Source organism: Pinus tabuliformis, chromosome 2_1 (assembly GCF_031772625.1).
Source record: "Pinus tabuliformis cultivar Carrire ecotype Pingquan chromosome 2_1, CPIR1, whole genome shotgun sequence".
Lineage (NCBI taxonomy): Eukaryota > Viridiplantae > Streptophyta > Pinopsida > Pinales > Pinaceae > Pinus > Pinus tabuliformis.
Window position 1 is genome coordinate 946,076,989 of NC_142299.1, and position 144,179 is coordinate 946,221,167.

Sequence of the window (144,179 nt, forward strand, 5' to 3'; positions counted from 1 at the left end):
AGGCTTAAATCACTGGTGCATGAAGCATTGTGGAAGCCATTTGAAGGAACACTTGAAGGTTATGTTTTCCCTAAGTTATGTATGGGTGTGGAATCCATACTAGCATATATATATATATATATATATATATATATATATATATATATATATATATATATATATGAGCTGATGTATGGGTGTGGAATCCATACTAGCATATATCTATGAGAAAATGTATGGGTGTTGAATCCATACTAATGTATATCTATGAGCTAAGTAATGAGGTAAGGTATGGGTGTGGAATCCATAATAACATATATCTATGAGCTAAGTAATTCTTTTGGTTAGAATAAACAAAAATATTTTGATGAAATCTCAAACATGATTAAGGAGGATTGATTATCTGTAATTAAAGTTAAATGGATAGAGAACCGTAACATGAATTTTCTTGAGATTTAAATCCATTATTTTATTTTTATTACAAATGAAGATACTAAGATTGGTATACTAAACACCATTAGGTGGTTTAGAATGTTTGGAATAATTGATTTTGATATATGGAGTCAAGTGTGAACTAGGTATCTATCCTCTAGTATTTTAATTATTTTGTATGTGTTGGATTTAGGTAGAATTAAAATGATTGAAATGTAGAAAAATATTATTGTGATAAGTTGATGAAATATCCTTTCTATTGGCTCAAGACAAATTAGGTATAGGAAATCCATAATAGTCTCTTTAATTATTTTGTGAGTTGAATATTGGTTGAATTCTATTTAACCAAATTAATTAGAGAAATTATGAGGATTTAACTCATGAACTGCTCTAAACTATTGCTAGTTAGGCGATCGAGTCAAAATTCATATTGTTTATGAACTTGATGAACTTCTTTCTTGGAATTTGATTAACTTGTAAATTGTTAAGAGAATAACATGTTTAGAATATAAACATTTAATGTGGTGAGAAATTTGTTTTATTTGAACTTAAATAAAAAGCAATGTGATTAATGGAAATCTTAGTTGAGTTCTTGTTTTACAGGAAGTGATATTTTTGGAGGAAGAAATTGAAGGAGAGTGAGATCACATTTTGATGAATTGGAATTCTTGCATGATTTAGAAGTCTAATATGATTGCATTATATGTGGAATGGAAGAGACCAAAGGATTTAGGACTTTTTCTCTTGGATGTATAGTTGTATGAGTAGTTAGTAATCCTGCAAAAGGTTATAATCTTTTGAGAGGTAGTTAAAAAAAAAAACCTTATCCTTAGGCTAGAAATGTCTTTATGATAGTCTAAATCTTGTTTAAAATCCGCAAGATCCTTCATAATTTGAGAAATGTATGGTTTTCATAACTTGTTGTTTTGTTTGTGTGCATGTATTAATAGTAAGGAATAAAACATGAAACCAAATGGATTGATTAATTATTAAATAGAAATTACGAGTGATTTTATAGTGGGAAAACAAGTTGACTTATAGTTATCAAGGTAGATTCAATAATATAGATATTTTATTTGTATAATTACAAAAGTTGTTCTTGATTACAAGCCACTTCTGAAAAGATATATTTAATTATTTTTGGAATGAATATCTTCTAACTGAATCATTGATAATTGATTCTGCAGTAAGAGAAGTGAATAATAATGAAGATTATGGGAATTAAAGGAATGGTCTATAATACAAAAGTGGGTCAATGAGGACTATATGGAACCTTAACTTATTAGTTTAAGAAAAAATGGTGTCTTAAACCTAAAATTGTAATTTTTCCAAAAGATTAAGCATTTAGTAAATACTATAGGTAGATCCTAAACATTTTGATTGCAAGAATGTCTTATGGAACGAAAAGGGGACACTTCGGTTGAGAACACATAAATTAAGTGAGATGTAAGAGTGAGTTTTATATATGACATCATGTTTTGTTGCATAGTTTCACTAGAAATTGTATGTGTATGATTTTATGCTTCTTGTATGCAAATTTGATTATCAGATGGGATGGAGCATTATTGTTTTCTTTACAACCAATGTGTGAGCTATTTATAGCTTGGAAATATCAACATACTATAGAACCAAGAAGATGACACATGTAGGATTCATGTAGACTATGAAAAAGAACATGTAGAATATCAAAATATTATAGATATCTTAATTAGATGTCATATAAATTACATAAAATAGTATTTTGATATGGTACTATAAATTGTATGGTTGGTTTTGATATATAAATATTTGGCATTTTATATAGAAACATGCCTAATATGGCATGGATATATTTTCTACTTGATTAAGAATGGTATGTTTCGGTTTTCATGGAGTTGCTTCCAATTTAGAAAACATTAAACTATGGTTTGGCATGAAGAAAAATATATCAAATACATATACATAAGGTTAACACCTTAGTGATAGGAGAATAAAAAATAACTAAGTATCTTATGGCTCTAACAAAAACTTCGGGCCAAGTTTAGCCCAAGAATGGTAGTATTTAGTGTCCCTTCTTGGTGAGATAGCTTTGATGACACTTAGAGAGGGTGATTTTGATATAAAGATATAATATTATGCGTGAGAAACTTATGTACATGCTTATATGCTATAGATCTGGTTTGGGTCACCTAGTTGTTGTGTGCTTAGGATAATATCTATGGTTGTGTGTATAAGAATTGATTTTGGTTAAGAACATATTACCGATGTTTTCTCTTTTGGTATCTTAGTTTGGAAATATGTGTATGAAATGGATGTTGATTCAGGATTGAGACACATAGATCCATGGATGATCTTGGTTATGTGGAACATATGGTTAATTCTTATTTATGGATGATACATTATTTATATGATTATATATGTTTAATCTTGTAATGAGCAAGATGTGGCAGGTACATAATTATTTGCGAACAAGGATGCTCAAATTATAAATGACTGTGGAAGTCATGATACATGATTTTTATGCTTTTTTATACTTAATATTGTATTGAGTAGGATGTGATATGGAATGTGGTTATTTTCAAACAAGGATGTTCAAATTTTAAATGGCTACGGAAGTCATTTCCCTAGAAAAAAAATGGTTTTAGAAGTCATGCACAATGTTTGATAAAATATGATTAAGTTAATTATGAAATTCATTGATCCCTTTGATCTATGAGATTGTGATGTGTAGAGGTCTTGGAACAAGGCCTTACCAATGACCCATCAGATGGGTATGAGCTCGCAATCAGTACCTTAAGGTGAAGCGTGGAGTTTCAAAGTAGAGTAGATGAGAAGCCATGGAAATTAGGGCGCGGAGTCCTAAATCCATGAAAGATAAAGACATCGAGTCTTGTATCTATAATAAAATGTTTAGGGCATGAAGTCCTAAATATTTGAAAAGATCAAGGTGTGGAATCTTGGATCTTTAGAGTAGATTAGAGTGTGGAGTCCTCAATCTACTAAGGCACAAAGATGCATGTAATAAGGGTATGGAATCCCTATTCTCTGGAAGAAAAATTCCACTCGTGGGAAGCTCAGGGATGAATTTCCTTAACAAAACCTCTTTTCTAACAATCCTAGAGTGGCTTTCTAAAAATAGAAAGTCATGTCTAGCATCTCAAGCATGACTTTACAAAGAAAGTAAATCACCTTACATAAATTGGCAATCAAGTATAGTTGAAGGAAAATTACTTAACTTATAATTAATCAATCCTATTCGTTCAATCTCGAATTAATCCTAAATATTATTAATATTATTATATTTTGTGAGACTATGATATCATTATTAAAAGAGAATTACAAGTCACCTTCATCTCCTCAATAACTTCACACCTCTCTCCTTGATGACTCTCATGGTGCTATGTAAATCTCTCTCTTTTAAGAATACATTACACTATTTTATGCACTCATCAAAGAATGGCATATTCCTCTTCAAAGCATTAAAGACATGTCATAAAAGATTCATCTTAAGCTCTCTTTAATGCATAAGTCACACTATTCTTAACTAAGGCATGCATACCTCTCCTTAATGGCATGAGTTACACTCCTCTAAATGGAATACAATGCATGCATATTACTCCTCCTTTATGACAAGAATTTGTTGCTCCTCCTATATATGTATCTCATGTATTCTCACTTTGGGGGAGGGAGGTGCATTGTGATACCAAGAGTTGGAGGGATTTGAAAAATATTATGAGAGTGAGAGACATGGAGAGTAGCCAATTGCTTTCGAAATGATTTTGAAATTCCTAATCTAAATTACTATGTAGCTTTACCTAGTGGAGTTGACCATAAGTGGTGTTGGGAGGAAGTGAAACTTATCTTCCTGAGCTTGCCTTAGATATCTCTCTACTGCTATATTTTGGTATTGTTTGTGAGATCTTGCAACTTGGGGGTTCTAGGGGGAGAAGTTCTCCTTGGATATGGTTGGGAGGAAAAACGAATGGTTCATAATGAGGTGGTAAGGATACTGGATCAGGAGCACAATCTCATTGAATCGGAGCATATTCCCATCTTTTTGGAATTGTATAAGTATACTGCAAGGTATGTACATAAGCATTCTTGAAATTTTGGTTTATTATTAATTTAAAAGTGTTGTGGAACTTTAAAATTCATTGAAAATTTCTACTTGTGAATGTCTATGAGATATTTACAGATTTATTTATGAGCTAACAAATAATGAATTGCAGTTGTAGTTGAGAATGTATATGTAGGGGGATTAAACCAATAATGTTTTGCCAGAGTTTTAAGTTCTTTTTATAATGAATTTTTCTCCATTGCAGGTTTCCATGATTTGACTACAATACCATATTATCATAAATTTGAGTTTTTTTCTCCATGTACAACTGTAGATTAAGTTTTCACACTAAGTGTTCGACAAAGTGATAAATGAGATAGTAGGAATGTTTTGTAGTTGTTTTAATAAATCGCATCTATGGAACGTTCTATTACTTTTCCGCTCAACATCAGGGGGTATCCACGTTATTTTTCCATTTAACTCCCCATTTGATTCCAAAAAAAGTACTCTTCAGAACCTAGATCGAAACTTTGGGTGATTTTACAGATTGTTGTTGTCAATTATATGTGTTTGTTTTTGAGTTCTTGATGAAAATATAAGATTGTATAGTCCCTGCTTTAAGATGCCAACATTTGAAGTTTCAATTTCTGAATTCTCTAAGTTGGATTGGTTGAAGAAGAATCTCAAATTCATTACTGCCAAGTGTTTGGAAAAATTCCTCAATGGTTGTAGATTTCATTCTTGCAAAGTGTTTTTCAAAATGCCTCAATGGCTGTAGATTTCATGTTTGCAAAGTGTTTGTCAAAAGACATGAACGACTGTAGTTTTTGTGCATATAAATTGTTAGAGTAAAAGTCTTAGTTACCGTCATGAAAAGTGTTTGTCAAAAGACATGAATGGCCATAGTTTTTGTGCATATAAATTGTTAGAGAAAAAGTCCGACTTACCCTAGTTTTATGTACTAGAAATTTATGAATAGACTATTTGATGGATGTAGCTTCTTATGTCTGCAAGTTTTTGTTATGAATGTGAAAATTAATTTAATAATTTGTTGAAGTGTGAATAGAGAATAGGATTGTTGTTACTTTTATTATTTAAATCTTTCATTAAAAAAGGGGGTTGTTGGACACAATTTTATAGTGACTTTTTGTAGGATTTTGTGCAAGTGAGCATAATAAGTTTTGTTTGAGCTGCATGTGTTCATGGGTGCATTCTTTTGCTTCAATGGCTGTAGAAAACAACTACATGTGCCCAATTCATGTAGTTTCATTATTTTACATGACACTTTTTGAATACTAACATGTGTTTGAATTAGTAACAATAGTTGATTTTGTTTCAACATTCATTATATAATTCTCATTATTGCAGCATTGCCTTGATAATTGGGATTGGGAATTTTAATTGATGAAGTTCGAAATGTTGTTGGGTTAATATATTTTGTGATTCTATTTCATAAACATATCATATTTATTATACTTATTCATGAAGAGAGACATATTCTTCCCTCAATTACCTTGTTATAGCTAGGTTAATATTCATACACTTATATGTAATTTTTGTAAAAGAATTATAGTACTTTTGTGGTTATGATATCAAGAGTCAATAAATGAAGCTTATTTAGCATAATCTAGGAAATCAAATAGGTTGATCTAGCTTAATGTTTGCACATGGAATTATGGTATAATTTATTTCCACTCTTACTTAGAGCTCATGTATAAGTATGAAAAGAGCACATGTTATGATCTTTTAAACTTGAGAGGAAATGTGTTTTGGAATTGGTCTTAAGGGAAAGTTATCCTTGAATTCTTATGTTATATTCTTACATTGAAATAGTTGAAGGAACATGATCACATGATATTTAAGTTAGTCATATTATGAGTAAAACAAAAATAAAATAAAAATAAAAATTGAGTAATAGTATTCAATGTGACCTTTACTTCTCTATACTATTGATGGTTGGTAAGTAGGGACCTTACAGATAGATTGATTCCATATGAAGTTGAAACAGTCAAAGGGACTTGAAAATTGCATTTAATTAAAAAAAAAGAGTACCGAAATGAATTTTCATTAATAGTTACTATTGGGTATTACATAATTGTTTTCATTAATGTGGTGCCTTTTTTATTAAGTTAAAAGGAAATTCAAAGATCCCAAATACTACTATAATGTAAGGATGTAGCATCACAATCTTCTTGTTTGTTGTTGATTATAAACATATCATGTTTCATTGCATTGCATTTTTTATGTATCTTTTCAAATATTTTTAGTGCTATCTTAGTGACATTATTTACTTTATTAAAATAATATTTCCATCAATTTAAAATGTTTTTTTATCTCTTGTACATCTTGATAGCTCAAAAAAATGTCTTTTATTGTGAGTTTGTCCTATAGATCCAATGCATACACCATCAAAAAAATTCATTTTATTGTGTGTTTGTCCTATACATGCAATGCATACACCATTTCTATGTGCATTTCATAATGTCCATTATATGAACCTATTAAAACTAACAATGCATGCTCCACACATAGTATTTAATATTTGAAAATTTCATTTACTAAGACAAAAGTTAGGCCCACATTGAGATTAATGTAACTTTAGTTGATTCAAAATTTCAATTTTTAATTCTCAATCTCTAAGCTTTCTCAAATCTCATGAAAAATACAATAGAAAGAGACTTTAAGACAAAAAGGTACTTTAAATTTAGAATGGATGTATTTAAAAATATTAATGGAATGCCCTTTTGTAAAAAACACCTATCTCATATATATTTACCATAAAGCATGCATTCTACTTATATGAATTCTACTTATCACTCAATGAATTCTACTAATAATTTAACTTGAAACATGTACATCACTTGTAAATTTGGTATGGGAAAACTATAACTTATATTTCAAAGGGTATCAAAAGTTGGGTTTTAAACTCTAAATATGTGAGCCATACAAAGTACCAAGTAAATGCAAATTTACTTTCATTTCTTCCTATTCATGAACATAAATGTAAAACCTTTAAGCATAAAACCATACATCATGCAAAATGTACCATATTTTATAATGTTGGATTTTTATTAAAACCACAAACTATAAATTGAAACCATACATTAAACAAAGAGTTGAAAGTTAACTAGAACAATCAAGCAAAGGTTGATCAAATTCACAAACTATAACTTGAAACCTTACATCAAACAAGGAGTTGGAAGTTATCTAGAACAACAGAGAAAAGGTTGATCAATGAGAACTTTGGTTGGTAATAATGACATCCAAAATGCGACTTATATGTGACTACATTTGTTCACAATTTTGATGCATTCTATGCATCCCCATTTTAACTATATGCATTCTACTTATCATTTAATGTGGAACATACATCACTTTAAAAGTCGATATGGGAAAATTTTAACTATTACAAAGGGTATCAAAAGTTTGGTTCTAAAACTCTATATATGTGAACCATACAAAGTACAACTAAATGAAAATTTACTTTCATTGCTTCATATTCATGAACTTAAATGTAAAAACATTAAGCATAAAACCATGCATCAGGCAAAATGTACCATGTTTTGTAATGCAATTTTATAATATGTTTTCTTCGAACAACTTTATATTAAAAGTTAAGTATCAAACCACATCCATAGTACCTCTTCTATACAATATGATGATCTATTTATGAATGAAAAATGTATACCATGTTTTATGATGCATTTTTAAGAATTTCATTCCAAGACTAAACATATACAGCCCAAGTGCCACTTCATATGGTCAGTGTTGGAGGATAGACAGTTGAAGCTGGAAAAGAGACATGCTAGCCAGAATCCTACAGATATGTTAACAAAAGTTGTAACCAGGGATAAATTGAGATTCTACTCAGTTTCAATTGGTCTACAAATATGATGATGAAGATGAGAAACATCCACTCCTAAAGGGGGAGTCATTTTCTAGCAAGTGAAGCAACGAAGGAGTTTATATAAGCAGTCTCCAAGTGAGAGATTGTTGGATGTGGCACTTGATTATCTTCCTAATTGTTTAGAAGTTTTTTGTTTCAACCCACTTGGATCTCGGTTCCTAACAGAACTGGAACATCGCTTGTTTAATAACCATTAGGGGAGTCAAAGGGGGCAACAATGAATTTTATGAGCCCCACCCCCAATGGGGTTTCGGGGGAAGTGCCCTCGAAGCTAAAAATAGATGAAGAATTGCCTTGTAAAATATTGTAATTTCGTAGTCAATTTCGGTCATTCATTAAATAGATGATCTGATGATAGAAGGTACGTTAATTTAGGGCTTTTTACCTAGAAGGCACCCCCTCATTTTATATGATGGAATTGTATGGAGGTTGTGTATGATTATTCTGAGAGACACACACACACAGAGAGAGAGAGAGAGAGAGAGAGAGAGAGAGAGAGAGAGAGAGAGAGAGAGAGAGAGAGAGAGAAGACTATGTGAGAGTGAAGAGGAAATTACAATAGATCTGTTGTAGGTTGTATCTCTTCATTTTCTTCAATAATATAAAAGGAAGGATTGGATGTTTCTCTGTGGACGTAGCCTAAACTGGGTGAACCACATATATATGTGTCTCTCTTGTTTTATGTCCTCTTGTATTTTTGTTTCCGCAATATTTTATGTATTTCATTGCTTTGTTAATTAATTTCTAACAATAAGGCCTTTTGATAAGGTAATAAAATGACATTTTCATCGTGCATCTCGTGTTCTTAGATAAGAACCATATGTTTGCATTCTGTTGGCATTGATGTCAACAATGATTAAAAAAACTTTCGTATTCTCATCTTATGGATCTATTTTATAGAGCAATCTGAGTATGGTTACATTATTTTGGATGTCTGACAAAGTATTTATGCAGGGAAATCATTACTTGGAATATTTTTATAGCATCATTTGTGTTTGATTGCTTCATCCAACCTACATAATTTCATTGGGTAGCAGTGTAAAAATTATGATATTTTCTCTAGGTTCCTCTATGTAACCTGTGAAAAATCTTCCAAGTCTTCTAAATAAAGCAGAGCCCCAAAAATCATGGCCTTCTCCCTTTGATTTTTCTCATAGTAATCTTGTGTCGATACAAGATCCCAGTTTCCATCAAATTTACCATGATAAATTCTCAAGGTATTTTTTATCAACTCTTTGGTTTCATTCTAGTCAAATATCTCCATAGTAAATGCCCATGATAATGTGTTATTTATCTTGAGGATCGATGGATATATAAACAAACATGGGATGGAATTTTGAATATCGATTAGATGATCTACCTTTGGTCGAGAACATTGATGGTATTATAGTTTTATCTTGAAAATGTTATTTCCTTTGGATGTTTTTTCTAGTAAAGGTACCATCCATGATATGATGTGATGCATGGATGTAGTGTGTGATGAGAGTGATAAAAGTGCATAGCAATTGATCTCAAGGTTTTGGTATGATCATTGTTTTCCATTTTTCCTTATTTTTGGCACAAGTACCTATATGATTTGGTGTGCAAAGGTCAATATTTTTTCATAAGGCTATGAGCCAATGTGATGAAGAAACACTGGTGAATGTTTTGATAGAATAAATTCATACCCCTCTTATTTTTTGGAAAAGATGTATGGTTGTGGAGTGATGGAAAAAACCAATGTGTTTACCCTCTGACCTGATATAGAAGGGATTATCCTCGATATGATGCAATGTGTCGATGTAGTATGAAATGAAAGTAATGTGTTATCTATGCCTCAAACTTGTGATTACATGACTAAGGGTTTTGTTCTTCTTGTGGTGATATTTATACCCTCTAACCTGGTGTGTAATCCTGTAAATAGGAGGTCGATGGGTGAGTCTGAATCCAAACTTGTAGATGTTGCAATTGTGGACAATTTTTTATCTAGACTATGAAGTTGTGACATATAGCATGAATTTTATGATTTTCTGTTACATGATTGTGGGGTTAGATCTAGTCCGTTAATGATCTATAAACCTACAAAAATTTGTTCTTAGAAGATTGAATTCGTGGTTTGATGCTAGGGGATCAGAGGTGATTTCTCATTGAGTAATAATATGTCTCTAGTGTTAATCTGGTATGTATTTGCTTCATGAAGATCATGGATTCGATTCTTAAGTCCTGGTCACAAAATTCCCCACTAATAATTTAGATATTAGTTTATTGCATAACTAATTAAGGATTAGTTTGTTTCTTGCACAAAATTTTACACAAGACTACAATAGTTAGCCTAATTGGATGTATAATGGTAATGAAATTTCTATTTGTCTATTGTTAGTGTGCTCATAAAGACTATTTAAGTTATTCAAGTCCACTCTAAATTGTTTTGGATCAAGATCATATCCAATTCCACTTATGTTTAAGGTGTTATTTTTATATGATGACTATGTAATGAAATCACTTGCTTCTATTATGACTGGAGCATGTTAGAGATATTGTTGACTAAGACTTGAAAAATATATTGCATAGTTTTTCTTATTGATAGTGTTGCCATAGATATGGTGTTTATGAGAATATAAGATAGTTTTTTGTTGATTTTGTTATAATAGTACATTATTAACATACATGAGGCCTACTAAGCTTATTTTACGACACTTAAATTATGTTATTATAAATTCTTATGATATATGATGCAAGAATGATTTTTTGATGATTGTGTGTTGTTGATCAAGGAAGATATTTTTTGAAGTTTTTGCGATATTTTTAAAGTATATATTAAGGGAGTGGTTCCAGTTTGAAAATGGATGAAAGGGAGGTCCACATTAATTTTGGGGGTTAATGTCTCCAGCTGGTTGGTGACAAAAAATTAATATAAGGGAGTAGGTGCTTCTTGTTGGTGGGCAGTAGGAAAATAATGAAGGGAGTGGGTGCTCCCTACTAGTGGGTTCTAGTGAAACAATATGAGGGAGTGGGTGCTTCCTGCTAGTGGGTGCCAGTGAAACAATCGAGGTAGTGGGTGCTTCCTACTAGTGGGTGCCATCAAAACATTTCAAGGGAGTTGATTCTTCCTACTGGTCGATTCTAGTGAACATATGTAAAGAAATATTTAAGAAGAGAAGAAGAAGAATGGTGGTTTTCTCCCTCTATGGGTTTCCACCTTAGAAATATCTATGTCTGATGTGTTTCTCATGTGATTTTTCTTATGATTTTTTATTTTTCATGCATGATATTGCTAGTGATTTATCAACTACTATTTTTAAAAGGAGGTGTTAAGTTTAAATGGTATCAAAGTAGCTTTCTACTGATTGATCCCTTCCTCATAGTATAAACAAGATTTCTACAATTTGTATTAGAGAAGGTGCCTTCAAGTCTTAGCTTGATATCTAGAAGGAAGATCCTATGAAAATGGTAGGTCTGAAGGATGTGTCTTCAAGAAGACCCAATATGTTCAATGGAACAAATTTTACATTCTATAAAATGAAAATGAGGTCATACATGGGGTTTCTAGGAGCAGGTATATGGGAAAGTGTTGAAAAGGGGATTCAAAACCAAAGAACCACTGCAACAAATGAAGTAGGAAAGAAAAAGTATGAAAATAATGCTAAGGCAATGAATTCCATTCTAGGAGGACTTGCTGGATCATCATTTGTAAAGGTAATTCAGTATGAAAACATAAAAAAAAAATGGGACAAACTAGTGAATACCTATGAAAGAGACACAAATGTAAAGAATGAAAAACTAGAAACATCATCGATACAAATGAGAATTTGAAGTTGCATGAATACGAAAGTGTTTCCATCTTCTTCCTCAGAGTATATGAAGTAGTAAACACTATGAAAGGCCTTGGTGGAAAGTTTGAGGATTCTATAATTATTCAAAAGGTACTGACATCACTAACTCCTAGGTTCAATGCCAAAGTTTAAGAAAATGAAGAAATGCAGGATTTCAACCAACTATCCATGGAAATTCTCCAAAAAAAATTGTTAGGTTATGAAATGAGGACCCAAGGGGACCAATTTGAAATTAAAGAAGTTGTTTTCAAGGATACAAGCAAGGGAAGACAAAAACCAAGGACACGAGAGCTTCAACCACATCTCAAGTGACGAGGAGACAAAATTTGTCAAAAATATACAAAAGGGAATTAGAAAGTACAAAAGGTATGCTTCCATTTGTGTGCTTTAATTTTGGAAGAATATGACACTTTCCTACTAAATTCCCATACAAATATAGTGTAGATTAGGACAAAAAAGGAAAGAATTTTTCTAAGAAAAATGTCAATAAGAGTTTCTCTAAGAAGAAAATTGTGTATTATCATGAAGCTAGTGATAGCTCATCAAATAATAAATTAATATGACTATGACTCTAACCTTTATGCAAATCTTCTCATGGCTCTTGAAAATAAATTTTTTGGTATAGATAATGGGGAATCATAATGTTGTGATGACGAGAAAGTTGAGTTGTTGAATTCATTGAAATAACTAGATAGGCTCAAGAATTTAAATGAAATTCATAAATAGGAAATTAAAGAATATAAGGAGAAATAGAATAATGATGATGATGATATGACCCTTCTAAATATCCACTTCAAAGAAGTTAAATGGGTGGAGGAAGTGCTATTTAAACAGATTCAAGGGCAATAAAAGAATTGTGAGAAATTGGAGTCAAAAGTTCTAACACTAAGGAAAGACCTTGAGAAGACTAAGTCACAACTAAATATGAATCAAAGGTTTGCAAAAGGATCTAAAACACTAGAGAAAATTATTAGTAATCAATAGTATCCATCAATTAAGGCATGTCTTGGATACATCATGGAATATAGAATCAAGATAATAGACATTCAAATCCCAATACTCCAATAAATGTAGGCTTGAAAAGACATGTTAATGCTCTGAAGGGAATCAATGGTTAGCAAAACAAAGGAAGCAATAAATTTAATACTCAACAAAAGTAGAATGAGCCAAGCTACACAAATAATAGACAAGCAAGGAATCAAGCAAGATAAAAAATTCCTCATTTCTAGCACCAAGGACCAAACTTTCGAAGAAGATTCTACATTCCCAGGTACTCATGTTTCTTATATGGTCATTGTTTATTTTGTCATAACTTTGGTCACACTGTTGTTCACTTCTCAACATAAAAATATATCAAGATCAAAGAAGCAAGAGTCAAGTCTAATTTGAATAAACCAACGAATTCTAAGAAATCCTTCAATAATGGATTTTCCCCTCTTATGGATGAAATTGAATTTTTTATCTATAACAATTTTAGACATGAGTCAAGTGAGTGCAAAAGCATATTGATATATTCCTATCAACATAAAAGAAAGAAATATCCTCCAAAATTATGGGAAAATAAGACTCATATTCATAAAAATGTGGGTTGCTTTTATATTCCAGAAATAAAGAAAAGTTGTGGCACGTTGACATTGAATGTTCGATAGACATGAAAGGTGATATGAACAAATTTATTTCCTTTGATGATGTCAAGAGAGGAAATGTTACTTTTGGTAATTATTCTCGAACAAGCATTAAAGGTAAAGGGAATATTGTTTAAAAGGAAAAACCAAGGCACAAAATGTATTGTTTGTAGATGGCCTAAAGCATAATCTATTGAGTGTCATCCAGATGTGTGACAAAGGACATAAGGTAATATTCAAATTACAAGAGTGTGTGGTCAAAGATATGGACACAAGGGAAACCATAATCAAAGCAACTGGAACTTCAAATAATGTATATATAATAGAAGGTGACAATGGCAACCGTTATTTGGGAAAAAATGAAGAAATTTCGTTGTGGCACAAGAAGTTGGACATCTCAGTTTCAATCAGGCCGCTAAACTACAATAAGGGGGTTGTTCGTGATATTCTCTACTTCAGTATCATCTTAGTAGAACTTTATTTTTATGTTTGCATATGGAACAAGATCAAGAGGATGAAAAAGATGATTCAATCAACAAAACATCCCTCCAAATATAACCCAAGTCATGGAAGCAGCTTCAACACTCACAACAATTCCGATGCAGAATGATGTTCTATTTGGATATCAATGGAACCTATTCTATTTTTTGAAATAATTGTCTGTGAAAATTAGACATTTTGTTTAATTTAAGGGAGATAGTGTCCCAATTGAAAGATAAGGGGTTACCAATAACGATACCATTTTATATGAAAAAGAGCCTCTTACTGATATATAAAATACATTTTAATTTATTATATTTTGTTATCTACTGTCATCATGAAATGTCTCACCACTGATTGAATATATGGATGACTAAATATTATAATGAAGAGATGTGAAATCTGATAATATAAAAAATTAATCCAAACATCATATACAAATGCATTAATCAAATTTTAATTTATATGAATATTGTTATAAGATATATGTTGATTTTTTGATGAATAACAGATTTAAAAAATTACAATAATTGCAATATCACAGATCAATATTGCCAAAAAAGAGAAAATCTCATACAAAAAATAGGTGCGTCCATAACATAAAAATGCATCGATGCATTATGTTATATAAAAGCATTGTAACGATCGTGACCAAAGCCTTTTCGGAAAATGACATCACTAGGGCATTTATTTCTTCAGGCACCTGTATTGTTTGATATTAACACCCACGTACATTGTAATTCATAATGCACCAATGCTTTCATAGAACTAACACCCCGGTCCTACAAAATATTATTTCCAGCCCATTTGAATTATGAAAACTAACATCATCGGTCCTTTCATATAACTAATTCAATAGGGAATTTATACAAACAATACGCATTGGCGCTGCAAGTTTAAACCAAAGCATAAGCACAACAATTATTTCTTGTGTGACCCGATGTCGTTCCTTATAAGAAAACATTGGGGATTTTTTTATCTATTATCTCTAGTGTTGTATATATTACACATCGATGTTCTTTTCATTCAATTCCTTAGTTATTTTAGTTATGCATGTGGCTTGGTGCTTTCATATATTTAGCACACCAGAGCTACTTGTTCTAGTAAGCACACCGTAAAAAAAGCATCTGCTAAAACCTCCAGCCACTCAGATCTTTTCAGTTGTGATTAAGTTATATTAAAATCTCTACTAAGACATCCATTGTCGCAAATGGATGTTTTAATAACCAAAAAAATTACAAATTTTTCCAATTTATAACACTAAAGGCCTCCACTAGAAGGTATTTTCCTTGTAATGGGACCAATTAACACTACAAGAGGAAGCCAATATTTTTTATGACTCATCTAACTTGTCTACCCAAGAAAACAAAGATGACAAATGATGTATTTCTCCCCAAGGATGATCAAAGATAATCATGAATTAAATGATTGCTTCATTAGTAGTAAGATTGATATCGAGAAAGTCATGATACAGTGGATGTTGAACCACCCAAATGGGCATAAGGTAATGATAGAGTGGTTCACAAGATGTGTCACCTCACTCAGAACTATTAGATGTTGAATGGATGCATTAGTAAGTGATCTCAGTGGGGCTTAGAGGCATTCACTCACCATATTAACCAATTTTGGAAGGAGAAGGTGCCATGTAAGGGCATATGATCAATGGGGTCCACTGGTGATTGAAGAGATCATATGCATAGGAGCGAAAACATTAGATGGGACATTGAGTGGAGGCATAGGAAAAACACCTATAAGATATGGGATTTCAAATAGTGCAACACCAATATCTTTATAGGTCGGAGGGTTATCTTCAATAAATGGTATATCTTCTTATAGTTATATGTTTGTTCAATGGAACTTATTATGTAACTTCATCGATCATAAATATATTTCCATCATGAGGAAAGTGAAGGACATCAAACATATAGGGCACAACAATAGTCATGGAATAAATTCAAGTATGGTCAAGGGGAAAGCTATAATCCAATGGGGAATCAACAACTTCAAAATATACGTTCAAGGTTTTTCTCCTTAGAGAGATGAAAAGTGAAGGAAGAACACAATTTAGGCATAAAGGTGTGACGATTCAAGGCCTAAAGTGTTGTACTTGACTTGATGAGTGTTAGAGAACCAAGAATTTTCCAAAATGAAGCGACCATAACACAAGTGGAAGACCCTTCATCCACAAGCATGTGGAGTACATCTTGATTGAAGGTATGCATTGAGATTTGGAAAGTGACCTAATGAGAGAGTTGAAAGCGACAGGCATGTATTTCAAATGCAATCAAACTCATCTCTAAGGAATCAACTCCTCTTATATCAGTCAACAAGGCTTTGTGTTGCATAGGAAAGCTCTAAAAAACCTCCATAATAGACATGTCATAGGGTGCTCAGGATAAATCATCAAAAATAATATAGTTTTGGGAAGCTCATGCATTAGGATTATGTGTCATTATTGAAAAGACACCCTTAGGTGGGAAAAAAAATGGCTACAAAGGCTTATTAAATGTGAGAGGTCCATTGGGTGTAACGGGAGAAATTAGCTCCTTAGAGGAAAAACTCAACTTTGGAGGGTTGTATTGTTTGCCTCTCACGGAAAAGTTAATTTTCACATTAATGTAAGAATAATTACAAGGCATCTGCGATAATTATGCTTCCCCGAATTTCCCCTAGGTGAAGGTGGGGTAGATTGAGAAACTATTTTATATTGTGGTTGGGTAGGGAATAGATGAGTCAATATTGTCAGCTACTAGGTCATTGTTAATTTCACGAAACAATGATTTATCTCATCTATACATGGACACATGTGAGTTAAGTCATCTCCCTAATATCCTACAATGGAATTTGACCTTTTGACATTTCTCATTTGTGGCCCCATCTTGATTTGGTTGGTTTTGTTGGGTCTCCTAAGCATGTTTAGAATTATTATTATGTTTTTTCTTCTTATTTTTCCCACCATGTTATTGAATATTTTTAGGTTTCATGAATCGCACCATATGAACCTCGACAATTTTCTCAAAAGAGAATTGTTACTGAGAACTAGGCACTATTGTTGGGACTTGTGAAGTGATGATCAATTTCCCTAATTGAGTTGGATCACATAATTAGAAGAAATGGAACCAATCACATAATAATTATGAAATCTATGTTTAGGTTGTGGTGGAGCAAAAAAAGGTTGAGAGGCATTGGGAATGAGATCATATAAAGTTTACAATTGGGAATAAATGGAATCAAGGTGTTGAACATGTAGAATGGTATGATCCTAAGTAGGTTCTTAGCCATGGAGACATCCTTCGATATAGGTGGAAGAAAGGATATGGTGATCTAATATTTAAGCAATTGGTTAGGAATCTTGATCCTAACTAACCTCTTTCATCACCTCCATGCATGTATATGATCAAAAATGTGAGTTAAGGTGTCTTATTTGAATTTTTATAGGAGATTAGTCCCAATATGTTGACACGAAGGTAGTTGGAAATGATTCAAGAAGTATCATGCCAACGAATCATAATCATTCTAGGATTCCCTATAAAGTTTAATATACCATTTTGTGGGATCTATAGTTGGGGTACCTTGCAAAAGATGCAATTGCAAAAAATCATCCAATGAAGAATTTGGATAGCACCATAAATTATAGGTGGTAATATGTATTGTTAGGTTTTCTCTCAACTTCTCTTCAAATTTAGGAATATCATATGGTAATTTTGTTGGTGTAGGTGGCCAAATAGGATTATGGCATATGGGTTCATTTGTAAGTTTTTCCAAGTATAGCAAAGCAAGTGATGCTAAAAATGGAAGTTGATGTTGGTTGAATGGATTAGAAGATAAATATGGATTCCTTGATGGATCTTATAGTCCCCCCGTAGCATAGTTAATGGAAGAAGAATTTAGGCCAAGAGCATAGCTCATCCTAGGGAATTGAGTCATTTGACCAACAATCATGGTGAAAGGATAATCACAAATACTCCCAGGGAAAAAGATACTCTAAAAAGCATGATTGTTAATGGTATTGTACCTAACACAAGAAGAAGGGCCTCTTGGTGAAAAATCACCATTGTAAGTGTAGAAAATTGTTCACATAGTGGCACTAGTGGGGTTAATGTCCCCAAGTAAGGTAACCCCTCTGAAGGAAAGAAAACCCCCAAAGAAGGGAATTACCCCTAACATAGAACTACCCCAAGGATGATATTTTCCTCCAAAAACATTATTTCCCCCATATTGACTTGGAATAAATGTAGAATACACATGGATATTCCCCTAAGAAGATAGACCCAAATTAGGAATCAAAACGATGGGAATAGCTGAGCTAGGTAGAACCATCCAACCCTCATTAGTTGTCTTAGGTTTTCCCCCATTCCAAAAATAAAGGTGGATGAAGGTAAGGGTACAAACATACTTGGATAACTTGTAGGGATTGCCAAAGTAACTAGTGGAATGCCCAATGAAGAGGATAAAGGTGTTGTTAGTGTTTGAGATGTGGATCTTATCACACTAATAGACAATAACGTAAAAATAAAAGTTAATACTCCTTATGTGGATGGTGATGGGTACCAATCTCCCCCATAGTAAAGGCACCATTCTCACCATATATCAAATGATAGAACAAGGAATATCAGAAGAAAAAATACTCAAATGTATGATTATAGGGCCAAAATGGTTCGTTAAAGGTGGGTTGATGTGTGGTAGTGGGATCTCATCCTTAGCCTCAACAATAAGTCTTCCCTACCAAAACCAAGGTTATCCCTCTTAACTAGGGTTTGATCTAAATCCTCCCATACTAGAGTTATCCAAAATACGCTAGGTGGTGGAACTTCCTCTTTGTTAGAAAGGTTTAAAGGTATTCGATAACTTCGAATATTTTGGTCAGCCATGGTGAATATATTTTATTATTTAATTACTTAAGGTAAGAGAACCCTATGGCCAACTACAGTCGGACCAACATCATGCACTATAAAAGTCCCTAGGAGATACAATAATCAAACCACTACAAAGGTATCTCATGAAAGCAAAGACTCATGAAGTCATGCGATCTCCACATGTTTTGGATTAATGAAGGGTTAGAGAAGAAATTACCCCAAACTCCCTATATCATCCTTAACTAGTGCGAGTGACCTCAATGGGTTTGAGTGTCACCCTATCGAAATTCTTATATGGTGATTGACACCTGACTCACTTACCGCAAGGAATTCCCACGGACAGTGACATAGGTGACAACCCTAAAAGGTAGGCGACTAAAGTTACCACTTCATAGTAAAATGACTACGGGGACACATGTGATTGGAACTATGCATGTATGAATGTGATATATGCCCAAAACCTCTAGAGAGATTGCTCTAGTGGAGACGTATGCCTCTCATCTAGATCCCCATGTATCGTACACAATTCATGGATACTAGTAGCTCGAGCATGGGGATTTCACCCTCTGATTCCCGACATGACCACACATTTGAATCCCTTGTAAAAGAGATTTCTTGGTTACGTTTTGGTGGTAATGGATTTACACTCTTTAGTAGTCCTATTTTCACTTTCATATCCTTGAAGAGTTTCTTCTCCAAACCTGACTCCAAGTCTCTACATCCCGAAGTTATTGTTGGTTTACTATAACCAACAAAAATAGTTAATTTTTTTAGAACTTTTTTTATGGTTGTTGTTTACTCAAGGGTAATGGAGTGTAACTGAGATGGTGTGAAATGACTCAAGACCAATCCTAATGAAATTTATATGAAGTGCAATCTTTCACTTTCAATTTTTATGAAAAAATTAAGGATATAGAGTATTTCCTTTTTCCAAGTGATAAGAAACCTCACCTTCACTCTTAATATTGACTCTGAGATTCACTAAATTCATAAAATAAATGCGACCCACAAAATAACCTGAATAAAAACACAAAAAAATTCTCAAAAAATGACCAAAGCAAGAGCACCAATCACTCAAAATCTCAAAACAAGTCTTTTCAAAAGAAAATCATAAAGAATGGTTGACCACACATGGATAAAGAAAAAATTTAGATACAAAGGAAGTTTTAATTCTACAACTCAATGTACACAACAAGAAATCATACATCTATAATGACCTATAAAGGAAACAAACCAAACACTAGACAAGGAAACAAGACTTGAGAGGTCAAAGAGAAGATGATTTATTCATGACTTAAATACACAAACAAATCTCAAGTACTTCCCAAAATACTCAGATCTAATTTACAATGTCATAAACGAAACAAAAGTACCAATCGCTACAAGAAAGTAGTTTGGACTAGCAAACCAAAATTGCAAAGACAACATAAATTAACCCAAGTTAAGGACAAATTGAACTATATTTGAACCACATTTGATCAATAACAAGGAGATGATTATAGGTCTAATATTTAGGAATAAAATCACAAAGGAAACTACACCAAAAACCCACCTACAAACGGTGGTCAATGCACCCAGGAAATAGGTAGGGAAGGAATCAATTGCAGATGTATAGGTAGGTAGACAACGAATTAATGTCTATATGGTCACTCTATAGATCACTAACAGGTAGTGACTATCAACCAAGGGAAAAATAAAAAATAAAATGATACCTATATCTAACAAAATTGAAGCCAACTTATCTTTTAATAGGCCTAGTAAGATTAAAAATAGAGAAGAAAACTCAACAATAAATAAAAATCCAAAATCAAAACCAAGGAGAGATAAAAAAAAAAGAAATAGGGTTAGACACCCCAGTGGAGCCACCAATTATATTGTTCTAGGACATGTTCTAGAGATTTTTTTTCCCCTTGGATCTAACCCTCCGATCCATCGAATGGTGGATTTAATCTATATGAATTTCTAAGCCTTAATATAAACACTTGCAAACCAAGTCTATATGACAGAGTAATAAGTGTACACTTGATCCCTTGCAAGTTGATGGAGTAGATATGAAAGACATTTTATAGATCCTACTACTATATAAATATGTTAGGCCCCAATAATACTAGTGTAATCCCTTATTGTAATTAGTACAACCCACTTACTATATTGATGTACCCATGTAGTGCCCATATTGTTACTATTGTGCCACATATAAGCCCATTATTGTTACTATTGTGCCCTTACATTATTATTGTTATGTCGGCTCTGATTATGTTATGACCCCTTAGACTCCTATATATAGAAAGGAGGTCTTTTCATTTGTATCATCCGAGAATTGTTCATTTATGTAATGTAAAGGAGATTGCCCCCTCGAAGAGGCTGAATTCTAAGGCGTTGATCTATCTTTTCTATCTTTTCTTGAGCTGGTTTCATAACATTTGGTATCAGAGCTTTGGATTCTAGGGTTTCGCTGCGCCAACAGGTCATCGTCGCATTTTCTCTATAACTTTTTTTCTACGAAATTTCAGAAGTTGAAAATAAAAACCCATTTGAGAAGAAATCGCGCTGAACCTCAGATCCAAATTTCAGAGCTTTCCGCGCTATATTTGTGGAGATATGATCTGAGGAAGTTGGTCTTTTTTTAGACTCCTGAATTACATTCCAAACAGGTGACCTGGGGAAAATCATCATAACTTTCTCTCAGAGCATCGGATTGAAATTTCATAAGAAGGTACAAAAAGAGGACGGACTGTAGTTTCCTGCAGATATTTTTCAAAGCTAAAGGTAGAAACCGTGACACGTGGCACTTCATACAAGTTCGCTCTTCTGGACAGGTCTATAATCAGGTCATCTTGGGAGATTGTGCATAACTCTTTCTTGGAGAATCCAATTTGGATCAGACTGGTGGCATTGGAAAGAGGACATAGAGGGCTACTATAGGTTGTAATTTCAAAACTTAAAGATTGGAAAGTACAGAGTTACAGTCGTTTTAAGATCAAGATCCTAAAATCAAGAAAAAGAAAGATGAGGAAGTTTCATGGTAAGGATCTAGTAAATTGGATACTTCAGATGGAGCAATATTTTGATCTACATGGTGTACCACTGTTACAAAAGGTATGTATTGATTCTTCATATTTAGAACTGGATCAATTTTTATGGTATAAAGGGCTTTGTTCTCGTAAAGAACTTGTTACGTGGTCAATTTTCACGAAGGAAATGATAGCATATTATGAGGATACAAAGAGCAACACCTTCTTTAGAGAGACACCACAACAATTGGAAAGAGTAAAAGGGCTTTGTGACATAGTGGAAAGAAAAATTATGGAAACCAGGAAGCATACCCCTCGCAACTATAAAGATGGAAGTGTTGTTTCTCCTAGCCTTCCACAACCTACAAGGGTTACACCACAACAATTGGAAGAAAAAGAGAAAAAGGGCTTTGTTACAATTGTGATAGCAAATGCACTAAAGGTCATAAGTGTACTGAGAAGAAATTATTTTACATAGCATATGAAGAGGAGGAATAATAGGATCAAGAAACATAAAAAGAAGAAGATATATGCCAGGACCCCATCCCAGAGAAAGAAGAAATGAATCAGACCATATCTTGTAAAGCATTGACAAGAATTACCACTCCTCAAACTCTCAAGATAGAAGGACATATCAAAAAGAAAAAGTTGCAAGAAGTGAAAGATCACATCGAGAAAGAAGAAATGAATCCAACCATATCTTGTAATTCATTGGTTGAAATTACCACTCCTCAAACTATCAAGATAGAAGGACATATCAAGAAGAAAAATGTTCAAGAAGTGAAAGATCACATCGAGCATCAAGAAATGAATCCAACCATATCTTGTGAAGGATTGGAAGAAATTATCACTCATCAAACTCTAGAGATAGAAGGACATATCAAGAAGAAAAAGGTTCAAGCAGTGAAAGATCACATCGAGCATCAACAACAAGTTCTCCAAATTTTAAAGGATAACGCCACTTCGGTGCAAAATCAAACGAAACAACAGGTAGATCAACATCGTAGTGAAAAATGTTTTGATGTAGGTGATTGGTTATTTTTACAGCTACATCTCAAGCAAGCTATATCTGAGAAGGAAATGTTGGCAATACTACATGCACTTAAAAAATTCCGACCTTACCGAATGGGAAGACTCTTCAAGGATAAGGATGTGGAAGCATTGTTTTGTGCTATTTCTATTATCCAACCAGATTGGATAAACAAAGCAAGGGATGAAGGGAAGAAGGACAAAGAAGTATTGCCACTTATTCAAAAGTTGCAAAAGATCCCAATTCAAACAATATTGTCAGAAATTGAAGAGGAAGGAAAAATCATATTGGAACCTGGAGCAGTAACAGAAACAAGAACCCCACAGCTACGAAATCGATCAATTTTAGAGTATCTCATCAAGTGGAAGAACTTACCCGCTGAAGATTCCACATGGGAGGACAATAATTTTATACATAAGCATCAAGAAGTACTCAAGCGTTGAGGACAATGCTTTTTGAAGGAGAGGGGCATGTTAGGCCCCTATAATACTAGTGTAACCCCTTATTGTAATTAGTACAACCCACTTACTATATTGATGTACCCATGTAGTACCCATATTGTTATTATTGTGCCACATAGAAGCCCACTATTGTTATTATTGTGCCCTGACATTATTATTGTTATGTCGGCTCTGATTATGTTATGACCCCTTAGACTCCTATATATAGAAAGGAGGTCTTTTCATTTGTATGATCCAAGAATTGTTCATTTATGTAATGTAAAGGAGGTTGCCCCCTCGAAGAGGTTGAATTATAAGGTGTTGATCTATCTTTTCTTGAGCTGGTTTCATAAAAAAATATCTCTCTCCCCTTGATCCTAAATTTAACCTCCTACTCATACTCACCACTAGACAAGACAATAATTTCTCCTTTGCACAGAGTGGACTAGCATGTATACTAAAAAGAAGAAACTATATGCATATAATAATAATAAAAACATACATAGGAAGGAAAAACGCATGTACTTTCATTAAATTAAACAAAAATACATATTATGCCTTAGGTTCTTTGTAACTCTTGAATCCTTGGCATGATGGTTTCTTAGATATATAAAATAAGGTTGATCTTGCATGAAATGGAAATAAAATGGAAAATTAGCAATGTGAATAAGTTATCTCTCTTTCTCCAACTCCCTTCCCCTCTTGACAATTTCATTTTATATATGTTTTTTCTTAACTTTGGGAGAATGTATCCAGACACCTAAGGGATCAATAAGTTAGGAAAATTCTACAATAGTCTACCCCTAGCCAACTCAAATAAAAATTGAGTTGATCTCCTCAGGAATGAAAACGTCTAGAAGTTTTGACCATGGTCTCTCCTTGTACAAAGGAAACTAGAGTATTATGTCTCTATGTTGTGGGTTGTCTAGTAGTGACCATATGCATGATAGTAATGTCATGGGAGAAACTTCCTTTCTAAGAATAGATAATCAAAGAATAGTAAGTGTTCATTAAGGTCACCAATTTTGATGATGGACAATGGTCTCTTTCATTTACTCAAAGCAGGAAAAATAGGCTATAACACAAAGCATACATCCATTTATGAACCTAGCTACATCATCTTGCATCATGGGCTAGTACACATACCTCTATAGGATTTTTATTGTATTCCCTACACCAAATTTTCCTACAACCTTCGAGGTGTGAGCCTCTCTCATTAGCGCCATTTACTCACCTTTACAAACACATAACTTTTTCTAGTTTGTAGAGTAACCCATATTAGAGATGGTACTCAAATGTGTTTTCACCATCGTGTATTGAATATGTCTCTAAAAATAGTGAAACACATATTTTAAGTCCTCATCCTCTATGTATGCTTCTTTGTGTGCATGATGGGTGAAAGGCTCCATGTGAATTAGAGTTCCCAAATCTATGATATTTGATGTGGGTGGCCTTGAAATCACTTCGACCAACTAGTTTGCATTCCCCTTCTTCTACTTGATCACTAAATAAATCTTTTGTTCAAGCCTACATGTGTAATAATTGATGTGATGATTAATATCCAATTCCAATTTCAATGGAAAATATACTATATCTTTCAAATATTGTATCTTTAAAACCTTTTCTACTGCAACTGAAAATGTAACAATATATGGCTATGAGAAGAACAGAGCCACAAATCTAGTAGGAAATTGAAATCATATGAACAAAATAAAAATATAAATTTAATAGATCAATTCAATATGGTTTAAAATCAAAAGAAAAATAGTTATTGTACAAGTGGTTGAAGGTGCAACCGTACTCCCTTCTTGGCAACATGCATGGAGAACCTCTGTTCTTTGTTACTAGGTTCTTTGTACGGAAAAGGAATCAAACATTTTCTGGAATTGATTGTAAGGTATTTCATGTTTATACAATTATGGATTGGAGGAAAGCACGAGACACAAATATAGATCAGGAGGAGGCCAATAGTATTTATGTTTGCAAGATATCAAAGAATGAGGGAAAATAATTGCACAGGAAATCATTAGAGTGATATGTAAATAGAAGCAACTCTTCCAAGTAATTTCTCCCAAGGTCTTGTAACTATACAGCCATGGAGTCTAAAACTAAGCATATATTATTGTTGTTGCCACACATTCACACATATTTCATTAGCCTACATGAACCATTGGGTGAATGGTTCAGATATGATGAAGGGGCTTCCAATGCTGACTCCACTCTTATATGTGATCACTATTCCACATGGTGGTCATTCCATCATCTTCTTATACAATATATTTCTTAAAATCCACTATAAGGGAATCTACATCTGATGCCTCCATTTTCTTTCTTAATTCCATATTACCATCAGAGACTTTGATGTTCTTATGCCAAGAATATATAACTTTAGAGGTGAATTTGTAATTATTCTCTACCAAATACTTCGTCACGACATCGACAAGAAATTTTAAAGATGCTTGGGTTTCACAAATGAGAAGTGTAGCTTTGTCATAAGCCATGGCAACCTCCTCGGTCGTGTTGAAATTCCCCAACCACACTTGAGTTGCCTGCCTTGCTGAGTCTCTTATTTCCACAGTGAACTTACCCAATGGATGTATGTGAACCCCTCTTTACTACATCGTACTTGACGTCTCTGCAACTTCACCTTGTGCCTTGGTCATTTTAGTCTTGCAGGGTGCATGCATGCACATTGTGGAACCAATCGATCCAGAGATTGTTGTCTCCTATTATTAATGAGATGCAAACCATCCATGTTTAGTGGCTTCATTGAGAAGTTGGAAGAGTATCATGTCATCCGAATTGTTTTTTACAAGCCTATGTTTGATGTTTCTACCATTGTTGGCCTGAGGTACAAAACCCCTTCTTCTAATGAGTTGAAAGGGCCTATTTTTCAAAATGAAAGGGTTAATTACACTACTAGATTGGAAGAGTTTAAGGCATCATGGGAACACACTAGATGCAATTGATATCAAATTGTTGAATTTAGTAGAAGGGTAGGACCCTTCATAACTTCTTACTTAATTTTCCCAATGAGACATTGTTTATGAAATTTGATGATGCATCTAAACATATTAACGATGTATAATTATTATATTAGTTTTTGGACCTATTCATTCGGGAGGTATGTCCATCAAATGTTGTCCAATTCATAAGGGATAATAATGAAAATTATGTTATTGCTCTTAGGCTGCTTATATGGATAGATATCCTAATTTTGTTTGGACACCTTGTTCTACACATAGTATTGGTTTAATGTTAGAGGGTATGAATTAAACTCCTTATGTCAAGGATATTGATGAATCATCCAAGAGAACAAAAAAAATTATATAATCATGCATCTATGCTTAGTTGTAACACCCTCATCCAAAATCTACCTAAGTAACTAGCCAACCGAGGTAAACATGCAACGAGAGGCCACTATGTTATGATCTGACCTCCTAAGTCAGGTTAAGGAAGTGGAATCGATAGAAACACACCATATAGACCTTCAGCATCAACTCCAAGACCCCTAAGAACCATCCCAACATTTCTAGTGATCAGTCCCTGGGTCCCATTGAGGTTTTAGATGATTTGACCCTAAGAAACTCCCATGTTATGGGCCTAACAATGTCCAAGAGGCTCTATATTCTCTCATGAAAAGTCATGTCAACATCTAGGGACTATTTTTCTCAGTGTTCTTCCACCGTCCCTGAGATTTGAGCCACTTTTTTAGGCCTAGAGCCCAGGTCACTACCTAGAATTGAATGACAACTTCAAAATAGCAAGATAACAAGGAAACAACGAGGCAAATAGAAATACTTGAACAAGCCCTTGACTAGACCCGTACTAGCCATGACAAGAATTTCGTCAAACAGATCATGAATATGTAATATACATGTGTAAATATCATGTTTGAGCATAGGGGTCTCATACCAAGTTGAGAATCACTAAGAAGCATTGATGCCTCAACACATTAGCTTCCATTTTATCCATTAGGTTACAAATACATTGTTCATTCATATACAAGTATAAACATGATGAAATCCATAAATAGCTACTATCATAAAACATGTACATAACCAACATAATAACAACATAAATACAAAGGAAATCATAGCCATATGATCCACATATAAACTAGTATAACACTCATAGAAATACAAGGAGAAATAACCTCGTATTAATGATGAGAAATCCAAACCCGGGTTGGGACTTGCACATTCCACCCGACCTGTTCTGATCTACATAGCTCTTTTGCCTATTGTGTGCTTCCTTCAGATTATTATTAATTACATGCATTTTCTATTCCATGTCTGCCAACGTGTTTGGTCCAATCAACACCCAGTTATCTAGATCACTCTAACTAATGGGAGTATTGGAACTCCACCCATACAATGCCTCAAATGGACTCATCCTCAAATATTGTCGATACCCATTGTTTTAAGATATCTGTACCAGTGGAAGATAATATTCCCACTTTCAATCTTGATGCATCACATACATCCTCAACATGTCCTCCAATATCCTATTAACCCTCTCCATCTGTCCATTTTTCTGTAGATGATAAGTTATACTGAAGGCTAACATTTTTCCCAAGCCTGCAAATAAATCCTTCCAAAACTTGGAAGTGAATTTTGCATCCCTATGTGACACAATATTCTTTAGAATACCATGCAATATAACCACACCTCTGATGAATAATTGTGCTAAATCGCTAGCTGAGAATGTAGACATCAGTGAAATAAAGTGTGCAACCTTTGTCAGCCTATCCACAAAAACCATGATGGAATCATAGTGTCTCACCATCCTCGAAAAAATTGTGATAAAGTCCATGGAAATGACCTCTTATTTCTAGTATGGAATCGGAATCGGCTATAGCATTCCACCTGGATGCTTACACTCTGGCTTCACACGCTGACAATCGAAATAGCTAGCCATAAACATTGCTACATCCTTCCTCAAATTTGGAAAACAATAAAACCTCTTCAATGTGGTCAATGTCTTTTGATAAATTGGGTGACCTGAATATGGTTTCACATGAAACTCCCTCAAGATCATCTTATTGAGCTCACTATTATCTGGCACATATATTCTGTCTTTGAATATAACTAATCCATCTAATGTGGGACGATAGTCCACACCTTTGCAGCTGCATCTATACTTGTACATGTTCCACTACATATACCTGTACCTGTATCACTACCTATACCTATACTTGTAGCACCACCTATACCTGTACATGCACTAACACTTGTACCTATACCTATACCACTACCTGTACCTATACCTATACCACCACCTATACATGTACTTGTACTACCACCTATACTTGTACCTATACCACTATCTAAACTCTACTGCAACGTATGCACAATCTCCATATACCTGACATCATGTTGATATGCCTGCAAGATCCTATCACATAATTTTGTCCCATAAGAGCTCATAAGTACTAAGTGATTTAACTGTATCTACCTGCTAAGAAGATATACCACCGAGCTTGTCTTCCATTGACGTTCAGTTCGTCAAATAGATATCGCAAGCTACTATGATCACTCATAAATATAAACCTCCTACCTAGAATATAGTGTCTCCACATCTTCAATGCATGTATTATCGCTACAAACTCAAGATCATGCGTGGGGTAGTTCTACTCATGCTCATTCAATTTTCATGACTCATAGCATACCACCTGTCCATCCTGCATAAGGACTCCACCAAGTCCTTTCTTGCAAGCATATGTGCATATTACAAACTCTTTGTCTGGAACTGCAATATTTAACACTAGCGAATGTGTCAACAACTCCTTGAGCTTCTCAAAACTAGCCTCACACTCCTCTGTCCATTCAAGCTTATTAACTTTTCTCTGCAATGATGTGATAAGATAAGAAATTTGTGAGAAGTTCATGATGAACCTCCTATAATAACTTACTAATCCCATGTAGGACCTCACCTTATCTACATTCCTTGGAGTTACCCACTCCATGATGGCCCCTATCTTTTCTGCATCTACTCTAATTCCCTCCTTGGAGACAATATGCCCCAAGTAATGTACCTCAGTTTGAAATAAACTACACTTGTTGAGCTTAGCATACAGCTGATGCTCTCTCAACAACCTCAACACTGATGCTAAAATCTCAAAATGATCTTCCTCATTTTTAGAATATACCAATATGTCATCAATGAACACAATAACAAACTTATCAAATATGGACACAACACACTATTCATCAAGCACATAAATATAGTTGGAGAATTAGTAAAACTGAATGGAACTACAACAAACTCATAATGCCCATACATGGTCTGGAAAGTTGTCTATTAAAGGTCTTCCTCTTTGATGTGTACCTGATGATATCCCGATCTCAAGTTGATCTTCAAGAACACTAGTTCTCACTTCAATTGATCGAACAAGTCATCAATCATTGGTAACGAATACTTGTTCTTGATGGTCACTTTTCTCAACTTCCTATAGTTAATGCAAAATTTGAGAGTACCATATTTCTTCTTCACAAACAATACTAGTCTGCCCCAAGGAGATACACTTGGACTAATGTATCTCCTGTCCCAAATTTCCTTCAACTGTAGTTTCAAATCTACCAGCTCAGGTGTACTCATCCTGTAAGGTGCTTTTGACGTCCGAGCTACACCTGGCACCAACTTAATAGAAAAATCTACCTTCATGTGAGGTGGCAATTATGAAATATCCTTAGGAAATACATCTTGGAAATACCTTAGTTCTATGAAGGTACAATCAATCCGTGACCAACAACATAGCATATGATCCCAATGGTAATACATTCAAATGTGCTATGGTAGGGATACTATTCAAATCAAATGTACAAGCTCTTACCCATTGGTGAACTCGCTTCTTTGTACTTGTAGCCAACTGCACTAAAAAATATTTGGCACGCAATTCCTTACTCAAACCACACTTATCCACCAAATCAACACTAACATAGCTATAATTAGATCCAAGGTCAATCAAAATAGAAATAACTTGACCACAAAGCTAAGCTTCCATATAGATGATAGATTCTTGATGGTTTGTTTGTTTCTTATCCAATGTTGCATATATACGAGGAATGCTCTGGCCAACATCTCCAACAGTGTATGCCTCCTATTCACTATATATATGAGGCCTACCACCCTGGTTTTGTGGACAATATCTCCTATGACGATTCTTGCCACAAGTCCAACACTCTATAGGCTTCTAGCCTGCATCCCTATTCTGCTCCTCAAATCAAAATCCTTGTCCTTTGTTTGATGCATTAAACTTCTTTGGTGGCACTAAATTATCTTTATTATACGTACCCGATTTCCGTCCCATTTTCCTTTTTTCTTTGCATTACCTTTCCAGTCGGGCCTTTGTCTTATATTTGTGCTTCGATTGCTCATAGCAATGCCTTAGCTTTGAGATGGTCTCCTCTAATGATCTAGGCTCATCAAACAAAACCCTATCTTTGTATGAAACCAATAATCCACTAATGAACCTATGAATATTATCCTTCTCCTCCATGAGGTAAGGCACATATCTTAGTAGCTCCAAGGACCTACTAGTGTACTCCTCATTTGTCCTTGATCCCATCTTTAGCTCATAGACTTCCTTGGCCTTGTCATCAAAGTATCTCTCTGACAACTAATTCTTATGGAATAGCCTCTCAAACTCACTCCAATTCAAGTCCTTCTCATGAATTGACATTCTCCACATCTTCCCACCAAATGTCTGCTTTACCTTTGAGACAAAATGTATCATTCTGGCTTTCATGTTCTCTGAGTAATCATGCAACTTGATGAACTTCCTCAGGCCAAGAAACCATGCCTCTATATCCTATGGTTTCTTCATCTCTCCATTAAAAGTATGTGGCTTTTCTCTCTTACACTCATATGGAAAGTATCCCCTATCACTGCTCCTATAAGGATGATAACGATGATGATCATAGTGCCTATCTCAACTAGAACTAGAATAGTACCTGTGTCTATCCTCTCTCCTATCCGGAGTGTATAATAATATTTAATCTCTCATTATGTTGTCTCTATCTGACCTGTGACCACCACGAGACCTACTACCAGATGCCCCATTAGTTATTTCCTCCTGCGCATGGTTGATCTAACTTGGTCCCCATCGCTGCAAGCATAACAAACTCTGAAGTATCATTGCATTTACCTCTGCTTGTTTCTCCTATGTCTACATGATTCTGTCATTGTCTACCTTACAACTCCTTATTTCTACCTTTAAGCTTCTCAATGTGTCTGCTAAATCAGAATATTTCCCAATACCATGTTGCTCATCTAATCCATAGCGAGAGTCTGAATAACTGTAGTCTACCATCTTGCTAGTCATATTTTATATTCTTCTTGCAACGTATATCATGTTAGCTAAACCAAATCACAATAAACCAACGTACCTTCGCATAGTTCCAGGAGAATATCTCATCTGCAAGATCTACCATTTAGCATAATACATGTATAACATAATCACAACATTATATATAAATACAACTCATAAGCATATTAAACTATAGCCATCATTCTAGTTAGAGTCCAGTCACCGATGCATGACCATCTCAACCACACATACCATGACCTCATGCATGATGACATCAACCGTACCAATATACATGGAAAATGAAAAACCATAAATGTAGAAGATACATGAGCACATATGTGAACAACATTCCAACATAAACATGAACCACACATATGCACAAACACATATATTCAAGCATAAACGAACAACACTTGTAACAATAGGTCGCAACATGTAACCAAACATACAAGAATGATACATGTAAGTGAAATTTAACAACATGTAACCAGTCATACACTCATGATGATGCACTCCACAACAACACCATCAACATCCACATGGAAACATCAGTATAACCATGATCAACACCATGCAAATGCGACAAGCACATGGTCTCACAACACAAGAAACACATATACAACCAACATAATGTATGACCAACACACAACCCATCAAGTCTAAGTGGTGAACCATCCTTTGATACCACTTTGTAACACCCTCATCGCACATCTATCTAGGTAACCAACCAACTAGGGTAAACATGTGACGAGAGGCCACTATAAGATGATTTTACCTCCTAAGTCACATTAAGTAAGTGGAACCACTAGAAACACGTCATACAGACCTTCAATGTCAACTATAAGAACCCTAAGAACCATCCCAACATTTATGGTGACCCATCCCTAAGTTCCATTGAGATTTTAAACTGCTTGACCCCAAAATTCTCCTATAGTATGGGCTTGACAGTGTCCAAGAGGTTCTCGGTGCTCTCATGACGAGTCATGCCAGTGTCCAAGGACTATATTTCTCAATTTTGTGCCAATGTCCCTGAGATTTGAGCCACTTTTTGAGGCCCAGAGCCCAAGTCACTACCGATAATTGAATGAAACCTTCATAATAGAAAGATAACAAGGAAACAATGAGGAAAATGCAAATACTTGAACAAGCCCTTGACTAGACCCCTACTAGCCATGACAGCCATTTCGTCAAACATATCATGGATATGTAATCTGCAGGTGTAAATAATGGATCTGAGCATAGGGATCTCATACTTAGCTGAGAATCACCAGTAAGCATTGATGACTTAACACATTAGATACCATTTCATCCATTAGGTCATAAATACATTGTTCATTAATATACAAGTAAAAACCTTATGAGAGTTATACATAAATACTCTCATAAAACATGTACATAACTAGCATAATAGCAACAGAAATACCAAGGAAATAACATCCATATAATCCACATATAAACTAGTATAATACTCATAGAAATATGAGGAGAAATAACCTCATAATGATGATGCAAAATCCAAACCCGGAATGGGACTTCCACACTCCACTCAACCATAGAATGGCTAAGCCAAATCTCTCTTCACCCCTATGCCATATTGCAAGCATGAATGTGGGATCTCATAAAACACATCAATCCAAAACCATCTAGGGCTTCTAGACGCCAACCACCTCAACCTATCAACAGTGATTCCACCTCACGGTTGGACATCAGAAAAACATCATTAGATTTGTCTCTACTCAACCCTTCCAGTGCTCCAGAGCATTTGTTCCAACCAAGGCTTCTAGGACTAGTAACTCAACCTTCATCTATCATCAGGTTTCGAGAATGTTTGTCCAACCAAGTTTTCCAAAACTAGTATATCAACCCACCAAGGGCTTTCAGAGTGTTTTTCAAACCAAGGCTTCCAAAGTAACTCAACCCAAGTTGTTACAGGGCTTCTAGAGTCTTTTCCAACCAGGGCTTCCAGGAACCAATAACACAACCCAAGCTAAATGAAACATCAGAACCAGCAAAAAAAAACAAGGAAATAAACCCATAATCTCCATGGCTATCTAGGAAATGGAAAGGCTAGGAAATCCACTTTCAATTGAGGAAATCCTCCATGTCAGTGATAGATCATGACCAAAAATCCACCTGCATATGTCATGCATGCCAAACCTAGTGAGGAAAACATACATGCAACTTGGTACCTACAAGCCAAATCTGTTGTAGTTGCTAATATCAATGTCCTCTTTCACTTTCCTACTCTTCCTTTGCCTTCTTGCTCCAAAAATCCAACTATGCAACACTCTCCAAGAGTGCTCCAAGGAAACTCTAAGTGTCGATGAGTATGAGAGAGAGAATAATGAGAGAGCTCTAAAACTAAACTGACCAAAGTCTGTGTAGATCCTCTGAAGCATTTTTATGAATGAGGCATCTATATTCTTCTTTTTCCATCATTTTCCTTCAATTTCCTCCTCACATGCAACCTGTGACCTTTCACCTTACTTTCTCCTAATTTCCATTATTTTCTTAAATAAATGTGCCAAAAATGCCATTTTTCCTTACCCAAATCCTTTGCCATTTCCTTTGTCAATTTCTCTAGCCATATTAATGGAAATGAACACCCACACTAGGATGCCTTGCCCAACATTCAGCTCGGAATAAGTGTCCCATCGAATGTGGTTATTATTTTTCCTTTATTAAATTTTATTGCATGGAATTTTCACCAGGGTTATTACATTGGCTTGATGAGAAGATACACCAATAATGTTAGGTCCCTATAATACTAGTGATTCCCCCATTACGATTTTCATTGTAGTCATTATTTTTATTGTTGCGCCCTTATATTATTATTGTTATGTCAGATTTGATTATATTGTGACCCCTTAGACTCTATATATAGAAAGGAGGTTTTTTCATTTGTATCACCCAAGAATTGTTCATTTGTGTAATGTAAAGGAGGTTTCCCCCTCGAAGAGGCTAATTTTGAAGTCATTGATCTATCTTTTCTTCTATTTTTTGAGCTGGTTACATAAGATTTGGTATCATAGCTTTTGGATTCTAGGGTTTTGCTGCTCCAAACAAGTCATCATGGAATTTTTGCTTTAACTTTTTTTCTACAACGTTTCAGAAGTTTAAATTACAACCCATTTCAGACGAAATCTTGATGAACCGTGGGTTTGCATTTCAGATATATTCTCACTAATTTTCTAATATACGATCCAATGAAGTTAAGGTTTTGGCAGGCTCCCGAATTATATCTCAGACAAGCGACCTGGGAAAATCATCATACCTTTTTCTCTGAGAATCATATTAAAATCTCATAAAAAGTTATAGAAAGAGGATAAGTTATAGTTATTTTTGCATCACTGTCAAGTCCTAAGGTTGAAACAGTGACAGATGGAACATCATACAAGTTCAATCTATTGAACCAATCTATAATCAGGTCATCGTGGGATATTTTGTATAACTCCTCCTTGGAGAATCCAATTTTGATCAAACTTGTGGGCTTGGAAAGAGGAATCAAAGGGATACTAGAGGACACAATTTTAGACATTGGAGATCCAAAATTACAGAGATACAACTTATTCAATATCAAGCTCCTACAAAGTGAAAAAAGGTGTGTTGTTTTTTTTGAAATTTTTCATAAGTTGGGTTTGAAAAAATAGTTTGAAGGGATTCAAAGGGAATAGTGTAGCATTATTATCATTAATTGATGACCTGAAGAAAGAAAATGGAAACACCTAGTAAGAAATCTAAAAGATCTAGCATGACTCATGAAGAAGAGGAAGAAATGCAACATGACATATCAAAATTATGAGACCAAGTGCAACAAAATTCACTCTCACAAAAAGTAACAGAAGCTAAGACGGATAGTTTAAAGAAAGGTGTGGAAGCTAATATGGATGGCTTGGAAGCTAATATGGATGGTTTAAAGAAAGGTTTGGAATCTAATACCTATGGTTTAAATAAAGGTGTGGAAGCTAAGATGGATGGTATAAAAGAAAAACTTAAAGGCAACATGGAAGATTTGAAGATAGATTTGACAAATTTTCTACAAGAAATTCTTAATAATGGAGAAAGGGTAGTAAAGGAAACTCATGATGAGAACAAAAGAAATGTTAATCATGATTTCATAGATTCTAATGTTGGATTTAAGACCCACCATGTTCCAAAGATCAATATGAGGAATTTTGATGGCAAGGATCCCGTGATATGGATACTACAGATGCAGCAATGTTTCGATCTCCATAATGTGCAAAAGACACAAAAGGTACGCGTTGCAACTTTATATTTGGAACCAAACCATTTTGTATGGTATTGATGGCTTTTCTCTCATAAACAAATTGTCACTTGGGAAATTTTTACGGAACAAATGATAGCACATTATGAGGATACAAAAAGAAACACCTTTTTAAGCCAATTGATAAATCTCAAACAAAAGGGTTCAATGATGGAGCAAATTGAGGACTTCGAAAAATTGAATATAAGGGTAAAAGATATTCTAGAGAAGTATAGGATTGGTGTGTTCATAGGGAATTTAAAGGATAACATCCAACATGAGGTTCACCTTTGGGAACCTTATTCATTGGAGAAGGCATTTAGATTGGAAAGAACAATGGAAAGAAAAATTATGGCAACAAAGAAGCCTACCACTCACAACTATAAAGATGGAAGTGTTGTCTCCCCTAGCCTTCCACAACCTACAAGGTTGACACCACAATAATTGGAAGAAAAAAGAGGGAAAATACAATAAAGGCCATAAGTGTGCTGAGAATAAATTATTTTACATAGATTGTGAAGAGGAGGAAGAAAAGGAACAAGAAATGTTAAAAGAAGAGGATATACACTAGGAACAAACCCTAGAGAAATAAGAAATGAATCCGACCCTATCTTGTAATGCATTGGCCGAAATTACCACTCGTCAAACTATCAATATAGAAGGACATATCAAGAAGAAAAAGGTAATAGTGTTGATTGATTTGGGCAGTAACCATAATTTTATTCATTGTAAGATAGCCAAGGAATTGAATTACTTCCTATATCCATCACCATAGTGTCAAGTGATGGTTGCAAGTGGAGGACCATAAATCGCTCTGGAAAGTGCCATAATATCAAGCTATCCATGGGAGAATATGTATTGAATAACCCAATGCTTTCATTTCCAATGGGTGGTGTTGATTTTGTACTAGGAGTCTAATGGCTACAATCCTTGGGTACAATATCTTTTAAATTTCAAGAAATTTTCATGAAATTTTTTTCGGAAGGAAAGGAAGTTGAATTAAGGGGTATGATAGGAAAACCAACAAAGATAATAAGCTCTAACAGAATGACAAAGCTTTTACAGAAAGAACAACAAGGCGTAATTACACAATTATGTTCGCTAGAGGTTCCCACATCGAAATCATCTATTTCTACAGATCTCCAAAAAGTCATGGACAATCATTCCAAAGTATCCAAGACTTCCAAAGGCCTCCCACCTATTCATGATCATGATCATTCTATTCATTTGATTCTAGGAAGTGGTCCTCCAAACAGCAGGCCTTATAGATATCCCTATGGCCAAAAGAGTGAAATTGAACGTATGATTGCAGAAATGCTAGAGGCTAGTATAATTCAACCTAGTCAAAGTTATTCCTCTACTTCAGTAGTATTGGTGCATAAGAAGGATGGGTCATGGCGCATGTGTTTGAATTATAGTGAGCTCAACAATCTCACTACTAAATATAAATTTCCCATTCCTATCATTGATAAATTATTGGATGAATTGCATGGATCGATCTACTTCACCAAGTTGGATCCTCGTTCAGGATATCATCAGATCATAATGAAGACTGAAGACATTCCAAAAACAAAATTTAGAACACATGAGGGTCATCATGAATTTTTGGTCATGCCTTTTCACCTTACCGATGCACATTCTACATTAAGGTTTGAGGAATTCCATTTTCAAACCCCTCCTTAGAAAATTTTTGTTAGTAATTTTTTATGATATACTAATCCACAACAAGTCTTGGAAGGATCATGTTCAACATGTTGACAAGGTACTCAAACTATTGGATGAGAAACAATTTTATTCAAAAAGCTCCAAATGTTTCTTTGGAGTATAAGAGGTGGAATATCTGGGTCATATTGTATCTCATGGAGGTGTAAAGGTAGACCCTAGAAAAATTAAAGCCATTAAGGGATGGGAAATCGACACATCTATAAAGCATCTACGAGGATTTCTTGAGTTGACAGGGTATTATCGCAAGTTTTTTAAGAATTATGGGAGAATAACAACACCTCTAACAACATTATTGAAGAAAGATGCATTTTCATGGACTCTAGAAGTAACGAAGGCCTTTGAAAATCTTAAAGAGGTAATGTGCCAAGCACCAATCTTAGCTATGTCAGACTTAAAAAAAAAAAAATTATTGTGGAATTTGATAACTCAGGAAATGGAATTGTTTTTTTTTTAGTGCAAGAAGGAAGACCTATTGCATTTGAAAGTCATCCAATCAAAGGAAAGTATTTACACAAAGCTATTTATGAGAAGGAAATGTTGGCAATACTACATGCACTTAAGAAATGGTGACCCTACCTAATGGGAAGACACTTCAAGGTAAAAACAGATCATGATAGTCTTAAATACTTTTTAGAACAAAGATTATCTTCATAAGAGAAGAAAAACAAAGGTCACAAAGATGTTGGTTATGACTTTGAAATCATCTACAAAAAGGGAAGCAAAATGTTGTGGCAGATGCACTCTCAAGAAAGGATGAGGAAGTGGAAGCATTGCTTTGCGCCATTTCTATTATCCAACTAGATTGGATAAACAAAGCAAGGGATGAATGGAAGAATGATGAATAAGTGTGGGCACTCATTCAAAAGCTACAACAAGATCCCAGTACATCTGATACATTTAGCTGGAAAAATTATTCATTATGTTACAAATATCACTTATAGTTATGTAAGAATTCCCAACTCAAACAAAATATTCTTATGGAATTGAACACCTCTCCCTTAGGAGGGCACTGGGGATTTTTGAAAACTTACCACAGAGTTAAGAAGGAATTTTTTGGGGATGACCTTAAATTAGATATTCAAAAGTTTATGGTGGAATTTTTGGTTTTCCAACAAAATAAAGTTGAAACAATTAAGACCCCAGGTCTATTACAACCTTTATCCATTCCAAGCCAACGTTGGGAGGAGGTTTCAATGGATTTTATCACAGGTTTACCCAAGTCCAAATAAAAGAGTGTCATCATGGTGGTAGTTGACAGACTTACCAAGTATGCACACTTTTGTGCATTATTGCATCCATTTTAAGCCAAGTACAATTTCTACTGCATTTATGGAAACAATTCAAAAGCTACATATAAACCCAAAGATTATTGTAAGCAACAGAGATCCCATTTTCACTTGAAATTTTTGGACAAACTTATTTTCTTATCTTGGTACTCAGTTAGCTCATAGCTCATATTATCATCCTCAATTTGATGGGAAAACTGAGATAGTAAACAAATGTTTGGAAGGATATTTTCGTTTCTTTGTATCTGATAAACAGACATAATGGTTCAAATGGTCACCTTTGGTTGAATGGCAGTATAACACTTCCTTCCATACTATAGCAAAAATGACCCCATTTATGGCACTTTATGGATATCATCCACCGTTCATCACATCATATTTAAGAGAAAATTCTAAGGTTCAAGCAGTGGAAGACCACATCAAACATCAACAACAAGTTCTCCAACTCTTAAAGGATAAGCTCACTTTGGCACAGAATAGAATGAAACAAAAGGTGGATCAACATCTCAATGAAAAAAGTTTTGATGTAGGTGACTGGGTATTCCTACGGCTACGACCATATAAAAAAGATGTCCCTCAAGCAAGCTAAGAAGGATAATAAATTATGACCAAATTATTATGGTCCGTACAAGGTGTTGCAAAAGATTGGTATTATGGCATATAAATTGGAGCTTCCTGCAGCTTCCTGAGTGCACCTATTTTTCCATGTTTCATGCTTAAACAAGGTTATAGGTGACAAACTCCCAATTCAAACAATATTGCCAGAACTTTATGAGGAAGGAAAATTCATATTGGAACCTGAAGTAGTCACAGAAACAAGAACTCGATAGCTACGAAATCGATCAATTTCAGTGTATCTCATCAAGTGGAAGAACTTACCCCCTAAAGATTCCACATGGGAGGGTGAGAATTCTATACAGAAGCATCTAGAACTACACAAGTGTTGAGGACACCACTTTTTTTAGGGAGAGGGGCATGTTAGGTCCATATAATACTAGTGATTACCCCATTATTATTGCCATTGTAGCCTTTATTTTTATTGTTGTGCCCCTATTGTCCCCATATTGTTATTATTATGCCCCATAGAAATCCACTATTGTTATTTTTGTGCCCTTATATTATTATTGTTATGTTAGCTTTGATTATATTGTGACCCCTTAGACTCTTATATATAGAAAGGAGGTTTTGTCATTTGTATCATCCAAGAATTATTCATTTTGAAGAGGTTGATTTTGATGTCATTGATCTATCTTTTCTTCTATTTTGTGAGCTGGTTACATAACAAATAGCAAGAAGTTGGTGCATCTTTCCATTACATAGCTTGCCACCAGTTTCATATCTCTTCATCCTCTCTTTACTTTTATGTGGGATGTAAAAATAATTCTTCTTTTAGATAAATGGTTTGTTTTATGATTTAGTTTCCACCTGAAGGGGAAGGCCATATATAAGATAGTTTCATATTAAGAGAGATTTTGGGTAAGAGTGGAGGACGTTTGTTCCATTATCAAATCTTTGGTAAAGGTTCTTTGGTTGGTCAATGGAGACAAGCCTATAATAGGATACTTGTATGATGTTATGGTTAGAGAAAAAGAAGTCATATGTCCATGTTATGAGGATAAAGGGGGTAATGGGTTTGATAAATAACTATTGATATGCAGAGTGATTGATCAGCCATGGAACAAAACACTCCACATTCCCATTCATGTTATATGGATGTACCTCATCACCAAATTTTCTTACTCCTATGGTTTCATATTTGATGTTAAAGTGGTGGATGGATTTCTCACTTGTTTTGAAAGGATAGTGCCATTTTTGCAAGAATGAAGAGGGCTTTCTAAAGAAGTGGATATATATAGGATGGTACCTTGGCACATGTGGCTTTGACATATCTATCTAGGATAGGAAGACCAAAATTCCAGGTAAGCTTCATTTTGTTTCAAATTTTACTCTCTTCATACTCTTCGTCAACTTTCAAATTTCATTTTTTTCTTATTCTTCTCTTATTTTTTGTATATGCTTGGTGGGAAAGATAAGGCAAAAGAGTACCTAATTTCAAAAATCTTTCTTTTTGAGTAGTTAGTCAAATATGTAGTTCCTCTATATGCTAGTGCAATTGGACTATTTTTGAAAAGATTCTCACCAACAAGTGCAACAGGTTAAAATTTTTTAATTTAACATTTCAGGCTCATTATAATACATGGTCACCAATAAAGGATGTGAGAGTCTACCTCCTACTTCTTCTAGAGGACATTAGAGTTCAATCCTAGCTCCAAGGTCTTCTTCCTCTTCTATAGAAAATTCCATTACCCTTTCTTGTAAAAGGGATAGATGAAATCAGTAGCTTATAAATCTAATTTTATTGTAGATGAATCATCATGATGAGATACAATTATTATATTCTTTTTTTATATTTTAAGATTGAGCCAAGACCCGAGATTCATAATATGATCCATTATTGATGCATGATGTAGATCTAGACATCGTATACATCTTATATATTAGTTTTCTTTCATATTTAAGTGGAAATGCATTTACTTGATGTTATGTCCATACTTTATATGCTAAAAAATAAATTAAAATAATACTTTTTCTTTTCGTTTTTTATTGTATTGATGTTTTTCATTTTATTTTTTTAAACCAATATTTTCCTTTAAATTTGTTTGTTTTTCTAGATCTTTCCAATTTTTACTTGATGTTGATGTCAACAACATTCATTACTATTTGCACATGTTGAACATTTTTTCTCCATGTTATTTATGTAATAAGCAATGAGAAAATAAAGACAAATTCAAAAATAAGGGCAAATTCTCCTTACTGATGTGTTATTCTTAGGTAGCATAGTTCTCAATTATTTTTGTGATGGAATTTACCTATCAACCATATTATAACATCAATTCCACTTTCCTTTTACAAGAAATTTGATTTACTTCAGTGTTAAATAGTTGTTGGACTATCCCACTTTTCTCTATTTTTTTTAAATAGTGGAAAATCTTGACATAACTCAAATGTCAAACTATTGTGATGGAATTTACTTATCAATATTATTTATAACACCAAGTTCACTTTCTTTTTACAAGAAATTCGATTTCCTTCACTATTAAATAGTTGTTAGACTATCCCAATTCTCTATATATACTTTTTAAATGGTGGAAAAACCTTTTATAACTCAATATCAAACCCATAGTGAGGACAATCATCTTTGGCTGCTATCAACAAATGCATGCTGACTCATCACCCTTATTCAAGGAAACCCAAAACACTGACTCATCATCATTATTCGAAGAAAACCATGTGACGTGGAATAACTAGGTGGTGGTCTATAAGGAGCAGACTTTCAATAGTGAGAAATGCCTCTAAATCTTAAGTAGTTAATCTTAACTAGGTAAAACTAGTTTAACTAGGTAAAACTAGTTATAAACCATACACTAGACCAAATCCCACTTCTCTCTAATACTTTAATTTAAATTAATTTTAAAATCTTGAATATTAAAAAATTGAAATCTTTATTGTTATTATTATACTCTAAACATCCCCTATATCCATCATGGAAGAATATTACTTCTCCGCATGTGCTAAAACGAACATTTCCCTTTATTAAGAAAAAAGGGAAAAAAAAATTAAAGAGAAGAGTAAATCCCTTTTCAACACTTACATTGAAACCACATACACAATCGTACAAACCATGTACGCTTTCATAAAACCTAGGTTAGCAATCATAAAGATATGAAAAATTAGGAACAAATAATTATCACTGCCCCTAAAGTAATGTGATTAACCCTATTTCTCCCATTGAGTTCAAGATGGAAAGTGTATCAAGCGAGACACCGGAACATAACAAGCGTCAGAGGAGCTCGAACTGAATTCAATGCTGAAAGTGAAAACACGAAGCTGGAGGTGAAAACACAAATGATAAAAATCGGATTTATTAGCTAAACGACTCTCCAGTAATTTACCTGGCGAGTATATAAACACTCATACAAAATATAATCTCGATCAATTACATATATTGATATTCAATAAAGAGAACAACCTAATGAACATTCAAGTGGTTTGAACCACTCTCTAACAAGTAAGATCTCAATCTTATCTAAAGAAACAAACACCCAAACAGTAATCTAATTTGGCTTTCTCCGTTAATTCTAACCAGGAATGGCTACAAATATTGATCCGTAAATTGTAGAAGACGGATAGTGGTGTAATCCGACGAATATTTGGATGCATTTCTTAAAATTACGGAATCCTAATGCACATGTATTTGTTGTAATATAATTTTGTGTGTTCTTTGCACTGTTTGACTTGTCTGGCTTATTGACGACTGAAGTAATGCTTGATTTTCTAATGACTTTGGTCACCATTTCGTTCATACTTTAATACCAACAAAATTCAGCGCAAACGTTTGTGGATTGTTATCATTGATGTAATGATTAATATCGAATTCCAATTTCAATAGCAAATATACTACTGTAACTTACTAAATCGTTTCAATAGCATTGATTAAACCGTTTCTACTATAAATTACTACATATGTTAGCTCCGTTAAGTTTTGCACAATTGCTGCCTACAATTAAGGAATTGCAGTCTTTCCTTAACTTATGGAAACCAACTGCAGTAGTTTCCTTAAGTTAAGAAAAGAAACTGCAATTACTAAATTTATTATTAGGAGCTACTATAGTGGTCCATCACTTTGATTCGAGTTCTCCGCCTTGATTTGTGGACATCTAACACATAGCTATTAGAAGCTTGATGGAAGCTTAGCTATATGTTCATCTGTTTGGTCCCCAAGCTCCTCTCTCAATCCCCTTCAGTTTTACACCATCTAGCTGAGATAACAGAGCTTGGAAGTGCCTTCATAATTTTGTGTTCTTTTCCTTTTGCTTGGATAGAAGCTGGAGTGCTGAAGAAGAAGCAAGTGGACTGTGGCCTCCATCAAAACATCACCAATGGCTGGAGGTAACTCGTATCCCTAGGCATTAAGATTTAATGATTCTTCGAGTTTATTCCGCATGCAGAATCGTTGCTGAAATTGTAGAATTCTCTAACATTTGGTATCAAAGCAGTTTATTTATCTCTGCCTTGGTGTGCGATTCAAATACTTTGAAGTGGTTTGTATTTGTAATTTTAGACTTATTATGCTTTTGGTTTTCTAAACCGTGACTATCGTATTTAACGAAACCGTTTCGGATAAAATCCATGATCATGAGGCGCTCTGTGTCGGCAAGATAAGACGGTGGAGCGAATATTTTTCATATATGATGGGGATAACATTTGATGTGATTGGGATGTTATGCATTACAGTATTCTTTAATAATTTATTTATTTTTACCGGTTCTCCCTCACACATACTTCACGCCCTCCATGCATGCGCATCCTCGATTTGCATTCTTGTGCAAGTGTTTGGCTACATAACTGAATATAATGTGAAACATGTTATATTTTTGAGAGGGCTGGAAAAGGGATTAGAAGACGGGCTTTTTCCCTTTCAACATTCCCATTAAGTAATCAAATACCCGACTTCCACTGTCACGAATGCCAGAATGCCTGAATTCATTTGTTATCCAAAGTCTGATGCCAACAATCCGTGAAGCCGTATCTTGAGCAATGTGGACGTTAACATCCATGTCTTCATAATCTACTGCTGCTGCAACCGGTACCTACACAGTATTAAACCAAGTTTTCAATTCTTTAGAATTTTGTTCACGTGCATCCTTTTATGTTCAGCATAGTCCTCTTTTCATTCTGTTTTCTATTCAGCAGCAATATAACAGCCAGAATATGAAATGCAGTGCCAATATTTTTAATGAAATTGATTTTGAGGCTTAACCTACAGATTCCATCTTATCTTATCCCTACAGTCCAAACATTTTACTTGCATCTTGATAGAAATTTTATAACCTCAGTTTTCACTTTCATATGGGGATACTTTTGAAGTTTTATACTTCCTCCATATCCACGTTTTTTTGGAATCCAAAACATTTCTCTCAAGGCCTATGAATCCCTTGCGCTGCACAAAGAAAATTTGTGTTTTCGGCAGGCTATGATGTGTATTGTTCATAATCATGCACAACCACTAATTGAAGTGCATAATGTTTGTAAGTATGTGCCATAAAATTCTAGTAATTCAAACATTAATTGAACAGAATACCTAGATTTCCACATTCATGACATAAAGGCTCTCACCAAAGCAGTGATGTTTTGGTTGCCTGAATGATATTACAGTTTGAACCCACTTTATGCACTCTTTCACATAATAAATAGTAACATTCAGAATTAGAATGCAAAAATCCTTGATTAGGAAATCTTGGACAAATTTGACTGTTTTGGTTTTCTGTAAAGATTTTGTTGGATAGAAAAACATGCTCAGGTCAAATGTTGGCATTATGATCTATTGTTATTCGTGAAAGGAGGGCCTATAATTACATCAATTATAAATTGTTATTAATTGGATTTGCTTGCAAATAATTCCAATAATGCTGAAATGAACATTAGTTCATTTACTAATGAATATCCAATGTAATGACAATAGGTTGAAATCCATATTGGTTCAATTTTTATTTTATTATTTTGAAGTTATATTTAATTATGGAGGCTCACATGAAATTTTATATAAATATATATAAATAATATTTCAAATAGACTAAGGAATGTAAATTTGATTTTAATTTTATTTATCTTGTGAGCAAAATAGCTTGTTTATTGGTAAATTTTTGTTGTTTTATAAACTTAAGGACGGAGCCTCAAGTCAAGCCAGCTAGCCTTCGAACTGCATTTTCTATGCAAGTGCAAAGTAGATCAACGCTGCTTCAGTCAATCTCCGGGTTAAGTTTATAAATTGAACAATCAATTTGTAGTCATTTTCGGTAATGCTAACTTCTTTAACCTTAATTTTGATTTTGCTGGAGAATTATTAGAGTTATATGGAGTTTATTAAAATTTCATTTTGACTTACTCTTTTCAGTAAACATTATTTTTCTCTCTGGTTAAGTTTTATTTATGCAACAAAATAATGTCTAGTGATCCATATAATTTTAATTAATTAGAGAATAGCCACAACATCTTTAATTAAATAAAATTATATATTTTGTTTGATAAGATCACATAAAGATTATTTAGACATTAAATTGTAATTAATTACACTGAATATAATAAATTTTATCCCACGGGAATCTTTATTATATTTATGTAATTAATTAGGATAAAAATTTCATAACCTACCCACAGGAGTTATGAATTAATAAGTTTTATCATAAAGTTTTATTGAATCTATTTGAATTAAAAATTTAGCCCACAGGCAATTTTTATGTCATTTGATTCAATTCTTTTTTAGCATGATTTACATTGAATATAATGAATTTTATCCCACAGGAATCTTTATTATATTTATGTAATTAATTAGGATAAAATTTCATAACCTACCCACAGGAGTTATGAATTAATAAGTTTTATCATAAAGTTTTATTGAATCTGTTTGAATTAAAAATTTAGCCCACAGGCAATTTTTATGTCATTTGATTCAATTCTTTTTTAGCATGATTTACATTGGTAAAACATGAAAGTTTATTAAGCCTCAATTTTAACATAAGCATGTGATTCTTTATTTTGATGCAGTAGTAAAACCTGCAAATTTCTCTGAAATTCGTTGTGACATTCCCGAACTTAAGGGAGATAACTACAAGATTTGGAAGGAGAGGATTCTCCTTCATCTAGGGTGGATGGACATAGATTATGCTATCAGGAAAGATGAAACATTGGCACTCACTAATACCAGCACTGCAGCGGACATCACGCTTTATGAACGATGGGAACGATCCAATCGTCTAAGCATGATGTTCATTAAGACCAAAATTTCAACTGGTATTCGAGGTTCCGTTGATCAGCATGAAAAGGTCCGAGACTTGTTGAAGGCCATTGATGAACAATTCGTCTCTTCAGACAAGGCACTAGCAAGCACCCTAATCATGAAGTTCTCATCCCTGAGGCTCACCAGTGTGAAAGGTGTGCGCGAGCACATCATGCAGATGAGGGACACTGTGGCTCAATTGAAGAAACTCGAGGTTGAAATATCGGAGTCCTTCCTAGTGCACTACATCCTGAACACCCTTCCGCACCAATATGGACCTTTCAAAATCTCATACAGCACACATAAGGATAAATGGTCAATTAATGAACTCATGACCATGTGTGTTCAAGAGGAAGAGAGACTGGTGATGGAACTGGGAGAGAGTGCAATGCTGGCAACGCGTGGAAAAGGCAAATCTCAAGCCAATCGAAAAGGGAAAGGTAAAGTACCTCCCCAAGCCGATATCGAGAAGGTTTCCAAGTGTTTTTTCTGTAGGAAGAAGGGACACATGAAGAAGGAATGCGCCAAATTTCAGAAATGGCTTGCAGACAAAGGGTTTGCAGAACCTAAGGAAGCCAGTGGGAAGTGAGAAAAGCATCTTATCAGGAAACAAGATGGGCTCGCATGTGGAAGCTATAGGAACATGTTATTTAACTTTAAGTAGTGGCTTTGTTTTGGAGTTAGAAAAGACCTTTTATGTTTCAAGTTTTTCTAGAAACTTGATCTCAGTTTCAAGGCTTGTACCTTTTTGGATATTCCTCAAACTTTTCAGGAAAAATCTTTCAGTCTATTCTATAAATCTGATTATGTTGGGAATGGTATTTTGTCTAATGGTCTTTACTGCATTAATTTACAAAACAATGTCACATATGATTCAATGCATGTTCACACTGGCACTAAAAGGTTTACATGAAACAACCTGAAGGATTCCCCTCTAGTGATGGTGAGCAATTGGTTTGCAAGCTCAAGAAGTCATTATATGGTTTAAAACAAGCATCCCGCCAATGGTATTTGAAATTCCATAATGTAATTTCTTCTTTTGGTTTTGTAGAAAACATTATGGATCAATGTATATACCTGAAGGTTAGTGGGAGTAAAATTTGTTTTCTTGTTTTATATATGGATGACCTTTTGCTAGCAACCAATGATAAGGGTTTGCTACATGAGGTGAAACAATTCCTCTCTAAAAATCTTGATATGAAGGATATGGGTGAGGCATCTTATGTCATTGGCATTAAGATCCATAGAGACAGATTTCGAGGCATCTTGGGTCTGTCCCAGGAAACCTATATTAATAAAATTTTAGAGAGATTTCGGATGAAGGATTGTTCACCAAGTGTAGCTCCCATTGTGAAGGGTGATAGGTTCAATTTGAACCAATGCCCGAAGAACGACTGTGAAAGGGAACAAATGAAGAACATTCCATATGCTTCTGCTGTCGGAAGCCTAATGTATGCTCAAGTCTGCACAAGACCTGACATTGCATTTGTTGTGGGAATGTTGGGACGATATCAGAGTGATCCAGGTTTAGACCACTGGAGATCCGCAAAGAAAGTAACGAGGTACCTTCAAGGAACCAAAGACTACATGCTTATGTATAGACGAACTGACAACTTGGAAGTAATTGGCTACTCAAATTCTGACTTTGCTGGATGTGTTGATTCACGTAAATCAACATCAGGTTACATTTTTATGTTGGCCGGTGGAGCTGTATCATGGAGGAGTGCCAAGCAGACCTTGACTGCCACTTCCACTATGGAAGCCGAGTTCGTCTCCTGTTTTGAGGCTACTTTACATGGTGTATGGACTTAGGAATTTCATTTCTGGGCTTAGAATTATGGATTCTATATCTAAGCCATTGAGAATATATTGTGATAATTCAGCTGCTTTTTTTATGGCTAAAAACAATAAAAGTGGGAGTCGAAATAAACACATCGACATTAAGTATTTAGCTATAAGGGAACGTGTTAAAGAAAAGAAAGTGGTGATTAAGCACGTCAGCACTGAGTTAATGACCGCTGATCCTTTGACTAAGGGCATGCCACCGTTTAAATTCAAGGATCATGTATTGAATATGGGACTTGGTTCCATTATGTAGTTTTTCATTGTATGGACAATGTTATTTTTGAAATTCTTAATTATTGTGATGTTTTTTCTCATATTTATGTGCACCTTAAGTTGATTTGAGAAAATTCATTTAAGAAGGACCAAGAATAAACATAAGGTTTATTCATTAAGAAATTGTTGCCACATAAATTATAATAAGAATAAATGCATAGTAATACATGGAAGATAATACTCGTCATTAGAGGACTTATCGCCATGATTCATGTATCTATTACTTAATACATATTATCAATGGTTTTTAAGTTGAGACATTAAGTTTGGAAGTATGGACCAAGTGGGAGAATGTTAGCTCCATTAAGTTTTGCACAATTGCTGCCTACAATTAAGGAATTGCAGTGTTTCCTTAACTTATGGAAACCAACTGCAGTAGTTTCCTTAAGTTAAGAAAAGAAACTGCAATTACTAAATTTATTATTAGGAGCTACTATAGTGGTCCATCACTTTGATTCGAGTTCTCTACCTTGATTTGTGGACATCTAACACATAGCTATTAGAAGCTTGATGGAAGCTTAGCTATATGTTCATATGTTTGGTCCCCAAGCTCCTCTCTCAATCCCCTTCAGTTTTACACCATCTAGCTGAGATAACAGAGCTTGGAAGTGCCTTCAGAATTTTGTGTTCTTTTCCTTTTGCTTGGATAGAAGCTGGAGTGCTGAAGAAGAAGCAAGTGGACTGTGGCCTCCATCAAAACATCACCAATGGCTGGAGGTAACTCGTATCCCTGGGCATTAAGATTTAATGATTCTTTGAGTTTATTCCGCATGCAGAATCGTTGCTGAAATTGTAGAATTCTCTAACAACATATCCAGCTAAGAGATGGACACCAAGACCTGTGAATCCAAATACAAGATTTCTTGACTCTGCGTTTTGTAATTGGATTTTGGGGCGGTTAGAAGTTTAAACACTGAAAATTCCGCATGGCCTAATAGAGGAAACGATTCTTGGCCTTTCCACATAAATGGAAGTCGCTGAAAAGAATTGCAATAGAAGGCTTAGCTTCTGCGGTTGTGTTACGTGTTGTGATGATTGCTAAATAATCGTGGGAGTGATAAGGTAATAGCCGTAACTCCTTAAAGCATTATGAAGTTGCTTTCACTTGACTTGATCCCCGCAGGTAATTTGATTGAGAGGGCACTGACTAGACAGACCAACGCAATGAATTGAAGATATGGATGAATCTCACTTTGTTGATGATCACAAGCCAACTATTTGTTTATATATCTAAAACACGAGTTCGGCATTCCTTTCTAGCTGTTCTCGTTGCGGTTTGAATTTCAATAAGAATAATATCGGAAAACAACATGTTGCTTTATGAAAGCTTTTATAATTTATAATATAGCATGATTACTTTTTTTAAGTACTTATAATTTATAACACAACATGATTATATATGCTGATGTAGACAATGTAAGATTTTAAATATGTTAATTTTAATTTTTATGTGATTATACACATATTAAAAATATTTTTTTTTTAATTATTAATTATTTTTATTATATAGATAAATATAAAGAAATTAAAATATTATAAGGAGGTGGTTAATTAATATGTTAAAAAATAAATATTTTTGTAAAAATTATAATGAAATTAGGCATTAGTTAATTCTTAAAATATATTGAAATGAAAAAAAAAAGAAATTATTATTGAAGATGAACATCATTTTTTTTTTAAATTATAAAATTATATTAATCTTAAGATGATGAAGATGATGGTGGCGGTGGTGGTTAACGTCCACTGAGACCAAACTTTGGTCTATCGGACCTAAAGAAACAAATTATTTAGTTTGATTTAAGATTTTATTCTTATGCTCAAAAAGCTTGGAGAGAAGCCTCCCAAGCTCACTATAATTCTGACATCGTAAAAGGCTATGGAGGTCAGTATTGTGACAAAGATTATCAAACTGAGATCTAATGTGGTTGTATGCGGGGAACTCTAAGAGGAAGTGGTTTTCATCCTCGATGTTCGTATTCTCACAGAGATGGCAGATCCTTTCCATCCATGGTGTTTTAGGGACTGCCCAATGACCTGTTTCACTATGGAGCTCATGAGAGTTAATTCTAATCTTCGCTATATTAATTTTTTTCTTTGCCCTAGTTAAAACAGAGAGATACTTTTGATCTTCTAGATTGGAGTTAATGACCTTCTTATAACTTAATTTTCTTTTAGCTGCTAAATCTTTCTCACACCACATTTTTTCTTTGAACTTTCAAGTAACAATATTTTTAATGTTATTAATGTTTTGCACTACATCATTCTCGTTGATCTCCCAATGGTTTAACCAGGCCCTCGTGCCTTTATACCACCCCCATTTCAATCTTAGGTGGTTTTGGCTAGAATTTAAAGCTAGCTTAGGAAGTCTGTGATCTCCTATGTTATTGAGCTTGTGCTTGTACAACAGAATCCTAGTCATAGCTAGCCTCTTGATAGGAGAAAGACCGAATTCTATAAGGAGAATAAGATAGGGTGTATTTCTTTTAATTTTCAGGTTATACATTATAAAGCACTTCTGTATTTGCTCAATCTTTCTCCAGTATTCTCTAGAGATGTTGCAACCCCAAACCTCACATCCATATAAGATAACAGGAGTGACTAAAGTTTCAAAGAGGAACTTCTTTTTATCCCATATTACGAGGTTTGTCATTTTACAATTATTTTCAAGACCAAAGTAAGCTTTCCACCCCCCATTAATCTACTTCTCAATGTTATAGTTCCAGCTGAGCTTGTGATGTATATCAATTCCTGTTGAAAATGCAACAAGATGATGGAGCTTAGTGGAAAGGAGTCGCCTTCACTAAGTCGGCCCGTAGGCTATTTTTGGCGCAAAGTCTATTTTTAGACATATGGATCATGGTCTATGAGTTGCAGAATGCTATTAGTGGATGATTGGTCATGTTGGTAAAAAATATATGGACTTCTATTTTTAGACATATGGGCGGTTTCTATTTTTAGACTGCCAGGCTAAAAATAGAACAGTCGAATATTATTAGCTTATGATAATATTTGGACTATAAACATTATCTTATCCTCTTGGAGCACTTCAATTTGAGCTACAGATGTGGTACATGCAGTTGTCAGAAGGAAATACGCTTTTCTTGTGGGTCAGTTGAGTTATTACATGCAGGACTTCAGTTAGAACTCATGTGGTTGAGTTTGGTGGCGTTGATTGAGGAGTTGATGGAGTTGTGTTCAGTTTGACTTGGTTAAACTAGTTGTATTTAGTATAATTGCAAATACACTAGTGATGAGTGATGTGAATTAATTGTTAAACTAATTCACTAATTATTAACTCATAAAGCAACTAAAGAATACATCAGTTAACTCAGTGCATGTATAGTTCAGTGGAGACAGGTGTTAGAGGTTGTATTGCTATCAGTTGTGACTATAGTTGTGCATGAGATCTTGCACAATCAGTGGGATTGAGTTATGCCAATGAGGATTTCATGGTTCAGCTAAGGAAATACGAGTTTTCTTCATCCATTCATCATTATTCTCTTGTAGGGTTGCGCAGTGGAGGCAGGCAAACAGTGGAGGAGATTTGAGGCATCAGATCTAAGCTAGTTTGTGTGTAACCGGTGGAGATAGTACTGAGTACTTGTGAGGAGTATTGTACTGTGTATTGTTACATGTTCTCAATCATTATAATATACAGATAGTGTGAGGTTTTCAGTTGTATGCTTTCCCCGGGTTACATACTGTGTTAATGTGTGCATGCGATTGATGTTTCATTGTTTTTAATTCTGCAAAATTGATGATCAACGTAGAGGAGGTTATGTATTATGCATGCATTCTGCAATAGTGTATAATTAGGATAATCTCTATAAATAAGTGTCATATTATTCAAAATTTCTACATGGTATCAGAGCCAGGTTGATCATCAGATCTATTATTGAGAAAGTGTTTACATTTTATTTCTTCAGGCAGAGTCTGTAATCCGGCCAGGTAGCCTCTAGATTCATCCCTCTTTTGGAAGGTGAGATATTCGGTAAAAGCCCATACAGTCAATATTTGTACGAGAAATAATTTGTTCTCACGAATTTTAGATTAGAAGCGGTTGAGTTTTGAGCTGGTGGAATTCGAATTTGCAGCAGTGTTTTCTTGGTGTCAAAGTTGAAATGTCTTTCAACGGATTGCGATTGGAGTATGCCCTTGAGGGCAGCTCGAACTATATTGCATGGAAAGACAGGATGGAGGCGGTGTTAGATGATAATGGGTTGAAGGATTTCATAGAGGTTGAGGCCCTAAAACCTACTGATGCTATTGAAGTTGTGGTTTGGCAAAGGAAGACAACAAAGTGTTGAAGGATTCTGTTGGAGGGCGTGAAGGATCACATTATGTCCAGCCTTCATGGAAAGGCTTCTCCATACTTGATGTGGAAAGCGTTGACAAATCTATTTCAAAGCAAGAGCGACCAGAGGAAGTTGGCACTCAAGGATAAACTCAGAAACATTAAGTGTGAGAATGGAGACAGTATGCCCAGGTATCTCACAAAGATCATCCAATGTCGGGATGAGCTGGGAAGTGTGGGGGTGACTGTCGATGATGAGGACTTGGTGAGATTGGCTCTCCTTGGTCTTCCGAAGAGTTGGCATTCCTATCAGGACTCTGTCAATGGTTGGGAGAAATTTCTAGGATGGGAGAGACTTTGGTCGGATCTTGTGCAGGAGGAGATCAGAAGGAGCACCAGAGACAGCTCTTCATCCATGCATGATGAGGAGAATTGTGCCTTAGCGAGTAAGGTGAAGAAGGGGAAGGAGGAGGGTTCTCTTTCTGAATCTAGTTCTTCCAATGATGGGAAGAAGGTTGACAAGTCGAAGGTGAGATGCTTTCTTTGTCATGAGTTGGGCCATTATGCTACTAATTGCCCAAAGAAGAAGTCCAAGAAGGGATCGGGGGAAGGATCTGAAGGTGAGGCACTTGCTTCACAATTTGAGTTGGATTTCACACTCTTCACATGCATGGTATCATCCATGGTGGGAAGTGGTTGGTTTCTTGACAGTGGAGCTTCTTTCCACATGACCGATGACAAGAGTTTGTTCAGTACTTTGGAGGAGAAAGATCTCCAAATACTCATAGCGATGGGTAATGATGAGAAGTATAGTGTCTCAGGTGTAGGCACAGTTATTTTTCAGAGGGAGCATGGAGCTCGCCTTACCTTGACCGATGTCAAGTATATACCAGGACTGAAGAGAAACTTGGTGTCGATCACGATGCTGGAGGACAGAGGGTCTTCAGTAAGGGAAAGGTTTTCCTTAGACACATCATCACTAAACAGGTGAAGCAGATTGGTTCACGGGTCAAGAACCTGTATGCTCTTGAGGTTCAAGATGCATGCAAATCCTTGAGCAGTGAGGCAACTGATGGAGACTTGGTGGTTGAGAGGGAGCATATATTACCTCTCAACATTCAGAGCCAGGAGAAGTCTCAGACGATTGTGGAGGAGCCACGATTGGTGCAGCAGCTTCAAGAGGTTGTGGAGCAGCCACAACAAGGGAAGCTGAGAGGAGATTGAGTAGAGACATATACTCATGCAGAGACCTCCAGTAGGGGGAAACTTCGATCCAGGTGGGCTGAGGGATCACATGCAGCCATACCTCCAAGTAGGAGGTGGGGTGATGTGGATTGATCGTCCCAAGGAGGAGGGGCAGGATCCTTGAGGTACCCAACCTCTTGGATGAGACCTTGCTACGGGAGCCCCGATGTGGAGTAGCAGGAACTGACTGATTGGGTAGAGATAGATGTGGATGGAGCAACAGAGAGATCGACAGTGTAGGGAATCCCAAGGCAGCGCATAGCTAGCAGGCTGCAACAATGTGAGAGGCACAAGTGTTTTGCACAATGCTAGGTGGCACAGAGAAGTGTGCAATGGTGCGAGATGCATGGAGATGTTGCAGTAGCACAGATGTCAGAGAGGGAGCACTTGTAAGTAGCAAGTAGAGCTTCAGCATCAGAGTATGTTCCTAGCCCAATAGAGTGGTTAGTTGGCAGTGTTTTTGGTTCCAAGTGTTGTTGGAGCAAGTGGACCGGGCAAATGTGTTGCATGCAGAACATTCCAGAGTTGTAGGATAGGGGTTGCAGATAATCCATATCTTGTTGAGAGGGAGTGTTGAAAATGCAACAAGATGATGGAGCTTAGTGGAAAGGAGTCGCCTTCACTAAGCGGGCCCGCAGGCTATTTTTGGCGCAAAGTCTATTTTTAGAGTATGTCTATTTTTAGACATATGGATCATGGTCTATGAGTTGCAGGATGCTATTTGTCGATGATTGGTCATGTTGGTAAAAAATAGATGGACTTCTATTTTTAGACATATGGGTGGTTTCTATTTTTAGACTGCTAGGCTAAAAATAGAACAGTGGAATATTATTAGCTCATAATAATATTTGGACTATAAACATTATCTTATCCTCTTGGAGAACTTCAGTTTGAGCTACAGATGTGGTACATGCAGTTGTCAGAAGGAAATACGCTTTTCTTGTGGGTTAGTTGAGCTATCGCATGCAGGACTTCAGTTAGAACTCATGTGGTTGAGTTTGGTGGAGTTGATTGAGGAGTTGATGGAGTTGTGTTCAGTTTGACTTGGTTAAACTAGTTGTATTTAGTCTAACTGCAAATACACTAGTGATGAGTGATGTGAATTAATTGTTAAACTAATTCACTAATTATTAACTCATAAAGCAACTAAAGAATACATCAGTTAACTCAGTGCATGTACAGTTTAGTGGAGACAGGTGTTAGAGGTTGAGATTGCTATCAGTTGTGACTGTAGTTGTGCATGAGATCTTACACAATCAGTGGGATTGAGTTATGCCAATGAGTATTGCATGGCACAGCCAAGGAAATACGAGTTTGATTCAGCCATTCATCATTATTCTCTTACAGGATTGCGCAGTGGAGGCAGGCAAACAGTGGAGGAGATTTGAGGCATCAGATCTGAGCTAGTTTGTGTGTAACAGGTGGAGATAGTACTGAATACTTGTGAGGAGTATTGTACTATGTATTGTTACATGTTCTCAATCATTATAATATCCAGATAGTGTGGGGTTTTCAGCTGTATGCTTTCCCCGGGTTACATACTGTGTTAATATGTGCATGTGACTGATGTTTCATTGTTTTTAATTCCGCAAAATTGATGATCAACGTAGAGGAGGTTATGTAATATGCATGCATTCCACAATAGTGTATAATCAGGGTAATCTCTGTGAATAAGTGTCATATTATTCTAAATTTCTACAATTCCTAGGTACTTGTAAGAATACACTTCTCCAAGTTATTATTGTCATACATGAAATTAGCACAGGTGTCCTTCTTGGATTCGATAATCATAACTTTTGTTTTGTCAGTGTTAACAGTCATACCCATGGTAGAGCAGAAATCCTTAAGAATCCTAAGTTTCTTATCAAGATCAGATGGACACATTGCGAGGAGAACAATATCGTCAGCATAGAGAAGAAGGATGACAACTATCCCAGCTAAGATCATGCCAGCACATCCTGATTCCTCTAATAACCTTCGAGCTTGTCAATGTAAATGCCAAATAGGGTAGGGAGAGGGGGCAACCTTGTTTAACTCCGATATTACACTTAATATCTTTCGACCACCTCTCATTGCTCTTTAACTTGGCAATTACATTCTCGTATAACCTTATAGCGGCAACTCTCAACTCGAAAGGAACCTTTAGCTCTTCTAATCTATTCCAAAGGTTGTTTCTAAGAACCGTATCGAAAGCCTTTCTAATGTTTTTCATATTATTATTCTTTAAAAATTAGATATCATAATTATTAATATATATTAATCATCTTCATATATATAAATTAACATTTTAATAAAAATAATTATTATTATTATGAAGTCTTTGTTATTGTAATTCGATTAATATTATAATATTTTTTTAATAATCCAATTGACTATTCAGTAATTCATTTAATAATCTTTTAATTTTTTGACTATCTGTATTGTTTTATTTTATTTTAATAAATAGTTTTTTAGTGTTATTGTTTTGATTTTAACAATCTTTTTAAATATTCATTTATTTTAGTGTCATAATTTTAATATATTGAGAAACCACATATATATTATATAAATCAATTGATCCAAAAAAAATTGATTCAAATATTTCAAATAATTTACCTATTCTACATTTTGCTATTAGCAATCTCAAATAATTATTATTATTGGTATTATGTATTACTAAAGTCCAACTATTTTTTACTGAAATAATATCTAGTTTTAATATCTAATGTTACTATTATTTGACCAGTTAAAATAAATTCTTTGTCTATAAGTTTTAGTTTACAGTTTATGTTCACAACCTACTGGGATGTGAGTGAAGAGAATAATATCTAATGTTACTATTATTTTTTTAATAAAACAAAGGCTACATAGTAACTATTATTTTTTAATAAAACAAGATCTACATAGTAGCAGTTTATGTTCACAACCTACTGGGATGTGAGTGAAGAGAATAATATCTAATGTTACTATTATTTTTTTAATAAAACAAAGGATACATACTAACTATTATTTTTTAATAAAAGAAGATCTACATAGTAGCTAGTACCTGTAGTTTAAATATAGCTTAATGAAACAAAAAATTAACAAAGAAAAATATTTCATTACAAAAATAAAACAACTAATAAAATATTATATTGTTGAATGCCATCACCAATTGGGATTAATCACATCGTAAAGATTGGGTCGACGTTTCGAACCAACTAATGTGATTCAACCTCAAGACAAGGTTTCCCACCAATATATATAGATATATTTATTTTAATAGTGTTTATATTAAAATAAATATATCTATGTGTGTGTTTTATTTTTATTAATATATATAATTTTCTATAATTAAATTTATTAAAATATATTTTTAATATAATAATAAGTCACCTTAAATTGAAAATATTTTGAAAATTTATAATTTATGAAAATAAAATAATAATAATAACAAAATATATCAAAAATTTAAATAAAAAGGAAATAAAATTAAAAACAAAAAATTAGAAACTAATAGAAATGGAAGCTACTAAACAACCCATAATAAGACATCAACCAATTCCCTTACAATTAAATAAATTTAAATAATAATCAAAAATAAATTCCTAATATTAAACTATAGATAAGTGTCATAATTTTTTGATAAAAACAAATTAATACCATAATAAATACAAAACTCAATGTGGGATAAAATAAATTCCTACAGGGATGTGCTTTTCTCAAAAGGTATTTTTTGTCATCTTACCATATAGGCTTTCCATTTTTCTTAAAATATTTATAGAAAGGTGTCGACATTGCTACAATTATATTGATGCCAATATCTAAAAAAAAATCTCCGAATTTTCGCTAAATTGGACGCGTGGACTAGTTCATTGCTCAGCTTTATTGGAGGGGTTGCAGCCAGTGTTCAAATTTGAACACATCACAGCCCTTCCGAAGCCCTATACCACGTCATAGAAGTGCTCAACAAATTTTACTAGTTAAAAGAAATTTAAATTTTGATTTTTACAAGTTTAAAAAAAATTAAAATAATATTATAAAATGCCCAATGAAGGGCTACCTGTCCATAGGGCATTTGAAAAAAATTCAGTTCTCTGACTGATGTAACACTCTAAACTCTGCAAGAGGTTGTTCATCCATTCCCGGCCCATCAGTCATAATGGAAGCACTAATAGAGTTAGCAATGATGATATGAGGTTTATGTTTGCATTTGTTGATAACAAAGGTTTATTTTCACATTCATTGAGAAGAAGTAGCTATGTATTGGTATCTGCAAACAAGCATATTTTGAAGGTATCGGAGATTTATAAGAAACAAATGACAAAAGAGAGAATTAACGATGACTAAGGTAGATTATTCTTAGATTGTGAATCTTACCTGCATTGATTTTTCCAATCTCAACCGTATGACGAGTGCAGCACAAGTTCGCAAGGTATTTTAACTCTCAATTATAATTTACAACTTTCATTTCCATGGCCTTTCATTCAATTCAATTATTTAGGCAGAACCGATTAAAATTATTATGTATGGAATGCTTGATTGATCTTTATAAATTAATGTTTAGCACAAGTTCGCAAGGTATTTTAACTCTCACTTTTAATTTTCAACTTTCGTTTCCCTTGCCTTTCATTCAGTTCATTGATTTAGGCGAAATAGATTAAAATTATTATGTATGGAATGATAGATTGATCTTTATATAGTCATGTTGGTGAGCACCATTATTGCAGCAATAATGCTGCAACTCCTGGGCTACCTACTTTACTCTTATCAACCCAGTAGTTCGTAACAAACTTGGAAGCAACGGTGTTGTATGCACAAATACTAGTTCTTACTGTAGGTTGTCACTTGGTCAGCTAGCGCAAGATCACTCGGAGCTCGAGCCAACTTCTATGGATTCCAAATGAAGCTCTATATGTGATGAAAGAAATGAAAGCTTACTCTACAGAGGCTACTCTGCTTGCAGAAAGGAAAAAGACTGAAATGTAAAGTAATCCCAGCAAACCCTACTTAACCAACTAATCATACTTTTGCAAAAAGAAATATGAAAACCATGAACTGAATACCATTACCTACTCAAGGAAGTAAACAACATCTACTCAATCTATTTCTATAAGAAAATGAGGAAAAAACATCTTTTTGAATTTTTATGTATTTTTATGTGAATTTGTCATGCATGTAAGTTATTTGTTTGTGAATGTGGCAGTGAATAGGTGGCGATGGAGGGCGGTTTTGGGACTTGAGAGGATGTAGGATGGTGTGGATGAGTCCTAGGAAATCTCAGGTGGCCTTCTGGAGGCTTTTCCCACAACCGGCCTTCAAAAGAAAGCCTACAGGAAAATCTACAGGAGGACATAGGGGATCTACATGAGGTCTACAGGAGGACATAGGGGATCTACACGAGGTCTACAAGAGGATGCCGAGAGAATTTTTGAAGGTTTTAAAGGTGTGAGAGTGGGTGGAAAGGGTAGATGAAGGTTGGGATGATGTGTTAGGGCACCTAGGGTTCACCAAGGATCACTAGGAGAGGGAAAGATGGTCGGGAGAGGAAGAAATCCTATGGAAAAACGCAGAAAACTAAGGCAAATTTGAGGTGAACTTTGGGTGACCTGTAGGGCATAGATTAGGGAGAGAATGTGATGGATGATAGGCTGACCTACTGTGAGAAGAAATCTGCTGCAAAAGAACTGACAGTCAAACAATGAAATCAAGCAAGCAAGGAAATTAAGTACATCAAAAAAACAGAATTTTGCATCAAGCTAATCTACATTATGAGCTATGGAAAGAAATGCTGAAAAATGCTATAATGAGAGAAAGAATGGAAGAAGACTTATTGCAAAGATAGAAATGAGCATGGTGAAAGAGATCTAAATCAAAGCATTAACCTTCTAACAAACTACAACACTAGAAATCCTATGGAGAAGGAAAATCTGTGTTTTTGTGGCAGCAAGAGGGTCTTGGCCTCAGTTCATGGTCCCAAAGGGAGGAAAGGAGGCCAAGGCACTATTTCTAGCCTTTTGTATCTTCTTTCTATCACTGTTTACCCTGCTATAGAAAACACAAATGGAAACAACCTTCTAAATCACCAAAAGCAACCTATTCTTAACCAAGAAAGAAATTCATCTAACAACAACTAATCCATAAACTGAAACAAAGCATATAAATACAAAAAAGAGGAGCTTGGCTGCTTGGATTGGGCTCTAACCCAAGAGCTTCAACCCTCTGAGGTAACTCAGTGCTAGCTCAAGAATAATCTCATTCTTTATTATCAAAATAGTAATAGGATTACATGAAATTGTCACCAAAAGTAAGCTCGAAGTTGAGCAGAGAAAAACTGCAACAAAAATTCGACCCTAGTGAGGCCCTAGGCCTCTATACTTATACAACTAAAGCTCCCAATAGCTTCCTTAAAATCAAGGAGGCTTGGCTCCCAAAACTCAAGATAAACATAAGTTATCCTCCACTTGCTTGGCTGCCTCCTAGTGCATTGATTTGGTTGTTTGTGCTCCGAGCTACATGAAGGATAATTCGAAGTGGGGAGTAATAAATGAGGGGGATTCCCTACTATAAATCCTCTCCTTTGTCCACTTCGAATTGTTGCTGCCAAATTTCCATCGAATCTTTGACTTTGTCTTCAAAATTCAACAAAAATCTGCATTAAACACATATTAGACCTCATGGCATCATAACTAACCCAACTCACTCCATAAGCATAAATATAATCAAAAAACATGCAATAAACTAAGAGAATGGTTGATTTAACTATGTTAGGAGGCAAAATGAGCCCATATAATTACCATGTATGGGGCTCATCATCACCCCCCTACTGAAGGTGTTTCTCATCCTCTGAGCAACTTAGTCCATCTCATCATCTTTGATGGCCCTGGTGGCCTCCCTAACGTCCCATGCTTTTGATGTGATCTCCTCTTCTTTGTCATGGAATCTTGTCTTTCTATCTACCTCTTCTCGCTATTGTTTCTCTTCTTCCTCTTTTCTTCCTTCTAGCATGACTAGCTGTAGTGGGGGACTCAATTTGAGGCCAATCCAATTGACCTTCAAACTCTGCATGGAGCGCTTGTACATTGGCACTCTCCTTAATGCCTCTTTCATCCTTGTTGGGGAGTGATACTCCCTGATCTACAAACTATGTGGTAAGGTGTTCCACCTCCTCATACAAGCATGAATATAGTCATCCCCAAGTAACCTTTCCATACCCTCAAAATTTGCAATGTCTTGAGCCTGATCATTGATATATTTAGGGGAAATTTAGGGATTATTTTCAAGCAGGTTATGTATGCTGATGAGTGCCATGGGATTTGATGGCTCATCTCTGATCATTAAGGGCTCATTCTACTCCTTTATCAACAACTTTCTTATTTCTGCTACCCTTAACACCTCATGATTCATGCATGAGGCCATGGCCATTAGTTGTGTGGGGTCGTTAATATGCCATGATTATTGTCACTTGTGAACGTTTATTCCACCCATTTCCACCATTCTTCATCATGTCATTTATTATAATTTATCATTTAAATCCATTTTATAAATGATTTATGCTCTCATGGATGAATATTATTTATTCTCTTTTATTTTTAATAAATTGATTATTATGCATTATTTTACCAATGATAGTTCTAATAAGTTGGTTGTAACCTTATCTACCATTTTTAGCCTCCAAAGTAACTTCCAGATTGAAGATTTGATTTTTAAATCAGCCAACTCAGAAATTCGTTGGTTTAAGGAGTGACAGTTTTGCGGTTAAGATTCTGAGCAAATGAAGACGAATTTGGAAAATCCGGAACATGGGTTTTGTCCAGAACGGGCCCAATTATCTTCGAGAAGAACAGATTGCCCAAATTCCGCTTGTACAGGGAGAAACGCAGGGTTCTTTGAGCACGATTTTCTGAGATTTGCTGTTGCGGCCGCCCTCCAAATCTTAGCTACAAACCTAAATCCGCCTTGTTCTTGTTGATCAATGGGTTAGAATCAACCTAAATTTGTAAGAGAAATCATGATTGTAATTATCCATGCTCTGATCTTCTTTATTTAAATGAAACCCAAGATCAGAGACGGGGAATGGAGAACGATTGTATTTTGTAATTATAAGTTTTCAGAACAACTGGGACCATGGAGTCTCGGTGAGATCTGCTCTTGTATACTTTTGTTAATGCAATCAATATAAAGGAATTGGTGTTCACTTCGTTGCTGCATCTGAAGTAAGTTACGGCGGTGCCATTGGAAGCTACGGGCCTGGCTCCAACGGACACTTGCCGCTGTTGTATCATACGGTGATTTATGTGTGGTTTTCTTATTTCTATTGTTTAAGCAATCTGATACATTCTTTATATGATACGCTATGATTCTGTTATGATCAATGAATGAACGATTTCTCCATGTAAGAGCTCTGCACTATGTAAATGAATTCACACGGGGTCGAATTGTATCATTATTCAGCCATTTCTGTAACAGAGTGCTGGTATGAATATTTGTGGGATTCGAGAATAGCATCATTCTGTTTAGAAACATAGCTGCATCATTCAATAACTTTCAGATTGCTATATTAATGTAAATCATGTACATGCGGATGATGATTTGCTGTTCCATTTGATTAAACTGTCTACTTGTACAAAAGATTGCTCCTTCTTTGTATATAAGTTGATGCCAAGAATTGAGAGTGTTGAACTCGCGAGACTTAGTTTCTTTTTTGCTGTTTCATTTTACTGCTGTCCATTTCATTTCATGCTGTTTTTTGCCATTTCCTTTTTCTTGCATTTATTGCTTTGGTGTGAGAGGAGGATCAAGGCTGTCGTGAGACACAGCAGACGCTATTATGCTCCCAGAACCATGATCCATACTCTAATTCCTTTTCCTTCATCAATTTCTAGAGGACTGAGTTATTGCTACTATATCCTCGATTGATGGTTGTTTGAATGAATGATTTAGTTTAGAACATTTCAGTTTCTTGCTGTTCCAATTAGATTTTGTTTCAAGCATTCATTTACTTTTGGGTTTTAAGCACTATATTGCAAAACATTACTCTTAAGTAAATAGCCGCCTCAGACAGAGTACACTCGTGAAATAAAAAGTCGTCCCTGGGTTGACAATTAATGTGAGGTAATTAGGAGTTTAAAAGACACCTTTTTATCGCTCCACATTTTGGCGCCGTTGCCGGGGAGAGTGTAGCCATTTCTAAAGAGTAGTGTGAATCTGATGAATGCCTGCTAGGGAAGAGTTGGATCTTAAAAACGGAAGGTAAGAACCTGCGTACGGAGCATGTAAAAGCCCTGCTCCACCGTCCGCTTTCCAGCAGGACTCTTAAAGAACCTAAGGTAGAAATAGATGTTTGAATTTTTGTGTGAATGATTAGGAAAAAGATAGAAATTTTTAAAAAAATGAATCACATGATCTCACACAAGTGGTGATGTAAGCACCACCCATTTCACTAACTGATTGACAGGAACATTTGAAGAAGGAGCCTCGAAGAAACACATGAAGAACATCTTAAACTATGGAGCAGCTCTCCGATGGTTCATGAGCCTAGATGGGAATTGCATCCAAACATGGGAGGACATGAAGAACATATTCTTGAAGAAGTATCAAGACTATTGCAAAGCCAATGAAGATATTTTCGATATGATACAAGGGGAAGATGAAAGTTTGGAGGATTATGTAGATCGATTTCATTATAACCTTCAAAAATCAAAGTATAAGCATTTGGAAAAACAGATCTTAAAAACACGTTTTCTTAAAGGAGTCAAAGATGAATTTTTAGAACTTTTAAATCTGATAGGAAAAGGTGATGTTTTTCAGTTATCATATGATGATGTTTGTGAGTTGTGCATAAGGTATTCAAGAGGAATCTCCAAGGCTGGTAAGAATCCTAGAGATGTTTTTTCTTTGTTTTCCAAATCTGCTACAAGAATAGGAGACATAAGAGCTGAAATCAATGCTTTATTTGAAAATTTTAAATTTGATTTTATTAGCTCTCAAAAAGAATTGGATGTTTTGCAGGTTCATAAAAATCAAGAATTGGATGAAGTGTTTTGTTCTCATGACCGAAAGGAGCATCTCATAGATACTCACTCTTCCTTATCTATGATGGAAGTGCCATATCAAAGAGATAAAAAAGCAGCAACAAGGCCTACAGGTATGGTTCAAAACACTTTTTCTTCATTGTCATACTTGCATAATCCATTATGGAATGCTAATGTGTTAGGGCAGCCATGTCAATTTCAATATAACCACCTATCTTGTTTACAAGTTGGGCATGGTTCATCTTATGATGGCATGACTACTCTCCCTCATCTTGTAGCACAAGCACATCCTCCATGTTCTCCACCAGCTCTTTCACAACACCTTGCTTGCCCATTCACACAACCCAATCAGCCACATCATCAAAATGCTCCTGCTCAACTAATTTCACACCCCCACCATAATAAACCAGTACAACATGCTTACAATGTTGAGCTGGAAAATTTACCCACCCTTCCCACCCATTCTATCTCACATGTGTCATTAGAGAAAACCTACAATGAGATTCAGAATGTTTCAAATGCAAAAATTGTAGAAGTTATGGAAGAAAATGAGGTTTCTTTTACTATGCATCAACAAGCTATTTTAAAAGCTCAAGAACTTCATGATATGATGGCTATGCGAAATCAAGAAAATAAAGGATACATTGAAGATTGGTTTCACTCGATCATTTGTTTGCAACATCACTCCATGCTTCAACAATTTTTGATATCATTTTTTCAAGGGAAGATGGCTTCTCATACCCTAATTTTCATTAATATGCATTTTTCAAATTTGGGTATGTGCATACGTGAAGCCGTGTTTCGAAAATGGCTTCACTGGAAGTACTCATACACGTAGTCATATTCATCCTTCAATCAAAGTAGGTTAGTGAATAAAATAAAACAAAATAAGGACATAAATAAGTGCATTTTGTTCTTTTGTAAAACTAGGGTTTTTGTTGCAACATGCTATGCAAATCAACATCGGTGATAATTTTTTTATAATTTGTGTATGTAGATGAATCATAATGGAAATAATAAATTCTACAAACACTCATTTTCATTTTTATCACCAATTTGAAAAAATGCTTGAATTTCATTTTTTTTGGCTTGCGGGCTTGATGAACTTTCTGGAAAAACAGTTGGGACAGTCATGTTTTGAGGGACCAAAAGTGAATATTTTTAAAACCTGTTTCTATCCTAAGTAGCCCTTGATTTCTACTTTCTAACCCAATTTGAATCACTCAATTTGGATTTGAAACGAAAAAGTTAGAGCCAAAACATTGACCGGATGTCTAGCGGGCAGCTCAGGAACAGAGTTGGGACAGTCAGTTTTTGGAGGCCTAAATGAATGAATTTTTAAAACCTGTTTCTATGGTAGATTCCCCTATGAATCTAGTTTACAATGCAATTTGAATCACTCATTTTTGATATCGTATGGGGAAGTTATGATCAAAATACTGACTGTCTATCGTAAATCAGCACCCTTAAAACTATGTTTTTCCGGCTGTTCCTTACAATATTTGACCTATCAATTCTTCTTTTCTTCAAAACCTGTTTCTATTGGAGATCAATAAATGAATCTATTTTCATTTCCAATTTGAATCATTCGAATCCGACATCAAACGAAAAAGTTACGCTTGAAATATCAACTGTTGGTTTAAGCCGGGTAATCGAAAATGACTATGTTATGCAGGTTGTTCTAACTAAAATTGACATATCATATCATTGAATTTTTAAAACCTGTTTCTATCGGAGATACACCTTTGAATTAGCTCTCATTTGGCTTTGGAATCACTCAATTTCGACGAAAAACAAAGAAGTTGTGATTAAAACACTGCAGGTTAGTATGATTGGCCACTGCTCTCCCGCAGGTAACAAATAAATTTTACTTTGTTATTTTCTCTATGGATTTGTTATATAGAATAACTAATTGCTATTTTTTGCATAATTCTTGGATTAGGGGAGCCCGATCACCTCTCTTTATCCATGATTTAATGTTTTATTGCAGGAAGATACTCGTTTTTTGCAGGTCCTGGGAAAATAAAGAAGGTCAACTTATGGACGAGTGATTTTTCAAAGAAATTTTTATAAAACAAAGGAATTTTATCCAAATCATTACCCAACGGATTCATAATAGAACAAATGAAGAATTGATTTCAATTTCAAGATTCATGTCTTGTCACTGCTGCCAAAACATTTTTCAAATAGATCATTTTTTTGACATAACATCATAGCTGTTGCAACTCAATTTATTTATTTACATACTGCTTTTTGTCGTTTCTTTTCTAATTTCTCTTATATTTTGTGTTTCAGGTGTTGCTTCATTCAAAGTGCAACTCATCCTCAGCATCACTGCAGTGAACAGCTAATTCATTCTTTGCATGTTTGCATTTTATGGTTGTGTATTTTGCTGTTCCTTTTCTGAAGGGACAGCATTTGTGTGCATTTTTGTCGTTCCTGCTGTTCCTTTTTCAAAAGAACATCATTTTCGTTTTTTATTTTCTAAAGGAATAACACTTTTTTGATCAGCCATTCATTTTGTTGTTCCTTTTTCACAGTTCATTTTGCTGTTCCTTTTCGAAATGGAACAGCTGTTGTTCCTTTTCGAAATGGAACAGCACTTTTTGCACTTTCACATTTTGTTGTTCCTTTTCGAAATGGAACAACACTTTTTGCACTTTTACATTTTGTTGTTCCTTTTCGAAATGGAACAACACTTCTGCACTTTCACGTTGGGTGTGTTTTTGCTGTTCCTTTTTCAAAAGGAACAGCATTTGGTGTGTTTTTGCTGTTCCTTTTTCAAAAGGAACAGCAGTTTGAGTTTTTGTTGTTCCTTTTTCAAAAGGAACAGCAATGCGTGTTTTTGCTGTTCCTTTTTCAAAAGGAACAACATTTGGTGTGTTTTTGCTGTTCCTTTTTCAAAAGGAACAGCAGTTTGAGTTTTTACTGTTCCTTTTTCAAAAGGAACAGCAGTACGTGTTTTTGTTGTTCCTTTTTCAAAAGGAACAGCAGTTTGAGTTTTTACTGTTCCTTTTTCAAAAGGAACAGCAGTACGTATTTTTGCTGTTCCTTTTTCAAAAGGAACAGCAGTTTGAGTTTTTGCTGTTCGAGTTTTTGCTTGCATGGATTCTTCTCTTTCAAAAGGAACGACATTTGCATTTTCACGTTTTCTGTGTGTATTTTTGTTTTTTGGTGTGCATTTTCTTTGATGTTCCCTACACGGAACACCACTTTTTGAGTATTTTTGCTGTTCATTCAAAAGAGCAACACTTTGGGAATATTTTTGAGGGCAACCCTTTCCTTTCTCTTGTGGGATTATTCATAGTTCAGCTCAACCACATTCTCCTGATTCTCTTTCATGACATGAAGTACACTACTTTTATGAGGATAGGAATTATGGATTCTTTTGAAGCAAAGTTAATATTATTCACGTTATGATCTTTAAAAGGACAGCTCCTTGATGATAGATTCTTTTTAAAAGGGACACAATTATTTATATATTCCTTTACTGCATTGTTCTCTGTTGTACATGATACTGATTGATCATCTTAATACCATGCTGGTTCCACCCTTCCCAGTTATAATCTTCTCTGTCTGTAATAAATGAGATTATGGGTATATTTTTTTATATTGACATCTTCAACTTCTTCCGCCATCCCTGCTCTTAAGGAGTATTGAGCCTCCCTCTTTTTATCATAACAATGTGTAATAACAACAAAATTTTGTTCGCAGATGGAGGATAGGGGGTCTCATTACGAGCCAGCCTACCATGTTCATAAGGCTGTAACAAAGTGACATTCCCATTATGGCCACCACACCAGGGTTATGATCCATTGGATAGCCAAATTATCCTTGGAACAGGAGGTCTCATCACGAGCCGGCCTGATCACTTTTGCTACCTCCTAGTGAATGGCAGTGTGGTTGTCTGGTTACCACGCCAGCACACTGATCTCTTCTGTAGAACAGCACTGTAACTCTCCATTTATAAAATGAGGATCCTGGCTCATATGGGTTAAAAAGCAACCCTGCCGAGGCTATGGATGCCTGCTGGCAGCAGAGGCTCTGCTTATGGTATTGAAGTTATATATTTTCATCAATTATTATTATAATACCTTTTTCTTATTTTCTTTTTATCAGAGAAGTTATTTCCTTAACTTTTTCCCTGTTTGAACCTTTATGCATGAGAAAGTGTTTTATGATCAATCACATCATTTTCAGCTAGAATACCGTCAACAAAGCATCTTTTTAGCATATTGTTGTCCTTTTTCGTTTTGTATAAACTATCATCAATCCAAAGCGTCCTATCTCTTATTCATAACTATCTTTACACACTTTGCTCTCAACATAACCATAATTTTCACCGTCCTATCATTGATAAGTGTACTCTGCTTTACTTACTGATATATTGTTCATTCCATTGCCTTGCCATCCGCACCACCCCTCTCATATGCTTTATGGTTATGCAACCCATTTTCCAATTGGAGGGGGGGAATGTATGCATTATGGGATTGCATGCGATATGATTACTACACTTTGCCATACCTTGTTGATTTGACAACATAGTAGTATTGCATGTATACATAAGTTTTTCTAAATTGCAATTTTGCATGCATTTTCTCTGTTGCTATTCAAAGCTAACACTATGGATTCAAGAACATTGTATGCAAAATAGTGCTTTGTTTACAGGAGAACAACAAGTATGGGCATAATTCTATTCGTAGCATGACCACACTATTGCACTTCACAGTAGAGGCTCGCGAACGTGAACAATTCTTCAGACATGATGTGCTTCCCTGGATTCTACCTTTTTGCATCGCTTTCAGCACCAACTCTGCCTACATCAGCTTCAACAACTGCCAGTATTTATATGTCATTCCACATTTTTGGAGGTAAAACTTGAGGTAAAATTGCATAGTTTTCTAATTTATTATAAATTTAGGAGAATCTAATGCAAATCCATTTTGAGCATTATTTGTCATCCTTCATTCCACATCTTTACCACTTCCCCTTTTTCAGTAGCATGTCATTTTCGACTGTGGGGGAGTGTTCCTTTCATTCATTTCTTTCTTATACCCACGTCATTCATATTCTTTTCACTCTCAACACCTCCCTTATTCCATGATTGTTTTACACCAAGCATAGAATTCAACAGTCGGTAGCTACCACCTCTATTTGTTTTCTAGCATCGCATGAGGGCATGCTAATTTTTCAGAGAGGGGGAGGAATCGCTACGCATGATGGATGTTTCCTATTTTCTTTCTCATTTAAGGCATGCAATTTCAGTCATACAATTTCAGTGTAGAAATTGATTTCCATAATATTTTTAAAATTATGAACTCAATTCTTGTGATCTCTAGGAAACACAGACATACTATTAAAATATACAAACCTAGATCATTTCAAGTTAAATTGGTTCATACAATTTCGGAAATCATGTACTCTCACCTACAGCCATTTTATTTATATCTCATGATCCATGCATCAAAACGATCTGATTTTTGGATCATAGAGACATTCATGTATTGTAAATTTACTTGCAACATTTCAACAAAATTTGGTTTGTAGTTTTAATGAAGTTTGCTGTTATCTATAGCATATTTTGCTGCAACTTCATACATATAGTTGAATGTCAATGTAAAAATTGTTATGCCTTCATCGAGATTGCTAAAATTGAATATTTATTAATTAAGGAAGCATTCAGTTATTCTCAAATTTTTATTGCTTGGTTAACACATGGTTTTTGTCTTTGGGTTGCATGAGAACATGCAATATATTCAGTTTTCGTTGCATGAGGACATGCAACATATTGAGTGTGGGGGTGTGTGGGGTCGTTAATATGCCATGATTATTGTCACTTGTGAACATTTATTCCAACCATTTCCACCATTCTTCATCATGTCATTTATTATAATTTATCATTTAAATCCATTTTATAAATGATTTATGCTCTCATGGATGAATATTATTTATTCTCTTTTATTTTTAATAAATTGATTATTATCCATTATTTTACCAATGATAGTTCTAATAAGTTGGTTGTAACCTTATCTACCATTTTTAGCCTCCAAAGTAACTTCCAGATTGAAGATTTGATTTTTAAATCAGCCAACTCAGAAATTCGTTGGTTTAAGGAGTGACAGTTTTGCGGTTAATATTCTGAGCAAATGAAGACGAATTTGGAAAATCTGGAACATGGGTTTTGTCCAGAACGGGCCCAATTATCTTCGAGAAGAACAGATTGCCCAAATTCGGCTTGTACAGGGAGAAACGCAGGGTTCTTTGAGCACGATTTTCTGAGATTTGCTGTTGCGGCCGCCCTCCAAATCTTAGCTACAAACCTAAATCCGCCTTGTTCTTGTTGATCAATGGGTTAGAATCAACCTAAATTTGTAAGAGAAATCATGATTGTAATTATCCATGCTCTGATCTTCTTTATTTAAATGAAACCCAAGATCAGAGACGGGGAATGGAGAACGATTGTATTTTGTAATTATAAGTTTTCAAAACAACTGGGACCATGGAGTCTCGGTGAGATCTGCTCTTGTATACTTTTGTTAATGCAATCAATATAAAGGAATTGGTGTTCACTTCGTTGCTGCATCTGAAGTAAGTTACGGCGGTGCCATTGGAAGCTACGGGCCCGGCTCCAACGGACACTTGCCGCTGTTGTATCATACGGTGATTTATGTGTGGTTTTCTTATTTCTATTGTTTAAGCAATCTGATACATTCTTTATATGATACGCTATGATTCTGTTATGATCAATGAATGAACGATTTCTCCATGTAAGAGCTCTGCACTATGTAAATGAATTCACACGGGGTCGAATTGTATCATTATTCAGCCATTTCTGTAACAGAGTGCTGGTATGAATATTTGTGGGATTCGAGAATAGCATCATTCTGTTTAGAAACATAGCTACATCATTCAATAACTTTCAGATTGCTATATTAATGTAAATCATGTACATGCGGATGATGATTTGCTGTTCCATTTGATTAAACTGTCTACTTGTACAAAAGATTGCTCCTTCTTTGTATATAAGTTGATGCCAAGAATTGAGAGTGTTGAACTCGCGAGACTTAGTTTCTTTCTTGTTGTTTCATTTTACTGCTGTCCATTTCATTTCATGCTGCTTTTTGCCATTTCCTTTTTCTTGCATTTATTGCTTTGGTGTGAGAGGAGGATCAAGGCTGTCGTGAGACACAGCAAACGCTATTATGCTCCCAGAACCATGATCCATACTCTAATTCCTTTTCCTTCATCAATTTCTAGAGGACTGAGTTATTGCTACTATATCCTCGATTGATGGTTGTTTGAATGAATGATTTAGTTTAGAACATTTCAGTTTCTTGCTGTTCCAATTAGATTTTGTTTCAAGCATTCATTTACTTTTGGGTTTTAAGCACTATATTGCAAAACATTACTCTTAAGTAAATAGCCGCCTCAGACAGAGTACATTCTTGAAATAAAAAGTCGTCCCTGGGTTGACAATTAATGTGAGGTAATTAGGAGTTTAAAAGACACCTTTTTATCGCTCCACAAGTTGCAAGTCCCCTAGTCTGGCATTGGGGTCCTACACATTCACGTTTGTGAGGGCCATCTTATGCAGATAGAATTCTGCTATTTTTGCCTTGTCTTCTGATGAGCTTTGGTCATATAGGTCCATAAATTGTCTGTAATCTTGAAAAGGCATTGTGCTTCTCTGTGCCAAAGTCTTTATTTGAAACTGTAGCCATTGGTCCTTGAGGTATAATCCATAGGATTTTTCTGGTGTTCTACATTGCAGTGCCTCCATGGACTGGCTGGCCATGCATTCCAATTGTGTCTCATTTCCTTGCATCTTTCTTCTTAGCAATTCATTTTCTATTTCAAGGTGAGTTCTTGTGGTTGTTTCTCTATGTCTGACAACACTTAATTCTCTACCCATTTATCTGAGTTGATTCTCCATATGTCCAATATCCTTAACTCCCTTGGATTTGGCTACTTGCATCCACCTATGGGTCCTTATTCTTTCTTTCTCCAACTCAAAGAATAGTGGAATTGCAAATTTTGTGGAATGATTCTTCCCCCCTCAAGAAGATTGTAGTAAGAGCCAAGACTAGGCTAGGGGTTAGGTTCTTGTGCCTTTGTTGCTTCCTCCTTCCCTTGTGGCTGTCCTTCTATCCTTTTTTCAAGTTTTTCAGTCTCTTGTAGTCTTGACAGGGTCTCCTATAAAACAGTCTCTGCCTCTTGTAGAACTGTTTTTGAGACCTGTAGTTCTACTTTTTCCTTCCATGTGGGAGATCTAGGAGTCCCCCTCTCATAAGTGATAGGTTCCTTGGAAGGGGGTTCCTTTCCTTGGGCAGAGGGTGAATCTTCAATAAAAATAGGCACTTTAGAAGAAGGCTGGGGTTTCCCTGTTTTGATCCTTGTGCCCTTCCTAGCCCTAAAATACATTGAGTTATGCCTCTTCGTCTTTTGTTTTGGTTTAATTGGGGTGCTGAAGGCAGTGAGAGCGGCTGCTACCTCTCTTTCTAGGGTCTCAGGAGACACTTCTGTCTTTTCTGCCCCTTTTTCTCCTCTTTATGTATTTTTCTTTGTCTCTATTTGTTTTGTTTCTTCCTGATCTGTTTTGGTTTCTTCCTTCTTCCCTTCTTGTTCCTCAGTTTCTTCTCCTTCAACCGCTTTCTGCTCTTCCTCCTCACTATTAGAAGGACTGATATCATAGGTGAGGGCCTTTATGTCATCTTCTTTTGTCATGTTTCGGAAAATTTCCCATGTTATAGGGATTGTGAATGTATGGAGGGCTTCTTCCACTAAAATTTTAATTAACCCATGGTGAGCAACCGATTTGGACTCCCTACCTTGAACTTAATGCTGGAGTCTATGAGGAACTACAGGAGGAAATAAGGGATGTTGAGTTTCTGGGGTGTTGGAGTGTCCATGCCATATCTCAGGTCATGAAGGATTCTAAAATGGTAGACATAGACTATGTTATACCTCCCTTCATAGGAAACATATTTGATGGTTTGGTAACTAACCTCATCCCAAGGGTAGGGCATGCTTGTCCTTCTAGTACCATTTTTATCTTCTACAAGATGTTCATTGTTTTGGAAGAAATTTTTCTTGGCAGCCTATCCAATTGGTTTTTCATCTTTGCTCCAAGGCAATCCAAGAGGAAGGGTAGTAACCCTACTGATAAATTCTGGGGTGATTTCCATGGAAAGACCTCTAAGAGTGACAGTGGCATGGGTTCTTGAGTGAGGGACTAAAGAAACGGAAAATTCCTAAGCAACTTCCTCATCAAACCCTCGAAATTTCTCAAAAAATGTCATCCAATTTGCCCTGGTGAATATGGCTACTACTTGGGGATGTTCATGGAGCCTAGTTGAATTAGTGGGCTCCTTCCTCATGAATCCTCCTATCATTGTGCTTATACCCCTTTTGAACACCAAATATAGAGATGGAGACAAGAATTTTGAAGAAAACAGGAAAACAGAGGAAAATTGTGTTTTTTTAAGAAAACAGGCAGAATTTTTTTATGTAATTCCTCTTCTTCTATGGACTCAATTCCTCCTTAAAATGATATCATTCCTTGCACATATTGATAATCAAGGTGGGTATGCATGGAACCTACCTCCTCAAGCCAGAAATCGAGCAAAAAACCCATGTTTTCTCCTTAAAAATAGCTCACTGCCCCTCCTGTCAAACTACCTGTAGAACCTGTAAGTGCTCCGGTACAACGCCGATAGCAAGAGGATGGATGAGAGTGATAGAGAATGATGGTTTCGAGGTTGTGGGGTGACAAGGAGCTTGCTACAGCTAAGTGAACGAGGATAGAATGAAAGAAAAGGTGGTGAGAGTGTTTTGAGGAGTACTTATTCCTTCTTTTAGATATTTCCGGTGATGGGGTGAGATGGCAAAAAGGTACGTTGGGCATATTTGGACCATTGGTCCCCACCTACCTTCTCATCATGGTTTCTTCCCGCAATCACCTCTCATCATTGCATCAGATTTTGCAAACCCTCCACTACCTGTCCTTAGGATCTTTCTCTGAGTTGACTATGCGCACATGTGGTGACATCTTCGGATGAGTGTAGTCAACTAGATGAAGGTGGCCATGTTTACTGGACACCTTTTCTCGTTCAACCCCAACCATCTCATTCACTTATGCATATCTTTAAATTACACAAATGCAACAGAGGAATGGGTTAGTCACTTACCTGTGAGTCGAATGTATGTGCTGTGAGGTATTTTGGCTCCTTTTACTGCTACATGCTTGTATTTCCTTTGTTGCATGCTCTCTGCTTTCTGATGTGTGGTTTTTTGTCTTTTGCAAGTATCCTTTGGCTAGATCTAAGCTTCAGATATCTCCCTCAATCCCATGATTGCACTTCTTTTATTGTTGTGGCTTGATTTTTATGAGATCAGCTGTTATAGGAATTCCTACAGGAGCTCTTGTAGCTACTTCTCCCTTTAAAATTTCAGCTTATTTCTATATTGGAAGCTATGAGGATGATGCCAGAGATGTTGATGGAGATGGAGAGGTACTAGGTAAGCTACAAGTGAGATTTGAGGTGTTTCTTCCTTTATTTTTTTTGTTTTTTGTTTTTTTTCTAAAAACTGGTTTTCTGTGTTTTTTTGTGACAGGAAGGGAAAAAAATGATGATGATGATGTGATGTAGGTGTGGAATGGATGGAAATGAGGGTTGATAGTTGTAATAGGGTTTACATGTTCTTCATAAAACTTCCCAACCCCTCAAACTTCTTTTTGAAACCATTTCTGGCTCTCTATGATTCCTATAAGAGCCTCCTGTGGAAAACATAGGACCTCCTATAGAACACAGTTTCTAGAAGAAAACACAGTGGGTTGAAAGAAAGGTCAGAAATGATGGAGAAGAGTGTGGAGGAGGTGAAATAGGCTCTTCGACATCTTCTCTTACTCCCTGTGGTCCTCCTGCAACCTGCAATACACATTAAAACTCAATTTTCCTTATCTTCTTTCTCTCTCTCTCTCTCTCTCTCTCTCTCTTTTGTTGAGAACTAGGGAATCTTAAGGAGGTTTTCACCCTAATTTTTTGCCCTGGGCACCTCCAAGGGAGGTTTTCACCCAGGTATCTTATTCTCTCTCTCTCTTTTTTTTTTTTGGCATCACTGTGCCACCTTAGAAGAGGTTTTCAACTCAATGATGGGACTCAAGCACCTCATGGAGTTTTTCACTTGAGTCCTTATTTTTTATTTCTCTTTTCTGTTTCTTCAGTGAGTGGGTGAAGTGGAGGCTAAGACATGCTCCACTACCATCACTGTCTTATTTATATCTTCAATGAACTCTCACTTGGAGAGGGGCTTCTTATAAATTTTCAACCTACGTCCATTGACAAGCATGGGGATGGCTTCCTCATCAATGGTTCTGATCAAAACTGAACCATTTTAATTATATTTTTCCACAGTGTGGGGTCTCATCCATTTTTTCCTTAGCTTACCTTTGAAGTCTTTATACCTTGAATCATAGAGCAGTGCCCAATCTCCCTCTTGGAATTGCTTCTCCTTGATATCTTTTTCATGCCATATCTTCCTCTGAATCTAAACTACCTCTGTGTGGAGAAGGGCCTGCAATATTTGTTCATCCAATCCATTGAGCTAGAGTAGTCCTTCCTTCTATGCATGGTTGAGTTCTAGGTCCAGCTAAGCTGCCATCCTTAGTGTATTGAATTCAAATTCTATTGACAGCAAAGCCTTCTTCCCATAGACTAGTTCATAGGGTGTGAACCCTGTGGTGGTCTTCCATGTTTTGTTGTAGGCCCATGTGGCCTCAACTAATTTGTCCGCCCAATCTTTTCTATTGTTTCTCACTACCTTGGTCAGAATTCCTTCCAAAGCTCTGTTAGTGACTTCCACCTACCCATTGGCTTGTGGATGGTAATGGGTGTTTCTGGGAAAATTAGTGTCTTGTCGAATGACTAACCCTCTAGGTTTGGTAGCTAACCTAGAAAAAACAGTCAAAGAAATTCAATATCTTTCCTATGAGTGACAGATAAGAAAGAGATTATGAAAGACTAACCTTTAACTTTTTCTTGAATCCTCACTTGATCTCCCTTTCCTTTGGTTGATCCCATAACTCCTCCCCATACTTAACATGCTTGGAGAGTACCTGCACAGCTACAGAAACAAAGACCTGTCAAAGCATAATGATCCATCACAGCATAAACATCATAGAATCAAAAATATGATAAACAAATGAATGCATTTACAGTTAACACAATCAATTGGGAAAAATCTTTAAGAACTTTATTAATCTCAAGGAGAATTACAACCCATAAGAAGTCTAATCCACCGCCATCCTCCCAGCTTCAAGCCTTCTTTATCTCATGAATCAGCAAGAACACAACAATAATGACACAATGTTCTCACCTCAATACTAAAAATAGCAGCACTTCCTTACAACTTAGAATAATTCAGCCTTTTGATCTCTTGTATGGGAGATCCTTTTATAGATGATTGCAAGAGGGTGAGTCATCAATGGGAATGATGAATGCCATTCCATTTGTTGAAATTAGTTCCTCAAGAGAGGGGAATTGGAGATGGTTTCCCAGTTCCCTTGGTCATCCTTGGGTGAATTCAGAGAGGCAAGTGGCATAGGAGAAGTTTCTAGAAGATTTTGTGAGCAACCAACTAACAAAATATCCCAGAATTTTGTCCAACCTCACCCATCGCACTTACTAAAGGGCCTAATTGCAATGCATCTCACTTAGACAATGTAGCAAGTGATATGCATCTCACCCTAACACAGGGCTTTTAGATATGGTTCAGTTTAGGCACTTTTTGGATGATTTTTGATATGGAACTTTTGGGGAATGAGGCATTAAGATGACTAAGCTTTTTTAGGGTATAAAATAACTCTTTTAGGGGTTGATGAGACCTAATATCATTGACATCTGAGCTTTGGGTTGATGTGCCCAAATATGTCTATAACAGTTGCCCCCTAAAGCATGAGGTCGTAAATGTTCATGTCGAGTGAAATGCTTTATCATGAGGATCAGAAATTTGGAACTGGAAGGTGACCTGCATAAATTACAATACAATACATCATGATAATATGATTTTTCATGAACTAGCTGAGGGAGACATTCCCATGCTCAGCCTTATAAATTTTTATTTCATGTACATAGATCAGATAGTCGTATGCAGATACAGACTTATGATTCTCCAGCTATAGAGTCATAATCCATGATTAGGATGACCATTTGTGTAGAGCCTTTGTACATTTGATGATTTTTTGTCCCTAAATATATCACAGCCCGGATGGATGAAACTAGATTCGGGGTCTTCAAACTCATTCAATCTTCGCTCGATGTACAAGTCAAACCATGTGAAGAGATGTTCTGAGGTCGAACATGGAAAGGCATCGCCTGATTACCAACCAATGATGTGAGTTATTAACAGATGCGAGAGGGATCACCGATAATGATAATGATCCTCAAGGTACTATAGTACATTTCACGTGGTGTGAATACATGATCCGATGTTGAACACCACGCAAAATATTTCGGTCGAAGGCCATTGATGTCAACCTGTTGTTGGAAGAGAGAAACTTGCCATTGATGTAAACAAGCTTCAAAAGACTGGAAGGGTGTTTCCAAGTCAACTTCTTGGATAATGAGCTGATGTCGACAAGAAGCGACTCGTCGTAGGAGGGCCTTGATGTATCCCACATCTACGACACGAAATGAAGCAAATGATTTCTAGAGGTGAAAATAAACTGACGACACAAGGTCCAAGAATGGCAGTCATGAAAAATGAAGGTTGGAGGTATTGCAATGTATGAGATATTAACTGGATTACTTCTCTTGAACATATCGGTGACACTGAGATGAATTGGTAGCGTTAACCCTAAAAGATATATGGTATGAAAGACCAATGGTATGATGACCAGTGTTATAGACATTTTTGTGCCTTACAGCATAGAGCATTTAATGTCAGTAATCTGAGGGATCCAAAGTCCCTAAACATGTTGTTCCTACCCCTAGAGGAACAAGGTCAGCAAACCACAGCACTTCAGATCAGTTCTCCACTGAAAAACACTCAAAAACAGGTCAATTTTGGATCAAAGCAGCTGCTCCACTGGGCATCTGCGCTGAATGTCAACTGCTCCATGGTGTACCTGCGCTGAATGTCAACTTCATCAAAGGCTACCTGCGCTGAGCGAGTTTGGACATGTGGAGGAATCTTTCCTCAATGTGTCAGTGCCCAGGAAGCTTCCAAATTGACACTTGGATCAGAAGATTCGCCTAATGATGAGTAAAGAGGTTCTAAAACTCCAAGTGGAAGGTAGAATCTCCGAGTGGACTCAAGAACTAAAGAACAACTGGGGTTGAAGAGGACAACAGTCACACATCAAGCTGACTTATCTTCACTCCAAAACTCTATATAAGGATCTCATCCCATGGGATCTGGAGGCCGGAATTTTGTGCAAAGAATTGCTGTTGGTTTACAGTTGAGAGTATTGGGTGATTGCTTGAGGGAGGTGAAGAGGAGATTTCTTTCCGTCGGGAAGGTGATGCTGGATTGGGCCTCTTATGGTTGTATCACCGCCTGAACCTTACTTTCTTCCATTAATAAAGCATTTGAGGTTCTTCTATCCGCATGTGTTTCAATGATGTGTTGTCTTACTTGCGTATTTGATTTATGCTAATCCTTGAATCAATTATGAATGCATGCTTCTTGTAGTTTCCTTTTCTCGTCTTGTTTGCAGGATCTTGTGTAGCTGGGCCCGTGAGAAGACAAGGAGCTGGGAGCAAGCGGCAAAGAGAGAAGATTGGATCGACCATTTGCGCAAGACATCGGTAAGTGGATCTTTTCCTTTCCTCTTTTGCATGTCATAAAGAAGTAATCTTAGATAGCTTTGCTTCGGCTGTTGCTAAGGAACTATCACCCTTAGAGTGGGATAGGGTCATTCCGTGTTGGATACTTTTCCCCACAACAGACTGGCGACTCCGCTGGGGAACGTGTCTTGTTGGTAGCTTGTGTTTCTTGCTATTCATTTCCTAAACAAAGGGAGTACCAAATCGAACTGCATTCGAATCCTTCGAAGGCAAAGTAGAGGGCAGCTACTCTAGCTCAGTGCTGGGCATGTTTATGATTTGAAGAGCTGATCCACAAGGACTCTTATTAGCTCTTTGTGATAGTGTTCATCTTCCTTTAATCATCCTCTAGTGTATACCTGGTTGATAGCCTCTGATTTGGCCTAAAACAGTTGATTTTTGAGCAATCTGTGACCCGGAACCAAAGAGAGACGAGATTTTTCTCTTCAGTGCAGTTGCAGTGAAGGCTCCCTGCGCTGCAACACAGGTCCCAAAGGGGCTACCTGCGCTGAATGTCAAACTGACAGTGTCCTACCTGCGCTGAACCAGTTTTGCATTGTGCAACTGGGGTTCCTTGCCTTCTGTTGCCCAGTTTTCAGTATTGTTTTTGTAGCCTGTTGTCAACCTGTATACCCATCTGAAACTATCTTTCTTTGCCATCATTCCGCCTCAGTTGTATGAAGAAACCGTGATTGTTCTTATTGTATTTCTTACTTTCATTCACAGTTTCCCGTAGCGAAAGCGAACTAGTCCTGCTGTGGCCTCTTGAATCTAGACCTGTGATAAAGTGTCGTTGTGATTCTAAGAGCTAGTTTTTTGTTGTTCATAGCTGCTTGAGCATTTGCTTTCGTTATATGGTTCAAATTTCAGTATTTCTTGTGTTGAAACGAGTGAATCTTAAGGTGTTCTTTTGATTATTGGACAAAAACTTGTTTGCTTTCGCTTGAAATTGAATTCGAAATCATACAACAACTTTCTTTTTGTAATACATCAACATTAAGGAAGAAGAAAAGAAATACTTGCATTGTGCATGCGCATTTTGACAGTTTGCATGTCGATTTAGGAAAGTGCATCAGTGTGTGTTCTATGATCTGTTTGAAAAGATGATGTCTTTCTTTTCCCTCAGTAGTTAAGATTTTCATAAGTTGAAAGAATTGAAAAAGCTTGCTTATCATTCTTAGACTGCATTTAGGAGTTGTATCATACATCACGTGGTGATCCATAAAGGCAAACTGCTAAGCAAGATCAACCTAAAACGAACTGAATTTACATAACAACGCTTTGAAACATAACGAAACACAGTAGAGGTCTAGGTAGAGACGTGTTCCGGCGTCGTTAAACATAGTGACTGTCGATCTCTACGAAGGTGGGTGATTCCTCCTGAGGGACGATAGCACTAATACGGATTTGTGCTCCCGCGTACCGTCGCGTATATTGGGAGACCCCTATAGGAACAAAGCCTTTATCCATAGGAAGCCGTGTCGGCCGCCCTACTGATCGCGATGCAGTGAACACAGCATTCACGAAGATCGACCACTCGTACCGTAAAACGTATTCTGTGGTTTCGCGAAAGGTTTGGCACACCCTCTGCCTAGAACTCCAAAGTAGTTTCTTTTGGCCTTTTTCAAACTCTATAACTGAAAAAGTCCATCCGAGCATTTGTCACTTCGGGCTCATTAATACATCGAAGGAGACTAGAGTCATCTTTAGCTTTTTCTCGACTCTTAAAAAGTGAAAAAGCAAGTTGTGTCTTAAAAGCGTCTAAAATTAATTCAATTCGAAAATACATTTTACCCTGTGTATTGTTGGTTGATCAAGTAATCCACAATCGTGGAAGAAAGTCAATCGATGACCCGTCATTCACGGAGGCTTACGAGTTGACCATCTTTGTCTCCGGAATCGAAAACAACCCGGGCAAAGCGGACTCGTTCAACTGGTTCCAAATCTCCTGTCACAGTTAGAACAAGTGTTCCAACGACATCTGAGGTTCCGGTTACTCCAAACATTTCTGGAAACCCTGCCCCTATTGAAGAAGTTCAACAGCCCCAGAAGGACGGTAACACTGATCCTAGTCTAAGAGCAAATACTTGTGTTACTGAATCGGTTCCATCGGTGATCGGTTCAGAGAGTCTTGCTCCTCAAACAACTGTCGTTGTCGAAACAACCCCTTCTTCGGCACCAGGAATATTTTACGGACCTAACGGTCTTCCCCTTCCACCTGGTCTGATCGCAATAGAGGAAATTGTAGAAGATCCGCAAGCAACTACTCCAACCCGTTTTGGAGCAGGGATCACTCTATTTCCTTCTGCATCAGAAGCTAGCCTATCACCCAGGGAGGTTCCTGGAGGATCACTAGGCAATCTACTGGATAGACTCAAAATGTCTAAACAACCGTCAACATCTAGGACTGTGCCAAATGACACAGCGACGGCAGAACCCCCTGCAGTCACTCCGACAATGTTTGCCGGCATACCATCTATTCCCAGCTCTCAACAGCTAGAGAGAACCCCTTTAGGGGCCATGACGACAGTATGGTCTATTCCTGTTTGTTCTCCCAGGATAATACCCGGTAACTCCTATGTTGGAACTCAACAAATTGATCCTTTCGGAAATTAGTTTGGGCAATCCGGTCCTCAAGGTTTGATAAATCCTTTCAGTTCCGGACCGCCACTGTATGGGGGGCAATATGCTTTTTCGTTACCCCCTCCGGGAGGTTACCCATACGGGAGTTCACAACCGTATTCAGGTTATACTGGAATAACTACAAGTGGTTGGATACCTATGCTACCCCAGCAACCAAGAGTTGTGTATTCTATGCAACAACAAATTCCTGTGACGAACATCCCGACGACACCAGCGATTGTAACCGTGTCGCAAGTTCAAACGATGCCTGTTGTATGTCAACCTCAGTTTCCTCAGGTTGTAATGCAACAGCCCTTTGACCCTACGACTCAACCACAATCGCCAGCTGACGGGGCGGCACAAGCACAAATGGGTACCATTACCCCTCATCTTGGTCCAGTGGTTAGTATAGCACAACAACCCATGGTGTCACAACCATGGTTGGTGCAGTATCAACAACCGCAATTCCAACAAGTGTACCAAGGTACCGAGCAACAGATTTTTGCGAACAGTGGACAACCGTATATCCAAAACGGTCTAAACCAACCACTTTACAGTGGGGTAGTCCACCAACCGTATCAATCATACCAGCATCAATTACATTATGCCGGTATGCAAAGACCAACTGCTCAGGCGATGCCATCGTATCCTGGGTACGCTTCGCCTAATCTTAGTCAACAGCTGCCATTCGTGGCAACTCTAGAGTTACCTGATTTACATCGGTTGACGAACGATCCGATTGCTTATGCCCCTTGGTGGCCAGCGATTCCTCACAAACTTCCCTCCGACATTCCTAAATTCAATGGAAATCTAGGTGAAGACCCGTCGAATCACGTCATGAATTTTCATCTGTGGTGTTCGTCGAACACTCTAAACGATGATTCGATAAGACTTCGCCTCTTCCAGAGGACATTGACAGGTCCGACGGCCAAATGGTATATAGAATTGCCAAGAGCCTCTTTCGACAATTTCAGCTCCTTAGCCACGACTTTCTTAACCCATTTTCAATTACCAATCAGGTATGAAACAGGAACCGAGATACTGACCAACTTCAAACAGACGACAGCTACTCACATATCAGATCATATACATGAGTGGCGTCGCCGTCGTAGGATGGTGAAAACATACGCTCCTGATCAGCTATTAGCTGAATGGTTTATAAAGTCATTACTTCCGGCTATAACGGAAGATGTGGCCAAGGGGGGAGTCGTAACAGAGGAGCAAGTCATCGCTCGTGCTCAATATTTAGACTTAGTATATACTCAGTCTGGCACGCTCTACAACAAAATACCTGACGCCCATAGACCTGAATTTTCAATTCCTCCCCCTCCTAAATCGAATATTGACTCTCATGTCGGAGATGGCGTGATTGGCACTACAAACGCGAAATCGAAAAAGGCTTCATCTCAGAAAGCCCGTAAGACTTCAGATCAAAATGCCCATGAAGAGATTCTTGCTTCGGAAGTAAATGCCATATCAGCAGATAAAGGCAAAGAAACCAATCAACCAGGAAGCAAGAAGAAGCAAAACAAAGGGAAGAAGAAGAAACAGGATGATCCGTCACCTGAAAAAACTTCTTCAAACTCTCCTAGGAAAGGGAAGCCAAAAAGTCCATGTTTTATATGTGACGAGGATCATTGGACACAAGATTGTCCGTTCAGATCTGAGCTCAAGAGATTCTTTAAGAGTCCAAAGAACCCAGCTGTATTAACTGATCCATTTCCTAATCCAGGTCAAAATATGGTTGATAGTGGAAATGCTTCCCCGTCGCAAGTGCTAATGTTGTCGATCTCTAAGCAGCAAAATGATGCTTTGATCTCGACAAGAAACAAAGATTACGGGAATCCGCAACTGTCGAACGAAAAAGGTAAAGATCAACCAAGTAGTTCGACAACAACCTCGACAGAAGTTGTCCCACCCATAATGACAGAATTAACAATAAAACCACCTAAGGGAGTAGTACACAAGTCGACGTTTAATCCTCGCGCCAGAGCGGCGCAACATTATAACATAGTAGAAGATTTGGCCCAATCGCCATCCGCTATGTCGACTCTAGAGGTACTACAAAATTGTCCATCCCAAAGGCAAGCGTTGTTATCAGCAATAGGGGGGGTTGATCCTAAGGATTCCAATCTTGTGTCCTTTGATCACAAAGGATATGACCCTCAGTTACCAGCTCAACTAGCTTTCCTTATTCAAGTGAAAGCCCTCAACAAAACTGTTCATAGAACAATTATTGATGAGGGGGCATCTACATGTATTATGTCGATGAGTTGCTGGAAAACATTAGGGTCTCCAACCTTGTCAAGATCGTCGACAACACTAAAAGCATTTGACGGTAGGACATATACCCCTTACGATATTCTAAGTAACTTGAAGGTTGAACTAGGTGGAAAAACAGTAGAGATTGATGTTGAAGTCATAGATGGAAATCTGGATTACAACATCCTACTGGGAAGACCATGGATTTATGCCATGGCAGCTGTCGTGTCGACTTATTTTAGGAAGATCACATTCCCGTTTGAAGGAGGGATTACAGTCGTCGACCAACAGAACTTCCTCCTTAATGGTTCACAAGTTACGGGAAGCATTCCCATGATCCATGAGAACGACCGTTCAATCCAAGATATCGGAGTAGGCCTGTTGAAGGACCCCACGATGATGGGGACTTTCTCGCTACCGAATCCTATGTACATAGGAAATGTACCATTGGTAGCAACCTGCAACATGATATCTTCCACGAAAGTCGCAAAAGACAAAGTCATCATGGATCGTGCAATGGTTTTGCACCCGAGCCGAGTCGAAATATTGTAGCAATCAATGTTTCAGGCATGGGAGGCGAGCCCAAATCAACGCTCGTCAAGCGTTTGGGTAGACAGGTTAGGAGAATGTGGTACCCCTTTGGATCCTTGGTCACGAGTGCATGCAAGTGACGAAGGAATCCTGCAGTCAATGTTGATTGAGGGGGCACCATGGGATGATAACCACCATCGTTCCCTTCCTCAGGAAGATACTCAAGGCGACCTATATCACCCTTCGGTATTTGAATTCCTAACAAATACTGTAAATACGGTGGATTCCGAGAGAAACCTATCCAATATAGAAGAGACTATAGCCATAAATATCTCGACCAAAACAGACATTGTAGAGAATATTTATGTCGGCAAAGGTTGTTCCCCTTCAGAACAGGAAATATATAAAGCTCTTTTCCGCGAATTTAGAGATGTCTTTGCTTGGTCGTATGATGAAATGCCAGGCATTGACTCGAGTATCGTTGAACATGAAATTAAGATGTATCCTGATGTCAAACCAGTAAGACAACGGCTTCGGCAGGTGCACCCCAAGAAAGCCGCTGCCATTAAGGCAGAAGTTGAAAAACTCCTCCATGCTGGTTTCATCTATCCGGTTCCTCTGACCGATTGGGTATCGAATATTGTCCCCGTGATGAAAAAACAGGGAACAATACGAGTGTGCGTCGACTATAGGGATGTGAATCAAGCTTGTCCAAAGGACAACTACCCTACACCCTTCATCGACCAGATAATTGATGAATGCGCCGGATGTGAAATCTTTTCTTTTATGGACGGATTTTCCGGGTATAATCAAATTAATATCCGACCACAGGACCAGTCAAAGACTGCATTTATTTGTCCGTGGGGCACATTCGCTTATCGAAAATTACCCTTTGGTTTAAAGAACGCAGGAGCGACGTTTCAGAGAGCAATGAATTATGCTTTCCATGACATCAAGAACATCGTTCAACCTTATCTCGACGATCTTCCGGCTCATTCGCAGAAGCGGACTGATCATCCGCAACATTTAAGAGCGATATTTCTACGTTGCCGACACTACAAGATAAGACTCAATCCACACAAATGTGTGTTTTGCGTCGGTTCTGGTCGTTTACTTGGCTTTATAGTCTCCAAGGATGGGATTCGTCTCGACCCTTGCAAAGTGCAGGCAATCATTAATTTGCCTCCACCTTCGAACTTGCTTCAGATTCAGAAACTCCAAGGGAAAGCAAACTTTCTGAGGAGGTTCATTCCAAATTACGCATAACTTGCTAAAGGTTATACCCGTCTCTTGAAAAAGGATGTACCTTTCGTCTGGGACCAGGTTGCACAAGCTTCCTTTGATGCTCTGAAAGAAGCACTAGTAAAAGCATCATTAATGTACGCCCCGGACTATCAAAGAGACTTCAACCTGTATCTAGCTGCAGCAGATACGACCATTGCAATGGTTTTAGTTCAAGAAGTCGACGGAATTGAACACCCTATATATTATTTAAGTAAAAACTTAAATGATACAGAAAGTAAATATTCTCATGTTGAAAAGCTAGCACTTGCTGCTGTTCAAGCGATACAGAGATTTCGGCATTATGTCCTCTTCAGGAAGACCACCGTATTGTCAGATTGCAACCCCATGACTTATATACTGTCGCGACAGTTGCTTGGGGGCAAATATTCAAAGTGGATAGCTATCCTTCAAGAGTTTGATCTAGAATTTGTGAAATCCAAATCAAAGAAAGCTTTAGTTTTCGCAGAATTATTATGCGATCTCCCATCATCGTCCAACGATGAAACGTCCAAAGAATCGACCATGGACGAAAGTTTGTTTCTGATATCAGCAAGTGATGAGTGGTATGGAGATATAATAGTTTATCTCCAAACCCAAAAGTTTCGGCCAGACACCTCTCACTCAGAACAAAAACGCATTCGATACCAAGCAAAAGACTACATGATCGTCGGTGACACGCTTTACCGTCGTGGTGTCGATACGGTTCTGAGAAGGTGCCTCACCCATGAGGAGGCCGAAAAAGCCCTGAATGAATGTCATTCAGGCACCTGTGGGGGGCATCAATCTGGATATGCTACATCACAAAGAATCTTACGAGAAGGATACTTCTGGCCAACAATGTTCAAAGATTGCATAACCGCAGTCAGAAGTTGCCATGCATGTCAGATTTTTGATAGCAAAACCAGAAGACCCCCCGCTCCTTTACAGCCAATAATAGTTGTGAGGCCTTTCGCCAAATGGGGCATCGATTTCATGCAATGTAACCCCACATCGACCGGGGGGGCATGGGTATATTATAGTCGCAGTTGACTATTTTACCAAATGGGTCGAGGCGATGCCTACATTGGATAACACTGGTGAAACATCAGCCCTATTCTTTTTTAATCATGTAGTCGCCAGATTCGGCGTACCACAGGCCATAGTAACAGATCATGGATCGCATTTTTGCAATCACATGATGGTTGAATTAACTGCCAAACTAGGATTGTCTCACGACAGCTCTGCTCCATACTATCCGCAAGCTAACGGACAAGTTGAAGAAATCAACAAAGTCCTGAAGCGCATGCTGCAAAGGATGGTGGGGGTTCACAAAAGAAGATGGCATTTGATCCTGTACTCGGCTTTGTGGGCCTACCGAACATCGGTAAGGAATGCCACTGGGTTCACACAGTTTCAACTGGTGTATGGCCTGGAGGCGATCCTACCAATCCAGTGCGAAATTTCGTCCCTTAAACTCGCAATTGATCTCCTCCCCGGAACTTCGGAAGAAGAGGCTCGTTTCTTGGAGTTAATCCAGTTGGATGAAACCCGTCGTGATGCCGCTTTGGCTAACGAAGCCCATAAGAAACAAGTCAAGGCGCAGTTCGACAAAAATGTCAAACCTCATCTCTTCTCAGAAGGTGATTTAGTCTTGCTTTATGACCAAGAATCTGATAAATTGGGAGCTGGGAAATTTAAGTCCTTATGGATGGGCCCTTATATTGTTAAGAGTGTATTAGGAAAAGGAGCCTACGAGTTGGTAGATTATGATGGGATTCCACTGGCGCAACCCCGCAATGGGTTGTACCTTAAGCGTTACTATGCCTAATAGTAACCTGTATGCTTTTGTTACATTTTTGTTTTCGCTAGAGCGTTTTTTTCGGTTTAAGTGATCCGCTTTTTACACTTATTGCAGATGTCAAATCCATTGGAACCGTGGGTTGGATATGCCGACGGAGTGAGTCGTAGTTCGAGGAACCTATCCTCTGCAGCATGGGCCATTTTTGACCCAAGCGGCGAGTTAGTGAGTTTCAGGGGGGTATGTATTGGTCAATCAACGAATAACATCGCTGAGTATAGCGCGTTGATAGAGCTCCTCTCTGATGCCATCACCCATGGCATACGCCGGCTAGTCGTCAGGCTAGACTCGCAGTTCGTGGTACTACAGCTCAATGGTACCTACTCTGTCCGAAATCTAGCTATTTATCGCAAGTTCCTAAGAGTTAAAATATTGGAAAGACAGTTTGATTTTATCCAATATCAACACATTTCCAGAAACTTAAACACATTAACCGACTCATTAGCAAACTATGTGTTAGATAGACATTTGCAAAATTGATAAAAAGAGAAGCATCGTCGACGTTTCATACATGGATCACATAAAAACTGGAATAAACCCCGGAAAATCAAAAATATATATAACTATTTACGGTTTACATGTAATGTTCTGTAACCAAGACAAAATCGGTCATATGACCCCAAAACTCAAAAACAGCTGGGGGGCACCCTAGCCTAGTGATGCTCATGATAGCATGCCACGGCCTGTGCAATCATGCGCAGAAGACGAGTCCATCGTCTAGGAACACCAGCAGTATGCCGCTGCAATCGTAGAGGCAACTCGTCGATCCGTACATCCGGAATCCAAAGGGTAAGACCCTCGACCTGTTCCTGCACAGCTGCAAGAGTCTCGGCCAAGTCAAGGTCACGGAGAATAGTTCTCCCAAGAGCCTCCCCTACTGGGGCAACGGTCGGAGCTCTCGGACGAACTGCTGGACGGACAGGACCAACATCTGCATGCACACATGAGTTTGATTAGAGTCTTGATAGAGTAAAGCACAAGGACATTATAAATAAAGAAACAGTAAACAGTGATAAGGTCGAGATTTTACCAAGATCGCCCCACTGCTCGCCATCCGGTAGCACCAAATCCGGATCACCTCGGAAATCCATACCAATATATGGAAACTCGGAAAAGGCCATATCCTGCCGCTCGAACCACCTAAAGAAGGTGTCAGTAAAAGTAATCTGAGATTGACCTGCATGTCTGGACATGTGGTCAACCCACCTCTGCATGCATGGCTCAGTGGGAGAAGGCAAGTCGAGTGCAATGTACTGAGGTTGCATCAGGGGTATCTTCTCCAAAGCGAAGGCAGTCAAAACTGAACCAAAACCAAAATTCTTCAGCTTCCCGTCCTTTACTTTGGACAACTGGCCTTTCATCTGAACCAGTACTGCATCACACCAGTTAAAAACTTTCGGCTGAAGACACTCCAGGGCATGCTGCACATAAGACCTGTTGGCAACATGAGGGGATGCACTACCGGCCATCCTACAAATCGTGTACAGAATAGACCTGAGAGACCTGTCAGTGACCTCACGGATAGTAACCTTGCCGTCTCTGCTCGGCTGGGATCCTTCCCTACAATACTGACAGACATAGTCTCTCACGGAATCACTCCCTCGGGCCCAACCGGATAAAGAAATGGGGGCACCCCGCCTTGACAACCCAGTCAAGAAGTAAATGTCCACTATGGTCAAGGGGATGGACTTGCCCCTAATCTGGAACACTTGGTTAACAGGATCCCAAGCATCAAGCAGGTACTGCAGTAAAAGTATCTGTGCCCTCATGCTAGAAATGCGGAAGAATTTTAGCAAGCCACAGTTCCGCAGCGCGTTCACCGTGACAGGATCATGGAGGGCAATCATGTCCTCCTCTTCATGCTCTCATTCTCGCCATGTAAGAGTCATTCTACTCCAATAAACTCTGCAAAACAAACAAGAGGAGGAGTAAGATCCCTGACTTGGTGAGAAAATGGCAAAATTTCCATGAAAAATTGTGCAACAAAGAAGCTTTTCTACGCCCAACACAGGTAGAGAACGGTCCCACCTGCGTTGAGGGACAAAATGCCCTTAAAACAGCTTGAACCCCAACACAGGTTTCGAATGAGGCACCTGCGCTGATGGCAGAGCGCCCTAATGAAACCCCAGGGGCTCATGGGGGCAAGAAAACAGGCACAAAACTGGAAAATGAAACCATGAAAGGAGAGAGCTAAGGTTTAGCTCCTACCTGGTCCAGACGGCGCTGAGAATCGTCCACAGAATCTCCCGAAATCAGCTGGTGAAAAATCAAGAGGAAGAGGCACCTCCAAAGCTCCAACAAGCCAAATGCAAATGAAATGGTAAAATGAGAGGTAAAAACATCTTTTAATTGCTTTTTACGTAGTTCAAAGTGAAATATTAGCATTTTTACCTCATGATATCTATTTCTAACTAAGTTTGTTGCAGCAATTGATGATACAGTACTATCTCTGAAAAAGAAAATACTAGTCATGATAAAATATGAATTTGATCTTATCGAACGAGCAGTTTTGGCAAAGTTCATGCTCGTTAAAAAATAAACGCAAAAACGAGCAGTTTTGGCAAAGTTCATGCTCGTTAAAAAATAAACGCAAAACCGAGCAGTTTTACCAAGAGATTCATGCTCGTTAAAAAATAAATGCACATGTGAGCAAGCTTCCCCAGAGTTCAAGCTCATCAAGAAAAAATGAACCGGTAAATAACCATTTGAGACCGTAAATTCATCAGCCGTAAAAGCCTTGGTCGTGTTTGCACCGTCACCTCCACTTTTCATTTGGCCAATCATTCACATCCACTTGATTGTTTACCTATTTTGAGGAACAGCTGCGAAGAGTGATTTCACCTAGCCATCCTTGTGACACTGCCGTGATTGGAAAATTCCAACCTGTACCTGGAATCTGCTGCTATCCCTGTTTATCACTCGTTCCTCAAAATACGAGTCTTCTTTGAGCTCTTTTCACTGACTCGTAAAAAATGAAAAGTTTGCCGAGTTTTGGCCTTCCAGCTCGTTAAAAGGACCGGAAGAGCTATCCCTCCTCTAAATTTTAATCTTTTTGGACCTGAGGAATTATTTCACAAAAAGATCGAGCGCTTGTCTAGTTCGGCTCGATAAAGATATCGAACATTCATCCCTTCTGTATCATTTTATACTTTTTCGGACTTAAGGGATTAGATGACGAAAAAGGACCTTTGGAGTTAACTTTACGTACCTTTTTAGACTCTCTAAAAATGAAAAGGACCGAGTTGTCTTTGTCGCTAGACTCGTTAAATACATTAAATAGCGACAAACTTGTCTTTAGACGAGAACGAGTTTCCCTATCGCTAGGCTCGTTAAAACATAGCGATGGGCTTGCTCGAAGGGCAGGTTATAGAACAAGCATATGTTATCCTCCTCAAGCTTGACAAAAATAAAGAGGTACTGGTCAGAAATGACTGGGGAAAAATTGGGAGAACCTCAAAGCTTAATGGTAGCAAGTCGCTCTTGAACATGACACTTTTGCCTCCGTAAAAACACCGGGTTGGGTTGTTTTCATTCACCGGTCCCTTCACCATGGTCTCGCCATACCATCCACATTTGGGGTAATGCTACCGATCCATCACATCAGTGTCGTTATATGTTAAAGAGATGTCATTCAGAGAGTGTCAACCGGGTCCCATCCACTGCCACACATCATCTTTCATCCTTTCGTGACCGCCACCCTGAATCATATTTCACAGATCGTTTTCACCATCATCACAATTTCTAGCTCCGTTCCGTGTCACTGATGTGGGATTCATTAAGGCCCTCCTTTGACAGATCGCTTCTTGTCGACATCAGCTCATTATCCAAGAAGTTGATCTAGGAACACCCCCTCAGTACTTTGAAGCTTGCATGCCTCAATGGCAAGTTTCTCACTTCCGGCGACAGGTATACATTAATGACCTTCGACCGGGAGACTTTGCGTGGTGTTCGACGCCAAATCCTATATTCATGCCACGTGAATTGTGCTGTAGTACCTTGAGGGTCATCATCATTATCGGTGATTCCTCTCGCGCTTGTTAACAGTTTACATTATCGACTGGTAATCAAGCGATGTCTTTCCATGTTCGACTCCAAGAAATTCTCACATGGATCGACCTGTACTTAGAGTGAAGATCGGACAAATTTGAAGACCCCAGATCTAGTTTCATCCATCCGGGCTGCGACATATATTCAGGAGATAAAAGACATTGACATGTGCAGCAGATGATCATCCTACTAAAAGGATGATAATTTAAGCAGAGAATTATCAGTCTACTATCAGACGATCGTCTGTTTATGTACAAAAAATGTATTTATAAAGCTGAGCATGGGAAATGCCCGCATCAGCTAGATCATGAAAGCAGTATGAAAAATAATGTATTGTATTGTATTTTGTTACAGGTCACCTCCCGACAATTGAATGAACTTCGGATCCTCCTAATAAAGCATTTCACCCGATAAACGACCTCATACTTTAGGGGGCAACTGTTATAGACATTTTTGTGCCTTACAGCATAGAGCATGAAATGTCAATAATCTGAGGGATCCAAAGTCCCTAAACATGTTGTTCCTACCCCTAGAGGAACAAGGTCAGCAAACCACAGCACTTCAGATCAGTTCTCCACTGAAAAACACTCAAAAACAGGTCAATTTTGGATCAAAGCAGCTGCTCCACTGGGCATCTGCGCTGAATGTAAACTGCTCCATGGTGTACCGGCGCTGAATGTCAACTTCATCAAAGGCTACCTGCGCTGAGCGAGTTTGGACATGTGGATGAATCTTTCCTCAATGTGTCAGTGCCCAGGAAGCTTCCAAATTGACACTTGGATCAGAAGATTCGCCTAATGATGAGTAAAGAGGTTCTAAAACTCCAAGTGGAAGGTAGAATCTCCAAGTGGACTCAAGAACTAAAGAACAACTGGGGTTGAAGAGGAAAACAGTCACACATCAAGCTGACTTATCTTCACTCCAAAACTCTATATAAGGATCTCATCCCATGGGATCTGGAGGCCGGAATTTTGTGCAAAGAATTGTTGTTGGTTTACAGTTGAGAGTATTGGGTGATTGCTCGAGGGAGGTGAAGAGGAGATTTCTTTCCGTCGGGAAGGTGATGCTGGATTGGGCCTCTTATGGTTGTATCACCGCCTAAACCTTACTTTCTTCCATTAATAAAGCATTTGAGGTTCTTCTATCCGCATGTGTTTCAATGATGTGTTGTCTTACTTGCGTATTTGATTTATGCTAATCCTTGAATCAATTATGAATGCATGCTTCTTATAGTTTCCTTTTCTTGTCTTGTTTGCAGGATCTTGTGTAGCTGGGCCCATGAGAAGACAAGGAGCTGGGAGCAAGCGGCAAAGAGAGAAGATTGGATCGACCATTTGCGCAAGACATCGGTAAGTGGATCTTTTCCTTTCCTCTTTTGCATGTCATAAAGAAGTAATCTTAGATAGCTTTGCTTCGGCTGTTGCTAAGGAACTATCACCCTTAGAGTGGGATAGGGTCATTCCGTGTTGGATACTTTTCCCCACAACAACCAGTGAACGGAATAACCCAACCCAACTCAATCACGGAGATGAAGTGAAAGTGTCATGTTCAAGAGCGAGTTGCTACCATAAATTCTTCAAGAGTTTTCCCTTTTTTTCCCTGTCATTGCTGACCAATACCTCTTTATTTTTTATCAAGCATGAGGAGGATAACATATGCTTATTCTATAATTCTCCCTTCGGGCAAACCCATCACTATTTGATGTTTTAACGAGTCTAGCGATGGTGAAACTCGGTCTTGTCTAGATGGACAAGTTTGTCGCTATTATTTTAATGAGTTTAACAACAAAGATAACTCGGTCCTTTTCATGTTTAAAGAAAAGAAAACTCTATAAGTTCTTTTTTCGTAAAATAATCCCTCAAGTTTGAAAAAACATAAAATAATACAAGAGATATGTCATTTCCAATCCTTTAACGAGCTGGAATAGAAAAACACTCAACAATATTTTCATATTTAAAGAGTCTGAAAAAAGTTTAAAGAGGACTCCATTTTGAGGAACGAGTGGTGTCTAGGGTAGCAACTGGTTCCGGTGATGTTGGAACTTCTCAAAACATGTTGATTGATGTGAATAGGCTGGCTAATAATACCACTCATTGCAATTGTTCCTCAGAAAGGGTAAACAACCAAGTGAAAGCGTATGATCAGCCAACGGGATGGTGGCGATGGGATGAAAACAACCAAGGCTCATATGATGAAAGAGGCTAATAGAATGGTAGTCACAAGGGTTAAAATGGAAATGGGTTCATCTTTACACAAGCTTGAACCATGGGGAACTATGCTTGGATTCAGTTTCATGTTTACACAAGCTTGAAACGAAAAATTATGCTTGAATTGGTTTACATGGCCCCAGCATGATGAAAGGGAGAGTCTCCTGTAACCAAATGGAAGTCACTGTGATGAAGTAGGACCATTATCCAACACCTCTTTGGCTTCGTCCAGATAGATAAAGGTGAATGGGGTGATTCCCTTCACATAACCTATAGGGAAACTTATCTTTACCACTAGTTGCATGCCCCCCTAAGCTTCATTACATTCACCTAAGTAGACTACTCATGGCTATCAGACGAATGGAATGAAGGTTCTTTTATGAGATCAAGTGAAAGACTCGGCTGGGATTTTACGAAAATCTAATCAAAGACTTGACTTGGAACTTGGGACCTTGTTTCATTTTTAAACGAGCTTGACACAAGAAAAGAAACTCTACTAAGATTCCTTGTTTCATTTTTTAACGAGCTTGACACAAGACAAGGAACTATGCTCATATTCCTTGGTTTCATTTTTTAACGAGGTTGACACAAGACAAAGAACTATCCTTGAACTCCTTGGTTTCATTTTTTAACGAGGTTGACACAAGACAACGAACTATCCTCGGAACCCTTGTTTCATTTTTTAACGAGTTTGACACAAGACTAGGAATTATCCTCGTACCCCTTGTTTCATTTTTTAACGAGGTTGACACAAGATCAATAATTATCCTCATACTCCTTATTTCATTTTTAAACGAGGTTGACACAAGACAACAAATTATCCTCAAACCCGTGTTTCATTTTTTAACGAGGTTGACACAAGACAAAGAACTATCCATATTTGGACCAGGAAATGGAATCTGGTCAATGGTGACAATTTTTCCTTCATGCGGGAAACAAATCACTCGAAAGAGTGTTGAAAAAATAGCTCCCATGCCATAAACATAGTCGCACACAAGAAGTAAATTGTAATCTAAAGGTCCTGGGACTACCATCACGTTGAAATAAACAGTTTTTCCTCCCAAAGTAATAGGTAACTAAGGGAGGATCCCTAACGGTCGACTGGTTCCTCTGTTAAAGCCCAACATATTTTGTGTAATAGGCACAAGTGGTAGCGAACCAAGCGCTTGCCAAGCAGTTGAGGAAAGGATACTCACTGATGCACCTTCGTCTATAATAGTGCCAGATACAATCATATTACAAACCTGTACTATGATCTGGAAAGGCACATAAGAAGGAAGGCAGAATCCTACCAGTCGATTCCAATCAAAGGAAGTGACTACACTACTTGGAGGGGGTACCATAGAAACGGGAGGATTAACCCCTTGAGTTACGAGAGCAGGAGGATTTTCCTCCTATTTTGATGGAACAGTAGGATTGCCCCTAATCTCATTTGATTTTGAAGAAACAAAAAGAGCCTGAGTGGTATGGTGTTCACTTTCTTTAGAAAAGGTACGATTTACCGAAGGTGAAATCGGGTCAACTGTTACCATGACCTGCTGATTTTGGTTGGGTATAGACTCATAAGATTCACTTTCAGAGAGAGTTGGTTTGACTGACGGTTGATTTTGGTCAGTCGGTTCATCAACTAGTGAAGGATTTAGGGAGAGTTTCCTGTAACTAGATGGAAGTCACTGCGGTGAAGCAGGACGATTATCCAACACTTTCTTGGCTTCATTCAGATAGGAACAAAGGTGAATGGGGTGATTCCCTTCACATAACCTACATGGAAACTTGACTTTTCCCTTCTTTCCATGAACTTTACTATCACTAGTTGATGGTGTGTTACCAACATGATCTCCAGAGGTTGATGACTCAGGATGATGTGAACAGAGGGACCATTCTTCTAAGATCTAAGGAATATCAGGAAAACTTCGAAGAAGATGGTCTCCCACACAAAGTTTGCATGGATATGAAACTTTGTCAGGCTTGATGGGCGGTTTCTCATTAGATGTTGCATTCAAAGCAATGGTTGCTTGGTTGTCCTTTTTCTAAATTTGCTTCTTCTTCTTCTTCTTCCCTTTCTTCATCTTCTTAGCCACCTGGTTACTAGTACAAACACTTTCACCAAGCGAAAAGGAAGAAGGGGAGGAAGAAAAAAATGAGGAAGAAGGCAAAGGGTCAACTTTAGGATCAACTGGAGGTTGATTTTGTCTAGTTGGAGGTGTACTTGATTGCAGAGAAATCATGACATTTTCAACCAAGGAGGTTGAAAACAACCATACTGGCAAGCCAATGGTAAATCATGGTAGGGACAATGTAGCCATGTATGGAGCACCAATATTTCCAAAAGAAGGAAAAGGACTAGGATTTCCATCAAAAGGAATTCCTTGATTGGTGGACTCTAGATTTGTCACCATATGTTTCAACCTAAGATCAACTAAGGAATAGGGATGTTGTTCGTAGTCAATTAATTTTAACGACACTTGGACACAACTTTGCTTTTTTAGTTTTAAAGAGCCAAGAAAAAGCTAAATATGACTCTAGTCGCCTTCGATTTTAAATGAGCCTGAAAGGACAAGTGCTCAGATGATCCTTTTACTTTTAGAGAGTCAAAAAGGAATGAAAGTGACTACTCTGGAGAACCTAGACAAAAAGGTTTGCTAGACCAATCGCAAAATTGTAATATACACCTTGGTGATAAATTAAAGAGAAATTACCAAGGAATTTATGTAGAACAGTCAATCTTCCCGAACGCTGTGTTCATTGCATTGCGATCGGTAATGCGGTAGAATTGGTTTCCTATGGATAAAGGATTTTAATCCTATTGGGGTCTCCCAATATATACACGATGATACGAGGAGCACAAGTCCGTGCTAGCACTTATCATATCAAAGAGGAGGAATCACCCAACCTTCACTGAAAATGACAACCGCTAGGTTTAAAGACCCTGGAACACGTCTCTATCCTAGACCTCTAGATGTGTTGCATTAAGTTCCAAAGCGTTCTTAGATTAATTGAGGTTCATTTGAAGTTGATCTTGCTTAAATATTTGCCTTTGAAGGTTCACCACGCGATGTATGTTCGCAATTCCTAAAGTGCAACTATCATGATAAACAAACTTTCGATTTAGTTTGAACGATGAAAACCTTAGCTACTAAAGGATAGAGCAATCAGATCTTTGACAAAGAGAAAAGAGCACATCTAATGCAATTTCCCTAGCTATTCCTATCAAGCATTCACAAACCAAAATACTAAAATGAAAATGCATGTATTTGTTTTCAACTCTCCTTAATGTGAATGATCCAAGAAGGAAAACTAAATGCAGCAATGACTCAAACTATTTCACACAAAATGACAATTTTCGACAATTTTTCTTCAAAGAGAGAAAGGAAGACTCAAAATGACACTTTCAAGTTTGAAGAAATATCTTTTCGACACTTTGAATGGAAACAAATCAAATCAAATGCACCAAAAATAGTTTAATCGATTAGCAAATGAAGGAGGAATTTATGACACTTCACTTTTTCGACAAAAACTGAAGATTTTACGACACTTTTTATATCGAAACGAAAAATCAATTAACACTACTTTTCAACTATGGATTGTAAATGAAAAACAAATACATGAAAATATTCACTAATCCTAATCTAAATAGAGGCTGATATGAGTGATGTAAGTTGGCTTAAGTGATGAGACATTGTTCATATTCAGCAAGCAACCAAACAGGAACGAAAACTAGTCAAAAACCTCAACTCCTAGATGGGATAATTTAGTTTCAGTCATCCATCGCACTTACTAGATGGAAAAACTGAGATTCATAGCACTTTTCCCATTCAGGAACCGAGATGCATCTCACTTTACAATTCAAGATAGTGTGATGGTCCAGGGAGCGATTTCTGAAAGTGTTTTGGCTCAAATTTGTAGCAGTTTTTAATGGATTAAGCTTGATTTTGATGAACAATGATAAGCAAAGAGTGAAAGAATGTCCTAAGAGGTTACTAAGCTAAGAACAAGGGCATGATAATGCTTTTTAAATCAAATGTTTAATTTATAAACTAAACCAGAGATTGATTGAAGCAACATTTATCTACTATGCAATTGCATAACAAGAGCAGTTCGAAAGCTTCCTGGCTAGCTTCAGACTCTATCTATAGTTTATATAATTTAACATAGAGCAAGCAATAGAGAAAAAAAATCATCTTTCCCCAGTATGGTTGCCAATTTATTTTTGGGATAATTAGTGTCTTGTCGAACGACTAACCTTCTAGGTTTGGTAGCTAACCTAGAAACAACAGTTAAAGCAATTCAATATCTTTCCTATGAGTGACAAATAAGAAAGAGAATATGAAAGACCAACATGTAACTTTCGCTTGAATCCTCACCTGATCTCCTTCTCCTTTGGCTAATCCCGTAACTTCTCCCCGTAGTTAACACGGTTGGAGAGTACCTGCAAAGCTACAGAAACAAAGACCTACCAAATCATAATGATCCATCACAGCATAAACATCATAGAATCAGAAATATGATAAACAAATGAATTCATTTACAGTTAACACAATCAATTGGGAAAAATCTTCAAGAACTTTATTAATATCAAAGAGAATTACAACCCATAAGAAGTTTGATCCAGCTCCATCCTCCCAGCGTCAAGCCTTCTTCACCTCATGAATCAGCAAGAACACACCAACAATGACACAATGTTCTCACCTCAATACTAAAAATAGCAGCACTTCCTTACAACTTAGAATAATTCAGCCTTCTGATCTCTTGGATGGGAGATCCTTTTATAGATTATTGCAAGAGGGTGAGTCATCAATGGGAATGATGAATTCCATTCCATTTGTTGAAAGTAGTTCCACAAGAGAGGGGAATTGGAGATGGTTTCCCAGTTCCCTTGGTCATCCTTGGGCGAATTCAGAGAGGCAAGTGGCACAGGAGAAGTTTCTAGAAGATTCCATGAGCAACCAATTAACAAACTGTCCTGGAATTTTGTCCAACCTCGCCTAACCACGATGCATCTCATTTAAATAGTGTAGCAGGTGAGATGCATCTCACCCTAACATAGGGCTTTTAGATATGGTTCAGTTTAGGCACTTTCTAGATGATTTCTGATATGGAACTTTTGGGGAATGAGGCATTTAGATGACTGAGTTTCTTTAGGGTATAAGACAACTCTTTTAGGGGTTGATGAGCCCTAATATCATTTACATATGAGTTTGGGGTTGATGTGCTCAAATATGTCTATAATAAGGTGTGGAAGTCCTATGCTTGATTTTATGATGTGCGAGCAGGTCTTCAATCAAATTGGAAGTGAACTGACTGCCTTGATCTGTGACCAATTCCCTTGGATACCTGAACTTGTAGAATATGTTTTCTCTCAAAAGCTCAACTGTTTTTTCTTCTGTTGCTGCTTTGATTGCTTTTTTTTGCCCACTTTGTCAGGTAATCGGTGCACATAATGATGTATTTCTTCTATTTTGAAGGAGGGTTGATAGGACCCACAAATTCCATGCCCCACTTCTCAAATGGCTCAAAGGTCACTTGAGGTTGCATGGGAATCTCATGATTTGGAGTAGGTTTCCCCATCCTTTGACACCGATCACATTGCCTGGTGTATCTCCTCACATCTTGATGAAGAGTGGGCCAATAGTAGCCTACTTGGAAGATTTTGAAGGCAGTTCTCTTTGCTGCAAAATGACCTCCACAAGGCCCGTCATGACAAGTTAGGAGGATGTCAAAAACTTCCTCCTCCCTGACACATCTTCTCAAGATTTGATCTAGACTAAGTTTGAAGAGATTACCCCCAATCCAGGTGAAAGGGGCGCTTTTCCTCACTATCTTGATTTTCTCCTTCGAGGATAGGTGTGGTGGGAACTATGCTGAAACCAAGTAGTTTGCTATATCAACAAACCATGGAGAGAGTACTGAGATAGAAAACAGGTTTTCATCTAGCATTTGATCATCCACCATTCCTTCTTCCCCTGCAGGCAAATTTACTCTAGACAAAAAGTCAGCAACAACATTTTCTTTACCAGGCTTATCAACAATGGTCAAATCAAACTGTTGCAGTAAAAGAAACCATCCAATAATGCAAGCATTTACATCCGATTTTTTCATTAAATATCTAATTGTAGCATGATCAGTGTGCACGAAGGTCTGATAGCCTATGATATAATGTCTGAATTTGTTTAAAGAATCCACAATAGCTAGGAGTTCCTTCTCAGTCACTGTGTAGTTTAACTCTTCCTTTAACAAATTTTTGCTTATAAAGTATATGGCATAAGGTAAATTTTCATCAATTTGTCCTAAGGCTGCTCCTATTACTTTGTTCAAGGCATCTGTGTGAATGTAGAAAGGTAGGGCCCAATTTGGGCCTCTCAAAATTGGGGCAATCACAAGTTTACTCTTCAAGGTTTCTAAGGCTTCTTGACAGTTTTCCGACCATCAAATTCGACATCTTTGCCTAGAAGACCAAACAACGGAGAGGCTAGCTTACTGAAATCTTTAATGAATCTTTGGTAATACCCAGCTAAGCCTGGGAAACTTCTGACATCTCTCACCTTTTGAGGAGGTGGGACCCTTTGGATGATGGCAATTTTGTTGGGTCCACCTGCAATCCTTGTTGAGATATTGCATGACCTAGCATGGTCCCTTCAATCATAAAAAATTAACATTTTTCCAGGCTGAGGGACAGGTTCATCTTAATACACTTGTCCAAAACTTTTCCTAGGTTAGATAAAGATTCCTGAAAGTCAGAACCATAAGGAGTAAAATCATCCATATATATTTCCATTGCATCATGAACCAATTCAAAAAATATACTCAATACTGCTCTCTGGAAAGTGGCTGGAGCATTGCACAAACCAAAAGGAAGGACGCGGTATGCAAAGGTACCCCAAGGAAAGGTTAAAGTGGTCTCATCTTGGTCTTCCAGGCTTATTTGAATCTGATTGTACCCGCTGAACCCATCTAGGAAGGAGAAAAAAAAATTCCCCGCCAGACCATCTAACACTTGATCTATGAAAGGCAAAGGAAAATGGTCCTTTTTAGTGGCTTTGTTCAATTCTCGATAGTCGACACAGATTCTCCACTTGCCATTTTTCTTTGGAACTAACACCAAAGGAGAGACCCATTCACTATCAGAGATGGGGTAGATGAAACCTACATCAAGTAATTTTTGCAACTCTTCCTTAACAATGTCTTTAAGTGCTAGATTCATCCTCCTTTGAGGTTGCCTAACTAGTTTGAAATCTTCCTTAATGTATATATGATGAGTACATACTAAAGGGTGCACTCCCTTCATCTCCTTATAACTCCAGGCGAAGGCATCTAAATGTTTTCTCAATACGCTGCACAGCTCCTTCTCTTGGGAAGCAGATAGGGATGGATTGATTTTCAAGGTTCTTCCTGGGCTAAAATCTATATTCTTAACATAAAGAGAGGTCGGTTCGGCCACACAGAGATCAGTTAAGGGGTTGTTTTGGGTTTCTTTCACTATATCCTCTAATGGTAAGATATTGGGGGGTGGATTCTGAATTACATTTTCAATGATATCATCCTCATCTTGTGGTTTCTCCCCCATGGCGGTTTCTAATGCACAAAGTGGTGCAGAATAGACTTCATCCTCATCCTCCTCCTCCAACCAGAGAGGTAGATCATGTTCTAGCAAGGGTTGGGCAGGAGGGTATAGGATTAACTGTTTGGACATATGCCCATTCTTAATGGTCATGTTCCCAGCTCGACAGCTGATGTAGGCATCGGCGGTAGCCAACCAGGGTCTTCCCAGGATGAGAGGATACCCAGTGAGCTTTTCCTTTGGCTAGAGAACTAAGAAATCAACAAGGTACTCCCAAGAATCAATGGAGACCATAACATCTTCCACAATCCCTTTAGGGGTCACGGTGGAGCGGTTTACTAGCCGTAGTACTGTCGTGGTCTTCCTCAAGGAGCCCTAGAAGTTAAGTTTGAGCATTGTGTCCTTTGTCATCACATTAATGGCAGCTCCCAGATCAATCAAGGTATGTGGGATCAAGGTGCCATTGATGTGGACATCAACTACTGGGCTTCTAGAGTCCAGATATTTTAGACAGATTACCTGTCCCAACATCAGGTCGAACAGTTGTCCTATGACATTGATGGTTGGGGCATCTCTCTTACGCCTTCCTGGATGCCTAAAGCACTTATATTTGATCAACCTATTGTATATAGGCACATCTTTTATGGCTTGGAGAAGTGGTATCTTCACACATAACTGTTTCAATTCTCCTAGAAGTTTAGTTTCTTCTGGGGTAGGCTGTGCTATCCCAAATAGTCTCTCAGGAAAGGGTGGAATTGCTTTAGGTTCACTTTCCCTTTATCTTCCTCAAGCTCCCTAGGTGGAGGCTGGCTTTCTGGGAGAACCTTCCCAGTTCACAGGTTAATCTCCTAAATCTCCACAACATATATTGGACATGATGGTTCCCCACTATATACATGCTAATCCTGTCTGTTGTTTGGGTTCGAGTTCGGCTAGGCAGGCATTTGGGGTTGCCTTGGTGCAGCAGGAGGCAATGGTTGTGGTTGAGAAGGTGGTGGAGGCAAAAGAGCGGGAGGAGAGTTGTACTCGGGCCTCCACCCCTGATGAGATGCATTCCACTGAGGTTGCGGCTGAGCATAGGATTGAAATGAATGAGCAGCTAGTTGGGCATGATATTGAAATGGAAGGGACCAAGGAGGAGGCGTGGACTAGGAAGGATGAGCAGGAGATCCCCAAGAAGGTATGGAAGTCACTTGGTTGGGGTTGTAGTATGCGTGAGATGTCCCTTGCATCCCCTGCTGGTATGGTCTAGGTCCACGCAGTCTCCTTTGGTTCATGAAATAGAGTGGTTCAGTGGCTCCTTTGACCCCCTAGTACAACTTTAAGTCCAAGCAAGGAAGGACACTTATCTGTAGAATGATCTTCTTCACAGACTGAACAAACCTCTATAGAGTTCAATGGACATTCGTTCCTAGAATGCCTCCTGGTGCATCTAGGATAGAAGATGGCCAAAGCCCTCTCTGCTTCCTCTTGTTTCCTTTTGATATGCAAGGTATCCATTTTCATGGCAAGATTCTGTAACATCTCACTTCTGAAGTCTTCCAGCATGTTTCCAAGTTCACCTTTGATGGATGAATTGGAAGAGGAGGTATTGGCTATGGGTTGACTCCCCCTACCTCTCTTTTTGGCTGCTCTAGTATGGTTTCTGAAGGCAGTATTTATGTCCTCATAAGATAGTTGGTAGATGTCTCCCCTAGCCAGTAGATGGAGGGTGTCTAGACAGTCTTCTAGGATTCCCCTGAGCAGAACCGACTTCAGAGATTCAGGGTCAAGTGTGCACCTGACCCTTTTGTAACTGGGCTAGAACCTCTATTCATAATCTTCCAAGGATTCATCACTTCCCATGGTCATTTGGAAGATTTCTTCCTTGGCATCTTTTGACCCATAGTAGCCTCGATATTTGTTATTAAAGGCCTGTTGCATCTGAGCCCAAGTTGTGATGCTATTGCCAAGTAACCCCATGAACCAGTGCAATGCTACATCCTTGAGAGTTGAAGGGAATAGTTTCAACTTTTGCTCATCTTCTATATAGTCATAGGTTCGACAGATGACAACAAACTCAAACAAGAAGCTGTCAGGATCTTTTGTAGTCAAACCATGGAAGTGAGGTAGGGCTGAAGGACTTATATTCTTCATCTTAGTGACCCCATTAGTCTCCCGAATGGGAAAGGTACTCTCTATTCTTTCTTCATTTCACCTAGCATTTCTGTTTTCAGCTATTGGCTCAGGAGGGATTTTTTCTTCTTCTTCTTCCCCTATAGGTTCTTCAAATATCTCTGGTTGTTCACCTAAAGGTTCTTCTTGATCACTGCCACTGAAGAAGAGATAAGGGTGGTTTTGTGATGTAGTGGGGGTGTTGGGCAAGAATTTTCCTAAATTATCTTTATTCCTACGAGGCATGAAAGGAAATCATTTTGGTTGATTTTTGTTTTTTCACTAATTGTACCTGCAAAATTGAAATGGATTGAACAATACAAATTGAAACTAATTGAAATGAACTTTGCTGAAATGAAACTTACAGAATTGAAAAGGAAGGCAAGGAAATGCAGAAACTGAAATAAACAACTATTCTACTTTTGCTGAAATGAAATTTGCAGAATTGAAAAGGAAAGCAAAGAAATGTAGAAACTAAAAGAAACAACTATTCTACTTTTGGTGAAATGAAATTTGTAGAATTGAAAAGAAAAGCAAGGAAATGTAGAAACTGAATGGAACAATTATTCTACTTTTGCTTAAATAAACTACTTAGCAGAATGTTGCGATAGAAAATAGAAAAAAAACAGTAATCACAAACTACTCTGACACTTCCCCGGAAATGGTGCCAAAAAGTGGCGAGCACCAGTATTGCAGCAATAATGCTGCAACTCTTGGGCTGCCTACTTTACTCTTATCAACCCGGTAGTTCGTAACAATCTTGGAAGCGACGGTGCTGTATGCACAAGTACTAGTTCTTATTGCAGGCTGTCACATGGTTAGCTAGCGCAAGATCACTAGGAGCTCGATCCAACTTCTATGGATTCCAAAAGAAGCTCTATATGTGATAAAAGAAAGGAAAGGTTACTCTATAGAGGCTACTCTACTTGCAGAAAGGTAAAAGACTAAAATGTAAAGTAATCCTAGCAAACCCTACTTAAACAACTAATCCTAATTTTGTAGAAAGAAATATGAAAACCATGAAACGAATGACATTACCTACTCAAGGAATTAAACAACATCTACTCAAGCTATTTCTAGAAGGAAATGAGGAAAAAACATCTTTTTGGATTTTTATGTATTTTTATGTAAATTTGTCATGCATGTAATTTATTTGTTTGTGAATTTGGCAACGAATAGGTGGTGATGGAGGGGAAGTTTTGGGACTTGAGAGGATGTAGGATGGTGTGGATGGGTCCTAGGAGGTATCAGGTGGCCTTCTAGAGGCTTTTCCCACAATCAACCTTAAAAAGGAAGCCTATAGGAAAACCTATAGGAGGACACAGGGGATCTACAAGAGGTCTACAGGAGGATGCCAAGAGCAGTTTTGAAGGTTTTAAAGGTGTGAGAGTGGGTGGAAAGGGTAGATGAAGGCTGGGATGATGTGTTAGGGCACCTAGGGTTCACCAAGGATCACTAGGATAGGGAAAGATAGTCAAGAGAGAGGAAGAAATCCTATGGAAAAACATAGAAAACTAAGTCAAGTTTGAGGTGAAATTTGGGCGACCTGTAGCGCATAGATCAGGGAGAGAATGTGATGGTTAATAGGCTAACCTGCTGTGAGAAGAAATCTATTGCAAAATAATTGACAGTCAAACAATGAAATCAAGCAAGCAAGGAAATTAAGTATATCAAAGAAAACAAAATTTTGCATCAAGCTAATCTACATTATGAGCTATGGAAAGAAATGCTGAAAAATGCTATGATGAGAGAAAGCATGGAAGAAAACTTATTTCAAATACAAAAATGAGCATGGTGAATGAGATCTAAAGTAAAGCATTAACTCCTAACAAACTGCAACACTAGAAATCCTATAGAGAAGGAAAATCTGTGTTTTTGTGGCAGCAAGAGGGTCTTGGCCTCAGTTCATGGTCCCATAGGGAGGAAAGGAGGCTAAGGTACTGTTGTTGGCCTTTTCTACCTTGTTTCTATCACTTTTTACCCTGCTAAAGAAAACACAAATGGAAACAACCTTTTAAATCACCAAAAGCAACCTATTCTTAGCCAAGAAAGAAATTCATCTAACAACAACTAATCCATAAACTGAAACAAAGCATATAAATACAAACAATAGGAGCTTCACTGATTGGATTGGGCCCTAACCCAAGAGCTTCAGCCCTTTGAGGTAACTCAGTGCTAGCTCAAGAAGAATCTATTCTTTATTATCAAAATAGTAATAGGATTACATGAAACTGTTACCTAAAGTAAGCTCAAACTTGAGCAGAGAAAAACTACAACAAAAATTCAACAGAAATTTGACCCTAGTGAGGCTCTAGGCCTATCTACTTATACAATTGAAGCTCCCAACAACTTCCTTAAAATCATGGAGGCTTGGCTCCCAAAACTCGAGATAAACATAAGTTATCTTCCACTGCTCAGCTGCCTCCTAGTGCATTGATTTGGCTATTTGTGCTCTGAGCTGCATGAAGGAGAATTCAAAGTGGGGAGTAATAAATGAGGGGAATTCCCTCCTGTAAATCCTCTCCTTTGTCCACTTCGAATTATTGTTGCCAATTTTCCATCGAATCTTTGACTTTGTGTTAAAAATTCAACAAAAATCTGCATTAAACACATATTAGAACTCATGGCATCATAATTAACCCAACTCACTCCATAAGCATAAATATAATAAAAAAACATGCAATAAGCTAAGAGAATGGTTGATTTAACTATTTTATGAGGAGAAATGAGCCCATATAATTACCCATTTATGGGGCTCATCACATGTGTAGACTCTGTATTTTTTTTATATCGTCCATCATGTCACCGATGAAGATTTTTTGGACTAAGTCTTTGAGCAAAGTCGATGACTTTTCGCCCTTCCTAAGGACAAAACAATGAAATTGCTATAGAATGAGAACCATCAAGGTTACACTCCATTTCAAACTAAGTCTTTGAGCAAATTCGACGACTTTTTGCCCTTCCTAAGGACGAAACAATGAAATTGATGCGGAATGAGAACCATCAAGGTTACACTCCATATCAAGCAAAATCTCTTAATCTTTCCATTCAACTCGAAGGTTTGATGTGGATTTCTATCTCCTTATATTTACTTCTGCTTGTAATTACATCTTGCTCTGCCCAACTCTGAAAAATCAATCCATTAAAGTATTTCACTTCATATTTTTTCATATATTCGTTTTTCTGGGGGATTGGAAGGGGAGTTATGAAGCTTCTGAAGTGTCGATAAAGGCAAGCGATTTCATGGTCCCAATCAATGGCCTTCAACAGGTATGCAGTTCAACATTTGAAACGATATTTTTCATACTTGTCCTACGCTTAAAAATAGATTAAAGTGACAATGTTGACATTTTTACATCATAACCACATACTACATTTTCTGTGGTATCTCCATTTTCTTTAATTTGTAAAATTGTATTCTTTCTTGTCAACTCACCATTAACACAAGATATTGATTCACAATTATTTTTTTTCATCTTGTAAATAACTACTACCATCTACTACATCTTCGAGGATGCTGAATATATTCGAGCACTAATCATGCCAAATATATTCGAGTACTGATCATGCTGAATATATTCTAGTACTGATCATCCTACCACTATGAAAACATATTCCATCCTACCTTTATGATGAAAACATCTTCCATCCTACCTTTATGAGGACATATTCATGACATTACTTTGATGTTTCACATAGATATCTTGACATAGTATAATAGCACCAATAGGGTTCCTTACATTTTCCATGAAGACATCATTACTTTGAAACTCTGATGTTCGACATGGAAATCTTGAGATAGCATAATAAGACCGATAGGGTTCTTTATTTAGGGTTTATTTTTAGCATGGTATATAGATAGAGTAATCTCTTTATTAATTTGAATTCTTATTTTATAGTAATAAATGAATACATTGTCATTTTATAGTAGTAAATGAATAATTTTTCATTTTATAGTAATAAATGAAATAAATTAGTTAAAGATGTAATTTTATCGTGTTTAAAAATAAATTAAAGTGATAATATTGACATTTTTACATCATAACCACATTTTCTGTTGTATCTTCATTTTCTTTCCTAATTTGCAAAATTTTCTTTCTTTCTTGTCAACCAATCATTCAAACAATATTGTTCAATTTTGAAAACCATTCAGACAAGATTGTTCAATTATGAAATTACCCCATTAGATGGTGGTAACTACGCTTCGTGATTCAAACGTTTTTTATATTCTTGTAAATAACATTTTTTAGATGATTTTGTGACAACCATAATGCTTACAAAATCCTAGCATTGCTTCCATTTGAACTTATTGTAATCAAGATTACTATTAAGCCTAGCATTTGTAAAATCAAACTTCATTTAAAACCTCGTATTTCTTCTCTTATCTTAAAAAGCATTTTTCTTTATTAACTCTCTAGTTTTTGAAAACGTAGAAATTAATGCTATAAAAAAATTTGAAAAATAATAAGTGTGCTTCCCATAAAATTATGTAGAGTTTTGAACCAGGGAGAAGTGTTAAAATGAAACTCCAGGGCTCTATTAATAACCACACAACATAAGATTGGTGTGCCTACATGGCTACAATTTAATTTTCTTTTTCCAATTGGTCTTCCCCAAAGATATAGAATGCCAATAGCTATCCATACAACTACTATTGTGTCTCCCGCTTCATTCTCTCCATTCAAAAGCTAGGAAATAAGTTGTGTGTGTGGGTATCCATGTAGCTACTGCTATGAAGGGTTTTTAAGTTCATGTTGAAATCATAGGAAAATTAAACGACATTGTTAATGAAAAGAAACCATATTATTAGAAAAAGACATCAATGAAAAGAAACCACATTATTAGAAAAAGATATCAACCAAGCTTGAATTCATTGTAAGGACCAAATTTGAAAACCATTCTTAAACAAACAAAAAAATGACCAACCAAGCCATACAACAACAACACTACAGATGTGTATTGCAGATTACAATATTTCCCTATTAGATGTGGAACTTTCCTTTAATTACATAATTTTTTGAATCTATAAAGCTTGAAGTTTTTAGTGGAGATGAAAGTCTATTGATAGTGTTCTTTGATTGGGCAATGTTAAGAGAAAATTTCAATTCCCTTGGTTGTTTAAGATATATATTTATTTTTTTGGTTTGCCTTAAATTGTTTTAACCTGAAAAAAATAGATAGTTTAAATTAGAAACAAATGAAAACTAAAAAAACTTTTTCTATTGTGCAAACAGATTTATATTTTCAATAATGTAAATTCAAATACTTTTGAAGATTATATAATGAATAGAAGAAACATATGTTTACCTTTTTAAATAGAATTTGAGAAAAATGTTTGCCTATTTACTAAATTCTATTGAGATTTTATAGTGTTCTAATGTAGCCACTTTTTAATTTTTAAAGATTTAGGACACCATTTCATTTTGGCATTTTTTTTTATAAAGATTTTATTTAATATACACATGTTAATAGAAGCATATTTTTTTATAACTTTTCATCTTTGAAGGGTTAGATAAATATATGCGCTTCCAAATAAAATTAAGACCAACGCTTCAAATTTGACCATCAGTCATGACCACAAAACTAATCTCAATTACAAAGCCAGTCCCACATGCATTGCTATTATTATTATGTCAATCAAAAGAGAAAAGCAGCGTAGACCAGAGCCTTTGAACAAGGAAACTCTAGGAACAACCATAATTGGAGGGCTCTGGAGATAAAAAGTTTCTGTAAATCAGCTTTATTTTCCACGGTTTCAGTTGTGAGGAATATTTAATCTTTGCTTTATTATTTCGTGAGTTCCTGCATTGTATATTAGATAAAGTGATGAAAATGTTATATACAACATATCAGAAGAAGAAGTGATGAAAAATGTGGTGTTTCCAGTTGTACAGAAGTGTGATTTATGATAATCAGGATTGCCAAATGGTACGGTGAGCGTGTTAAAGCTGTGAGGATAGAAATATTCACATTTCATTATTATTATTAGTGTTAGTGTTTATGTTGAGCTTATTGTTTATGTTTATGTAACTGAGAACCTCTGACGTTGTGAATTATTTATATAGGCGTACACATTACGCAAAGAGTATGTCGTAGAGGAATGTTGCGGCAGCCGAAGAATGGTTAGGAAAGTTTTAAAAGGACTAACCGATTAGCGAACAATGCTCGTTTAATTGCATCACTGTGTATATGGTGTCGATTAGTCATTTTATTAAGCCATATAACTACAATTTATGTCGTGATTAAGTGAATTCTGTAAGTGCACTATCGAACAGATCACGTTCTTATCGAACACTTATTTTCATGTAGTTATAAGATAACGTGCATGTAATTATAAGACAATTTTCATGTAGTTATAAGATAACGTGCATGTAATTATAAGACAATGTCCCTTGCAAAACTGGTGTAAATTTTGGAATAATTCTAAATCTAAAATTGTGATTGTGAAAAATGAAGTTAAATAAATAATTTTGTTCATATTTATAATATTTTTAAAATATTTCAAAATTTACAATTAACATAATTATGATCTTAAACTAAACTTTAATCCAAAAGTATAAACCATTTTTTTTTAATTGTGATGGGTTTCTGCACTAAAAATTAAAGCAAAGCATAGTGACATATTAAATACAAATTTCACTATATTTTTATTGATCAAATAATGGTTACATATATAGGGTTTATTCACTTAAAAAACGAGAGACCAAAGCATAGTTACATACCAAATACAAATTTCACTATATTTTTGTTGATCAGATAGTGGTTACATATAGGATTAGATCACCAACTAGATCCGATACAAGTGGATTTGGTTAACTAAAAGTAACTAACATAGAAACCCACAACAATTAACAACTTGTAACACATATGTAAGCACTAATCCTAACCCCCTCCCTTAGTGTTTACATTACAAATATTAAAAACACAAATTACAATATTGTAATAATAACATTGATCTATGTCTGATCTGGCTTCATTAGCACTTCTACTCACGATGAAGTTTCATGGACTATGCTCTTTATTCACCACAGCTTTGAGCTTCTCACTAGACTCATTTAAGATACAACCACTTCTAACCATCATTGACACACTTGTAGAATTAACAATATTGGTATACTTGTCTAATTAAGGCACCATCATTGACATACTTGTAGAATTAACAATATTGGCATACTTGTCTAATTGAGGCTTTCATAAGAAAATTAGTTAAGTAACTGGACCACTCTATGGACATACCTGCATATGGTTAATACATGGCCTTCTGTTGTGTTGACTAGTTATCTAGGAAGGAATTTTGGACACTGAATGTATTCAAAATTCAATCATATAATGTGACCTCTTAAACACACTAACAAAATAACCTATAAGTTGATGTTCCTAGCTCCACATGACGCCACTAGCTTACAACAGATAATAAAAATAGTCAAATCACTGATGCATTCTTGTGTCACAGTATGCATCAAGAACCACCAATTTAAATTATGTTAGTCTATTATATAATTGGTTTTTTATACTCCATTCACTAACTAACTCTCAACAATTGATGAGGAGAACAAATAGATACACAATATTTAGAATGTTACAACTATGTCACCACACAAAAAATCTACAGCTTGATGACAATTAAAAATTCTAGCACCAACAAATTCTCATGCATAATTTTGATCCCACTTGTGGAGGATAATGCACAACTGCATGATCCGCCATAGAGGCTCTTCTGCATCACACCCTCGAATTCCATATGATCTCCTCATTTGTCTTTGATTTTATCATGCCAAATTTTCTCTTGCAATTCATAACCACTGGATTTAATAATGGGTTGCTTCTCTGCATAATTCTTCTGCGGTTTGTGTTTGGTTTCTTGGTCTATGAGCGAAGAAGAAAATTTCAAGCCTACAACAACTAAAACAAAAGGATGCCCCCAATCTCCACCTAGTAGAAACAATAAATCTAACAATTTAACCTTGCAACAATCATGTTTCCACGCAGCTTCCTTTCGCATTGTTAGTCTTCCTTTGGGAATAGATCATGGCTTTTTAGCAATCATTGGGTAATTTCTTGGCACACAAGTAGATCTAGCACACCGTTCACCTTCGACTATAACAATATCAATCTGGCCAATAACTGATCAAGGAAGAAAGTTGTGAGGATCGTATTTATCTTCACGCAGCTTCCTTTCGCATTGTTAGTCTTCCTTTGGGAATAGATCATGGCTTTTTAGCAATCATTGGGTAATTTCTTGGCACACAAGTAGATCTAGCACACCGTTCACCTTCGACTATAACAATATCAATCTGGCCAATAACTGATCAAGGAACAAAGTTGTGAGGATCGTATTTATCTTCAATAGCGATGAAGAGAACTGCAATACTCCTCTCTAACTGTAGTGGTGGCTCTGACTTTATCACGTGCCAAGATTTCACTCACATGGCAACGATTCACAATGGTAGTAGTTTAATAGTTCACGACAGGTACAACACCAAAGAGTAGCATACAAAAATCTTCACAGGGGAAATATACCTATGCTAATTTAAATAAATCTATTCTCACACACTTTTTTATTCATGGAGGATTAGTGTGGTCATATAAATTAAATGGTCTATAAACATGTATAGACATTAATCAAAGATAAGCATCAAAAACACTTATCTCATCACATTTCACATTATCAATCTCATCACATTTCACATTATCAAGAATAAAAATAATAATGATAATTAACTAAATTATAAATTTGTTTTAAATTGTTATTATTAATATTAAATATAAAATAACTAATATATGATTCAAACATATGCGTTTAAAAACAATTAACAAGATTCTCAATCATGAAGATTTGCACCAATTTAATTACAGAGATTCTTAACTTATAAATAGAATTTGTGACACTAATATAAGCTCATATTATACCAATATTATGGATTACCAATATCACAATCACTACTAAGATTTTTCTAAAATATTTAATTAAAATTAAATTACTACCATTCACTTAAAATTTTAAAATCCCCATTTCAAATATAAACAAATCCATAATTATTCTACCAAAAATTTCATTTAAATAATTATTTTAATATAAAATATCTATGAAAAAAAATTAAAAACTATAGACACAAAATTGATATTCTTAATCACTGAAAATTGATATTCTTAATCACCCAAAGTGCACATTATGTCCAAATTTGTTCCTTGTAAAGATCGAGGCTAACAAGGAGTTTGTAATTGCATTTTATAGGATAAAGGCTCATGGATGATTTAAAAATTAATATATTTTTATTTATATTAGAATTAAATAATTAAAATTAAAATTAATTAAATGAAAAGTAAATTAAAGTATAAAATATTTAAATTGTTTTTATTAAAAATAATTAAAATTAAATAACCAAATTAAATTGAAGTTAATATTAAATTAAATAATAATTAATATTTTTGATAATAAAAAAAATATAAACTATATTAACATTACTTATCATATTTTTAATTTAATATTTACTTTATGTTAATTATTTTAATAACTAATATCAACATTTTTATTTTATTTTTAAAAAATTACAAATAAATTATATGAAAGTTTTATATCTCAACTCAAAAATGTTTGCAAACACTTTTCATTCAAACTACATTTCCTTAATAAATAACCATGTGTATGTAGAAATGACCAAAATAGATCAAATTACAACCGTAAATGGATATTAAAAATATCACAATTGTATTGTTTTTTTAATTTTTATTTTGGAGTTCAAACACTTTTCATTCAAACTACATTTCCTTAATAAATAACCATGTGTATGTAGAAATGACCAAAATAGATCAAATTACAACCGTAAATGGATATTAAAAATATCACAATTGTATTGTTTTTTTAATTTTTATTTTGGAGAGAACTCATTCAGAGCATATGGGATAACAACTGTGACCTCAATAAACGAATATTGGAACATTAAAAAAAATGTACAATTAGATTTTGTTAATTCTTGTTAGTTTTTATATGGTTTTTAATACTTTCTGCTAAATTTAAATTTAGAAATAAGTAGTCATACATGTATAAGTTAAAAATAATATAGTCATAATTAGTCTTACATTTATAAGTTAAAAATAATATAGTCATAATTAGTCATACATGTATAAGTTAAAAATAATATAGTCATAATTAGCATTCGTGGACAAGTTACAAATAATATAGTTATAATTAGCGTTCGTGGATTGAGTTCTATTATGTTATATGTGATATTTTGTGATTTATATTACAAATATTTAAGTTTAGTTTCTTCCTCTATTCTTCATAGTGGTCACCAAAAATCAAAAGAATGTCAAAACATCCTTATGTGAAAAGATTTTAAGAAGAGAGTAGGTAATTGCTGAACCACCACTAGATTGACAGAAAGTAAATATGATTTTGAGCATCTGTAAACCTATGACCTTCCTAAACTGTAAGCAGGTGTCTGTCAAGCAGTTGTAGCTATCATTCTTTGCTTTTCATTGGTTGTTGTTTAAGGGGCCCTTAGTCCATTTAGAGCATTCACCTTGAGCCACCAAGGAGCACTGCCGAGAGAAATCGGCTCGAGCCACATTTTTTTTTAAATCCTTGGGCATAAGGGATCGTAAATAGTGATTTTAATGGGTTCCCATTAAAATCAATATTTTCCTCTGGCTGGTTTGGAAGAATAAAAATTTGACTTGGGAAAACCTTCAAGTGCGGAACTGGTCTGGCCCACGATTCTGTGTTCTCTGTGAAAATGATGCTGAGAACAACACACATCTCTTCAGAACTTGTAGTTCAGTTGCCACTTTATGGCAACAATTAGAGCGCAAAATAGGCAACCTGGGGCCATACATATGTGACATTGAACCCTGGCTGACCTGGTGGAGCAACCAATCCAGCCCAAGAAGGCTCATTCCTGCAATTTTTATATGGGAAATATGGAAATGGCGCAACAACATCATTTTCAACAATCACAGGGAGTTGGCATCGAGCGTGCTGGAGAGAATTGCTCGAAAAACAGATGATGTTCTACAATCCACTCCAAAACAAAGGCCAACTTGGACATTACAAAATATGGAATTGGTATATCCATCAGGTTTCTTTGATGGAGCCTCAAGAAACCTCAAATGTGGTTGTGGATTCATAATCAATTTTCATCCAGAACTATCATATCATGTCTTCTAGGGGGCTGGCACTGGAACAAACACTAAGGCGGAAGTTGTGGCCCTCTCGGGATTACTTTGGTTCACAAATTTTCTGGACATTCAAAATTTACATGTTTTCAGCGACTCCAAAGTCATCATTGACTATGTTTGTTTCCAGGCTCATATTCAAGTATCTTCACTACAAGGTTGGCTAAAGAAAATCAAAAATATTTGGAGTTCCCTAAAAAATCCCACTATCCAGCGTATCAACAGAACTTTAAATTATGAGGCTAACACATTATCAAAGAATGCTCTGGTCTTGGAGCTTGATGGTTTACATGTAACTATCAAATTGATGGAGACTTGAATCGATGTTGGAAACTTCCCAATCCCTTGTTAGTTCTTAGATCTATTTTTCACAAAAAAAATTCCTAATTATCAACTGCATACTTTCATAAGAGACTGCTCGCAACACTCTTTTTGTTTATAATTGATCGCAATATCTAGCTAGATTTTTGGTGCTTCTGCGAATAAACCATAACAGGAGTCATAGGCTTGGCCACTGGGCTTTCAGTGTCCTCTCCCAGGAATGACTGCTCTAAACTTGTAAAATATAACACTATGTTTCCTCCTGGGTAGATGGTGTTACAGTTATATCATATATACTCCTTTTTTCTATCTTCCACCAGAGTTCTTGCAATCAGATTTAGTACAATACTCCTCGGCTGATGCATAATAAGCCCTTCTGATGCTACATGCAGCTATACATCAACAGGACTTCCCATCAGGAATACACCTTTAACAATATAATATCGACACAGGGTTCTGGTCTATAACACAGACTTTTGGTTGATAAAATAAGCTAATTCTATAAATTACTATTGAACTGTAACATGCTTAATATATCCTCAATTTTATCCTCATTTATGTGAGAGACACAATGTTTGCTTCTGAGTTCAAGAACTCCACTTGTTTTGCCATATGGTCAAATAAGACATGTGATAAACATGTTGATATGTACTACAATTGCCAATAAAAGGTTCGTAAATGTTGGAAATATCAGAAACATATTTTATGTAAAGGTATTCAAGTTATCAAATTCACCAATTAAAATTTTGGATTATTGGTAAAGAGAATACGTGAGGGTGTGAAAGGTTTTATTAAAATTAATCAAATTCAGTAATTAAAATTTTGGATTATTGGAAAAGTGAATACATGAAGATTTTCAAGGTTTTATTAAGATTATTCAAAGTTATTAAACTCACGAATAATTCCAAATGACTACAGTTTTGGATTAAGTGGTTCACATGTATGACCGTGTATTCCAGGTTTTGTTAGAATTTTGAAAGCCGTTTTTGGATTAAGTGGTCCAGGTTTTGTTAGAATTTTGAAAGGGTTTATTAATCAGTTTCCTTCTTAGAAACAATAACAGGTGATTGAATTATATTTTCTTTTAAATGTTTTATAATTATATATTTTTTTAAAGTGGTTTTATAATGACTTTATATTAAAAAAAAATAGTTGATTAAAAAAATTATAAAGTAAAAGGACAACTTAAAAAAATATGAAGGGTTTTGGTCTAATTTAATTTTGATAAAAAAATTGTTATAATTTGTAATAGATTTATAAAAAAAAAAAAAATTGTTATAATTTGGAGTAATAGATTTATAAAATTAAACGAAAATTGCTATAATTTGGAGTAGTAGATTTACACCGTTATGTTGATAGGCAGCTAAATTGACAATCACTTATTTGTTACGAAGTGTTATATAAATTGTGAGACTCTTAACATTCAAAAGCTTCATTGGTGTTTAACCTTCACGGAGGTATAATGTTTGTTCTTTGAGTATTTGAAGCCATTCATATGAGCCTTTATGAGTGTGGATATGTTCAATGATTCTTATCTTAACCACCTCTTTATCAGTATTCAAGGCCGTTGCAAATCAAGAGAAAAGCAGTTACTGTACAAGCGGGTGAAGGTGCAACCGTATTCCCTTGTTGGCATCTTCCTGGCACCATGTATGAAAATCCTCTGTTATTTACATTCTTTTATCCACGCGGAAAACGAATCAAACATTTTCTGGTGGGAAAATTCTCTGTGAGGTACTTCATGTTTATACGTGGATGGATGGGAGAAAAGTAGGAGACACAAATACAGATCAGGTGGAGGCCAACACCATTTATGTTTGCAAGATATCAAAGAATGAAGGCAAAGAAATGCGCAGGAAATCATTAGAGTGCTCAGTAGATAGAAGCAAATCTTCCAAGTAATCGCTCCCAAGGTCTTGCAACTCCACAACAGGGGAGTCTAAGGCTAAGCATATATTACTACTCATTCGCACATCCTTAATCAGCCCGCAGGCACCACTGGGTCGCTGCTTCGGATCTGATGCAGTGGTTTCCATTAATGCTGACCCCACCTCTTGTATGTGATCACTACTTCTATTTGTACTACTCTCTCTCATTCTTTTCTGCCGCATGGTGCTCATTCCATCATCTTCTTCTGCAATATATTTCTTAAAATCCACTACAAGGGATTCTACGTCTGGCGTCTCCATTTTCTTTCTTAATTCGATCTGACCATCACAGATTTTGATGCGCTTCTGCCGAGAGGATATTAGTTTAGAGGCGCATCTGTAATTAGTGTCTGCCAAAGCCTTCGTCACGACATCGACAGGAAAGTTTAAAGTGGCCCGTGTTCCACGAATGAGAAGAGCAGCTTTATCATAAGCCATGGCGGCCTCCTCCGCCGTGTTGAAAGTCCCCAGCCACACTCGAGCCCCCTGCCTTCCTGAATCCCTTATTTCCGCTGCGAATTTGCCCCACGGACGTCTGCGGACCCCTCTGTACCGCTTTGTAGTCGACTTTTCTGGAACTTCACCTTGTGCCCTGATTGCTTCAGTGTTGCAGATCGCAGGCCTGCGGGCCGTGCATCCAGACGCTCCAGAGATCGCCGTCTCCTGCTGTCGATGAGATGCAGACCATCCATGCTTAGCGGCTTCGTTGAGAAGTTCGAACAGCATCATGTCGTCCGAATTGTTTTCCTTCAGAGGAAGCACTGAAATTTCAGTATTCCAGCGAGAGCTTCCTTCATTGGCATCATGATTAGATGAGGCAGCTGGTTGCAACTCATCATGTATTAGATGATGATCAGACCCTGCTGTATTAATGAAATGAGCCCATACGTCTTCTAAAAGCCTTTCTGCCGATACCAATAGACCATCCTGGTGCCGATAAGACCCCTCTGCGCCATGAGGACAAGCTGTTTTCAACGCCATAAGTTATGATTACTGCTAATTTCAGTATTCAGCTAAGACTTGGACACCAGAGCTGCGAATCCAAATACAAGATTTCCTGACTCTGCGTTTGTAATCGGATTTTGGGGCCGTCAGAAGCTTCAGCACTGGGAATTCCGCGTGGCGTAATAGAAAAAACTATTCTCGGCTTTTCCATATAAATGGAACTCCCTGAAAACAATTGCAATAGAAGGCTTAGCTTCTGCAGTGGTGTTAGGTGTTGTGATTACTGATAAATAGTCGTGGAAGTCATAACGTAATAGCGGGAACTCCACTGAAAGCATGATGCAGTCGCTTTCACTTGACTTGTTGATCCCGCAAGTATTTTGATAGAGAGAGGGTAGAGAGAGCAAGGCAATGAATTGAAGATATGGGTGAATCTAAGTCAAAGGAACCTTGTCCAGGTGCATCTCACTTTCTGGATGATCAAAGGTCAACTATTTATTTATATATTAAAAAAAAGGAGTTCTTGATGATCAAAAGTCAACATTTATTTATATATTAAAAAAAAGAGAAAAGAGTTCGGGCACTCCTTCTTAGCTGTTATCGTTGTGGATTGAATTTCAATAACAATAATATGGAAAAGTATTTATAATTTATAACCTAATATGATTATAATAATAATAATATTTATTTTTAAGGTGACAGTGAAGTCATTTTATTGTTTGTGGGATTGAATTTCAATAAGAATAATATGGGAAAACAACAAGTTGTTTTTTAAAAGTATTTATAATTTATAATGATTATAATAATAATAATATCCAACTCAGACAACAAATTGGTGTATAAGACTCCTTTGTTTGTGGGACAAGGGACCCATCCTCGCGCAGGGATTTGACTGCTAAGTCTACGAAGGCATACATACTCTACCCCCTCTGGTTTTGAACCTATGACCTCTTAGAAGGAAACACATCCTCTTAACCATTAGGCCCACTTATATATGATGTAGACAACAAAAGATTTTAAATATGTTAAATTTTTTTAACGTGATTATAAAATTAGTAAAATAAAATCAATTATTTACAGATAAATATAAAGAAATTTAAATATTATAATGAGATATTTAATTAAGATATTACAAAATTAAATAATCTGTGAAATTTAGGGTTAGATTAGATATTGGTTGGATGTTTTATTTTTAAAATGTTAAAATAGCTAGAAGATGAAAATCACTTTTTTTTTTAATTATTTATTTTATATTTTTATAATTTTTTTTAGTTTTTAAATATATTTTATATTTATATTTAATTTAATTTTCAAAATATTTATTACACTATTATAATTTTCTTAATTGATTAAAGACCAAAAATTATATTAATCTTGGAATGATTTTCTTATCATTCTTTTTTAAGTAAAAGAATTATAATAATCTTGGAATGCTTTATGCTTTCCCTATTATTACTTTTTGAAAATTCCATAGCCTGATGATCAATAGCCATTAATCATCCTCATTATCCTAAAAACTAATATCATTAATTTCCAAAATAAATTTATTTACGATTAATCATCCTCATTATCCTGAAAACCAATATCATTAATTTCCAAAATAAATTTATTTACGATTAAAAAATCTAGAATTAACATTTAAATAAAAATTAATAAAATATATAGTAATTCAAATAATATTTTAACAGTGTATTTGATAATTTAGTAATTTATTTAATAGTATTTTGTTTTTTTTTTTAACTATTTATATTATTTTATTTTATTTGAATAGTTATATTATTTTTATTACTATTGTTTTTATTTATCTATTTTTCTAAATATTTTTGCCTATTTTAGTATCACAATTTTAAAATATTGAGAAAAAATTATTTAGACAATATCTATGTATATATAATATAAAATAATTGATAAAAAAAATATGGTTTAAATATTTCCAATAATTTAGTTTAGACACTATCCATATATATATTATATAAAATAATTGATAAAAAAAATATGATTTAAATATTTCAAATAATTTAGCTATTTTTGATCTTGCTCTCATTTTTGTTGGATTTGCGAATTTAAGTTGTGTAATCTACACAATCTAAATGCTTAATAAAGTTTTCCAATTGTTGAATCTTTTAATACATTCAAAAAAATGTAATTAAGGATTAATTTTTTTGCACCTACAAAATTTGATCTCTCCACCCTTAATAAAATTGTGCTTAAAATAGATCATTACTAATCTATGATTAAAATAAATTTATACTAATTTTATAACTTAAAATTTTTATCTTTCAATTATATATAAATATAATATAATATTTCACTAAATTATATAAATATAAAAAATCTAAATTAATAGGTAAAATTATATTTAATTAAATTTTATTGCAATATATATATATATATATATATATATATATATATATAATTTTTAATTTATAAATCATAGATTTAGAGTTTATAGATGTGTAATTATTAATTAATTGCTTGTTGATGATGATGATGGTGGCAGTAGGAAGTAGGAAGTGATTTTCATCTTCGATGTTTTTATTCTCGCAGAGATGACGGAACCTTTCCATCCATGGTGTTTTGGAACTGCCCAACGACCCTTTTCACTATGGAGCTCATGAGAGTTCGTTCTAATCTTGGGTATATTAATTTTCTTCTTTAAACTAGTTAAAACAGAGAGATACTTTGATCTTCTAAAGTAAGACTAGTGACCTCTTTATAATATCTTAATTTTCTTTTAACTGCTAAATCTTTTTCACACCATTTCTTTTAACTTAAAAATACCAATATTTTTAATATTTTAATATACAACATTCTCCTCAAAATATTATTACCAAAATAATAACTGGTTTTAATATCAAAATGTTACTATGAGTTTTTTAATAAAATAAAGACCGGATAAAATAAATTATTTATCTCTATGTAAGTTTTAGTTTATGTTCACAACCTATGGCGATGTGCTCTCCTCAAAAGGTATTTTTTTTGTCTTCTTCCCATACTGCCTTTGCGTTTGCCTTTCTTAAAATATTTAATAGAAAGGTGTGCGGGATTACCTCACATGAAAAAATCTCCAAATTTTCGCTAAATGGGACGCGTGGACTGGTTCATTCCTCGGCTTTGTTGGAAGGCTCACGCCCACAAAACTATTTTCACTTACAAAGCCAGTCACACGTGCGTTATTATTATGTCAATCAAAAGGGAAAAACAGCGTAGACCAGAGCCTTTGAACAAGGCAATTTTGTAGATAAAAAGTTTCAGTAAGTCAGCTTTATTTTCCACAGTTTCCGTTCTCATGAATATTAAATCTTTGCTTCATTATTTCGTCAGAGGCACACTCACATTTCCTGCATTGTATACTAAATGTTATATATCAGAATAAGAAGTGATAAAAAAATGCGGTGTTTCCCAGCTGTATTGAAGTGTGATTGACGTTAATCAAAGATTGCCAGTATGGTACGGTGAGCGTGTTATAATGCCCAATGCCCAAAGTATTGTAGATAGAAATATTCACATTTCATTTTTTTTTATTATTAGGGTTGAGCTATTGCTTCGTCTCCCAAGGAAACGTGTTCTATATGTGAGACCGGAATACAATTTAATGTTGAATCTTACACCCTGTCAAATTATCACCGCCTGCAATTTAATGTTGGAATCTCAAATTATCACCGTCCAATTTTGTCTACAATTTAATGTTGGAATCTTACACCCTGTCAAATTATCACCGTCCAATTTCTTACCAGTGGAAGACAGTGAACTTAGAAACCTGTGACGTACACATTACATAGAGAGTATGTCTTAGAGGAACTGCTGCGGCAGCCGAACAATGGTTACGAAAGTTTTAAAAGGACGAACAGTGCTCGTTTAATTGCATCACTGTGTATGTGGTATATGTCAGTCGTTTTCTTAAGCCTTATAACTATAATTTATAAGTGAATTCTGTGAGTGCACTAATCGAACATATCAGTTACACTTATTATAAGACATGGGCAATGCTTGAGAAGCTTTTTGAGTTAGATTTGACTGTTCAAAATTTTGGAATCTAAAATTGTGTTCAAACTTAAACAAATAATTATTTCGTTTATATTCATAAAATTTTCAAAATATTTCAAAATCTATAATTAATATAAATATAATCTTAAACTAAATTTTATTTTTTTTTCATTATGATGAAAGTTTTTTTATTAAAAACCAAGATGTGTGTAAATTTCATTTGATGAATTTTTATATAAATATTCACTTAAAAACAAAAAACAAGAGTAAAGCATATTTACACTCCAAATACAAATTTCACTATATTTTATATACAAGAGAGCAAAACATATTTACGCCCCATATACAAATTTCACTATATTTTTATTGATCAGAGAATGGTTACATATATAGGTATAGATAGCCAACTACATCTAATAGAAGTGGATTTCATTAACTAAAAATAACTAACATAGAAATTCACAACAATTAACAACCTGTAACACATATATAATCATTAATTCTAACTCCCTCCCTTAATGCTTATGTTACAAATATTAAAATCACAGATTACAATATTGTAATAATAACACTGATATTTATCTAACATGGTTTCATTAGCACTTCTACCCATTATGAAGTCGCATAGACTATGCTCTTTATTCGCCTCAATTTCGAGGTTTCAATTGGACTCATTTAAGATACAACCACTTCTGACCATCATTGACATACTTGTAGAATTAACAATATTGACATACTTGATTCGTCGGGGCTTCCATAAGAAAAGTAGTTATGTAACTGAACCACTCTATGGACATACCTCCATCTGTTGAATACATGGTCTTCCATTATGTTCACCAGTTATCTAGGAAGGAAGTCTCGATACTGAATGTATTCAAAAGTCAATCATACAATGTGACATCTTAAACACACGAGCAAAATAACCTATAAGTTGATGTTCCTAGCTCCACATGACGGCACTAGCTTATTACAAACATAAAACAAAATCAAATCAATGATGCATTCTTGTGTCACAATATGCATCAAGAACCACCAATTTGAATTATGTTACTCTATTATATAATTGTTTCTTTATACTCCATTCAATAACTAACTCTCAACAATTCATGTGGAGAACAAATAGATACACAATATTTAGAACATTACAACTATGTCACCACACAAAAAATCTGTAGCTTGATGGCAATTATAAAATTTTAGCACCAACAACATCTCATGCATTATCCTCCATAGACGAGCTCAAAATTATGCACAGTTGCATGATCCTCAAGAGAGGTTCTTCTACATCATGCCCTCGAATTCCATACGATCTCCTTATTTGTCTTTGAATTTGTCATGTCGATCTTTATGTTTCAATTCATAACCACTGGATTCAACAATGGATTGCTTCTCTCCATAATTCTTCTGTGGTTTTGTTTAGTTTCTTGGTTTATGAGTGAAGAAGAAGATTTCAAGCCTCCATCATCTATAACAAAAGGATGCCCCTGGTCTCCACTATGTAGAAACAATATATGCAACAATTTAACCTTGCAACACTCATGTTTCCATGCAACTTCCTTTCACATTATTAATCTTCCTTTGGAAATAGATTGTGGTTGTTTAGCAATCATGGGGTAATTTCTTGACACATAAGTAGCTCCAGAACATCGTTCTCCTTTAACTATAGCAATATCAATCTAGCCAATAACTAATCATTGAAGAAAGTTGTGAGGATTGTATTTATCTTCAATAGTGATGAAGAGAACTGTAGCGCTCCACCCTAACTCTTGTGGTGGCTCTGACTTTGTCATGTGCTAGGGTTTCACTCACATGACAACGATTCACAACAGTAGCAATTTAATAGTTGAGGGAAGGTACAACACCACACAACAACACATGAGAATCTTCACACGAAAAAGATACCTACGGTAATCTAAATAAATATACTATCACACACTTATTTATTCACAAAGGATTAATTATCATGGTTGTCACATCTTTGTAGTCCTCCCATGAGGGAGTTAAGCCAAAACAAACTTTGATACCAACTTAAAAAACAAGATAGAAAAGCATAGTTTCACACAAAACACAAATCTCATTATATTTTTGTTTATCAAACAATGGTTACATATATAAGAATAGATCGTTTGCTAGATCAAATAGAAGACAATCAAATCTGATTAATTAAAAATAACTAACTTAGAAACTCACAACAATTAACAACCTATAAGCATTAATTCTAACTTATTCATAGTATAAACTCTGTATATGGATTCTTATTATGAGCTTCTCTCATATATGCATGGATAATATTTAAATATTAGCATTACATAAAGTTAATGTGTCAAAAATCTGATTTGATGAGTTATTAGTGTGGTCATATAAATTAAATAGTTGATAAACATTTACAGACATTGATAGATGATAAGAACCAAAACACTTATTTCATCACATTTCACATCATCAAGATTAAAAATAATAATAATAATGAACCAAATTATAACTTTGTTTTAAATTATTATTATTATTAAAAGAAATAATATAATTAAAAAAATGTAACCATATTATTAACCATGGAGATTCACACCAATTTAGTCATGAAGATTCTTAACTTATAAATAGAATTTATTTACACTTATATAGACCAATATCATGAATTACCAATACCGCATAACCACTACTAAGAATTTTTTAGATTAAATCACTACCATCCCTTTAAAATTTTGAAATTCATCCCTTTAAAATTTTGAAATCCCAATTTCAAAAATAAACATATGTATAATTACTTTACCAAAAAAAATTTCATTTAAATAATTTTAATATAAAATATCTATATGAAAAAAAAAAATAAGAACTATCAAAATAAAATTGATGTTCTTAATCACCCCAAGTGGACATTATGTTCAGTTTGTAATTGCAATTTTATATGGTAAAATTTCATGGATGATTTAAAAGTTAATATATTTTTATTTAGATTAGATTTAAATAATTAAATTAACTTAAAATTATCTAAATGAATTTCAAATAATTAAATTAAATTAGTGTATAAATTATTTAAATAATTTTTATTAAAAAAATTATAAGTAAACAAACCAATTAAATTGAAGTTAATATTAAATTAAATAATAGTAAATATTGTAGATAAAAATAATAAGTATAGTTTAATGAGTTTAAATTAGCTTAGAAAACAATGGAAATTTTAGTAAGATTATGATAAAAATCTAGCAAAAATTTTTGAAATTTTGGATTACATCTATCAAACTTCAAGATTTTGGGTGCCAGAGATTATTCATGGTGTTGAATCCATTTACATCAAAAAACCAATCCAAACGCTCCAAAATTCTGATTTTTTGAAGGAAAAAAATATCAGCTTCTAACAAAATATTTGTCATTCAAATGAATTGTAACATCAATAAACAATGCCTAAAAATATATACAAGCTATATTATTTTTTCTTTTTGCTGGTGCAAGAGACGATCCTTCAATGGCATTAATTCAAACTTGATTTACATATGTTACACACACCCATGAACGGCGTGGGCAGCAAACCAAGGAGATGCCAACCAATGGTGCGGGGAAAAACATCCACGACCAAAGGACTACCTTCTCGGAAAAAGCGCAACCCAAAATGCGCAAATAAAAACTAACTGAATAGTTGTTCCTAACAGAACTTTATAAACCTAAACTATAATTTAAACCAACGGGCCCCACAAACATGCCCGAAAAAAAACGACCATTGATCTCATTCAACAAAACCAACGGCGGAAAAGAATATCGCTGAACCCAATATGCTGCCATTTAACGTGTGATCATGGCGGTTTTTCAAACTGTCCCTCTGCCACGTGTCATTCGTTGAATGTGATCACTGCGAAAGAGTAAAAACCAATTCTCTCATGGGGCATACGAAAACCACTCGGGTAACCCCAAGATCCAACTCAGTCGTAGATCTCTGTTGACTAAATCCAACGGATGATATTGATATCGCTCCGGAAAAGAAGGGCCGACGTTAATGTGCAGGCAATAGCGGTTTTCGAAACCCTCTCCCTGCCACGTGTTGGAAGGTGAGTGGTATCGCTGGTGGGCCCCAGTATTGCAGCAATAATGTTGCAACTCCCGAGACTCCCTTCTTTAATTTTATCAACCCGGAAGTTCGTAACAAACTTGGAAGTGACGGTGTTGTATGCACAAGTACTAGCTCTTGCCGCAACTGTCACTTGGTCAGCTGACACAAGTCCGCTAGGAGCTTAAGCGAACTTCTATGAGCTCTGAGAAGAGGCTTTTTAACTGATGAACGAAAGCTAACTCAAAGAAGGCTAATCTACTTGCAGAAAGAAACTAGAAAGCTGAAAGGAAACACAAACCCTAGCAAACCCTAATTTTACCAACTAGCCCTACTGATGCAAGAAAGAGGATGCAAGCAACTGAAATAGATGCCATCGACTTCTAGGCATGTGTCTAAGCTACTTCTATAGTAACATCTGGAAAAAACATCTTCTTGTATTTTTGAATAAGTTGTTAGAATTATCATGCATGTGCTTTTAACTGTTTTTTACTGTGCAGAGGTGGATTGGCGAGAGGATATGCTTGGAGGAGGTTGGGAAGGTTTAGAGAGGACCTAAGGGGTGCCTAACACCCTTCCAGAGAGTTTCACAGAGTTTGGCTATCAAGAAACCTCATTTGTGAGCTTCTACAAGAAGTCTGCAAGGGTTCTACAGGATGTCTATGATTTTCTACAAGATGTCTGTAATTTTTCTACAGGATGTTCAGAAATGGGATTTTGGAGGATGGATGGAGAGAGAAAGGTGAAGGAGTGAGTATGGAGGTAGGATAAGGGTTTGAGGTGGTCCAGGACTTGGTGGATGGAGTTGAGGAAAGATGTAGATGGCTGGATTTGTTCAAGGAGAGGTAGAGCAATGTTGCACAATAATATGGGAATTTAGGGCAGAGTGAGAAAATGGCAAACGTAAGGCAAGGATTCTAAGTAGAGGATGAAGCAGGTGGGATTGATGGAGAATGGGTAGATAAAGAAGGATAACAGGTGCTCTGCAATTTGTTTTTCAAACGAAACAAACAAGGATTTGGAAAATCAAAGACCTAGTTACGTTAGTCTATTTTGACCTAGGTAACAGCAAAGAAATGGAACAGAAGTTTATTTGCATTGAAATCAGATGAAATAACTTATGCAACGAAACAATCAAGAATCTGAACATGTAACCAACTTCTGCAAATAAGAATCGAACACTAATGATTTCATGGCAAAGCAAAGACTATGTTTTGGTTGGCAGCAAGGTCACCTTGATCCCAGCTCCTGATCCCACTGAGGGAGAGGTGAAACCAGAGGTCCCTAATGGCATTTTTTCTGAAGATCTTCCCTGTTATTAAGCTGTCAACTAAATCTAAACATGAAAATCCTTTTTAATCATCAAAAGCAACCTAAATAACAAAACAAGATCTAAATCTAAATAGCAGATTTTATTCTAAGAATGCAGCAAAAACACATAAGAGTAAACAAAGGATGCACTCGGCACTTGAGATGGGCCCAACCCCAAGAGCTACAGCCTCCTAAGAGAGATTTAGAGCTGGTGCAAAGTTGGATTCATCTTTATTGATCAAAAGAATAGTTACATTCCAAAAGCAGTCCACAAGGAAAACTTGAAAATGTGCTGAAATGCAGAGTTAACCTACTGCCTAAAAAATGACTAAAATTGAACTACAAACTAGCTAAATTCTGCCTACAAAGTGACTAACTAAAATGAGGCCCTAAGCCCTCTTATTTATACAAATTGAGGACCCCAACAGCCCTCCTAAACTTTAGGAACTTGGCTGCCAAAACTTGTAGTTAACAGCACTTTTACTAGGACCTGCTCGGCTGCCCTTGTGATAATTGATTTGGTGGCCCTTGAACTCCGAGATGATGGTGGAGAATTCGAGGTAAGGGCCCGTAAATGAAGGGGACACCTTCCTACAAATAATCTCCCTTGTTCTTCCACGAATTTTGGCTGCCAAGTGCTCATTAAAACCTTTGATATTGTCTCAAAATTGACTAAAAATCTGCACAAAGCACCCATTAGACTTGTTGGCATAATGACTAACCCAATTCACTCTATTAGCATAAATGTAATAAAAAACATGCAATAAATTAATGAGAATGGTGGATTAAGTCGAATTAGGATGTTGAATGAGCCCATATAATTATCCATTTTTGGGGCTCATATCTATCTCCTCATCTTTGATGGCCCTGGTGGCCTCCCTGTCATGTCAAGCTTCTGAAGTGATGTCCTCTTCTCGGTCATGAAACCATGTTTTTCTCTCTGCTTCTTCCCACTGTCTATGCTCCTTTTCCTAGAGAATTCTCAGCTTCCTGTAGAACTACCTCAGCATCCTGTAGAGAGGCCTTTGTGTCCAACATTTTCATTCTTTCTCTCCAAGTGGATGTCTTCGGGCTTCCCCATTCATAGGTGATGGATGCCTTGGAGGGAGACCTCTCCTTTTGTGTAGCTGGGGTGTCCATAATCGTGATTGGTTCTTTTGACGGTGGCTGGGGTCTGCTAGTCTTTATCCTCACGCTCCTTCTTGCCTTAAAATACATGGAAGGCTCCCTCTTCCGCTTCCCTTTCTGCTTTGGAGATGTGCTTAGGGTGGCCAGCACAACTGCTGCCTCCCTGGCTAAAATCTTAGGCGATTTTTCCTTCTGTTGCCCTTTTTCCAGACTTCCTGTAGAAAGTCCTGTGCTGATTGTTTTCTGGCTTCCTGTAGAAACGGTCTTCACTGTTTTGGCCTGCTTGGCTGGGGGTGCCTTCTCTTTTAATTTTGCTGTGGTTGCCTTGGGTGTGCCCTCACTTGCTTGGACTTTTTCAGTCCTCTCTGCCCTGATTTGTAATCGTTTCTCCCTTGGTATTTGTGCCTTTATTCCACCCACAGTTTTGGCCTTAGCAACTTGGCCTTTCCCTTGTTCCTTCTGTGGTGGTCTGTCCTGGGTTTCCTTACCCTTAGCTTTCTTCTCTGCCTCAATATGCTACATTTCCTCACTGCTGGATGAAGTGAGTTCCTCAGCCAGAATCCGGATATCATCATCCTTGGACATATTGCAGAAAATCTCCTAGGAGAGAGGGACAATATAGGTATGGAGGGCATCTTCCATTAGAAGCTTGATAAGCCCATGATGGGCCAGCTGGTCCGGTGTCCCTTCCTTCAATTTTGTGCCACACTCAATTAATGATTGTAGGAGGAAATAGGGGATGCTTAACTTTTGTTCTGTGGGTAAATCCATCTTATGTCTGAGTTCAGTTAGGAACCGGAAGTGATAACCATGTACAATACTGAACCGCCCCTCACAGGTAATGCATTTCATGATCTGAAAGCCGACTTTTCTCCAAAAAGGATGTAGGCTGGCTCTCTGGACCCCATTTTTATTTTCTGAAAATTGTTCCTCTGGTAGGAAGAATTCTTTCTTGCTCAGGTTAGCTTTGCATTTACACACGCAGGTTGGTCTCTACTGCCGCATGTCTTCCTTGCAAGGGAATTCTTTTATTTTCTTTTTTTTTTAAACTGATGAGGAGATTTCCGATGCAGAAGAAAAAAATGAGTAAACTCAGTGAATCATGCAGGCAAACTTCCACTGTTCTCAATGCACAGGTATACCTTTTACTCTCATTTTTTTAATTTAATTTCGTGTTCAATTCACCATTTTGTACCAACAAATCATGCACAACGAAGTTTCCCCAATCCTACCTCGTTTGGAGCTTGAAATTCGCTGAAAATCCCAGGTTTTCTTTCTGCATGGTTGTTTTCTGCGTTTCTTGTAGAAGACTTCCTGTAGAATGAAACTGCGCTTCCTGTAGAGCCCGATAGGCGGGAATTTAAAAAAAAAAAAGGCAGAAATCTCGAGAAATCAGGCAGGAATCTTGCAGAGGACCACTGGTTAACTGATCTGGACGTGGTGGACACGTGCTTCAGTTGTGACCGCAGTTGAACAGAGGGTGTTGAGAATTTCAGCTGAGCATCATTTAATTTTGGCATGATTCCTGGTGGAGTGAGGTAGCCAGGTGTACGTGGCCACAATAAAACTATAGTGCTGTGATGAACTATATGTTCTCTACTTGTTAATCAGTTGCACTGTAGTTCAAACGGCCAACACTACCTGCCTTTTAATTTCACGTGAGTTGTCCGTACACACATGCTGCATGATTTCTGGCTGAGCGCTAGAGAATTGGACAAGGCACTGTCGGCTTAATCCCACCACGTCATTCTTTTATGCAATTTCAAATCATATTGATGCAAATAGAGGAACTGGTTAGTCACGTACCTGGAAGTCGAGCGTGGTTGCTGTGAGGTGTTGTGGCCTTTCATTTGCTGCATGCATTGGTTTCTGTCGTTGCATGATGGCTTGGTTGCTGATTCATGGCTGTTTTCCTTGTGCAGGTTTCTTCTGGTCGGATCTAAACTGCAGGCATTAGTTTCCACGTTCAGATCTGCACCCTCAAGCTGCTGATGTTGAATTTCCACAGGACAGAAACTTGTTTTCGCCATTGCTCCCAAACGATAGACCGGATCGATCTGAAACATTTTGAGCATGTTCCTATCATCATTATGAACCTCCCATAGCAAAATTGCGATCAATGGATGCACATATTTCGAGAAAAATGGAAAATGGTTGAAGATTACAGAGATCAATTTCTCAAAAGATGTGCATTGGAATCGGCTGAAACTGCTTGGGTAGCCTACTATTACGCATGTGCATCTCCCCATGAAACAAGTTTTGAAATGGATGCACGGATATGGAGAAAATGCAAAAATGGCTTAAGGTTATGGAGGTTGATTTCTTGGAAATCGTGCACCGGAATTGGTTGAAATTTATCGAGCATGTTGCCATCATCCCTATACAACTCCCCGTAAAATGGTTTTGTAAATGGATGCACGGTTTTCAAGTTATGGAAAAAACAAATTATGTTCTATGTATTTTTTCTTCAAAAAATTTTGCAAGTTTTTGCATGGTAAAAAAAATGAGCTTGGGCTGTGATGCAAGCATGGAGATGATGGAGGAGGAGTTTGAATATTGCAGGAGGACTTCTGAACCCTTGAAGAAGCGATCATGTTCGCCAAACTACCTTTTTGAAATCCATTTCTAGCTTCCTGTAGAAATCCTGTAATTTCTACAGGAACTTCCTGTAGAACACGCAGTTTTGAGGAAAGAAGCACAATGAGAAGGAAAAAATGATGGAGAAGGGTGAGGGACGAAAACAAGGATGCTTGCAGGCCTCGTGGACATATTCCTAGCCTTCTAGTCCTCTTCGGAGATTGATTTTGGCTTTTTTGTAGGCTTCCTGCAAAGGACATAGAACTTCCTATAGAAAACACAGAACTTCCTGTAGAAGGCATAAAACTTCCTATGTCTTTGTTTTGAGCGATCCTCATGGCCTGCAATGTCCTTGCTGCAACCTGTAATTATTAAATGGAAATTAGGTTTATTTTTCTTTTTATTTTTTTCTTTCTGAAAAACAACTAGGGCACTTCATGGAGGTTTTCACCCTAATTCCCTGCCCTGGGCACGTCCAAGGGAGGTTTTCACCCAGGGATCTTATTCCCTTTTTATTTTCTCTTCTTTCCAACCCATTGATTGCCTCATGGAGGTTTTCAATCAATGAGCCAATCTAAGGCGCCTCCGAGGAGGTTTTCACCTTAGATTTTTATTTTCTTCTTATTTTCATTTTTTCTCTTCTTCTTTTTTTCTACCCTACCCTACTTGAAAAACAAAATTCTTTTCAAGTATAAGAATATTTCCAACGGACCCATGTGCACATCGAGGTTAGAGACAAAATGATGTGGAGGCTTGAAATGAATGCTTTGACAACTATCCTGATTTCAGAGACCAAATGATCTGACTTTGAAGGGATCAAACATAGTTGAGGAAGAGAGTACCGCTGCAACTTAGTGACCGTCTGAAACCATATCTCAATATAGCTCTGATATCCTTGGTCCTTTTGCTGATCTGGATCATGTTTCATGTCACCTTCTACCATGACTTTCTCATCTTCCTCTTTTTGCTAATGTTTCTCTTGAATACATGGAAGATTTGATGGTAACCATGAGGGAACTCTCTCGATCTCTGATTTTGATGCCTTCTCTTCATCAAGTGCAGCCCATGGTTCTTTGATCTTTTCTTTTGAATCATCTTTTGCTTTTGGTCCTTCAATTTTGTCAATATAATCTCTGTTTTGCAACACGCTTCTTGAGCTATGGTGAAGATCATCGAGCTCAAAAGGAGTCATTTGGACATGTTGTGCCTCAGCTTTGCAATTGGGTTGAACTATTCCAATGTGCGAGTTTGGAAATGGTGGTATGGGTAGTTGAGTGGTGGTGTATATTTGAGATGGATGTGGATGGGGTTGCGGTTGGGCAGGCATTTGGGGTTGCCTTGGTGGAGCAGGAAGCGATGGTTGTGGATGAGCAGGTGGTGGAGGAAAAGGAGCGGGAGGAGTGTTGCACTGGGGCCTCCACCCCTAATGAGGTGCATTCCACTGAGGCTGTGGCTGAGCATAAGAGTGAAATGAATGAGTAGCTGGTTGAGCATGATATTGAGATGTGAAGGACCAAGGAGGAGGTGTGGACCAGGAAGGATGAGTAGGGGGACCCCAGGAAGGCATGAAAGGGGCTTGATAGGGGTAATAATAGGTCTGGGATGTCCCTTGCATTCCCTGCTGGTAAGGTATGGGTCCATGTGGCCTCCTTTGGTTCATATAATAGACTAGTTCAGTGGATCCTTTGGCTCCCTGATATGCAGCTTTAAGTCCAGGCAAGGAAGGGCACTGGTTCGTAGGATGGTATTCTTCATAGACAAAACACACTTCTAGGGAGTGCATTGGACATTCGTTCATAGGATGCTTTCTAGTGCACCTAGGAGAAAAGATGACCAAATCCCTCTTGGCTTCCTCTTACTTCCTTTGGATCTGTAAGGTATCCAGTTGCATGGCAAGAAATTGCTTCATATCACTCTTGAAATCTTCCATCTGATTTGAAAATTTGTTTTTGGACAAGGTAGTGCTCCCAACATTTCTATTTGTAGCCATTTGCTCGAGAGGAATGTTTTCTTCTTCTTCTTCCCTTGAGGTTCTTCAGATATGTCTTGCTGTCCACCTAAGGGTTCTTTAATCACAGCCATCGAAGAAGAGAGAAGGTTGGTTGTGTGAAGCAGTGGGGGTGTTGTGAAATCATTTTTCTGAATTATCTCTACTCCTACAAGGCATGAAAGGAAATATTTTTGGTTGATTTTTGTTTCTTTTTTCTGCTCGTACCTGCAAAAACTAAAATAGATTGAACTGCAACTAACTATCTTGCTGAAATGAAAATGCGGAATTGAAATGAAAGCAGGAAAGGACTATTCTATTTTGCTCAAACGAAATTGCAGGAATGAAATGCTAGGTTACGCTTGCAAAATTGAAATTGCGGAATTGAAATGCTAATCTATGAAAGCGGGAAATGCTAATCTACTTTTGCAAACACGAAATTGCATAATGGAAATGAAATAAACTACTTAGCAGAAGTTTGTAGTAGAAAATAGAAGAAAAGAAGCAATCACCAATACTCTGACGCTTCCTCGGCAATGGCGCCAAAAAGAGTGGTGGGCCCCAGTATTGCAGCAATAATGCTACAACTCCCGGGACTCCCTTCTTTAATTTTATCAACCCGGTAGTTCGTAACAAACTTGGAAGCGACGGTGTTGTATGCACAAGTACTAGCTCTTGCCGCAGCTGTCACTTAGTCAGCTGGCACAAGTTCGCTAAGAGCTTAAGCCAACTTCTATGAGCTCTGAGAAGAAGCTTTTTAACTGATGGACGAAAGCTAACTCAAAGAAGGCTAATCTACTTGCAGAAAGAAACTGGAAAGCTAAAAGGAAACGCAAACCCTAGCAAACCGTAATTTTACCAGCTAGCCCTACTGATGCAATAAAGAGGATGCAAGCTACTGAAAGAGATGCCATCGACTTCTAGGCATGTGTCTAAGCTACTTCTACAGTAACATCTGAAAAAAAAAAAAAAAACATCTTTTTGTATTTTTGAATAAGTTGTCAGAATTATCATGCATGTTGTTTTAACTGTTTTTTACTCTGCAGAGGTGGATTGGCAATAAGATATGCTTGGAGGAGGTTGGGAAGGTTCAGAGAGGACCTAAGGGGTCCCTAACACCCTTCCAGTGAGTTTCACAGAGTTTGGCTATCAAGAAACCTCATTCGTGAGCTTCTACAGGAAGTCTGCAGGGGTTCTACAGGATGTCTGTGATTTTCTACAGGATGTCTGTAATTTTTCTACAGGATGTTCAGAAATGGAATTTTGGAGGATGGATGGAGAGAGAAAGGTGAAGGAGTGAGTATGGAGGTAGGATAATGGTTTGAGGTGGTCCAGTACTTGCTGGATGGAGTTGAGGAAAGATGTAGATGGCTGGAATTGTTCAAGAAGAGGTAGAGCAATGTTGCACAACAATATGGGAATTTAGGGCAGAGTGAGCAAATGGAAAACGTAAGGCAAGGATTCTAAGTAGAGGATGAATCAGGTGGGATTGATGGAGAATGGGCAGATAAAGAAGGATAATAGGTGCTCTGCAAGTTGTTTTTCAAACGAAACAAACAAGGATTTGGAAAATCAAAGACCTAGTTACGTTAGTCTATTCTGACCTAGATAACAGCAAAGAAATGGAACAGAAGTTTATTTGCATTGAAATCAGATGAAATAACTTATGCAATGAAGCAATCAAGAATCTAAACATGTAACCAAATTCTGCAAATAAGAATCGAACACTAGTGATTTCATGGCAAAGCAAAGACTGTGTTTTTGTTGGCAGCAAGGTCACCTTGATCCCAACGCCTAATCCCACTGAGGGAGAGGTGAAATTAGAGGTCCTTGATGGCCTTTTTTTCTGAAGATCTTCCCTATTATTAACCTATCAATTAAATCTAAACATGAAAATCCTTTTTAATCATCAAAAGCAACCTAAATAACAAAACAAGATCTAAATCTAAATAACATATTTTATTCTAAGAATGCAACAAAAACACATAAGAGTAAAAAAAGGAGGTACTGGGCACTTGATATGGGCCCAACCCCAAGAGCTACAGCCTCCTAAGAGAGATTTAGAGCTAGTGCAAAGCTGGATTCATCTTTATTGATCAAAAGAATAGTTACATTCCAAAAACTATCCACAAGGAAAACTTGAAAATGTGTTGAAATGTAGAGCTAACCTACTGCCTAAAAAATGACTAAAATCGAACTACAAACTAGCTAACTTCTGCCTACAAAGTGACTAACTGAAATGAGGCCCTAAGCCCTCTCATTTATACAAATTGAGGACGCCAACAGCCCTCCTAAACTTTAGGAACTCGGCTGCCAAAACTTGTAGTTAACAGCGCTTTTACTAGCACTTGCTCGGCTGCCCTTGTGATAATTGATTTGGTGGCCCTTGAACTCTGAGCTGATGGTGGAGAATTTGAGATAAGGGCCCGTAAATGAAGGGGACACCTTCCTACAAATCCTCTCCCTTGTTCTTCCACGAATTTGGCTGCCAAGTGCTCATTAAAACCTTTGATTTTGTCTCAAAATTGACTAAAAATCTGCACAAAGCACCCATTAGACTTGTTGGCATAATGACTAACCCAATTCACTCTATTAGCATAAATATAATAAAAAAATGCAATAAACTAATGATAATGGTGGATTAAGTCGAATTAGGATGTTGAATGAGCCCATATAATTATCCATTTTTGGGGCTCATCAATCGCTGCGAAATCTCCAAAACGGCTTCCCAATTGAAAGCGGTGCGATCAACCAGAAACTGCCTAGGGGGTGGTATTCCATGCCGCGACTCTGATTTCTTAAAAGACTAGCCTTCGGAAAAAACAGGGCTCTTCCCACGCATGTGGATCTCCCTCGCCTGAACCTGGAACCCTGAATAGATGAGGGGCTTGTTACTGAACGAAGATCTGCATAACTCTTACTAGGAACCTCCGAGATCCGCATAACTCTTACACGCTGAGTCTGAGTATCCAAACAAGGATCACTTTTTACCACAAACATTACCCAAAAGGAAGGCTCAACCATAGGAGAATCCATTCGAGCTATTTCTGAAGGTATTGAGTCTAAACACCTCCCTGTCATCTTCCGCCTGCTCGTCGCAATTAGCTCTCAGTCTACTAGGCCTCACCTCCTGCCACTTTTTCAACCCATTATTCCTTGTGCAACTGACCCCCTGGTTAGCCAGAAGATCTGCTAGCTTGTTTGCCTTCCTGCGAACACGGTGGAAACTGATAGTGCGTAGGCCCTAAAGATGGCTTTGAAAACTTTGGAAAACTTGAGTTAATTTCCAATGTTTAGAGACTTTATCCGATGCGGTTCCATTGTGAATTTTTTGCACTGAGTTGATAATTAACTCTGAATCTGCCTCTATCATGACATTTTGACAGTTGTCCTACTTCAGCAAATCCAGGCATTGCTCCATAGCCATAAGCTCGGCCATGTTGTTGGTGGTTGTACCTAGGTGGTAATGAAAGATACTAAGTATACTTCCCTTTGAATTTCGAAGAACACCTCCATACCCTGCTATTCTCGGGTTCCCGTTAGAAGCCCCATCAATGTTGTATTTTAAATAGCCTGCCGAAGGGGGATGCCAAAATTCCTTTTCCGAGTCTGACAAAAGGATCCTCTTGTCAATGCCCAGGGGGGAGAGCCTCTGCAACCCCAGCTGCCTGAGAATATTTGAATCTGAATCTGAGGGGGGTTTTTTGGGGGGGTTACGAATAATGGTTCCCATAGTCTCCTTGAGCTATTTCAGGATTAACTCCAGTAGGTGTTGAGGGGGATTTTTTTCTCCCTTAAAAATTCTTTTATTCCTCTCCTTCCACACATTCCATATGATGAAGCTTGGTATAAGAGCCCACGCTAAGTTAAGAATTTCATTGTCCGAAATTTTTTTCCTCCAATTGATGAGGGTATTGATGATACTCCTTCTGTCCCTATCAGATTGTTGGAAGATTGCAGCAAATGAATCCCATAGCCAGGATGTAAAAATGCAATTGTTGAGTAAATGTTCCAAGGTTTCTTCCTGATCTTCACATAACAGGCATCTTGAAGGCCCCTGTACACCCCTTTTCCTTATGTTGTCCCAAGTCAGAATTTTCCTATGATAAACAACCCACATGAAGATTTTGATTTTCATCCACCCTGGATGTTTCCAAAGGTTTTGCCAGATTTTGTCTGGAACTAGGTGATCCAGCCCAAGGAGAATGGTTTTAGCTTCCTTAAGATTAAAGGTGCCCTCTTTGTTCTCTACCCATCTCAGTTGATCTCGTCCCTCTACCACTAAGATTTTCCTTTGTTCTATAATTTTCCTAAGTTCTTCTACTCTAGATTTCAGGAGATTGTTATTACTGCAATCTATCTTTCTCCATACTTTCCACTTTTCCATAAGATGAGAATGTGTCTAGTAATCCTTAACCTTTATTAAACCTTGGGACTCTGACTCTTGTTTAAGATCTAGAAACTCTTCTTTTACCAGAATTGATTCTTGCTACCATTTATCTTCCCAGAAAAGAGCAAGATTTCCATCTCTGATTTCCCAGAAGCTATTCTCTTGTACTAGTCTTTTATTTTCCCAGGCTTTGTTCCAAATATAAGAACCCTTTATATTTCTGGACATTCTTATAAGATCATTGTTTTTCCAGGAATTAGCATATTTTTCTTTCCAGATCTTAGCCCATTGGGTTTTTGGTTGTTGGACCCAGCGCCACCAAAGTTTGGCTCCTAGAGCCTTACTGAGAATCTCTTGATCATCCAATCCAAGCCCTCCGTGGTTTTTGGGCTTACAAATTTTCTCCCAAGACACTAAGGGACATTTTCTCTTGGTCTCCTCCCTACCCCAAAGGAAATTTCTTTGAATATCTCTATTGCTAAAGGACCCCTTTTGGAGCTGGGAGGGCTGATAACATGAAGATGGGGATTTCTTGGAGCACTGCTTTGGTAAGAACTAATCTTCCAGCAAGGTTTAAAGATCTGATGGTCCATTTACTGACTTTATCCTACAACTTGTTGATCAAAGGTTCCCATATACTTTTGTGCATTGGTTTTGCCGTTAGAGGAACTCCTAAATATTTTGAAGGAAGAGAATCTCTTTGGAAGCCAAGAATTCTGGAGATGTTTTTCTGAATAGCAATATTGGTATTGAAGAAAAATATTTTAGATTTGGAGAGATTTACTTCCATACCTGAAGCCGAGGCAAAAAGATTCATAATTCTTTTGTAGTTTGAGGCTTCTTGGACTGTGGGGAGTCCCTGAAGCATGGTATCATCAACAAATTGTTGGTGAGTCAGAGCTTGCCCATTATCCATTAGCTGCAGGCCTTTAATCTTTCCTGTAGATCGCACCTGTTTTATAGCTCTCCCCAGCCCTTCCATCATGATAATAAAAAGGAAGGGGGAGAGTGGGTCCCCCTGTCTGAGGCCTCTAGAAGGATTGAAAATATCTGAGGGGGAGCCATTAACCAATATAGAAAAACTGGAGGAGGTCACCAGTGCCATTACCCATCTGACCCAGAGATGATCAAAACCAAATGCAATCAGCATTTTCTTTAGGTAGACCCAATTTACTTTGTCATAAGCCTTGGCAATATCTAATTGCATGATCATGCCCGCCTGCTTCTTGCTAGTTAAAGAGTGCACCACTTCTTGCGCTTGAATGATATTATCTAGAATTTTTCTGCCTTCCATATACCCTGATTGCTCCCTAGAAACCAGGACTGGAAGTAAAGGTTTGAGTCTATTAGCCACAACCTTGGATATAATCTTGTAGATTACGTTGCACAGGGCTATGGGTCTGTATTTATCTGGAGTAAGAGCAATCTCCTATTTTGGGATCAGGGTGATGAAAGAAGTATTGAGGGCTTTCAGAATAGTTTTATTTGACCTAGAATCCTCCACAATATTTAATATGTCCTACTTAACAATGTTCCAACAAGCTTTGAAAAAGTCCACATTGAAACCATCTGGGCCCGATGCTTTGCCATTTTGCATGTCTTTGATTACATATCTTAGCTTCCCTTCTGTTACTGGTCTATTAAGGTTGAAGTTGTCCTCCCTGGATACCATTTTTGGTATGTTTCTGGTAATTTTCCTGATGGCCTGCTATCTATCTGAAGTGTTCTCCTGTGTTATACCTTGGAAGTGGTGGACTAACACAGCTTCTATAGCTTTATGAGATATCTGAAGTTCACCTGCTTCATTCTTGATTGAAGAGATATTGTTGTGAAATCTATTGGCCATGGTGGTTCTATGAAAGAACTTAGTGTTGTGTTCTCCTTCTTTTAACCATTGAACTCTGGATTTTTGTCTTCAAAATATTTCCTCTTGCTTATATAGATCCTCCCATTTTTTATACTGTTTATCCGCTTGTGCACTAACCTCTTTATCAAAGCCTTCCTTGATTAGAGCTTGGTTGAGAGCCTGCATTTTGTTTTCAACTGCTCTCTTTTATTCGAAAATATTACCAAAATCCTTCTTATTCCATTCCTTAAGGCGGCATTTTATGTGCTTTAACCTCTTGTGAAGAAGACACATTCCGATTCCCTAAATCTGCAAGTCCTCTGACCACTATTTCTCCATGTTGTCTGTGAAGTCTGGGTGAGACAGCCAGATATTTTCAAATCTGAAGGGTTTGTTCCTAGGAGTCCCTATGCCTTTGATTTCCAACTGAATTGGCCAATGATCTGAGCCACCAAAGGGAAGAACTCGTGTTGTTACCTCTTTCCCATCTATCATAAGATTCTTAGAGATGAAGAACCTATCTAGCTTTGAGGCGACTATGGCGTCTCCTCCTCACCTGTTATTCCAAGTGAAAAGGCCAGTATTCCAATTAGTATCCACTAGATTAATGTTGTCAGAGAAAGTTTGGAAAGTTGTGGCATCTCTACTTAGAGATCTTGTTCCTCCTTTCTTCTCTGAAAGGGATTTAATCATGTTGAAATCCCCTCCCATGATCCAGGGTATGTCTGCATGTCTGCCCCTGAGATCCACCAGGGTATCCAGAAACTTAAGTTTGTCATCTATTCTCTGAGGGCCATAAACATTTGTGACCAGAAAGGTATCTATTTCTCCTACTAGTTGAATGACAATCGATAAGTAATTTATGGATGCCTCAGCATCCGGAATGCCAATTTTGTGGGGATTCCATAGAGTGAGTAAACCCCCTACTATATTCTCTACTTTTACTTAAAGAAACTCATAGCTGCTGAGCCATTTACTGTGTATTTTTTGTACCTTTTGAATGGAATATTTCATTTCTTGGATAAACATTATATCCGGCATTTCTTGTTTCATTCTGTTGCTAAGCATTCTCTGCTTTCTCTTATTCCCTAGACCTCTAATATTCCAAGATGTCAACTTCATTAGAAAAGATTTGTAAAGGAGTAACTGGCTAGATCTTTCATCTTACCCGAATCAATCATTAGTTTTCCACACTCCATCAAGAGTTAATTTCTCTTTTTCCTGCCTCTTTTCTTGCTTGGGTTTCTGTTGACTGGTCCCACTGTAGTTCATCATTTTCACTCCTTTACTCTCTTGTTTGTCTATGTTGTTACATCACTCTGGCTCCCCAGTTTGTGATCTCCATAGAAACAGTTGTTGTATTCTATTGAGTTCCTTTTGAGGTAGCGAATCCAGTCCCCCCATGGTTCCCTACCTCAAGAAGCCTTCTAGGTCTAGGTTTTCTTTATCAAGAATTTCTAGTAGTTCATGGTCCTCTAGGTCCGTGTAATTCTGGGTCATTTCCTGATCCATTTCTTGTTCCACATCACTCATAGTGGCTTCCTTCTGGTACTCCTCATTTTGTGTTTGTTCTGGGTTTTTCCCTTCCTCCTTATTTGTTGAACTCCCTTCCATTGCTTGTTCTTCTTTAGTATTCTCTTCCTCTTCCTGAAGCACCTGGAAACTGTTTTGCCTGAATTGTTGTTCTTCTCGCTGTTGATTCTTCAGACCTCTCTTACTTCCTTTACTTTGGTTAACCACTTTTTGAAAGCTATCTGATTCTTTCACTGTATTGCTTATGCTTTTGTTTATTTCCTTGTTAAGCGGGCAGTCTCTAAAAATATGTCCATGTTCATAGCATTTGCGACATCTGAATGGAATGTGCTCATAATCTACTTTTTGTACCCATTCTTCATCAAAAACTTCCAAGATTATCTCCTCCAGTAGAGCTCCTGATAGGTCCATTTCCACACAAATTCTGGAAAAGGAAGTATATTTTCCCCTTCCAGTGGCTTCAGAGGCTTTAACATAGCGTCCTAATTTATTGCCTATGGCCGCTAACGATTCATTTTTCCAGTAATCAGGAGGTAGATAGTAGAGTCTTACTCAAACCGGAACTGAAGTAAAGGTATCCTTTTTTGGGACAAAGTTCATAACCCAAGGTCTCATATAGAGTCCTGCAGTAGCATAGAAGTAGGGCCCTCCTTCAACTATTCTGTCATTGTCTTCAATATTTGTGAACACCATCGTAAAGAAACCATTAGACCCAAGGTGAAGATCTATGCTTCCTTTAGGTTTCCTATGGTATCTGATCCATGATTGTAGAGCTTTTTCTGTGGGCCATAGTCCCATAAACTTACAGATGATGGCATGTGTCCCCATATTTTCCCTATACGCCTGCAGCTCTGGATTATTTAAAATCACCCTAGGAGTTATATCTGTTTTGGGTTTGCAGGGTCCCTTGTGTTTCTTGTCTTTAGTTTCTTGTTTCCTGTCTTCTACCTCCTTGTCTTTTGTGTGATTTTGATATTTTTCTGTGGGCTCTTCTGTTTCTGCTTCCGTGCACTTTTTTCCTTCCACCCTTGTTTCCCTGACATCTTCTAGAGGCTTTTTCCCCCTGCTGGCCAAGACCTCCTTGTAGGAGGGAGTGGAGCCCCCTCCTCATCCACCCTTCATAGGTATTCTGACAACCCCTGCATGCGCTAAACCCTGATCGCTCTTCCCTGCTCCCACACGCTCCTTATGTGAAAAAATTCCACATCATCAACCTCATATACAAGCTATATTAACCTTAGGTAACATATTTCAATTTAATATATTAAATCAATATTTACCTATCCAATTATTTTAATGATTAATATATAACTAATATCAACATCTTTATTTTATTTTAAGAATTTTACACCTAAATTGTATAAAAGTTTTATACCTCTTTAACTGTTGCAAACACTTTTCATTCAAACTACATTTCCTTAATAAATAACCATATCGATATCGATATAAAAATGACCAAATCGAATTATAACATTAAATGGATATTAAAAACATCATTTTTTTTTTAACTTTTATTTTTGTAGACTCATCTAGAGCTTATGGAAAAAGCAACAAAAGTGAATTTGAATTGGTTTTTCATTTAGTCTATTTGAAAGTTATTTGAATGTTATTTGATTCTCTCTTTTCTTTTTTCATGCAAATTACTAATGTAGTATTTTGTCACAACTGGATGTTGTGTTGTGTTGTGCTTAAAATTGTATAAGAAGTTCACAATTTTAGTGTTTGGGGATATAATGTTTATGTAAAAATTGTAGAAATATTCTATTACTAAGTAAAAATTAGTGGATAAATAGATGTTGCTATTGAAAGTGTTCTTACAAATAGACACTACATATTATTTATCAAATATTTAAAAATTTCATGGTAATTGTATTTTAATTTATTTATCGAATTAAAATAAACATGAAACCCCTCCGTGTGGAAAATCTACTTTTATAATAAATAACAAATGTGGCTTCACTTCAATGATTAATATTGCGAAAAAAATGTATGCCAAATTTTATATGGTTTTTAATTGTTTTTAAGTAAAATTTAAATTTAAAAGCAATTAGTCATTTTAAAATAGTATAGTAAATATTTTTAGTGAATTTTTTTTTTTTAATTTTATAATAATTTTTTTGAGTCTATTTATATTTATATCTTTAAATAATATTAATTTGAATTATAGAACCACAACTCTGTTATGTTTTATTACATTATAATTGGGTGAATATTGAGAGAGCCACAACTCTATTATGTTTTTATATCCTGAAATGATGCAAATTTGAATTAGAGAGCCACAACTGTATTATGTTTTATTACATTATATTTTATTACATTATGTGGGGTATTTATGTGAGTGTTAAGAGAGCCACAACTCTATTGTGTTTTATGATATTTCTATGAAAATATAAACATGGATTCTTAAAACATCCTTGTGTGAAAAGATTTTAAGGAGAGGGTAGCTAATTGCAGAACCGCCACCCTTCTAAGAAGAGAGTAGCTAATTGCGGAACCACCACCATCCTAGTGAGAGAAAGTAAACATGATTTTGAGGATTTGTAAACCTATCACCATCCTAAACTGTGAGCAGGTGTCAGTCGAGCAGTTGTAGCTACCATTCTTTGTTTTTCAACCGTCGTTGTTTCAAGGGGTCCGTGAAGAGCATTAGCCTTGATCTGTAAATCTGCCACCAGCCACCATTGAGGCACCGCCACGTTGAGTAGTAGAGTAATCTGCTCGAGCCACAGTTATTTTTTAAATCGTTGCGCATAAATATTGGAAATATCCAAAGCCGCAAATGACATATTTTGTGTAAAGTACTCAAATGTTCAAATTCACCAATGAAAATTTTGGATTATTGGTAAAGAGAATACATGAATGTCTGGTAGGTCTTATTAAAATTATTCAAGTTATTAAATTGACGGATAATTCCAAATGACTACAGTTTTGGATTAAGTGGTTCACGTGTATGATGATATTCCAGGTTTTGTATAATTTTGAAATTGTTTATTGATTAGTTT